The sequence below is a fragment of the Leopardus geoffroyi genome, chromosome D1 (assembly GCF_018350155.1).
Source record: "Leopardus geoffroyi isolate Oge1 chromosome D1, O.geoffroyi_Oge1_pat1.0, whole genome shotgun sequence".
Taxonomy (NCBI): Eukaryota; Metazoa; Chordata; class Mammalia; order Carnivora; family Felidae; genus Leopardus; species Leopardus geoffroyi.
The window spans coordinates 102,484,421-102,623,542 of NC_059329.1; the positions used below are offsets into that span (position 1 = coordinate 102,484,421).

The window sequence follows — 139,122 nt, forward strand, 5'->3', positions numbered from 1 at the left end:
CCAAAGGGCCCCTGGGCGCAAGGGCCCCTGGGGGCAGAGCTGCAGGGAGCCGGTGAATGGGGAGAAGGGCCCCCAGAAGGAAAGTAAAAACTCTGGGAACCCAAAGACCACCTAAACCAACCTCCACCACGGTGATCTGGTCGGGCCTGAGTGGGAGGAGGACACTGGTGATCGTCCCTGTTTGGTGACTGCCTTCCCTCTGCCGGGCCCTTTAAACACTTCTCCTCAGTGAGCCCCCACAACAAGCCTGAGAAGTGGGTGTTGTTATCCCGTGTCACAGATGAGAAGAGTGGTACTCAGCTTGATTTAAAAGCCACCTGGCATGACGGGACGCCCGGGTGGTTCAGTCGGTTAAGCGTCCGACTTCGGCCCAGGTCATGATCTCATGGTTGGCGAGTTCAAGCCCCGCATCCGGCTCTTTGCTGACAGCTTGGAGCCTGCTTTAGATTGTGTGTGTCTCTCTCTCTGCCCCTCCCCCACTTGTTCTCTCTCTCTCTCTCTCAAAAATAAATATTAAATACATTTTTAAATAAATTAAAAAAATAAAAAAATAAATAAAAAACTACCTGGCATGAGAAAGCCGTTGGAGTTAAGAACCATGGGTCTTAACTTCCCAGTTACACAGCCCAACAATCTGTCATGTTTGGTTGGTGGCCTCGCCCCTTTCCCACCACAGACCTTCGCATATGTTCTTCCCTTCTGCCAAGGATGCCTCCCCCGCCCCACTTGTCCCCCTTAATTCCTGCTCCTCCTTCCTCTTCAGAGAAGCCTCCCCTACACCCCAAAGTCAAGTCTAGTTTCTTGGTTATTTGTTCTAACAGCTCCATGATCCTGCCCGGTACCCACAGGTTAATCTGAGAAGTCAGGTGCCCCTGCTGTCACCAGACTGTCAGCTCTTTGAGGTCAGGCACCGTGTCCTTACATCCCCAGTGCCTGGCAGAGTATATGGCACACAGCAGATAGCCTATAAATGCCTGTTGAACAGAATGAATATTACCTTCTCTCAACAGCCTTACTTAACACGCCTCTCCCACCAGGAGTCAGGTTTCCTTTCTCCTCTTAGTTCCCCCGACAGCACATCTTGCACTGAACCATTCTAGCTACATTTGTCACCCTCTCCCGACTATGACTCTCTGGAGATGAGGCCCAAGTCCTATTCATGTGTCAATCCCAAGAGCCCAGCTCACAAGCAGGTGCAGAGTAAGCAGTCCACTGTGAACTGAGAGTGAGAGTGGAGAGCGGAAATGCACCCTGGTGGTGAGACCCCCCCCCCCCCACATCTGACAGTGTTCAGACAGCCAGAGATGCTTTTTGGAAAACCACTATAACAATCACGACTCTCAAATAACTGAAAAGTTCCATCAGCCTTCAGGCATGACCGGATCCGGGGGCTCACACACAATGGCGTCAGGATACAGCACTTTGCTTTGCTATATTAGCCTTAGCCAGATTTTCTCCCTGGCCTGAGTAGCTTCCAAAAGGTCCAGGCCCATATCCTTCCCCACTGTGAGTCCAGTGAAAAGAGACAGTCTAGTCCTCAAGAGTTCAAAAGAAAGTTCACAAATGGAATCCCACTGGACAGGTTTGGTCACATGCCCACCCCTGAACCAATCACAGCAGAATTAATATGGAGTGGGTGGTCAGGCCTAGACCGCTTGCCCTGCCCTGGAGCTGGACAGGGAGGCGGCCCCGCTGAACCCAGGGATTTAGAGCTGGCTCCGTAACCAGGAGACAGGAAAATGGATGCTGAGCAGACAAGACCCACCATGTCCGCTGTGACCAGCCTTTCCAATACAACTCAGTTCACCCGTGTTCCTACAAGGCTGCCAGAAATATGGTTGCAGACTCACAGTACTTATCCCCACCCCCTGTGGCTCTGAGACTGAACTTCACTAAAGCACCGCCTGGTTTCCCACCACCCTGCTCTCCTGCTCACCCAGGCCTGTGGACTGCAAGCCCGAGAGCCCTGGACCAGAATTCCCCAGGGACAGAGATTCCACCACCCTCCCCACCAAGCTCCTCACACAGCAGGGAGCCGGCCCCAAGGACAGGCACTTCGCCTTGATGTAGTTTCCTGTTGCTGCCCTTCCTACCAAGATGTCACTGGCCTTGGCTCCCTTCCTGACTTTGCTATTTTTTTCAACAAAAAAAGGAGGCAGCGGGACTAGAAAAGGGTTTCCCCAATAACCCCAGCATTTCAGGCTCTATTGTGCCGTTGGTTAGAGACTCCTTGACAGATTCAGAGAATGATGTATTTTTTTTTTAATTTTTTAGTTTGTTGGAGGGACGGAACGCAGGGTGATGAATCACTTCTAGGTGCCCGCAGGACTCCCTATGTCCTTGTCTCCTACTTTTCACCATCTTAGGCTCCAGATTATTGTAAGAACAGAAAAAACACTTGTCTTTGCCCTGCAATCAGCTTCCCAGTGCTTCCTTGGCATAACAGTGACTGAGATTTACCATAGCTAATTTTTATCAGGCACTTACCCTAATTTAGGCACTGAGTTAAGCACTCACTCAATCTTCACAGCAGCCCCACGGCTGGTCTGGGTGCTGTTATTGTCTGCAATTTATAGTTAAGAAAACCAAGCCTCAGTAGTAATTTGCCCAAAGCACACAGCCAGTCAATGGCAGAGCCAGAACTCAAAAGGTGTGACCCTAACCGCTATGTTAGGAACCTCAACTCCATCCACACCAATGTTCTCCTTCTCCCATACACGGTATATCTTTACTCATGCTGCTCTCCCAGAATAGGGTCCTTCCTCCTCCTCTCTGTGTAGACCCATAGCAGGAAATATATTGGTGGGGGCACTGCTAGGCTACGATTAACCCCCAAATCTCAGTGGCTTTATTACAAGGATTCATTTCTTGTTCATGTCATGTGGGTCAAGTGGCCTTCCTCTACCTTATAGATGGCCTCCAACAGGGGACAGGAGACACGAAAGGGGAACACTGGCTCTTAACCATCTCTGCCTAGGGGACAAAAAAAGAAACACACATGTCATTTCTGCCTACATTTCACTACCCCAACCAAGAGTATGTGGACATTTGGTGAACAAATCCTGTCTCTGCCACAAATTGACCACACAGCTCCTGCCAAGGGACAAGCAAAAGGTAAAGAGAGCCAGCCCATACAGATGGGAGTGGGGGTGAGGGCAAAAGGGCCAAGATCCAGGCTGGGGCTTGGGAAGTGGGGACGGGTGGGTAGGATTTGGGGACTGACCGAGTACCACCAACTCCAGACTCCAGCTTGGGGCGGGCGGTGCCATATTTCTATCATCTTGAGGATTGCCCAGAAGAATTCAGCCACCACTGAACTTGGCTAAGACTCGGAACTCTCCTTATCTAGGTCTGAGGCTGCTAATTACAGGATTTGACCTGAATCAAGGGAACAATGAAATAAGAATAACAATCCCTGACTTTCTAAGCCTTAGAGTTTACAAATCATACTCACAGCCAAAATCTCATTTGACCTTCACAATAACCCTGTGACGTGGGTATTTCATCTCCATTGTCTGGTAAGGAAACACAGAGAAAAGATGATGTAATGAACCTAAGTCACACAAAGCCTGTGCGTGCTAGAGTACTTCTCGCTGCCAGCTTTCTGAGCCCACGCTCAGGGCTCTTTCTTCTGCAGCTCAGCTGCCTCCCATGCAAATTTCCAAGGGAACTGACCACATGGAAGTGAACATTAACAGAATTTGGACTCAAGAGCTCAGGTGCTCCGGGCGTGGAGAAATACAGGTGCTAGAGGCAGACAGCCTGGGTGTGAATCCCAGCTCTGTCACCTGCTAGCGCTGGGCTCACTGTCCTCGCCTGGAAAATGAGGATGAACGGTACCTAACCCATAAGGTTGTGGTGGAGATTTAATGAAATCAGGAATATCAAATGCTCAGCACAATGCCTCACTCAACATTAGAGCTTAATAAACATTGAATGATGCCATCGTCCTTCTTAGAGACGAAAGGATGCCAGTATCCTTTCCTTCCTCCCTGGGGCATGATCGTGTGTCACTACATTACACTCTTGGCTTCAGCCAGAGAACAATCTGACCCCCTAACCCAGCTTCACATGTAGCTTCCTACAAAAAGAGAATATTCCTTTTAAAACAAAAAACAAAAAAAAAAAACAAACTCTTTAGGTATGATTGGCATACAAAATGCTGTACATATTCAAGGTATACAATGTGATGAGTGTGGGGATAAGTATATACCCATGAGACCATCGCTCCAACCTGTGTAAGCCATAAACACATCCATCACGTCCAAAAGCTTTCTCCTGCCCTCGTTGTGTGTGTGTGTGTGTGTCCCCATGTAATGAGGACACTTAACACAAGATCTACCCTCTTAGCAAGTTTTAAGGATACAATAGAGTGTTACTAACTAGAGGCACTCTGACATACAATAGATCTCTAGTACCTACTAATCTCGTATCATCTTAACTCTGTACCCCTTAATTAACACTTCCCCATTTTCCCTTCTCTCCAGCCCCTGATACACACCATTCCACTCTCCACCTCCATGTGTCTGACTACTTCGGATTCCTCTTATAAGGGATATCATGTAGCATTGCCCTTCTGTGTCTAACTTGACTCACTTAGCATAATGTCTTCCAGGTTCATCCCTGTTGTTGCAAATGGCAGGATCTCCTTCTTTTGTAAGGCTGAATATTCCATTATACCTATATACCATATTTTCTTTATCCATTCATCTATGAGTGGACATTTAAGTTGATTGCATGTCTTGGCTATGATGACTAAGGCTGCAGTGAACATAGGAGTTCTGATATCTCTTTGAGATCCTGATGTCCAGCCCTTCGGTTGCAAGCCCAGATGTGGGATTGCTGAATCAAGAAAAAGTTCTCTTTTTAACTTTTTGAGGAGCCTCCATGCTGTTTTCTTTGTCTGGGGACCAGCACTGGCCATCGCCACCAACCCCCTGGGTCTTCATCTCAGTTCTGCTGCCACCCAGGGGCCATTTCACGCCATGCCAGGGCTACCGTCCAAGTGTCCCTTTTAGGACAGTGGTTCTTGAAAAGGAAGTGGGGGTGGAGGAAAGAGGAAAGCACATCTGACTCTTAGGGAGCCAGGAGACTGTAAGGGTTGCAAAAGTCCCGCAGGTGATTCTGACATTTCCCTCCATGCTGTGCCATTAGAGACCCATGGACCGAGGCAAAGCTCCAGAAACAAGAAATGAGGGGAAAAGAGAATCGGGATGATCCCGTTTTCACCAACACCAGGAATGCATGTAAGCTGTTGCTTCCAAGGCTTTTCTGCTCTGCCTTGTGGGTGAGCTAATATTTCGCTTCTGGAGCAATTCTGTAGCCAGTAAACAGGGAAGCTAAGAAATGACCTTTCCTAAAGATTCTTAAAAGTAAACCATGATAAGGGAATTGAATCAATTGAAGCAAGAATATATAAAGAACTCTGACAACTCAAAATAAAAGACAAACCCGAAAAGGGTCTAAAGAGACATTCCTCCAAAGAGGATATTCAGGAGACCAATGTGCAAATAAAAAGATGTTCGGGGCACCTGGGTGACTCAGTCAGTTAAGCGTCCAACTTTGGCTCAGGTCATGGTCTCACAGTTCGTGAGTTCGAGCCCCGCGTTGGGCTCTGGGCTGACAGCTCAGAGCCTGGAGCCTGCTTCGGATTCTGTGTCTCCCTCTCTCTCTGCCCCTCCTCCTTTCTCTTTCTCTCTCTCTCAAAAATAAATAAACACACACACACACACACAAAAAAAAAAAAAAAAAAAAAAAAAAGATGTTCAACGTGGGGTGCCTGGGTGGCTCGGTTGGTTAACGCATTGACTCTTGATCTTGGCTCAGGTCCTGAACCATGAGATCAAGCCCTGCATTGGGCTTTGAGCTGACAGTGTGGAGCCTGCTTGGGATTCTCTCTCTGCCTCTCTCTCTGCCTCTCTCTCTCTCAAAATAAATACACTTAAAAAAAAAAAAAAAAAAAAGATGTTCAACATCATTAGCCATCAGGGAAATGCCAAGGAAAACTGCAAAGATATATACCATTGCAAACCTACTAGGATGGCTAGAACCAAGAAAACACGTGTTGGTGAGGATGCAAAGAAATCAAAACCCTCACAACACCACTGGAAAAGGGTGCGACTGCCCAGAAAACAATCTGGAAGTTTCCCAAAAGATTAAACATCGAGTCAACATATGACCCAACAATTCCACTCTTTGACATAAACACAGCAGAAATGAAACCTATGTCCACACAAAAACATACACATGTGTTCATATAAGCATTATGGGTACCAACCAAAAAGTGAAGGCAGTCCACGTGTCTATCTAATAAAATGTAGTAAAGCCACACAGAGTATTATTTGACAATAAAAAGGAATGGAGCGCTGGCATATGCTATAACGTGGATGAATCTTGGAAAGATTATGCTGAGCAAAAGAAGTCAGTTCCTTGGTTTGTCTTTCTCTCTTTTTTTTCCTTTGCTCATTTGTTTTGATTCTTAAACTCCACATATGAGTGAAATCACGTGGTATTTGTCTTTCTCTGACTGACTTATTTCACTTAGCATGATGCTTACTGTCTAGCTCCATCCATGTCATCGCAAATGGCAAGATTTCATTCTTTTTTATGGCTGGGGAATATTCCATTTCCACATAGACATATACATCTTCATTCGTTCATCTGTTAGTGAGCACTTGGGCTGCCTCCATGATTTGACTATTGTAAATAATACTGTTATACACAGAGGAGTGCATGTATCCCCTTGATTTAGTATTTTTGTATTCTTTGGGCAAATACCCAGTAGTGCAATTGTTGGATCATAGGGTAGTTCTAACTTTTTGAGAAACCCCCATACTGTTTTCCACCGTGGCTGCACCAGTTTGCATTCCCACCAACTATGCCCGAGGGTTCCTTTGTCTCCACATCCTCGGCAACATTTGTTGTTTCTTGTGTTTTTTATTTTAGCCATTCTGACGGGCGTGAGGTGGTGTATCATTGTCATGATTTGCATTTCCCTGATGACGAATGATACTGAGCATCTTTTCACGTGTCTGTTGACCATCGGGATGTCTTCTTTGGAGAAATGTGTGTTCGTGTCTTCTGCCTATTGTTTAATTGGATTATTTGTTTATGGGGTGTTGAGTTGTATCAGTTCTTTATGTATTTTGGATACTAACCTTTGATCAGATCTGTCATTTGCAAATACCTTCTCCCATGGTATAGGTTGCCTTTTAGTTTTTTTATTGTTTCCTTCACTGTGCAGAAACCCTTTATTTTGATGCCTTAATACTTTCTTTTTGCTTTTGTTTCCCTTGCCTCAGCAGACATATCTAGAAAAATGTTGCTATGGCTTATGTCAAAGAAACTACTGCCTGTGCTCTCTTCTAGGATTTTTATGGTTTCAGGTCTCACCTTTAGGTCTTTCATCATTTTTGTGGATGGTGTAAGAAAGTGGTCCAGTTTCATTCTTTTGCATGTGACTGTCCAGTTTCCCCAACACCATCGGTTGCAGAGACTGAGTGACAGCGTTTTGTTAACGAACATCTCTTGAGTGTGCTGGGGGCCGGGCTATACATTTCTCTTGCACATACGAGAGACCAGGAAAGGAGATTCTCTTGCCATTTCCCAACCAGTGAGAAGGCTTAACTCTGCCTTCCCAGGTCCAGGCACTTCTCACTAGTTATTATCAGGGTAACAAACGATCCCCAAACTTAGCAGCTTGCAACAGTCATTTTATTATGCACCTGTACTCCATGGGTCAGGGATCTGGACAGGGCACAGAGTGCACAGGTGACCCAAGGGATGACTTGTCTCTGTCCCATGATGTCGGGGTTTCAACTGGGTAGATCTGGAGGTGAGGCGTGATTGGACAGCTGGAAGCTGGAATCTTCTAGGAACCATTCCCTTGCACGTCAGGTGCCCTGCCTGGGTAGGCTCAGGATGGACTAACAACAGAGTGCCTACGTGTAGTCTCCCCACGTGGCTTGGCTTCCTCAGAACATGGCAGCCTCAGGGTAGGAAGCAGTCTTCTGAGGTGGCCCAATGCCCCAAGCCCCAGTGCTCCAGCACAGGAAGTAGAAGCGACACCACCATTTGTGTCTCAGCCTAGGAAGTCCCAAGTAGCCTCCTCGCATGCTCTATTGATCAATACAGCCACAAGCCCACCCAGATTAAAGGGTACGGATGTCCTGATGGGAGGAACATCAAGGAATTTGGGCATCACGTTTTAGGGAAAAGGCAAGTTCAGGGGCATATGTGGAACAGACTCTCTGAGGAGGATCTTCCCTGTTTCCTGAAGGATCCTCTCACCCCGTGAGGTCCTCTCCTCCCCTCCCGTGGGAGAACCTCTCAGGTGTTGTTAACAGTGAGCGAAAGAAGCAAGACACGAAAGATTGCATACTGGGACCTGAATGGACATTTCTCCAAAGAAGATATCCAGATGGCCAACAGACACATGAAAAGATGCTCAACATCACTCATCATCAGGGAAATGCAAATCAAAACCACAATGAGATATCACCTCACACCTGTCATAAGGGCTAAAATTAACAACTCAGGCAACAACAGATGCTGGCAAGGATGCAGAGAAAGCGGAACCCTTTTGCACTGTTGGTGGGAATGCAAACTGGTGCAGCCACTCTGGAAAACAGCATGGAGATTCCTCAAAAAATAAAATTAAAAATAGAATTACCATATGATCAGTAATTCCACTTCTGGGGGTTTACCTGAAGAAAACAAGAATACGAATTTGAAAAGATAACGTACCCCCTATATTTATAGCGGCATTATTTATAATAGCCAAGATATGGAAGCAACCCAAGTGCCCATTCCTAGATGAATGGAGAAAAAGGATTTGGTGTAAGGATACCTGGCTGGCTCAGTCAGTAGAGCATGTGACTCCTGAGCTCAGGGTTGTGAGTTCAAGCCCCATGTTGGGCGTGAAACTTCCTTTTAAAAAAAGATGCGGCGTATATGTGTAAAATGGAATACTACCCACACACAAAAAAAGAATGAAACCTTGCCGTTCACAACATGGATGGATCTACAGGGTATTATACTAAGTGAAATAAATCCAACAGAGAAAGACAAATACCATATGATTTCACCTATAGGTGGAATCTGAAAAAACAAATGAACAAAGCAACAACCAAATAGAAACAGACTCATAAATATTGAGAACAAACAGGTGGTTACCAGAGGGGAGGGAGGGTGCGTGGAATAGGTGAAGGGGGGAGGGTCAAGAGGTACAGACTTCCAGTTACGAAATAAATAAGTCACAGGGATGAAAACCATAGCACAAGAAATATAGTTAATAATATTGTAATACCTTTGCATGGTGACAGGTGGTTAAGTACAGTTCTCATGGGGAGCATTTCATAATGTGTATAATTGTTGAATCACTATGTTGTACCCCTGAAACTAATATAATAGGTCATACTTCAATTTAACATTTTTTTAATAAGCGCACACGGTGATTCTATGTACGTGACAGTCAAGGACAAAACTAAGTGAGGGTCAGAATAGCGGTTGCCTGGAATTGGGGGGCGAAGGGATACAGGAAGGGAGCCTTCTGAGCTCTGGTAGGTTCTGTATCTTGATGTGACGGGTGGTTTCACAAATGTATTCCTACCTAAAACACCATCAAGCTACACACTTCGAATTCATGCCCCAGACACACGAGTTCCATAAAGGATTTTAAAAAGAATTATCCAGCAGGAGCACCCGCGCTCCATCACGCCCCAGCCAGCTTTACACGCCCTAGAAAAGTAGATTCCCAGGCCTCCCCATCCAGGCTGGTGGTTGGAGCGAGGAGGCTCTCCCCAGGCGCCAGTCTGTTCCACCCCAGGCCCCAGACCTTCTGCCCCCTCTTCCTTCTCAGTTTCAGGATCCCCAAGTCAGTGCTGGAAGGGCCAGACCCTTAGGGAGTTTATTCCCCGGTATTTTATGGAGGAGGAAAGCAGGAAGCAGAAGGGTGGTGGGGCTTGCATGTGCACCCGGAGAGGCATCTAGGCCACAGACCTCTTGGACTCCAGCCGAGGGCGGCCACACCGGGAAAGGCCAGATAGCAGAACTCTGCTTCCTTCCCTCCCAGTGTGGAGGGTGGGGGACGGGGGGAGGGGGAGGGGTATGGTGCTGAGCTCTCCGTGGCCCATCAGACTCGGATTAGTGGGGTCTTTGTACAACCACGCCCACCCACATGGGAGTTTCTGGAAAGCAGGAAGGTTTACTACTTACTAGATATGATGCTGGAACCCACCCGGCTGGGCGGGGCTCCCACGGGGCGGGGCAGAGAGCCCCTCCTGGCCCCTCCTTGGGGCGTGGCCCCAGTGACCAGCCCTGAGGGAAGTGGGCCTGTGCAATCTCACCAATCCCAGCATTTCCCTAGGGGACAGGAAGAGGAGATGCTTTCGCTTTCCAGCTGGCCTCCGAGGCCAGAGCAGGTGCGGGCATCTTCAAGTTCTGACCTATGAAGCCCAACCCTGAAGGTCGAGGCCTTTCCTGATCTGACTCCGCCCACCCCCACCTCCCCTGCCACCCAGGCCCATTTCTCCGCGTTCCACCGCCAACTCCTGTTACCGGCTGAATTGCGTTCCGCTCCAAAATTCATTTGTCCAAGTCCTAACCTCAATACCTCAAATTCAACTACCCGTGTTTGGAGACAGGGTCTCTAAAGAGGTGATTCAGATAAAATGAGGCCATATGGCGGGCCCTCACCCAGTAAGACTGCTGTCTTCATAAAGAAGAGTCAAGGACACACAGACTCTCACAGAGAGATCACGCGAAGACACCAGGAGATGGCGGCCATGTGCAAGCCAAGGCGAAAGGCCTCAGCGGAAACCAACCAGCCAGCGCCTTGACCTCAGACCTCTAGCCTCCAGAACGGTGAGAAGTTGTTTAAGCCACCAGCGTGTTGTAATGGCGGCCTGAGCAGACGAAGACAGTGCCCATCAGCAAGACTGTCACATAATCACACATGGCCTTTCGCCCACGCTGGCCCCCGACCCTGCCTGGGGTGCCGGTTCCTTCCCTCTTCCTCCCACGCTCGGACGGACTCCACCTCCCAGACCTCCATAGACGGTCAGTGCATTTCATTTCCCTTCCAGAGCCCACATGTCAGCAAACTGCTCTCCGCAGCCTAGCTCTGTGCATATGTCATCATCATAATCTCTCTGACACCATATTTTGGGTTCTCCTCTGTAGTCATTGCCTTTGCCAGACTTTTACCCCGAGACAGGGGCTGTACCTGACTCATCTCCACCTGCCCAGTGTGGGTAACAGATGGCTCCATAAAATGCCTGTTGGATTGAACTGAATCAGGGAGTTTGCTGAATGTCTTAGCACAGCTCTGGCAGGGTCTCCGGCAGTCAGACCCCGTGGCCTCCCCTTCAGGGCCTCTGCCCTGCTCCCTGCACAAACTCTAAGAAAGTCTTTAAGGTCAGAAGAATTAACACTTCCTTAGAGATCAGAAGACAAAAACCCGGGCGGGGGCCGGGGGGCAATGCTTAACCCCCAGATATGGGTTGTTAGTGATGACAATACAGACTGCCAGAAGCTGAAAATTGGAGACTTTCAGGAAGGGAAGTCCTTTGCCACCTTCCCAGCACCCCAAAACTTGAGTCTATGGCTCCTTCTCATGCTGGGTGAGACCAGCCCTAACCTGTATGTGAATCTGAAGGAGTGTGTGTGTGTGTGTGTGTGTGTGTGTGTGTGAGAGAGAGAGAGAGAGAAGAGATGGGGAACGGGGATGGTTATGTATGGATCTTGGGGTGGAAAAGTCCCCAAACCCACCTGTGCCGTGAAGCAGGGATACAGGCTTCTGGTCCTCTGAAGAGAACACAGCATTTGAAGTCCAGACAGGCCCGAGGCTCGAAGTCTAGCTCCTTTGCTGCCGGCTGATGCAGTGAGCCAAACCTTGAGATGAGAGGACCCAGCACAGCCGCTGGCTTTTGGTGGGTGCCCTTCATCCACGGGGTGCCACCCTCCTCCTGACATCCGCCTGGACCTAGTGCCGAGCCCGGAGCACATCCTGCATGGGGCCAGACTAGCAGGGGTTAACAAGAGAAAGGCGGGTTGCTTCTTGAACACAAAGGGCTGGGTCAATAGATCTGCAGCAGCAGCCGCTGAGCTGATCGATGAGGGCAAAGGCTCCGTGGGTTCTGCCAGCCAGAGTCTCTGAAACATCTAAAACAGAGCAATTCAGGAAAGCCAGGCTGAGGCTGGAAAGGCCCTGCGGCATGTCTGTCCTGGGGCCAACAGCCTCAGAGCCCAGCCCTCTCCCCACCCACCAGACCCCCGGGGATCACACTCACACTTGTGAGAGCTGGAAGGAACCCCAGGCATCCTCCAACTCCGTTCTTAATCTGGGGTCCGTGTTAACAATTCAGCCATCTGCGAACTTGGACTGAAGGAAAAAATGTTCACACATCTATAACTGAAATTTAGCATTTTTTCCCTGTCTTGAACGCAGGCATCAAACCACAGTAGAATGCGGAGTACCTAAGGCTTTGTCACTAAAAATGATGACAGGTTTTCTCATCGCTCATTAGTCATCGAAGCACTAATCTAGTGTGTGATGTGTGTGTGTGTGTGTGTGTGTGTGTGTGTGAACACAGGCACATCAAAATTGTAGTAGTTCTTGTTTTATGTGTTACTAAATAAACACATATACCACAAATTTGTTTTAATATTTTGATAGCTTTATTTCAGTATAGTTTCCTTTGTGATCCTGTGTTTTGTCTTGTTTTACCAGTTTGCCAGAAGGGTCCATAGTGGTTCAACACCCACTATAGATGGGAAACTGGGGCCCAGAGCAGGCAGGGTTTTCCAGGATGGATGGATGGATGGATGGGTGGGCAAATGAAAAAAATACCACAGTAATAGCGATAATAATAGCCCTCACTGACTGCCTACCCTGGGCCAAGCTTTTTTTTTTTTTTTTTAAGTAATCTAAGCCTCACAACAGTCCCGTCTGGAAGATGTTGTTGTCCCCACTGAACAGATAAGAAAACTGAGGCACGAAGAGACTTACCCAAGGCCACACAGCTAGTAAATGGAAAGCTATGATTGAAACTCCTGAGCCTGCACCCGGAACCCCCCTTCTGTGACTGCCCGTAACCAGCTGTGCATGGTTTAGTGCTGAGTCCTGAGGTCACAGACCAAAGTCTGAATTCCAGCTCTGCCATTTGCCAGCCGTGTGACCCCGGGCAGCTTGCTTCACTTCCGCACGTCAGAGTTTTCTCATCCATAACACGAAGACAGTAACATCATCCCTGTCATGGGGTCATCTGCGGATTAATAAGGCGTGGAATGCATTTAGCACCGGGACTGGCACATAGGAAGTACTCAACAGCTTGGTTTTCATTGATGAAACTAAGGCACAGACACGTGCAAAATGGTCATACGTGCCTACGTCTAAGATTTCCAGAAATTACGAAAATAAAAGTGTCAAGGCTAGAACCCAGATTCCAGCTTCTGACAAGACCGATAGGGGTCAGGAATTCACAAGTGCCCGTTGGGATTTTGCTTTCAGGTCGTGGGAGAGGGGAAAGGCTGAGACTGGAAGGCCATCTGTGAAAATGCCAGAGCTAGGGTCTTCCTTCCAAATACAGTATGGAAAGGGGATTGAGTAACTTTACAGCAGAGACTAACACTGCCTCGGCCAACGGACAAGGATAAAATGAACAAACACTAGGTCATGATGAGAGCGTGTATCTTCAAAAGGATGAGAATGATACTTTACCTCAACGTCCCCAAAACCTTAATCCCTGTGGAATCACAGGAAAAACATCAGACCCTCTCAAAACGAAGGACACGCTACAAAATACCAGACCAGGACTCCTTGACACCATCAAGGTCACAAAAACAAGGAAAGTCTGAGAAACTGACAGTCTAGAGGAGTCTAAGGAGACATGACAACTAAATGTAAGGTGGTGTCCGAGATGGGATCCCGGAACAGAAAGGGGGACATTAGGCAAAAACAAAGGAATGTGAATAAAGTGTGGCTTTTCATAAACAATAATGTATACTATTGCTTTCATTGTTGGTAACAAATGGACCATACAAATGTAAGCTATTAAAATTAGGATAAACTGGATGTGGATTTAGAGGAACTCTCTGCACCATTTTTGCAACTTGCCTGTAAATACAAATCTAAAATAAAAAGTATTCTTTTTAAAAAATGTCAGCAGTATATCTGGGTGGTGACATTCTAGGAAAATTTCTGAATTTTACATCTCTGTGTTTTGTAGGTGATCTACCATGAATGTTTTGCTTTTTTCCATCAGAAGAAGATTCAATAAACTTTGTTTAAAAAAAAAATGAATGGGGGCCACTTGGGTGGTTCAGTCAGTTGAGTGTCCGACTTCAGCTCAGGTCACGATCTCACAGTTCATGAGTTCGAGCCCCATGTCGGGCTCTGTGCTGACAGCAGGGAGCCTGCTTCAGATCCTCTGTCTCCTCTCTCTCTGCTTCTCCCCAGCTTGCACACTCTCTCTCTCAAAAATAAATAAACATTAAAAATAAATAAATAAATAAATAAATAAATGGGGAGCCCTCTTGCACTACTGGTGGGAATGCAAACTGGTGTAGCCACTCTGGAAAACGGTATGAAGTCTCCTCAAAAAGTTAAAAATAGAACTACCCTATGATCCAATTGTACTACTAGGTATTTACCCGAAGGATACAAAAATACAGATTCGTGCCCTGATAGCACAATCAAAGACAGCCAAACTATGGAAAGACACCAAGTGTCCATCAACTGATGAAGGGATAAAGATGTAGCATGTATACACACACTGGAATATTACTCAGCCATCAGAAAGAATGAAATCCTGCCATTTGCAATGACATGGATGGAGCTAGAGTGTATTATGCTAAGCAAGTCAGTCAGAGAAAGACAAATATATGATTTCACTCATATGCGGAATTTAAGAAATAAAACAGATGAACATATGGGAGGGTGAGATAAGGGGGGGGGGGAACAAACCATAAGAGACTCTTAACGATAGAGAACTGAATGTTGATGGAGGGAGGTGGGCAGGGAATGGGCTAGATGGGTGATGGGTACTTGTTATGATGAGCACCGGGTGTTTTAAGTGATGAATCACTGAATTCTACTCCTGAAACCAATATTGCACTGTATGTTAACTGACTAGAATTTAAATAAAAATTTGAAAAGAAAAAAAAAATGCACTACCCTAGGGTCAAGAAGTAACAACACCCCAGTGACCAGCACAGCTAGCACCCAGACCTTGGTTTCTAATACCCTTCACCAATACAAAGAACCAAGACTACTTAGAAAATGGTTGATTCTTTAACTGGAGCTGGAAATACACAGGAGGAGCCTGGAGCGTTTTACAGTGCCAACAAGTAAGGAAGTACTCAAAAAAAAAAAAACCATGATGATGAGAGCACATCAAAGAAATGCAGGGGCCAGGGCGCCTGGGTCGCTCAGTCAGCTAAGCATCCAACTCTTGACTTCAGCTCAGGTCATGTTCTCACAGTTCTCATGTGATGGAGCCCCACATCCGACTCTGTGCAGATAGCACAGAGCCTGCCGGGGATTCTCTCTCTCTCTTCCTTTCTTTCTGCCCTTCCCCTGCTCACACTCTTTCTCTTTCTCTCTCTCTCGAAATAAATAAACATTTAAAAAAAAAAAATTTAAAGGGCCGACTAAAACATCTCCCAATGGCCAAAGCTAGGATATTTGCACAATAAAATAAATATGTTGAATTATAAGCCAAAGTATAAAATAAATATCCATGAAGAGGTGGAAAATAACTCCCTACCACTGAAGTGTGGGCTGCTCATAGGGAAAAAGAGTAACTTTACATGGGAGAAACCCAACAATCACTACCAGGTGATCAAGACTAACTTCAACAGGAATGTCAGGCTGATGATATGCACATATTCTTGGCATGATGAGAATGGCACTTGGCCTCTGTAGCCTTCTCAAAAAACCATAACCTCAATCTAATCATGAGAAGAACATCACACACATCCTGACTGACATCCCACAGGACAGCTAACCAATATTCTTCAAAATGCCCAAGTCCTCAAAAACAAGGAAAGTCTGAGAAACTGTTACTGCTGAAGGAGCATAAGGAGAGCTAACAACTCATTGCAGTGTGGTATCTTGATGGAGTCCTGGAACAGAAAGAAAGAGTATTAGGCAGGGGCGCCTGAGTGGCTCAGTCGGTTAAGTGTCTAACTCTTGATTTGGGCTCAGGTCATGATCTCAGTTTGTAGGTTCATGGTCGCATCGGGCTCTGCACTGGTAGTTCAGAGCCTGCTTGGGATTCTCTCTCACTCTCTCTGCCCCTCCTCTGTTCTCACTCTGTCTCACAACAACAACAAAAAAAAAACCTTAAAGAAAAAAATAGAGGACTCTCATTTTAAGAAAAGAAAGAAAAAGGGGCACCTGGGTGGCTGTCAGTTAAGTATCTGACTTTGACTTGGGTCATGATCTCAGTTTGTGAGTTCGAGTCCCACATTGGGCTCTGTGTTGACAGCTCAGAGCCTGGAGCCTGCTTCGGATTCTGTGTCTCCCTCTCTCTCTCTGCCCCTTCCCCGCTCATACTCTGTCTCTCTCTCTCTCAAAAATAAACACTACAAATAATAAAAGAAAAAAAGGAAGAATATTAGACAAAAACTAAGAAAATATGAATAAAGTATGGAGTCAGTCCAGAGTGTCTAATGTCTAAATAGGAGTATTCCATAAAGAGAAAAGCGGGAAAATAAAAGGGAAGATATTATCAATAATTCAACAAAATTTCCCAGAAATGGCATGAATTCCCAAAACGAAAGTGGTCTCCAAAGTCCTGGCACAGTGAATGAAAATAGACTCGTACTTTAATTAATAATAATAATGTATCAATATTGATTCAGTCTTTGTGATGAATGCACCATATACTGTAAGATCTTACTATTAGAAGAAGCTGGGCGTGGGGGTATACATGGGAACTCCCCGTACTATCTTGACAACTTTTCTGTAAGACTAAAACTACTCTAAAATAAAAAGTTCACTGCAAAGTTCTTAAAAACTAAAATAAAACAAAGTTTTAAAATAAATAAATAAAAAAGAATGAATGGGTGTTTGGCCCTTTGGAGGCAGAGTGCGATATAAATAAAAGTATAATTAGAGCCGTTTCTTGGGCAGCGATTAAGACCCACTTTATCACTCTGCGCCCAGGAGGCTCTAGCCGCAAGGGCCTGGCGCTCTCCCCAGGGCAGGGTGTTGTGGCTCTGAAACCTGCCAGCACTCTTCCTGTCTGTGATCAATCAGCACTTTCTGGCAGAGGAAGGGAGGGAGCCAGAGCGGCTGCTGCAGAGGCCAAAGGGCTTGTCCCAGGTGAACCTATGCTTCTGGGCGAATCAGCCCCCAGGAAGTCCTGTCCACCAGCTTCAGCCTTCTCTGAGCCATCGGCAAGGGAGTTACTGCTCCATCAGAACTGGCCTGTCTCCAACCCTCTCAGGACAGGCAGTGACCTCGGCAGAGGGCTGGACCACATTTGGAAGGAGGAAGAGCTAAGTGGGCAGCAAAACCCTTCAGAAGACCACCGCCCAATACCCACCACTATCACCCAGATCCCAAAGGCACTATGGGCAAAGGCCAGCTTGTTCTCAGGCTCAGTCCCATCCCAAACGCCAATTCCAGCTTCTGGATCATAGGGAAATGTGGGACACCTCCCTGGGCTTGGCTCCTGTTCAGTTTCCAAAGGCTTCCCCCCGTCATCTGGTATCCAATTCCATCCATCCATCTGGATGGGCTCTTGGTGAGGGTCCCGGAACCAAGGAAGAGGGGAGAGACGGTATTGAGACATTTCTACTTGTAATGGGATTGAGACAGGGTTCTCTGAGAAGAGACACCTCAGCTTTCTATTATGTAGGAATAGGGTTGAAAAAGGTTTGAGTCCTTGGTAAACACATTGAGCTGTTGCCTTCAGCCTGAAAGGCTGTACACAGATTCTAGTAACTCTTCCAGAGCTTATTCAACTCTTCAGAAAATGCCTTCAGAGCCACCTTTGATCAAAATTGATCAGCTCTCTTGATTGCCCAAAGTATTCCCCAATACAAGCCTCCAAGTGACTTTCAGCTGTTTCCAAAAGCCAAACCCAGGTTCAAAGACCTGTCCCCCTGAGGCCACTCCCAAAGAACCCCAGGCACAGTCTGGAAACTGGCAGCAGGTCAAGAATGTTACTGCCCCTGTTGTGGTGTTTATCAGACACCTGCCTTTACGGTCAAAGCTTGCGTGGGCTGCCCTCTCTCCTGGCCTCCCAACAAAGGCCCTGAACTGTCCCCCGGACAGAGAGAGAGCGTGGGACACCCGCACCCACACACCAGATCTGGCTTGGCTTCCCTGGGAGCGGGCCCATCTCTTCTCCCGCCCAGCAGAGCCCGGGCACTGGGACAGCCCAGGCTCCATTTGTCCCACTAATGAGTCTTAAGTGTTTGGCTTGGGCTCCTGCCAGTCCTACTCCTACAGGGAAAAGAGAATGGGAGAGAACAGGACAAAGCTCATGCCAGCTTGGCTCTGCTGGGCCCTGGGAGGGCTGGCACAGGGGTTGTCCTGCATAGACCCACCCAGGGGTGCAGCTGGGCACCAACGTGAGGCCCCCTGCCTTTCTTTTCTTGTCTACTTCAGGGGTTTCTCGAAATGCAGATTCCTGGGCACAACCACTGGATTGGCAGCCTGGAGGTGGGCCCAGGAATGTGCATTTTAATAAGCACCCCAAGGAGATTGCGATGCGTGGTCAAGGTTAAGAACCACTGCTCTGGGAGGTCTACGATGGGAATTCCGGGCTGGTGTGTGAAACTGTGTACCCATGCGTTTTTCTAGACAGTCCACAGCTTTGGTCAAATTCTCAAATTGGGTCAACAGCCCCCAGACACCTTAAAATAAAATAAAATAAAATAAAAAACTAAGGCGGTGAGTGGGATGATTTCTAAATTCAGGTGTAGCTCTGACCTCAGTGACTCAGTCCAGGCCCCATCAAGGCAAGCCTCTCCTCTCACCAAGCCACAGAGAAAGAGGCTGGCAAGTCTGGGGAACCCAGGATGACAGAGAACTAGGCTGAGGGACAGTAGGATGCCAGTGGCCAGGGTCCAGTGGACATTCCAGAATGCATGGCCTGAAAGGGCCCTTGGGGATCACAGAAGTCAAAGCCCTGGCAAGAAGGCCGAATCTTCACCAACGTCCAGTCCTCTCTGGCCACACAGCTGAACTACACTTCCCAGTATCCCATGCAGTTAGCGGAAGCCGTGAGCTGAATTCTGGCCATTGGTCCTGTGGTCCTGTGGGAAGGGTCTCCCACAAGACCCTCCCCGCTCCACTGTGTGCCTCAGGGAACGCCGAGCCCCTATAGATAGCTGAGCCACAACAGCGAAGAAGCCTGGGCTCTAAATGACTATGGCGGCCCCCCGACCACCAGCCCACCCCAGACTGTGCCACGAATGGAAAAGAACCCTTTGCGGGTTGAGTTACTGAGATTTGGGAGTTGCCTGAATCAGCAGTCAGCCTACTTGAAAGCAACCCGCCCTCCTCAGGGACACTGAGCCTACGAGCCAAGGGAAGCAAGCACCAGTATCATGGTGAGCTCCCGGTACAGGGCCGGGACCAGACCTTCCCAACTATGGCCTTGGATGGGGGACAGGGCACCATAACCACACACCACAACCTGGGCAGCACCAATTCCCAAAAAACTTTATTGTTTCAAGTGGCAAAATGTTATTGGTCTCTGTGGGGCACCTGGCAGGACGGAGGGAGACCTGGGGTGGGGCTGGGGCAGGGCTCCGCCCATTACAAAAATCAAAGGCTTTTATAAAAAATGCTATAAATTGGTATCAAAAGAAAACCCAAGGGAGGCTGGAGGAGGAAGCAGAGAGGGAGGTGTGAAGAGAGCAAGGCGGGAAGGGGGGACCAAAACCTTCAACCACTAATGCCTGAATCTGGTCAGTTGGGGAGGGGGGGGCGGTGTCAGGAAGGGGATACAAAGTGCATAAATGTGCCTCCCCAGACGCTCCTCAGAGGTGGAGGGGACAGAGGCTGCAGCCTGGGGCATGGTGGGGCTCCAGTCATCTCCTCGCCGGGGACCCCACAGGAATGGGCACTGCCTGAGACTGCCAGATGGGAAGGACCTGCAAAGGGGGAGGGGGGAGAGATCAGAGCGGGAGGGACGCAAGTGGCGGGCAGAGGGGCCTCTTCAGCCTTGGCTTCCTCTCCCCGCATCCATCCTGGCTCTCCCAGCCAATAGGCCCAGTTGTGAGGAGGGTCCCAGCTGGGGACTTTGAGCCTGGTGAGTGCCCCCAGGAGTCCCAGACCAGAAGGGCTGGCTGACCCCACTCGGGCCAGCCGCTGGGAGGAGGAAAGACTGTCCTTGGGCCCAGGGAGGAAGGCAGGATGGGCGCCCTCCTCCCAGTCCCTCCCAGGCCAGACAACACCCTGCTCTGTGGGCAAGATCTAGGGGAAGCCAAGAGGCCCACCAGGTCCTGGAGCTTGGCTCCAGCTGCCTGCTGCCAGCCTCACAGAGAAAGCCCTAGAACAAGGTACAGGGCCTCCTGAGCCATCCAGGGCAAGCCCTACTCACCCCCAGGTCCCAGACAGGCCCCAAGCCTAGGAATCCGCCCTCACCTCGAGGACTTCTCAGACCTTCTTCTTCTTCAGCTTCAGGGCTTGTAACCAGTTGGGCGATGATCCTTCGGACCTAGACGGTACAGGGCAAAGGTCACAGGCAAACCTCAGGAAAGGTGAGCAGAGGGAGGAGTGGTAGGGGGAGCAATCCTCCGGAAGAGGCGGGCTGAGGCCTCACCGAGGAACCGGAACTCTCGTGCCAACTTAACAGTGAACTTAGGGCTTATGGACCCCTTCTAGAGCCTCAGCTTTCCTCTTCCATAAAGCGGGTTTCCCTTTTCAGGCCAACCCAGTGAGGCCAGTCGAGGTCACCTACCCTGAGGATTTCTCTGGCTTGGGAGGTAACGCAAGGGGCTTCCCCAGCCCTGGGACCTTGCAGGACTTGGATCGCTGTACTGCGGACTCCTTCTGGCTCGGCTTGCTCTCCGCAGGCTCCCCCTCTTCAGCTGAGCGGTTCCGGGGGCGCAGCTTGGCCTATGAGATGAGCCCGAATGCAGAGACATCAGAGGAACGAGTAGGGGGATTCACGGAGGACAAGGCCTGCTCCCAAGCGGACGCAGGCCCCAGAAACGGGCACGGACCCCTCTGCACTGCTTTCGCCCAGATGGATGGGAAATCGTTTAAAGACAAGTTTCCAAGAAGGGAGCCGCGCCTTGCGCCGAGTAGGTCCTCGAGAAGATACTGCTACACTCGATTCAGACTCACCGGGCTGGACAAAGCCAGTGGTGACCTCTCACCCCTGTGCCTTTGCTCATTCTGTTCCCTCTGCCTAGAACACCTCCCCATCACCCCACCCTCCACAACCAGCTCCTATGCATGCCTCAAAGCTCAAATATTTATGTGAGGCCTTCCCCAACATACCCTCTCATCCCACACAGTGTGGCCGCATGAAGTAACTCCTCTGTCTCTGAACAGGCCCAGCCCCTTATCTGTGCCTCCCCAGTCACACGTCTCCCTCTCCCTCTCCCTTCACCAGAGCTAATCAGGGCCAAGGCTTGTGTCTCCCACACCCCGGGAAGTTCTGGAACACGAATGCCCTGTGCTTCCTTCCACCACACTCAGCCCGCAGCACAGGGGCCAGCAGGGAGAGCAGGATGGCAGGAGGAACGGGAAGAAGGGGCCAGGGGAGGGATGGACGGACGGATGAACGGACGGACAGAAGACAGGCTGGACGCAAGGTGGCTAGCTGGCTGGACGTGCCGGCTGAATGATCAGATGGTACCTTCAGGGCTGACGGACTCAGGCCAGGAAAGAGGTTGACTTTCAGCCCCTTGGTGCCCAAGGACATCCGTGTCCGGCGGTTCTGTGGCTCCTCTGCCACCTCCTCATCTGAAGACGGCACCCGAGAAGCTCGTGGCTCTGAGAGGGCCCAGAGGGGGGACTCAGCACAGACAGCAAGCCCACAACACCCCTCCCTCGCACGGCTCCCGGACGGCGACACGGGCATCAGGAAACAAGACAGGGACCTACCCGTGGAGTCCTGGAACAGGCGTGCCTCCGAGTCTGCCGCCTCTGACAGGCCCAGGGTGCCCCCAGGCCGGATGGCCGGGGCCCGGTGCCCACGCTTGCGCCCCAGGTTGGCACGGCTCCGGTACATGGCGCTGTCCAGGACCTCGGTGTCCTGCTCGGGACAAGGGCAACACCACTGGCACCGCTGTCCCGTCCCCAAGACACCTCAGCAACAGCTGCCTATGAGCTGCTCCCCCCCCCCCCCCCAGCGGCCTAGAGCCCCTGTTCACTTGATTCACCTGCTGCCCCCTTCCTGCCTCCCAGGCTGACAGCGCTCAGGGCTCTGCACGGCTCAGGCTCCAGGGACAAGGCTCCGGCTGCGTCACCCACCTGCCCCCCAACAGCCCAACCACTGCCCTGGGCTCAGCCTACACTGACCTCAATGAAGGAGAAGTCCTGACTGGGAGAACGGGGAGGAGGGCCTGGGGGGGGCCGCCGAGGGGGCCGCGTCGGGCCCTGCTCGCCCTGCCCGACCCCTGAAGGGCTCCAGGTGCTGTCCACCTCTTCTGTCTGGCTGGCTTCACCGTCAGGCTGCGGCCTCCAGGAGGGCAGAGGGTCCCCACCAGGCTCCAGGGGCTCCCCTTGGTCAGCACCTGCTGTGGCTCCTTCCTCCTCCAACGGGCCCCTGGCGCCCGAGGCTGCCGACTCCCTACGGGCTGCCGCCCTGGAGCTGCTGGCAGTCAGCATCCCCTCCAGCAGGCCCTGGGAGCCAGAGGGTGGGGAGCGGGCCGGGCACCTGCCAGGACTGCAAAGGAGACAGACCAGAGGACAAGGTCACCCATGAGGTCACACCTCTCTCCCCCAAAGCTCACTTCACAGTATCTGTGCCCCCTACCCACACCTGTCTTTCTCCCTCCTTTCCACGCTTTCCCAGCCTCCTCCCAGAAGGACACGGTCAGAGCCTTGTACAGCACAGCACAGAGGGGACAAGCTGGGCAGCCTGGCAGGTTCAAATCCCGGGCCTGCCACTTACTAAGGCTTTCTTTCTTTCTTTTCACCATTTTGTTTTTTGAGAGTCGGAAAGAATCAGGGCATATGCAGGGGAGGGGCAGAGAGAGAGGGAGACACAGGATCCGAAGCAGGCTCCAGGCTCTGAGCCGTCAGCACAGAGCCCGACGCGGGGCCCGAACCCAGGAACACAAGCCGAAGTTGACGAGCCGAAGCCCGAATGAGCCACCCAGGTGCCCCACTGAGGCTTCAGATGAGTCCCTCCGCCTACAAAAGTCTCGGGGTCCTCTCCCTCTGTAGTCGCTGGGGCGTGAAATGGGAACCACAGCACAAAGTGCAGCACCTGGCACCCAACGTGCCCCCATCAAAGCCAGCCAGCCGCCGTTACTGCTGCCGCAGCTACTGTTCATGCTGTCAACGTGCCCCTCCTGGGGGCGCCTGCCTGGACAGCCAACTCTCCCTGGGATGAGCCAGGCACTGGCTGGTCTGGCTGTGCAACATCTTCAGCCTTCAGCCCCCATTTCCTCCCTTCCTGTGCCCCAGTCTCAAGGAACAGCCAGGGACTCCCAGAACACGCCGAGCCTTCCTGGACCGCTGTGTGTGTGCGTGGACAAGCCGTTCCTCTGCCCGGAGAGCTCCCCCACTGCCTCTCCACTCGGTCTCCCTGCAGTTCCTCTTCTGAAGCTGGCTCGCTCCCCTCCCCTGCGCCTCGACCCTTCTACAGCCCTGTGAGCCCCCCAAGCTCCCACCAGGTCTGTGACCAGCTAGAGGACAAGAAGGGCCCCTCGTGGGCCCGGGCCTGGCCAGGAGGAGCAGGACAAGGCAGATGTTTGCCCAGTGATGAAGAGGCCGGGCCACCTTGCCTCTCAACTTGGCCTGTGCATCTTCCGCCTGCCGCTCCTTCAAAACACAGCAGCACCAACACACGGGCACATCACACACGCTCACCGACTCGAGGAGCTGGTGTGTGGGCCAGCCGCCACCCCCTAAAATATGGACACACCCCACGCACACAACGCCCCTCCCTCAAGGTACATCTAGGGCCCAGCCCCAATAAGCACAGCCAAGCCACACCCCAACATACACACACACACACACACACACACACACACACACACACACACACACTGACACCACACACACAGGGCGGGGGGCGGGCGTGGGAAAGGCTGGCAGGGGCAGTGCCTGGAAGCCAGGCCTCGGAGAGTTCCCCAAGGGGAGGGGAGTGGGGCAGGTGAGTCAGAAGCGAGCCGGAAGAGGGGAGGGCAGGAGAGAGAACGTGTGTCAGTCTGTCTTTCCACAAGCTGCTGACAGATGGAAATTAAAGCGGTCTGGGCAGGAGGGAGGAGGCGGGGGTGGTGGCAGAACGGAGCAGCCCTGGACGGGGGCCAAAGCCAGCTCACCCTGCAGCTCCGAATCAGGGAGGCTGGAAGGGAGGGGGCAGCGGCGGCACCCCACCCAGCCTGAGGAGGCCCTGCCCAAAGCCTCTCCCTGGGGTGAGGCCGAGACAAGGCTGAGGGCAGGCCCTGAGTGAAGGGGATGTGAAACAGCGGATGGGTGGATGGAAAGATCCACATCCAGAGCAAGATCTGGCCCTAAGTCCCGTGGGCAGAGGGCAGGGGATGAGCTCAGTGGGTTCTGGGGGTGGCCACGAGGAGGGGAGGGTGGGAAGAGCACTGGGGAATGTGGTATGCCTCATCCCTGTGTAAACCCCCATCTCAGGAGAAGCTTTCCTGCCTCTGAGCACCCTGAACACCTATAACCTCAGCTCCTCCCTGGCAGGGAATCAGGAGAGAGCGGTCAGGAGCCTGTGCTGAGCGCTTACACTGGCACAGATCCGGGCTCATCCCCCACTACGCCCGCGGTTACCTGTCCACTCTGAGCCTCGGCGTCTTCATCTGCAAAATGGGGAGACTAAAAGTAGCTACACAGGGACACCTGGGGGGGGGGGGGCTCAGTCCATTAAGCATCCGACTCTCGATCCTGGCTCAAGTCGTGATCTCTCGGTTCGCGAATTCGAGCCCTGAGTAGGGCTCTGCCCTGATAGCACAGAGCCTGCTTGGGATTCTCTCTCTCCCTCTCCCTCTGCCCCTCCCCTGCTCCTACTCTCTTTCCACCCCCACCCCACCCCCCACCTCTCAAAATAAATAAACTTAAAAAAAAAACGTAGCTATACTTCACTGGGTCTGCAGGCAGTATGTTGGAAATGTGTGCTCAATTTTGACGAATTTTTACGATAATCATCCTTCTCGACACAGGCTCCTGGCCTGAGGACTTATCTCATTTTGCACCGTCTATAACCCTCACCCCATCTGGACTTAGGGTCTCCTGACTGCTGCTCCAGGTGCAAACCCAGGGGATGGCATGTGGTAGATGTGCACAAAATCAGCTTCCCAGGGAGCGCGTGGGGAGCGAGGTCAGTTAAGTCTCTGACTTCGGCTCAGGTCGTGATCTCTTGGTTCACGGGTTCCAGCCCCACATCAGGCTCTGTGCTGACAGCTCAGACCCTAGAGCCCATTTTGGATTCTGTGTCTCCCTCTCTCTCTCTCTGTCCCTCCCCCTCTTGCTCTGTCTCTCTCTCAAAAATAAATAAAACATTAGGAAATTTATTTAAAAAATAATAAAAATAAATAAAAATTAAAAAAAAAAAAATCAGCTTCCCAGTATTCAAGGCTCTAAGGCCCAAAATGAGGGAGGCTTAAGCCTGGAGCTAGAATGATGTGTCTAAATGGGCAGCAGCTGGCTTGGACCCGCGAGAGACAGGAAAAGTGCCCAGAGAGGACAACAAGGCTGGGGCCCGAGGGGATACAAGGGGGCCATAATCACCAGCTGTGAACCTTGTACGTGTCATGCTGCCTCCCTGGGCCTCAGTTTCCCCACCCATGAAATGAGGGGGCTGGCCTCAATGATCTCTCAGGATCATCTCAAGATTCTATGAAGACCCCAAAATGACAAAGAGGTCTCTGTACCACTTGGGGCCCCAGGGAGGGAGAGCAGATGACCAGGAGGCCACAGAGAAGAGAGGACAGTGCATGAGCTCTTGGGGGACCTAAGAGAGCCACTCCCACCAGGAAACGGTGGCCCTACACACAGAGGAGAGGCCTGGGAGCTCCCCATGACCTCTCACCCCCATGCTGGTCTTGTCACAGCTGTGCTGGACAGGACCACCTGCCATCAGGGGTACCTTTTCCCCGCACAGAGACGATGACAAAAATGTCCCCAAGGGCCTCACTTTACGTACAGCTCAAATTTACAATCCAAATTTGCACATCAGATACAATTACAAGTAGCAAGCATTTTTTTTTTTCAGTGTTCACCCACATGTCAGGCAGGTTTCTATCACTTTACATGTGTCTTCAACTCTTAACCCTGAGAGTCTGCGGAGAAAAGCACTCCCAACATACAGACAAGAAATGGGAGGCCCTGAGGAAGAGAAGGAACGCGTCCAAGGTCACAGAGGTGGTGGCAGAATCAGTACCCAAGCCTGGCACATGGTGCCAAACCCAGACTACTCGGAACTGTCCTCAAGGACTTCCCAGGGGAACCTCCAAAATTGCCTTCCAAGAGCAATTTTCCAGGGTGGAGAATTTCCCTAAGTCAGATGCCCGGAACACAAGTTCTTTGGATGTTAGTCAAATAAGCTTGGGAAACCTTGCACTAGAGAAAGGCGAACAGGTTTCCTTGTGGCTGTGTTTTCATGTGCTACCACGTGCCCATACACAAACACTCGAGGTCGCCGACATGGCCACAGAGAGCACAGCATTCCCCAAACGTGCAACACAGGCAGAAAACCAGAGCGTCTTAAAGGTGTGATAGAGGCTAGGCTACCTGAGTGTTAAGGACTCCCTTCCTCCTCGGCTCCTACCTTCCTCTTCCCCAACCCAGATATTCCCGCTTTCCCCTTCTCAACAGCCACCCAACCGGAGGGGAAAGGTGGAGGGCTGTGGGTCCTGCTCCTTGGTAATCTGAGAGTCTTGAACATAACCACACCTGACAGCATTTACAATGTGCAAATCAGAAGGAAGCCCTGCTGTGCGGCCGTAAGCAGGTCACACCCAGTTGGAGATGATAAAAATCCCTTTCCCTGTCTTAGGGCAGCTGTGAAGGTCAACGAGGTAAGATGTGCAGTTGACATTAAGCCCTGTAGAGTGGAGTCTCGGGAAAAGAAACCAGGAGCAACCACAGGGCGTAGGAATGGTAACGTTTCCCGAAGCTAACCTTCGAAAGCCAGGCTCAGAGACGTCCAGGAACTCATCCTGGATCCCAGGGGCCTCCACACTCCCCACCCTGTGCACCTACCCCTTCCTGCAGCCTTCATCACCAACCCATGCTCTGCCCACCTTTCTCTCTCTCTCTCTCCTTAGCCGCAATGCCTCTCTAAACCTGTCCACACCCCATGATTCCCTCTGGACCCTTCCCTGTCCCCTCCACTACCATCAGCCCCTTCCACTTACAACACAGCCCCCACCCGACTGCCCAGTGAGAAGATCCAGCTTCTTCCGAAATGTAGAACTCTCTACTCGGTCAAGAGAATAGAACCAAATCTCAATAAACAGAAATGTTAAGGAAATAGACGCGATGGCTTTTTAGTACCCTTTCTAGGGGTGAAATCACCTCCACTGGTTTCAGAACGTAAAAATCCCTGAGACAGACTGCATCTGGCTGGTCAACAACTACCAGTCTGTTCCTCTGGAAAGCTCCCTTTCAGGAGCTCCATGCATGGAGGCCAAGATCATGGGGTCAGGAGCCAGGTCCCTACGACCTTCAGGTTCTTAAATTGTCTGCTCTTCTGGGCCTTAAGACAGGGCAGGCAAGATGCCCCTAATCTCTGCAAGAAACAAGCGCCACTGTGCACTCCAGTCCTGCCCTGCAGTGGCCCAGGCCACGGGGACACGCAGAATCCTCCTTCCGACACCCATGAAAGCATCCATATCCCCCGGCCTGGGAAAACCCGCGGCTTTGGGCCAAGAGGCCTGGGGAATAGGTGCTGTGCACAACCTGGGCACCAGAAGACAAGACACACCCCCTGTCTTCCAGGATAGTCGCGATACGAAGCACCGAGGAAGCCTAAAGCATGGGCAGCAAATGAACACCACCTCAGACATCACAATCATCATCTCAAAAAAAAAAAAAAAAAAAAGAGAGAGAGAGAACTCACCTGTAGGTGTGTCACATTTCAATTCTTTCAATTCTTAAAAAATTTAAAACTTCACAGTCCAAACCATCTCCATTTTCCAAACCCTAAATGTCCTCAGGGGAAAGCGGTTTCTTCCCTCCTCAAAAACACTTGCAGGGTTTCATACAGCGGCTGCACCTTCCCTCCCACACAGGGATGCGGCTCCCTTACCTGGTTCCAAAGCCAGGGGTTTCTCCCATCTCCATCCCGGGTTCTTCAGGGCCGCTCTCCAGGGAAAGGGGGGAGTGGTCTTCACCCTGGGTCTCTGGCCCACTGGTCCCGCCAGGTCCCAGCTCTCGGGCCTCCAGGCCCGGGGACGAGACACCATTGTCCCTCAGCCCCAGCTCTAGGCACTGGCTGACTTCTCCTACCCCGTGCTCCCTGGCTTCACTTGGGGCCCCCGAGAGCTCTGCGTTCCGGAGTCCCAAGTCCTGGGTCCAGTCCATCTGGCCCACTCCGCACCCCCGTGAGTCCCGAGAACCTCCAGACTCTAGGTCACATGGCACCTCCAAATTCTTCAGGCCCAGACTGCTGCCCCAGTCTACCTGGCCCGCCCCAAGCTCTCTGGGGCTGCAGCCTGCCCCTGGGGCCATGCTCCTCAGCCCAAGGTCGGGGGTCCAGTCTGCCTGTCCCACCCCACGCTCCCTGGATTTAAGGAACTCTCCAGCCTCCACACCTGACCAGTCGGTCTGCCCCACGCCACTCTCTCTGGCCTGGCTGGGGCCCCCTACATCCCCGACACCAGCCAGATCCCTGCTCCTCAGGCTGACATCGGAGGTCCAGTCCTTCTCCCCGACCCCAATGCCCCTGGGCTCCTCGGATCCCCCAGCCTCCAAACGGCTGGCCAGGTCCACGTCTCTCAGGCCCAGCTCATCTGACCAGCCCATGTGTCCCACGGCTTCCTCCCTGGCCTCACTTGAGCCCCCGGAAACCACACAGCTGGACACCTCCAAGTTCCTGAGGCCCAGCTGGTCGGTCCAGTCCACAGGCCCGGTCGGGGTCTTCTCTGGAGGCACAAAGGGGCCACCTGCCATCTGGCCAGAAGGGCTCAGGCCAACACCTCCTGCCCGATCGTCACCGATGATGCCAAACTGATGGCCCCTCTCGGCAGCCTCCACGCAGAAGTCGCCTCGCCAGTCTCGCTGCCCCGGGCTGAAGGTAGCCTCCGGCTGGGGTACGACACCAAGGCTGAAGTCGCCCGCCCAGCCTCGCAGGCCCACCTCCCTGTCATTCCGGCCAGCATCGCTCAGGCTCTGGCCCCCTGCCTGCTGCGCCCCCTGCAGCCCTCCAGCATCCTGGCCAGCCCCGCCACCGTGCCAGCTGCCCTGGTCTCTCTGTCCCAGTGGCCCGTCCTGGGACTGAGGGGTGCCGGGGCTGAACAGGCCCCCTGATTCTCTCTCTTCGGGCGGGCTTGCATCCCTGCTGGTCTGGCCCGGGCTGTCTCTGCCACTCGGAACCTTCTTTTCAAACTCCTCATCCTGCTGTTGGGCTTCCTCAGGGCTGAAGCCAGCGCTCAGGGCTCTCATTCCGAAGCCTCTGTCCTGGGGGCCAGGGGCTGTGGAGCTGCCGCGGCCACTATAGTCCCTCATCCAGGCGCTCTTCCCGAAATCCTGATCTGGCTGCTCTGCAGAATCTCTCTTCCCAAACTCCTCGTCCTGCCCGTCTGCCAGGTGGTCCTTCTTCCCCAATTTCTGGTTCTGCTCGTCTATATCCCGGCTGGCATAAGCACCCAGTGAATCTCTCTTCCCAAATTCCCAGTCTTGAAGGCTTACATCCCGACTGCAGTAAGTACCCAGCGAATCTCTCTTCCCAAACTCCTGGTCTTGGAGTTCTGCATCCCGGCTGGAGTAGGTGCCCTGGGAATCCCTCTTCCTGAACTCCCAGTCCTGAACATCTGCCTCCTGGCTCTGCTGAGTGCCAAGCTGGGCTGGCTTTCCAATCACCCAGTCCTGGGCCCCGGGCCCCCCTGGGGCAGACACTCCACTCCCATCCTGGCTGGAAGCCTCGATCTCCTCCTGGCCGATGCCACACCTGCTGGCCCAATCCCTGGAACTCGCTTCCCCAGCTCCTTGCCCACGCTTGCTGGTCCAGTCCCCCTCTCCAAGGCCTGCGTCCCCTCTAGGGCTTGCACCACCAAGGCCATAGTCCTGAGAAGTGTCTTGAGACCAGCGGGAAGGACTAAAATTGCTGGGAGAGGGGTCTGCTGTAATTCCAAATTCACTCTGCAGATCTTTCTGGGCCCAGCCAAGGAGTCCCTAGGAATCAGAAAAAGAGAGAGACACAAAGAAACAATGCTTAGAGTCAATCAGGGTGGGAGTCCAGAATGAGAATCAGCATTGCCTAGTCCAGAGAGTCCCACGTTAGCAAGAGAAACCCTGGGTCTAGATCCCAGCTGTGTGACCTTGACCGCATCACTTAACTACTCTGGGCCCCAAGGGTCCTCACCCTTAAACGGGAAGAATTCCTACTGCCTGGGGTGGTTTGGGAGAATTAAGCAAGATCATTTTAAGCCAAATCTCAGCACAGTGGCTGGCATGCAAGGGGCACTCAATACGGACACTCAATCAATGATCCCATGGTCATGTTTACAGGCCCTTGGGTAACACTTGGCCAAGCGCGAAGAGAAAGGCTGCCAGCAGAGTGGTCTTCACAGGGGTGTGGAAGAAGTGACGTTTCCATGAGGGGTGGTCAAGACTCAAAGCCCCTCCACAACCTGCTTTCCAGGTGGAGAGTCTGACCCTGCCCCTGCCCCTACTCGCCCCTGTACGTTCCCAGGCCCTTCTTCCCTAAGGAAAGGGCCCTTCTGCCTGGCTCCTCCCAGGAAGACCTCACAGCCCTCGCCTTGTCCCTGGAGGAGACAGGAGGGACAGGAGCTGCCACAGGCGGAAAAAGCTGGCCCAGGGCCCCCTGCACCACCCCCCCCCCCCCCCCAAGCCCATACTCTCTGACTCACTCCTTCAGGCGGGTCAGCCCTGGGCTCAGGGCTGCGGAGCCGGCCCGCCTCATCCCGCAGCGCCGCATTGGCTAAAAGCCTCTCCAAGACAGACACGCTGGGCTCCTGGTCCCCGAGCCGGGCCATGGCCCCTGCCCCCAGCCCGCCCCGGGCTGCTGGGTGCGGCTGAGCCGAGTGCAGGGACGGGACTGGGCCGCTCCCCTCGCCTGGACCTGTCCAACGACTCTGGCTCCCGCTTGCCCTGGCCCGGCTCCCTCCAAGGCAGCTGCAGCTCTGGCAGCCCCGCCCAGAAGCCAGTTGAGTCACCCAGCGCTGGACAGACACACCTACCAGGAGCCAGCCCGGTCTTAACTCCTTCCTGCTCCTCCTTCTCTACCCCTCCACCCCCTGCCCCCAGAGGCCTCCCGGCTCCTCCTTCCTTCTAGCCCCGCCCCTAGCAGCCCAGGCTGGCCTCGAAAACTACGTTTCAAAAGCCACCTGGACCCCAGCCCTTAAATTCAGAGGCAGCCCGGTAGGAGAAAGGGCACTGGCCAGGGAGCTGGTGCTCTGATCCAAGGCCCAGCCACCAACTTGCTGGGCAACCCTGCACAAGGCTCTGCCCTCTCTGGGCCCCGAGCTTCCTATCTGCAAGGCAAGTCTTGAGTTCAAGGGTAACAACGGTCATAAAGCCAACACTCAGTAAACACTCTTGATGAGCCAGGTGCTATTCTTAGTACTTTACAGGTATTACAACTTATTTAATCTTTGCCATCACACCGTGAGGCAGAGTTCATCATTTTTACCCCCATTTTACAGAGGCAGAATCCAAGGCACAGGAAAGTAATTTGTTCAAGGTCACATCTGGGCCAACCGCAGAGAACGCAGGCAGTCTGGTTCCGGAGCCCAAGCTCTAAACAGCTGCACTGCGTTGCCTTCCTCGATACTGTTTGTAAGGAGGCACTTTGAACGCTCAGTATATGTCAAGCACTGCGCTCAGCACACTTCATATTCCCTACGGTACCACCCTAAGAGGCAAATGTTCTTATGGTGAAAGGTTTCTGCAGCTTAGAGGTTAGGGTTAGCAAGACGACTCAGCTGGCGGAAACGCGACTTGGATACGAACTCACTCTAAAGCTGAAGCATCAATCCCATACACTCTGCTCTGTCAGCTCTGCCAGACTATCCAGCCATGAGGAGCACATCCACAGGTGCCTTGCTCACGGCGGCATCCCGGGCTCTGGACACCGAAGCCCTGGCTTCCATCCCCTGAGGCCCCCACCCTCCCTGCGGCCCTGTCCTCACCTCGGAGCAGGCACTTGGGGCCTGCGTGTCCTTCAGCTCAGACCCGGCTCCCCGCCTTGCACTGCCGGCACTAGGTGGTGGTGAGGCCAGGAGGTCATCCAGCCAGCGGGAGCTGCTTTCAGGGCCTGCAGGCTCGGGGGACGCACTACAGGGATCTTGAGCTTCTGTCCTGGGTTGGGTGGCCTCAGCCTGGGCCAAGGTCATGGCCTCCTCCTCAGCAGGCAATGCCTGCTGGGGGTCAGGGGTGCCAGCAAAGAGGATGCAGGGCTGGTCGGGGGGTGCTGGCTGCTGCTGCCCCAGGACCGGCTCCAGGATGGGCAGAGCAGCCTCCCTGGTGGCCAGAGGGAGCAGGGACTCCTGTCCAGCCACGGGCTCCCGCTCCTCATATCTCTCCTCTGCCTGCAGCAAGGCCACTCCAGGTGGGTCCCCTGGTGTCGGTAAGGGCTGGAGAGGAACAACTGGGGACTGAGGTTGATTCTCGCCATCACCCTTCTGGGCTGGGGAGATGCCTGGATCATCCACCTGCACCCAGGAACCAGGAATTCCTGGCCCCTCTGGAGCCGACTGGGTCTCTCGCCCCTGCTGGGACACTCCTTTCTCTCTGCTGGATGCAGCCCAGTCACCAGCCTCAGCAGCCTCGGCGGCCTCGGTGGCTTCGGTAATGGGGGAGGGAGGTGGGGAGTCCAGCCGCCACACCCCAAGACCTGAAGGCCGAGTGGGGAAGGTCCATTCAAAGGACTGTGACAAGCTCCAGTTGGACTCTGTCCCACTCCCAAAGGGACGATCCAAGGCAGACTGGCTCCCCTGGGTTTGGGGCAGGGCAGCCAGCGAGCCCCCCAGCTTCTCCTGGTCTTGGCCAGGCGGCCGGAGCACACCCTCAGAAAATCGGCGCTGAGCCAGGCTGATGGGACGGAGATCTATGTCACCCTTGGCTGCCACATCCCCAGATGGAAACGTCCGAGGAAGATCCGGCAACTCACCCCCCTCAGTCAGGGGCTGGGCAGAGGTAGCCGGGGGCTGCCCCAGGCTGTGGTGCCCTGAGACCTTCTCAAGGGCCAGGCTGCCAGCTGCAGGGGCCTCTGGGGCTTCCACAGCAGGGAGCCCTAAGCTCGGGGCGCAGTCGGAGCTCTGACCCTCATCAGGAAGGGCTACAGTTGGGGCTGCTGGGGTCACAGGGGGGCAGGGAGAGGGCCCAGAAACTGCAGGACTCTGGGCTTCTGGAAGCTGAGAGTGGCGGGGAGAGCTCTCATCAAGTGAGTGATGTCTGGGAGACCCCTCAGCAGGTGAGTGAAGTCGGGGAGACTCTGGGGCTAGGCCTGAGACTTCAGTGGGGAGGCTTGGGCTGGCAGAGCCTCCATTCTGTGAGGCGGAGCCTGGACTCGAGGGGCCCCAGGGCTTGGAGACCTGCAAGAGAAAGGTCAAGAGCCATTACTCCCCTCCCACAGAGACCCCAGGTCGGCTGCTTCCTCACACTCTCAACTCCACAGACCAGAGGAGGAAACAGGAATTCAGAAGGAGGGCCTCTCAGGGCAGCTAAGGGAAGCCCCGAGAATTATTTTGGGGCATCTTATGCTTCTTAGGGTCTGCAGACCCCACCCCCCAGGCCCTCTCCCCAGAAAATGCACACAGCCTCACTCATAGCATCTCCAGTGGTTCAGATCTTCCCTCCCCCCCCCAACTCCCAGAGCTCACCTAAGGATGTAAGAATGTGTGGTGCATCGGTCAAGAACCCCGGCTTGACAAACAGAGAAGGAAAATGGGGAATCTGCCATCTGGGCAGGCGGGGTGTTGCCTCAGAACAGGTCTGTAAGCCCAGGGTGGAGCCAGACCACCCACAGAAGCAGCTACAGGGGGCGCTGTGGCGCTTCCCACCCCGTTCTGTGTATCCACACGTCCCAGCACTACCCAAGGAAGCAGGCAGGTCCTGCCTCGGGATCCAGGCAAAAGGCACCAAGGGACATGAAAGCACATGGCTTGGAGTCATCGGCACTGCCTCCTATGAGCCGTATGCCCTCCCATATGGTGGTGAGGTGGTATCTCCGAGCCTCCGCTTTCCCATCTGTACACTGGGGCTAACAGCAACAACATCCATCTCAAAGTTAGGTGAGGATTAAATAAGATCTGTGCACAGGGCCTCTCGGGATAGAACTTACGGAAAATATAGACGCTATGGGATAGGGGTCTGGGAGAGGAGGAAGGGGCAGAGCGCCTGGCATCCTGGCATTCCACTGCAACCCTTGGCCTGTCCCCAGACAATGAAGGAAGCCTTGCTCCCCAGGGGTGACGCTTCCCCTGCCACTCCCTCCAACGGGGTAGTTTTTCCCGCATCATCGCCCACTGGGTCTGGGAGAGAGAAGGTCCCACTTGCTTCTCAAGTCCCTTTCCTTTGCCCCCATCCTCCCTCCTCGCCATACAACTCCAGTGTTCAACCGCACACCCTAAACTACACCACCCACCACCCCTCCTGTCTGAGCCCCTACAGAGCCCTCCAGCATCCTGGTTCTCCATTCCTTGACCGCTTCTTGCATGGTCACTTTGTGAGCCACCTCTCCCAGGTCATACTCTACTCCTTGTCCTCACTGGTAACTGCAGCCCCTCTATAATCTCCACTCCAAGTGTCTGCTCCCCACTCCCACCTCCTATGGGTCCCGCTACCTCTTTCCACCTCGCTGATCCTTCAAATGCCTCTGCCTCCAGGAAGCAGAGCCTACTAACCCTCCTCCTTCTCATGGTCCCTGTTCCCCTCCTGCCCTCACTTCTCAGTGGTGTTTAAGTCACTTCTTTCCACAATTCCCCCAACCAACCTCCACGCAACGTTTCCACCCAGCTCTCCACCTCCCCGCGGCTGTACCTGGGGCTGGACGTGGCTGCAGGACAGGAAACAAGCCAGATGCCCAATCTCCCTACCGCCTGATCAGCTCTCAAACCTCCAGGACCTCAAACAGGCCCCGAACCCCCGGCCATCCCCTAACACTTCCCCTCGCGTGCCCACATTCCCAGGGGATGCTTCTGCGTCTGGTGTTCTCAAACCCCAACACCACCTGCCGCCCCCATCAGCCACCAGCCCTCACACCCTACTGCCTGCGTGTGAGCCCAAGCACCATGCTCCCCTCCTATGCTTGTGAGCGGTCCTGGCTCAGAGCTCTCTCTCCCCTGCATCATTGATTTTTCCTTCTCTACTGGCTCATTTCCACCAGCACACAAACTGCTCTTATGTCTTCTGTCTTAAAAAAAAAAAAAAAAAAAAAAACACTCTCGACCTCACCTCTCTCTAAAGCTTACCACCAGGTTTCTTGAATGTGTTGCCTACATTCACTCTCTATCCATCGGAGTTCCTCTTGTCTCGTTCTCTCCTGAACCCCCTCCAGACAGGCTTCTCCCTTCACCCGGCCAGCTAATGCTACCATCAAAGTCACCAATGACCTCCCTGTAGCTGAATCCCATTCCAAGGGCTCACCTGCCTTGACCTGATAGCAGCATCTGACCGTGGGTCATGCCCTCCTCAAGCCCCAAAGGTGGCTGCTAGCTCTGTGTGGCCTCTAGCACCCCAACCTCCCCAATCTCCTCCTGGTCTCCCCTGCTACACATGGGGCCTGGGGCCCCTGCCCTCCTGTGCCTCCCTGGCTCCTCTGGTGACCTTAACCCCCCTGGTGACCTGCCTGTCTTAACTGCTACGTTGTATGCTGACAACTGTCCAGCTGCCCCCTCAATATTTCCACTGGGGTATCGAAGAGGCATCTCAAACTCAGCAAATCTAGAAACAAACTCCTCATATCCCCCCGATCCTGCTTCACCCTTCCAGGTGCCCACTTGAATGAATGGTAACCTCGCCACCCTTCCACGGCACAGGCCAAAGGCCCTGCCGTCATCTGTGACTCTGCACTGGCTCGCTCTCCTATCAAGCCACCTGCAAACCCTGCCTGCCTCACCTTTAAATCCTATCCAGAGTCGACCTCCTGGGTCCAGCCACCAGGCTTATGTTCCCACTGGTCCCCGCCGCCGCTCTTGGCTCCTTGCAACCAAGATGACGCTTCGCGACCAAGCCAACACCAGGTCGCTGGTCTCCTCCAAACCCCTCAGTGGCTTCTTCCCCTCACTCAAGGCCAAGTGTTTCCAGTGGCCTGTGAGGCTCCACACCATCCAACCCAGCACCCGACCCACCAGCTGTCAGACCTCGCTGGCAGGCAACTCCTCCTCTCTCACTGCAATCCAGGCATCCTGGCTTCCTTGCCAGGAAGGCACTAAGTCTCCTGTACTTAGTTTTTTCTGCCCAAAACACTGTTCCCCAAACGCCCATGCAGCTCACTCCCTCACCTTCGCAGCAAGGCCTCTCTCACTGCCTTGGGCCCAGAGCTCCCTGCCTTGACGGGACTCCCGCACTTGTGACACACTGCAGTCTGCGGGCTCAAGGGATGCCTGTGCTTGTGTCTGCCTCCCTGCACTGGGTGAGCTCCCTGGGAGCAGGAGGCTGTGCGCTTTGTTCTCTGCTGTGTCCCCGGCACTCGACTCACGGTAAGTGCTTAGTAAGTATCTGTCGGATGGACGAGGGAATGTGGTCAGGTCTCCATCGACGGGGAGACAGGACAGCCCTTGGCCAGAAGGGCTCTATGAGCTAGAAGGGGTATCAGTTACTTGGGAGAGCAGGCTGACCATCCTCTGAGCACGCTGTGAGGAGCAGTGGGGAGGAAATAGGGAACACCCGCTTCTGACCCCCTTGTCCTCCAGGCTGCCTCCAGCCGCTCACCTCTCCTCAGGAGTCTTGCTCTGCTCTTCCTGGCACTCGTTGGGAGACACTGCTGGCCCCTCCTGGGACCATCCCCTAGAGAGGGTCCCACTGTCCTCATCTGAACCCCGAGAAGACAGCCCAACCAGGGAGAACACTGGAATCAGGCACTTCAGATCCTGCGTCAGCCCCTGGGTGCCAAACCTGGGTGAGCCGTGGCGTCCCCACACCTCACACGGGACCAGGAGGGCCCAGCAGCCAGAGTTCTCATAAGGACTAAGTTAGTCACCGTTCCTGGGACGTGCCCAACACGCCGCAGATACCTGATCAGGGCTGGTTGTTATAAATATTATAATTACTGCTTGTAACGAGTAGTTTCACAGCTTGAACCACACTTAACCACCTCGAGGATTGAAAACAATGGCCTGGGAGTCAAGAAATCAGAGTCTTGGGGCCAGACCTGGGTGGGGCAAGCCACCTCCTCCACAGGCCTCAGTTTCCCCATCTACACCACAAGGAGGTCACACAAATGATCTCAGAGATGACCCCTCCAGCTCTAAAATACTACGATTCTGATTCATAACAGGAGGCTAACTCACATCGGCAGGTGGGTCCAAGCTGGCTGGCTGAGCCAGGTCCCCGTTGAAGGCCAGGTCCAAAGGGGGATTCCTGTGAGGGAACAAGAAATGGAGGCAGAGAATAGAGCAGTCTGCCACTGATGACCAGGGGGAGACTGGATGGAGAGTCTGCCAAAGTGACTTCAATAGCCCCCAAAGTCAAAGCCCCCAGGCACCTACTACTGAGCCCCACCTGGAATCACTGAGGACAGAGAAACAGTGTCGTTTCCAGAGAGAAAGTGCACCGGGAGACAGTGCCCATTCCCTACCTGCACATCAAGGGTTAAATTCCCCCCCACCCCCCCACTCCTCTAGGAGAAGCACCCTGCATGCCCAGGCCCCTCAGTGGTTCCCAAAAAGCTAACTCCTCCTTCCCCTAGCCCATAAGGGGTTAACGTTCTCCTCCAGCCAGGAAGAGTGCAGCTGGTCCCGGCTGCCCTGCCAATACTTCTTGAAGGATTGCAGGGGGAGGAAGAGGGGGAAGAGTGATTTTCCAAAGTTGAAGTTGCTCCTCTTGAGTTCTGCTTAGAGCAAGGAAGGGGAGGAAGTCTGAGAGCAGACGGGCCTGGGCAGCGTGTGACCTCCTGGACGCCTGGGACGAAGAAGGATGAACTAGGGCCCCTGCCCTCCAGGCAAGTTCAGGTGAGAATGGGGCCAGGCTGGGGGGCAGGGTAGGGCAGGGGCCTTCAGCTTGGGACTCAGCCCAGACCACAGGAGCCCTGCCCTTCACAGCAGTAGGAAGGGGAGGGGAGCCTGTGCCCACCACCCCCAGGGGCACCTCCTGGCCAGCCCTCCTTTACACTGGCACCAACCCCAGACAACTGTAGCATGTCCCACAGTCTCCAACCTGGCCGTGACCTCTGTGCACGGACGCTGGCCGACCTGGCATCGAGGCGTGCTCGTGTCATAGCTGTTCTATCAGACTCCTCCTTGTGGGCAGACTGCACCCTGCTGATCCTATCCTCGGCCCCCGCACCGCCCCCCCCCCCCCCCGCAACACACACCAGCACCTGCACGCTGTCCCAACCTCAGTAGGAGCTAGCACTAAAGAGAACAAGCTTTGGAATCAAATAGACCTGAATTCAAATCCTAGCTCTGTCCCTTATTTGCTGAGGAACCACGGGAAGTCGTTTAGAACCTCAGTTTCTGCATCTCTAAAACAGGTCTAATATTCTCTCCATCAAATAGCATGGCGGTCAATCACATGAGGCAAACTCAACTCTCCGGATAAAAAGAACTAAAAATAAACTTCCATACAGTACATTTGAATTCCACCGTTAACATACATCAGCTCTGTAAAAGAACACAGCAGCACTGACACCATCTACCAGGGGAGTGTTTTGTGACTTAGACCAGGGTCCGCCTGCACTCATAGCACACTGACCCCAAACTAACCTAACCGTGAAGGTCACAGTCCCAGATAAAGCCACCCCCGTGTCCTCCAGGATGCCTCCCTCCGCTCACCTCTCCTCAGGGGTCTTGCTCTGCTCTTCCTGGCACTCGCTGGGAGACTTTGCTGGCACCTCCTGGGAGCATCCCCTGGAGAGGGTCCCGCTGTCCTCATCCCTGGGACCGGTGGCCACACCATACGTCCGGGGGCCATATCTTGAGCTGCCATCATGGTTAAAGGTGAGGCGGGAGCCCCAGAGGCGATCAGGGCTGGCAGGGACCTCCTTCCGAGGCTGCTCCATCTTGGCCAGGATCTCTTCCACTGTGGTGGCTGCAAAGCGCTCTGAGGCCGGACGGAAGGGGGCAGGGGCCTTCCGCACGCCTCCTGGGGCAGCACATCGAGCTGGGGGTGTCAAAGGTGGCATCTCTTCTTTCCCGGCCTCCTCTTTCCCAGTCTCTCGAGTGGCTTCTCCTCCAGTAGAGGTCTCAGGCGTAGGCCTTGGTGCAAAGGGAAGGGGACGCTTGCTGCCACCGTAGGGCTGGGGTCCTGCGAGCATGTTCATCTTCCGGGCAGAAGGCAGCTCAGCCAGGGGGCCCCGGGGGGGCCGAGGCCCAACAGGCACCAGCAGGCTGGGCTTGGCAGGCAGGGCTGGCTTGGCAGGCAGGGCCCGAGGTTTGGGCTTGACGGGGGGTTTGGCCCGAGGGTCACCTACCGAAAGGAAAGGATTGGTTGGGGGTCTGTCAGAAGATCCAGGAAGCAGAACTTCAACTCCCACCCTGTACAAACTCCGAAAGTTCACATCCTTCTAGGTACAAGGCAAATGTCACCTCTTCCATGAAGCCTTCCTTGATCATCCATACACATCTCAGAAGCACCTTCTCCCATCTCCAAATTTCAAAAACATTACTCAATCTCCCTTACAAGCTAAAGCTACTTAAGGGCCCAGCTGGCATGTAATTTCTCCTTATAGCCCCCTTTGCACCCTAGCACATGTTCTTATCAAACGAACACACTAATGAATGAACAAAAGAGCCAATAAATGGATGCCTGCCTGCCCACATCAAGCAGTCAGGCCACCATGTCCCCAGTCCTGTCCCTTCCTCTTACATGACACTGTACTGCTCCACCACCCATAGTAAACCTAGCTCAGCTTCTCCACTCTGGCTCCCTACTCCACCCCCCTCCCAGAGTACACGCCCAGGCCACCTTCCCACTGTCATCCGGTGTGTGATCAGGAATGAAACTTACTATTGACCTAAGCCAAACAGAAGTTAAACTTGCTACAGGAAAAAAACAAGACCAGAAACCTACCTTCTACATAAGGCATTCCACTGCCAAATAAAAGACTTGGAATTACTCATGGCCGTGGCCCTGCTAATAGAATCCTGTATCACCCACTCATTGGACCCAGCCCAAGAAAGGAGTCTAGACACAGAGCCAGGAGGTCTGGGTTCAAACCCCGCTAGGTGCACACCATTTCCCCTCTAGGCCTCAGTTTCCTCCTCTGCAGAACACATGGTTTAATCCGCACCACACCTTGAAGGGCAGTCTGCTCTCATCTGCTGGGGACCTAGGTTCTCAAACCTGGTCTGAAAGGGCTCGACAGGAGCGAACCACCTCGCAGACTCATCCTGCGTAGCCTCAGTGTGCCTCCCACTCTCGCTCCCCCACCCCCTCCAAGACAGAGCAGGGGTTCCGTTGCTGCGCCCCCACCCTCCTCCGGGCCACCCTGCTCCGCCCAGCACCCATGGGTACCTGGCTCCGAGCCAGCAGACACCGGCTCCTCCTGCATTTCCCGGGGCGGTGGGGAAGCCATGGCTGCGCCTTCGCGGAGAGCCGACACTTTCATCACATGCGGCAGAACCTGCGTGAGAATTGGGGAGCCGAGGGGTGTGAGCGGGGTGGCCGGAGACCCAGGAAATGAGAGCAAGAGACTGAGAAGGCACAGGGGCTGCGAGCTGGCAGCAGGCTTGGCTGAGGGAAGTGTCCTTCCAGCAGGGGCAGAGTGTGGGACCGGAAGCGGGAACTTCAGAGGGGGTTGGGGGAGGTCAAGGGAGGTCCCGGAAGCCGTATCCTCCACTCGTCCCAGACGGCTCTCTCAACTCCGGTCTCCTAACCCCGGAGTCCTGGAGCTTCAGGGACCCGCCCACTGCTCCCTCTGGCAAGCTCTCCAAGACACCCCACTTACCGTTGCCAAGGCACCCCTTGGGTCCGGCAGCCCTGCCTGAGGTATCCACTCAGGGCCGGAGCAAGAGGGCCGCGAAGTCTGAGGTCTCTCCGTGAATCACCTCATGGGAGACGGGAAAAACCCGCTCCTCCCCAACCTGGGGCTCCGCCCCACCGCCTGCCTCCCCCCTTCCCGCTCACCCTGCCCCCCCCCTCCTGCAGCTGGGAGTGGTTCCCTCTCTCCCCTCTTTCCCCTCCTCCTTCCACATCCCTGCCCCATGCCCGCCCGCCCGCCCGCCTCGGAGCTGTCTCATCCAAACACGGAAAAATAAGGAATAAAAAGTAAACATCTGGAATACATTTTTTTTTCTTTAATTTCTCAATCGCTTTGGCTTCAGCTTGGAATTTGATGAGGTAAAGCCAGGGCCTAGTCCTGTTGCCATAGCAATGGCCTCCCACTGGATTTCCAGAGCCTCGCCAAGAGGAAGGAGGAGCCGGCCCAGGCCTGGGCTGGGAGAATGGGACAGGACTTGAGAACATCCGGGGGGTGGGGTGGCTTGGGGGAGAAACTCCCTGGGGTTCCCCTCTGGGCAGTCAGGGCGGGATAACCAAGGCAGATGAAAAGGGGATACTGGGCATCACTCACCAGCCCAGGGTTGGCCGAGGGGTCTTAAGGGGGACAGAAGAAGAATTTTTAAACCCTATGGCAGGGACCAAATGATGCCCTTCCTCTAAGCTGGTAGCAGGAGCTTGGGGGTCTGATATACCAGGATTCAGACACTGGGTGGGTCTACCACTCTCCAGCTGTGTGACCTGGGGCACACTGCTTACTTCTCTAAGCCTGTTTCCCTCTGTAAAAACAGGAGTTAATGAGACAGGTGGGAGGCCCAGGTGAGAAGGTACATGCAAACTTAGCACAATGCCTAACCCGGAAAAAGTATCCAATAAAGGTCGGCCACTATTAGCATGATTCCATTGGGTATCACCAAGGAGGGAAGGTCCTTGGTAACTACCTCCTCCCTTCCCCAGGCCACAAGCTGCCAGCATTCCAGACCATTCTTTCACTCCCAAGGGCCCCAGTCTGGTCACCTGCTCCTCAGACACTCCACTACCTCCTCAGTTCCCATTCTGACTCCTGGAGCACCATCCCACCCACAAGAACCCACCGGCCACCACCACCGGGCTCCAGAGCCCCCTGCCTGTCTCATTCCAAAGGAAGGAAGAGGTTTCCTATCACCTTGGTATGCACACAGCCCTGAGGACCACCCAACACTCTCCCACCTGCAAGGGGCACTGCCTTCCTCAGCACCCACTCCAGCTGGCCTGGGAAGGCAGCGCCAGATGCCAAGAAGGGACCTCTGTGGCCCAGCCTTTGCACAATTCACCCACCCCTCACATGTGACCCTGCCCCGGCTTGTTTCTAAGACAGGAGAGAACACGAAGAGCGTAAAGAGAAACCCAGTACCGTCCATCCTCGGTCAGCCAACTACAAGGGAGGGTTGCACACCAGGGGTGGATGAGAACCGTGCAGGGCCAGTCCCAATGTGCGTGGGGGAGGGGCACACGGCAAGGAAAAAAAAAATTAAAAAAACACAAGATTGTTTCCTTGTCCTTGAACACTATTACAAGGGACATGGTGTGGGTGGTTAGAAATAGGGGCAAACTGACCAAGAAATGTAAAACCCTTTTACCTGGGGCCCTGATGGGCACCTCTACAGTATGAGGGGCTGCAGCAATGAAGTGGGGCCCTCGGCTTCCCCAAATGCGAGGGCCAGAGAAGCTCAGAGGCCCCGGCCAGGAAACCCAGGTGACCAAGGCCATAGCCAAAAGCTGAAGAATCACAGCGGCACTGAGCACTCCCGCCCCCAGCAGTCAGGGGAGACTAGCTGACCCCCGGGTGCAAAGGCCGCCAGAGGGGCTAGAGAGAGAGGCTGGGCAGCTCCAGCCGGATGACAAGGGCCCAAACAGCCATCGGCGCAAGCGGGGTCGCCTCTAAAGACCCTGGGATCTCCGGCCGGATCCGGGACAGAGAGGTCGACAGGGACAGCACGTAAACTGCTGGAGGAGGGAGGGCCAACGAGAAGACGGAACAGCCCGGGGCGAGGGGCCGTCTGGAGGGGCCCAGTGGGGAGCTCTGGACACAGAGGGGACGCCGGCAGCCGAAGAGGAGGAGAAGCGGGTGGAGGAGGCGGAGGAGGAGGAGGGGGCGGCGGCGGCGGCAGAAGCGGAGGACCTGTGCGCTGGATATGAAGCAGCCGGCGAACAGACGAGGGACTGGGGACGCGGACAGGGTGGGGGCGGAATGGGGTGGCTGGGGGCGTGCCGAGGGAGCCGGGAGAGGGGGCGAGCACAGGCCCGGGGAGGGAGAGGCGGGGGTCCCTCCAGCAGCTCCGCCCGCCCCCGGCCCCGCCTCAAGCCCTCGCCCCCTCCCCCCTTTCTTCTAGCTCGGGCAGCACGAGCTCCAGACCGTGCACCCTCCGCCCCCGCGCACACGCGCCAGCTCCCCAGCGACCCCCGCTTCCCCTGCACCCCCGGCCCCTGCAAACTTTCCTGATGACCCCCCCGCTTTACCTCAAACCCGAGGTCCCGGCAGGAAAGCGCCCACTCCTTCCATGCCTCTCCCCCGCCCCTATCCCGGACCCCGCCCCCTCCTTCGCCCTCCTGCCCGCCCCCGCGCACTCACGCGCTCCCCCGGGATCCGGCTCCGCTCGGCTCGGGCTCGGCGCCCCGACGCCAGTCCCCGCCGCCGCTGCCGCCGCCGCCGCCGCTGCCGCCGTCACCGCGGGACCAAGCCAGAGCGAGCCCCGGCGGGGCCCCGCCCCTAGCTCCGCCCAGGCCCACGCCCCCAGAGCGCCTCATGAATATCCATGAGCCGGTGGAAACCGGGAGTGGGAAGCCCGGGCAGAAAGCACCGGGCCGTAAGCACCGGGCCGTATGCAAATAGGCGCAGCCCCGGTACCCAATTATTTATGTGTCTTGCAAATAAGGGGCCTGCCCCAGGCTCAGACCCCGGAGAAACTGACGCAACTAGGCTGCTAGGAACACTCAGGCAAAATGCAACCGAGACGGCTGCCTAGAGAGGCTGCCTGGGGGACGAACCACTGGGGCCCGGCGGCCGGCACTGACTGCAGCACCATAGAGTCACGGCGAGACAGAAGGGAACCGTTGGCGGACTGGAGAGGCTTCCTGTGGCAAACACCTGAGAATGTACCAACGTGGCCGCTCCACGTGTATAAGTTCGGAGGTAGAGCCGCGGTGAGGACGACTGAAAGCTCTATTTTCCTAGCGGGTCCTCGTTTATCTTCTGATTTGCCCCCTTCGCGGATGGAAGTTCCTCTCGACCTCAAAATCTGGTATACCCCTTGCCTCCCATAAGAACAAAAGCTTCACACATAACTGCACAGCTTTCCTGCACCCCTACCCACACCCCCCCCTCAACACACACACACGCGCACACACACGCACGCACGCACGCACCACTCTCCAGGCTCAGGTTTCCATTCTCCCCGCTGCAAGGGGGCCAGTCACTCCTGATTCCATTATCTAAAGCCCTGGAAGACCGTTGACTCCTAGGTGATTGAGGACTGCGCCAGAAGCTGCCTCCCCTCAGCTTGGCTAATGGAGTGAACTGTGAAAGTGACTTCCTAATCAGATCAGCTCTCATTTCTAGACTCTCAGGTGGCCCATCCCGGCAGAAGAGAGTGAAAACCAATGCTTGTCCAACCGGGAACAGAACAGGATGTACCTGGAGACTTGCTTCCCGGCTGGCCAGCAGAGCCCTGCCCAGTCACAACAGCATGGTAAATACCACCAAAAACAATGGGGACAATACAACAGGGCTAGAGAGGAGGCATAAGGACATGGTTTCCAAAGTCAGTTCCCTTTATTAAATGTTGAATTTTCACAGACCAGAAATACAAAATAAAAGTAGAAATAGACCCCAGTTAGGAGCTACAGGCCTGATCGCACATGACCCCTGCTGCAGCAACTTGAACAGGAGAAGCAGCGGCTACATCCCTAAGGTCGGGAGAGCAGGCCAAGTGTTTCACCCTGCACTGCCCTGCCCCCCACCCAATCTCTCCCCAAATTACAAAGAGCCATCCTCGGAAAGCAGTAGAGGGAAAACGCCTCCCCTGCTGCCCCAGTTGAAGTGCACATCCCACCAGAAGAGCTTGTCCAGATGGCACAAAATCCAAGGACTACATTTCATAGGAGAAACTGGTACCAAAACACGGGTGGAGAGACTGCAGGTGTGACAGTGCAACCTCCAGAAGAGAGAATTTCCCCCTGCTCTACTCATCAGATCCTGATGCTGAGTCTTCTGAGCTGGGGGGAGTACTGGCCAGCTCCTCCTCTTCAGAGTCCTGAAAATCAAAGGTCTCTTAAGGAGAAAGGTTGAGTCCTGGTTGCCCTCCCAGGGAGCCACTTTTCAGTGATGGAAGGACCCCTAATTCCCTACTCCCTCTCCCTGAGCTGCAGCACTGGCCTTCAGACCTCCAATCTACACTCCCTTCCCCCCTCATTACTCTCACAGACCTACCACAGCCCCTGGCCCCCAGCCAACCACCCCTCAGGGGCCCCTCATCCCAAACTCCTGCCTCACCTCGCTCCGCCTTCTCTTCTTTTTGCTCTTGTTCTCTCCAGAAGAGCTCTCATCACTGGACACAAACTCTTTGCTCTTAAAGCTCTCACTCAGCTGCCTTGACGACGACTTGGATGATGAACCCCTCGAGGGCGTTGATTTCTTTTCCACCTTCACCTTTACTTTCTTCTTCTTCTTTGACTTGTCCCTATAACAGCAAGAGGGAGAAGGGTTTGGGCCTTCAGGCTCACCCACCAAAGCCAATCCACCCTAACTTTTAACAGAACTTTTCTCACTCACGGCCGCACTGCTATCTCACTATGAACGCAAACAGCCAGCCAGGTCAGCCCCAAGAGCCCCAAGGGAGGGCATCCTAAGCAAATAACCAGAAAAATCACAGGCCGGAGCCTGAAGCAGTTGCACTCACAGACTTATCTGGCATCTCTTGCTTTGTCTTTAAAAGTTCATGTGAATGATGTTCCATCGTAATTTTTTAATTCCCCCATACCTTTGAATAAAACTGACCCTCATGAAAAGGGCCCCCTTTATCCTGTGACTTCAGCAATTCCCTAGCAAACTGCCCATACTTGGGTAATTGCCTACCCAGACTTGAGGAGCACTGCCCTATTGCAGTCAGAGCATACCTATTATCTTCAGCACCCTGATTCTCAACCTAGACCTGCAAAAATAGATGTCGAAAAAGCAATCACTGGACCATTTTGTTCCCAACACTCACCTCTTAGAAGACTCACCCCGGCCCCCTTCATATTCTTTCATGGCTTTTTCATATTCCCTCCTGGCATCCTCAGCCTTACGATCCCACTCCTGTCTCTCACGCAAACACACACACACACACACACACACATACACACACACGAAAAAAAAAAAAAGAGATAAGAATGAGGCCTCTTCCCTGACACAGGCAAAATCTATACAGAAAAGTTTCACCAAAGGCCCATCCCTGCCCCCTCTATCTCTGCTACCGCTCACCTCTTTCTTCTCTTTGGACATTCCCTTCCAGATCTCGCCTGCCTTCTTGGAAAGATCTGTGATACTGATGCCGGGATGGTCTGACTTGATCTTCTCTCGGCTGGCGTTGAGCCACAGCATGTAGGCAGACATTGGCCTCTTGGGGGCATTGGGGTCTTTGCCCTTCTTCACCTACATAAGAACCCAAATGCCTTCAACCATCTATTTCTCACAGACACCCCCATGTTCTCCGAAAGAAATTACTGACAACACCTACTTGGAGGAAAAACGGGGAGAAGGACTAAATAGGCATAGAGCTAAACTAAGGGCTCCCAATGACAGGAACCCTGTTTTCCTACCCCCAGTACCCAGTGCCTAGCTCATCAGGGGCCCCTTGCCTGGGGCTGCTGGGACAGAAGAAGCCAGTCTCCTAATTCAGATCTCCCAGAAGCTAATTATCTCAAAGGCCAGAGAGAAAACTTTCCAAGAAGATACTCCTCAAGGCCATATTCATTGGCCACAAAAAGCAGCCCCAGGCCCACGTGACAGGCCCCACTGGTGGTGGACAGAAGGCAAAGGGAACGGCTTCCCCAACACCCTCCCAACCCGAGCGTGTACCTCCACAGGCTTCTTGCGGCTCTTGCGGTCCTTGGCCATCTTGGCCTTTTTAAGCTGCTTCCGTTTCTTCTCATCCCGGTCACTGTCACCCTCATTACTGGAGGAGCTGGCAGAGGCGTTGCTGTCAAACCTGCCGGGGGGGGGGGGGGGGGTGCTTAGACCCAGGAGTGAGGACAGCACCCCACAGCCTCAGGGCAAGAGGGAAATGAGTCTAAAGCTCCCTGCCCAGAAACGGGGAGGCAGGACCACAGGACAGCCTCCACCATTGGTCTCCACCCTGCTTCCTCCTCTCCACTGAGGTGGCTTTGGGTCCCCTCCCCACATCGGCCCTGCCTCTTCACGCCCAGCATGGCATCAGTCAACCAGTGAGACACAAAGTAACAAAGGCTTCAGCTGCTCTCTTTGGTCAAGGCCTAACCCACGACCTCCTCCGACCCCATACTCTTGGGGACAGACACTTGGTCTCATCTTGCCCGGAACATGCCCCAAGGCCTCTTCACTACCTCCTTTGAGCTACTTGTCTTAATCCACCCTACAGTCTTTTGTGATGAAGGGACAATCATTATAGAAAAGGGAAAATTTTTTGTAAGTAAATATAACAAAATAAAATCTAGGGCCGCCCGGTGGGCTCAGTCGGGGCTCAGTCGGGAGAGCATACGATTCTTGATTTCAGGGTTGTGAGTTCAAGCCCCACACTGGGTGTAGAGATTACTTTAAAAGAAAAAGAAAAGAAACTGGAAAACTAACTTCAGTCCAAGTCCGTCCATACCCATATAATTAGGTTCTTTAAAATACACAGAGAGGAGCACCTGGGTGGCTCAGTTGGTTAAGCTTCCAACTTCAGCTTGGGTCATGATCTCACAGTTCATGAGTTCAAGCCCGGTGTTGGGCTCTGTGCTACAGCTCAGAGCCTGGAGCCTGCTTCAGATTCTGTGTCTCCCTCTCTCACTGCCCCTCCCCTGCTCATGCCCTCTCTCTCAAAAATAAATAAAACGTTTTAAGAAATAAAATAAAATACACAGATTCAGCAACTGACCCCAACACTCCCAGCTAGTGAGTGGGCAAGCACTGGCTCTTAGTGACATTTTCTCCCCACTGCTTTTTTGGCTTTCCGACGTGCCTTGCACTTGCAAAGCCCTGGACGATTTTGAAAGCATTTCCGGGTGTTACCTCATTGGAGGTCACGTTCCCACCCTGGGTCAGTAGCTAATGCTGGGACACGAGAAATGTCCAGATATCTTCTGGTCCCTCAAGCTTACAGGCCTCCACCTCACCCCCGTGAACGGAACCAAAACTCACTCCTCTGCTACGTCTTCCTCCTCTTCACCTGGGTTGAATGACTCATCTGAAGAAGAACACGGGATGCATCAGCATCACCCCATACGGAGACCCCAGCCCCTACCCAGATACCCAGCTCTGGCCCAGGCAAGAGTCTGACCGCCCCCAGCCCCAGCACCACCGAGGCTAGCCCACTGGTACCCCCAGCCCCAGCACCGCCAAGGCTAGCCCACCGGTTTCTTCTCCTGAGTCATCGCTGCTGTCGTTGGCATTCTCTTCCCGGATCTTGCCCTCTTCCTTCATCCGCTCCAAGTAGGCATCATGCTGGTCCTCATCAGAGTCGGCATACTCGTCGTAGCTTGGGTTCATGCCCTAGCCAGAGAAGAGAGGCGAGTGAGGGCCGGCTCACCCTGGTGCAGAAGCCCTGTACACTCAAAAGCACACCCCCATGCCTGTGAGTAAGACCAGCTCCCAGAAGATCCTGGGGCCGGACTGTCCACACACAGCCAACATGCAGGGCCGATGCCCGAGGACTTCCTGCCAACTGGGTTAGTCCCAGCCCCTCCCACTCCCGGCCCCGCTGGGGGCTCCTGAGGGGCTGCAGAGGCTGCTCTAAGGTCATGCTGAGGAAACCTGCACCAGGAGGGGGGAAGGGTCACACGCACCTCTTTTTTCTATAAGGGTAAGAAGAAAAGAGAGAGTGAAGAAGAAGCCAGGAGAATCCATCCCTGCCCACCCCGACAGGAGAAGAGGGTCATCCTTTCCACACACACAGATACCTCTTTTAATCCTCGGTTCTTGATGTTGAGTTTTTTTGCGTTGACAAAATCAAACAGTTTCCCATACTCCTCCCTGTGTGGGGAGAGGCACCATGTTACTAGGTGGAGGGGCTGACGCAGGGGTGCATCGTGTGCTGGTCCGACACCCGTCGGTCAGGGCAGACCGTGGGGCCTGGAGCTGGTCCGACAGCCGTCAGCCAGGGCGGACTGTGGGGCCTGCAGCTGGCGAGCACGCTGCCCAACCTAACAGCCCACAGACCCCTGGGGGCAGCGGCGAGGGAGAGTCAGACACTAGTCTTCAAAGGAACCTGCAGTGTCAAGCATCTGGGAAAGAAAGGATGGGGAAGGGTGTGTACCCAGGCACCAGATATGCCCAGGGCAGGGGCAGAACATCAGGGAAAGGGACGTTCTCATCTTTGTACTAGTCTGAATTTCGTACTTCACAGGTTGTTATGAAGACTCAGCCTGAAGATGTTTGTAAGACGCTCAGCCCACAGTGAGCACTCAATAAACATTAGCTACTCTCTTCCCGGGCACAAAGCTCATTCCGGGAAAGGGAGAGATAGCATTTCCATCACAGGGGGAGTGAAGAAGGGCTAGTACCGGACACCTAATATGGGAAACAATCTAAGTACACAAAGTGATAGGCTTTCCTCCAAGGAGGACCAAATCCCAGGGACGCAAAAGAAAAATTCTGCTCAAGGCTTGAAAAGTTGGGGAAGAGTCACAGGCCCAGAATGCCTAGGAAGTGACTGGCGGAAGCCCTCACCTCTCAATGCTACTGAAGGTGTACTGGGTGCCCTGCTTGGTCTCAATTTCAAAGTCAAAGGAGCGAGTGGTGGTGGTGCCACGGGCGAAGTTGACAAAGGAGATCTCATCGAAGCGGATGTGCACGGGGGGCTTGTGGACGTAGATGAAGCCCCGCTCCAGGGGGTACAGCAGTCCTGAGCTCGCCTTGTAGGAGCAGGTGATGCACTGGGCCCCTGAGTGCCTGGTGGAGGATGTGGGGAGCCCAGTCAGTGCCTACCTCAGCAGCAGGTGGCAAAGAGCCAAAGGCACCTCTCTCAGCAGCGACATGAGTGTCCTCAGGCCCTCTCGTGAGGAAACCTCACTAGGCTGACCCCTAAGGAGACAACTGACACCCATCATGGTCAGACCCAACCGGACCTCCAAGAGATTAGGTTCCCAGCACGGTGCCCCTAGGCGGGCCAGAGCCCAGACCAGCACTCTCACCCTTGGAAGTTGCCTGGGACTGTAATCTTGCGGTTGACCAGGGCTTTCATGACCCGGCTGACCATCTCGTACAGGGATCCTGACATGTTCTTAGTGAGCCGCCCCTCAAAGCGCTTCTCCACCTCTTCCCTGCAAACAGAGGAATGCGAGGTCACAAGCACTGCTGCCTTCTAACAGCACGCCGGTCTCCTGCCAGGACAGCGAGGGACAAGAGTTCAGGGACACACTTACTCGTTCATGTTGAGAGTCAAGGAGATGTCCTCATCCTTGGAGAAGAGGAGGATGAGGAAGTGGTAACGGGTTTGGCCCTGCTTGATGGGGGGATCTAGGCTGATCTGGTAAGAAGAGCCGACAAGGTTTAGCACCCCGAGAACTGCTGACGAACCGAACACCGGCAAGATCCATCTCCTGAAGACTCGGGCACAAACCAGGCCGATCCACCCCCAGGGGCTTCTGCTTACCACAAAGAACATCTGGCGCTGGTCCTTGTGGGGCAGCAGAAAGAGACGCAGCACGGTGGTATAGGGGATCTTGTAGTCGAAGGTCTTGCCGTGCAGGTGCAGAAAGGTGGGGTAGATCCGAATGTCATAACGGCCTCGGGGAGTCAGACACTGCAGCTCCCGGAAGATGCAGATGGCGTCTCCAGTGGCCTGGATCACGTCCGCCTTGGACAGCACGTTCTGGGCAAAGGCCTGCAGAAGCGCACACTGGTAGTCAGGCAGCGGCGACCTGCTCCCAGGCCGGCCAGGGCCTGCTCAGCGCCATATGCTCCCAAGGCAAAGAGGGGAGGCCTCACCTCAACAGGGTCCACGCCATCCTCCTGGGTGGGAGGCACATAGAAGCGCACCTCCATGAGAGAGACCTCTGCGTCGTCGTTCTGGTGGAATTCTAGTGTCACCTCATTCTTGCCTGTGGTACACTGGGACACGTTGCTCAGGGGGATCTCGAAGACCGGCTGGTCACCGATGTCAAAGGAAAGCAGCTGCCCTGAGGGGTAAGGGCTTATCAACCACAAGCTCCTTCCCTCAAGGTGTGCAGAAACAGCCTTCCCACCAGACTGCTGACCTCCTGAGGGTAGGGCCTGGGGCTGTTCTGTTCACACTGTCCCCCCAAGACGAGGCACACTGCCTCATACCCCCTTCGTCCTTAATAAATATATGATGAACTATAGGGGCACCTGGGTGGCTCAGTCGGTTAAACGTCCAGCTCTTGAATTTGGCTCAGGTCATGATCTCACGGTTCGTGAGTTCGAGCCCTGAGTCGGGCTCTGTGCTGGCAGCACGGAGCCTGATGGGGATTCTTTCTCTCTCTGCCTCTGTCTCTGCCCCTCCCCTGCTCACGCGCTCTTTGCCTCTCTCTCAAAATAAGCAAACATTAAAAAAATTTTTGTTGAATGTATGATTAATTACAAACTGACAAGAAACCAGAAATAGTAGCAGAAAGGAGCAAAACAAGGTAAAGGCTGACATCCTTCATCGGACCTTCTCCTCCAAACCTTAGTCTTCCCAGGACTCACCACCAAACTTCACCGTTCCCCAGTTCCAGCCCTTCACACAGAGGTCCTTCTCCATAAGCTCAAGACGATAATGAGTTTTGAAGAAATCTGAGAGTTTCTCAAACTCCTGTGGGTAGAGGGCAGAGAGCAATCCCTGTAAACCCCGGTGGCCTTAACACAAACTTAAGCATGCTGAGATTATCTGTGAGAAACTGCTTCAGTATCCTTTCTATCAGAAACCCAGGCTGTTGAAAGAAGTTGTTGCTGAGGACCAGACCCTCAGACTAGGGGAGGAGGAAAGTATATGAATAACATTTCTGGTTATAGGCCTCACAGTGCCCTCTGACTTTATAGAAGTACTGCTTTAACAAGAGAGAAAATAAAAAACGGAGTAAGACCTTTGACTCGAGCAGTTCAAAACAGAAAAAGAAAACTCAAACTAAAGCACTAAGACTCTGAATCCGGACAAAGGCAATGAGCAGAAACCACCAAAAATCTATAACGGTAGAAAAGCTTCTGGAGTCAAAGCACAAGACACCCAAAGCTGAACACTGCTTAACGGCCTCGAAGGCCCTGCTCAAAGGAGCCCCAACTCTTTCTAGATCAAAAACAAACAAGACAGCATAGTAAAAAGGGTTTATGGCCACAGAACATCTCACCGATTCTCGGAAGCCGTCATACTTGTAGACATGGCCGTTCTTTGTAAGCAGTTTCAGTCCGTGGCCCAGGGCGACACGGCGCCAGATGCCTTCTGTCAACTCCCCAGCCTGGATGTTGTCCACTTTGCCCGTCTTACTATTCTTGAAGATGATACCCTGGCGGCTCAACCTCAGCCGACCATCATTCTGTTGGAAAAACAGGCCCAAATGGAAGGGTACAACGCACAGGTGTACCGGGCTCAGACAGTCCCACCCAACACCTATCCTGGGCTGGCCAGATACAGATGTGGGACCAATAGCTGCAGGGGCGAGAGTCAGAAAGAAGAGACAAGTAACCAGGAAATCTGGATGCTAACACCAAACGCCGGCATCCAAAACCCTTGCGAGTCCTCGGTTTCAGCGCTCGGAACTGAGCAGGACAAGTGGTCCCTCTCAAGCTCAGATCCTGGGATTCCTATACAGTCGGTCTTTGAATTACGATGGCTCCGCTTAACAATTTTTCAACTTGACGGCAGTGTGAAAATGATACACGTCCAACAGAAACCGTTATCTGTATTTTGAATTTGTATCTTCTCCCAAGCGAGCCGCATGTGGTACACTCTCTCATGATGCGGGGCAGTGGCAGCGAGGCATGGCTCCCCAGGTCAGCCCCCACGATCCAACACACGCGCTCTGACTGACCGTGCTCCACCCATTGTTTCACTTTCACGACAGTATGCAATAAACCACGTGGGGTGTTCAAACTTTATTATAAGGTAGGCTCTGTGTCTGAGGATTCTGCACAGCTGTACCCCCATGTAAACATTCTGAAACCCTGCGTAAGGTAGGTTAGACTAACCTAGGATGTTCATCAGGTTACACGTATTAAGTGTATTTTTGACTTAAAGGGTATTTTCACTTTACGGTGGGTTTGGAGGGACATATTCGGACTCCTTTTCCAAAGTAGCAACGTCAGCAAAGCAAGCTCTTGCAAATGGACAAAAAGTCTACTGTCCTTCCCTCTGTTGGCCTGTACTAAAAGCCCAAGCTCTTCTTACCATGGAGCCTTTCACCTCCTGATAGATGTCGTTGAACTCCAGTGTTTCCGCCATACTGATGTGCCCCTGGTGGCCTCCACTGGGAGCTGGGCCCCAAACCCCGGCTGAGTGTGCAGATACTCAGCAGGCTGGGAATCTGAATTCAAGAGGGAGACGGAGAAACATCAAAGACGACACCTCACTCGACCCATGGACGGAGCCAGGTGGCAACCCCTGGCTGAGCCTGGGATGTCTCAGGATCTCCTCTGCCTGGGAACCTACAGGCAGGCCCTGCAGACTTCTCAAGGAGTCAGGCCCCGCAGGGGCTGGAGAACCCGGCCTGGAGGAGCGCTCACACCCCGGCCACAACCCGCTCCGGGCGCTCCACCGGGAGCCATGGCAACGAGTAGCAGAACCCGGATCCTGCCCGGAGCTTGCACTTGGCCCGCGCCGGGACCCAGCTCCGAGCGCAAGGTTTCTCTCCCAGCGCTCCCACCGCGCCACGGCGCGGGACCCACGGTTCCCCCTCCCCCTAAAATGGATTCGCCCGCTGCCCGTGGATTCGAACGCGGAACAGTCCATCTTGAGGGTCCCGCGGGGGAGCGGGGCCCGCGCCCTCCGGGGACACGGGGCCGGAGACCACCCACCTTCTCAAGATGCAGCCTCGCTACGGCCCAGGTGCGGGCGGTGGGCGCGCTGGGGGACGCGGGAGGGGGGGCGGGGACAAGGGGGACTTAGGGGGGACGCTGGGGAAGCTTTTCCCGCGTGCGCGGCCCCGCGTCCCGCCACCGGAAGCCGTGCACTGACCATAGAGAGGACGAGCTGGCTAGAGAGACGTGAGTCCGGCCCGCCTACGAGGGTGTCGTATAGAGCGTCGGCCGCCCTGGAGGACCTGAGAGAAGGGGATCCGCGAGGAAGCAGCGCGGCGCGAACCTGACAAAAAGATGGGAGCGCTCGGGGCTCTTTCTTTAAAAATTACATCTCTCCAGTGGAGGACTAAGTTCTGGAGGGAAATTGCGTAGTTTTATCTTGTTAGACTTGCCACAGATTGCGTATGCCTGTCTCCCTCTGTCTTGCACAGGAGCGGTTTCTGTGGAGTAGAAAGGAGTCTCTGGGTACAAGAAGAAAAATATTTCGAGTTGCGGAGAGAGGTGACCCGCCCGGCGCCTGGTTGGCTCCTGGGTGTCGGTGTCACGGTGACTTGTACCGCTCTCCCCTGACGTCGGGGACTGGATGCTCTGGAAGGAGTTCACGGCGCCCAAAAATTTCACACCCCAGACTGCAGTATAGGGGTCGCCTGGAAGAGACTGTCACGTGGCAGTATCAAGTTCAAGTGCTCGTGTTAGATTCCCCTGAGAGGCGGCCCTGATTCGAAACCCCAGCAGCGTGGGATCTCGGAAGCCGTGTCCCCCCCCCCCCCCCCCCACCAATATAGTCGTAGGGCGCATCTGGTAAAATCAGAGGAGGCCTGGCCTCCTGGCAGAGATGTTTGAGTTTGACCACTATGACTTCCCTTTGCAGATGGGAAAACTGAGGCCCAAAGAGGATTTGCCCAGGGTCCCAAATCTCCTTACCCCCGTCCACTTCCCTTCTCTCTTAATCACGGTGACTCTACATCCGGAATGATTGGTAATATGTGTCCTGCACGAAGACGTTAGGACAGAATATTTAAATTCAAGACTTCCCCGCTAATCTGACTTAGTTATGCCAGTTTGCTAACTCAATCCTAGGATAAAAGACAGAATGCACTGTTGCTCCCTGAATTCATGACTTTAACCTCTGAGTAAAGACCATTCCAGCACTATCTAGCGACATACGTTCAGTAAATATATATTGAGCTCCAACTCAGTTCTAGGATTTGAGGAGACTAGGAAGCAAGATAGAAACAGCCCCAGCCTTCCAGGAGCATAATATGAAACAAAAGGTTCAGACAAGTAAACTCACAGTAAAACAATGCAAAACAAAACACCCCAAGGTGATAAGGTCAGGCTGCAGATAGACTGTGGGCCACTGCCAGCTTGAGTTAGGAACGTGAACCATGTAACTCTTTACTCACTCCTCCCAGAAGGTCAAGAGGAATATTCAAGAGACCCTTCCCCACTGACCCATGCTATTGGAAGCAACTCAAGAAAGGAGTAGATGGCTGCAAAACTGAGCGACCTTAGGAGGACACTCACAAATGAAGGGGGCACTCAGCCCAGGAAAGGCTGCTGGATGCCTGGGGGATGGGACGTTTCAAGGGGCTTTAAGAAGAGCATGAAGCAGCTGGTGAGCTGGAATAAAGATGCGGCATAAGAGAACGGAACAGAAAGGGTAGACAGTGCAGATAAAACACGAGTCCCAGAGGGCCCTAGCCAGCTGCATCCCAGGCAATCAGGAGCCTGGGACTGGAGACCCCACCCCTGCCGTGACATCACAGGGGAGTGGGGTGGAGACGAACTAAAAGGGGGTCCCCCCTCCCTGGCCTTGGACTCTTGGCAGCCCAGAGTATCAAGAGCAGAGAGAGCCTGGGCACTGAGCTAGGGTTGCCTGACTTAAAGGAACAGGCTCCCCACCCGTTCCTCAAGCCCCTCCAAGCTGTCCCCTCCAGGCTTTGATTTCTGTCTCCCTGTCCTGAGGACCCCTCCCTCCTGAAGCCACCATTGGGTCCCTTCTCAGTGGCCCCTGAGTGCTCTCTCAGCATGAACTGCGTATCAGATTTCTTCACCTACGAGACCACCAAGTCAGTGGTTGTGAAAAGCTGGACCATTGGGGTCATCAACCGAGCAGTCCAGCTTTTGATCATCTCCTACTTCGTGGGGTGAGTCCTGTGGGCCTTTGGGTCCTGGCAGGGGAGGGCTGCCTGCTGTCCCCTCGGTGTTGTTGCTGTCCAGCGGCCTGGGCTTCTCTGTTGGAGGAAGCAGTCTCTTCTATGAAGCCGTGTCCCACGGACTGGACTCGGCCACTCCCATCAGGGATCTGGTCCCCAGATGAGTTCTTTTCCCCAGTAAATCCTCGGGAATCAGAGGGTGGTTTCTAGGCACACACCCCAAGGAGTGAGTTCTTGCCCTGGTACCACGCTCTCCACCAGGAGAAGTCCCAGGTGACCATCTCGCTTCTCCCTTCTATCCTGCCCCCACCAGAGAAGAGACCCCCCCACACACACATCTTCCCGTTCTCCTCAACCAGTGCTTTGGGGTCCTAAAAAGACGAGGGAGCACAGGAAAGGGGAAGGGAAGGCATTGAAATAGGGGAGACAGAAATAGGAGATCAATAGGTTTGATCCGGTTGATGGTGGGGTGGGAAGGAGGGAACTGAACCACTTTGGAATGAGGGATTCCCTTCCTGGCTTTGGGGAGATGGTGAAAAAATGGGGCAAGGGGAGAAGCCCTTCCTCCTAGAGGGTAGGACAAAGCAGGGGGTCTGCTCTTTGGTGAGGAGGAGAGACACAGGCACAAATAACACTCAAGGGAAGAGTTGCTCGGGGGAAAGGTGGCCATTTGAACATGATACAGGGGCCCTCCTCATGAATCCAGAAACACTCCCCTTTGTCAGAAAGCGAATGTTCTCTACTGCTACCTGGACTTTGTACCATATAACCCGTCCTGGGGGCTGCTTAAGCCAGTGGTCAGAAGACCCCCTCCCAGTGCCCACCTTTAAAGGCATGCACTCCCCCCCCCCACACACACACACATACACGCACACACATATATACACAAAGGGCCATGAAACAGACAATGGCTGGGGAGAAAACACAGGTTCTGTCTTTCTTGTGGTCATTTGCGCACACCGATGGGGCACCAGAAATGACAGGCAGAAACCTCTCAAGTTTTCTTTCCTGGTGTGCCGGTCTCTAGTCTCATGGTGTTCCTTGAGACAATGCTGTTCCTTGAGACAATGGCTCTGCGTGTGAGAGACAGCTAGCCAGTGACACCTGTCATGAGTGAATTCAAGCAAGTGAAAGGGGACGTCCGGTGCATGTGTGAGCTGGAGCTGTGCGTGCGTGGGCCTCCTTGCCTGAAAGGTCAGAGCAGGGTGTGAGCGTGTGCTCGGAAAAGCAGGCAGACGTGGCTTAAGGGATTTTTTTGCTTTGTGTGCTTTGTGGGAGCCAGTAGGCTTCACTTATGTGCCTGTTTGGACCAGGCTATGCATCCAGTGCTCCTCTCCGGGATATGAGAGAAGGGGTAGGATAAGCAGTGTTGAAGTTTACTTGCACCTGGGAGGTTTTGTGAGATACAATGTTTGCCAATGTTCCATGTCCGCATCTCCAGAGTCTGGCTGGAAGTTGGTTCTTAACTGTTCCATGTTCACATGTGTATACGATGCTGTGACTGTTTATAGCCACGAGACGAGACGGTATGGTGGTCCAGGTGGATCCCAAAGCTGCCTCAGCACATTCCTGGCTCTGTTGGCTCTGGCAGAAGGTTGATGGAGGGTAGACAGCGCCTCCTGGGCCAGTCTGCTCCGCTCTCCCCCTGCCCCTGTCTCTTCCTCATCGTGATACGATCTGATGCTCTGATCCTCAGTGCTGGAGCTCAGCCTGCAGGAACAAGCAGGAGAGGCTCTTCGGCGTCTTGATATCCAGCCCCATCCATCTCCCAGCCTGACAGCTCCCCATGGAGCAGCTCTTTCCAGTTACATCCGTGCAGTCTGCAGCCCAGCCCCCTGGCCTGAGCCCCATCTCTGTGCACGTGAGCCCATGCACCATTTGGACTTCATGATCCATTGTCATTAATTTAGCAGAAATTTACTGAGCATTTCTTCATGCCAGGCATTGTGCACCAAGGACAGAAAGGTGGGCAAAAGCAGACAGGGCCCTCACCCTCATGGAGCTTACAGTGCAAGAGATGGGCATTAATCAAACTATCTCCAAGAACAAATGTAGAATTTCAACCAAGGCCCATGATTTGAAGAAGAGGCACACAGTGCTAAGAGACCTGCCAGCATGGAGGTATTTGACCTGGGTGGGGAGCTAAGACAAGGTTTTCTGGAGGTGTGGTGCCCAAGGCAAGATCTGAAGGACAAGTAAGAACAACCCAGGGTGGGGGAAAGGGAAGGAAGAGGATTCAAGGCAGAGAAACCCAGCTCTGCAAAGGGAAAGGGCCTGGCAAATGGGGAGAAGAAAAGAAGGTCTCTCTGGCTGGAGCAGAAGGAGCAAAGGTGAGTGTGGCGTGAGATAGGGGTGGGATCACAGACCCAGCCAGACCTCAGACACCCTCAGAGCTTTCATTCGTACAGAAGGACAATGGATGGGAAGTGTGTGTGTGTGAGAGAGAGAGACAGAGAGACAGAGAGACAGAGACGGAGGGAGGGAAGGAGAGGGGGAGAGAGAGAGGAGACGGACAAATGAGATCGGAATTGGGAAGATCATTCTGGCTCATATGCCAAGGGATTGGAGTGGGTAGGAATGGACACAGGATAATCCATTAAGGGTGGTGCAGTCATACGGAGAGAGAGGAGGATGGCTTGGACACAGCAGAATTTGGAAGGATTTTTAATGCTGTGATAGTAACATGTAACTAACACTTGAATCTCTGCCGTATCATCCCTGCGAGGTAGACCAGATGCACAACCTTACTAGGACACGTGTAACATGAGCCAACCATTCCTCTTATGCATTTGCAGTAACACACCAGCTCATCGTCTGCACGTATGCTCTCACCCCTGCTCCAACCTCAGCTGCTTGTCTGGGGTTCACACCACTTCATCCCTGGTTTCCTTTACCCAGCCAGGTGCACAGAGAGGCCAAGACTTTCCTGGTGTTTCTCATGTGGCCTTCCTGGGCCCCGGTGGCAATCCCCTGTCTCCTCTGTGGGGTGGGACTTCCTAAGAGCCAGTTTCTTTTTGGGATCCTCTGGGGAGCTGAGGAGGAAATAGGAGATCCCTGAGGACTGAGTTTACAGAAGTGCTGGTGGTTCTATGGCTTGTTTGCAGGACCTCCTTGAAGGAAGTGCCTTCCTGCAAACTGACAGAGGGGCACCCCCCGGCCCTTTGGTGCTTCATCATCAGAAGGACCTGTGGTGGCTGATGGTGCCTTGGACCCCTCACAGCCCTGCTCTCCCCGTCCCTCCCTCCCCCTGCGCGGCCCAATCCGTAGACTCACTATTTGCACAGCTGCCCCATTTGGTTCATAATATCCAGCCTCATTTTGAATCTTATAAAGAAGCTCAATACATACAGCAGTTAAAAGAGGGAGCTGCTCTCATTTAGAGAGAAGGGCCTGAAATTCCACCTTCTTGGCCCACCACCCCATCCTCCCCCCTGGATGCACCCTAGGCACCCCGTGGGACACTAGGTGGCAAGTATGGTGGGAAGACCTTCTGGAACCTCCCACGTTACAGGTGCAGAGAGAGGAGTGGTTTTCACTCTGGTCTCCCTCTCCCCTCTCCACACCCCATGAAGGGGAGGCCATGGAAGGAAGAGCCTCTGGTTAGAAGCCTCGCTCTGACACAACTATGAGTGGGGCTTGGACGGGTCACCTTATGTCTCTAAGTCTCAGGCCTCACATCTGGAAAATGGGTTTAGGAATGTCCGCCCCAGGGAGGTATGGCGAGGCGAGCTGCCATGTCAAGTGCGTTGCCTGAAATGGGAGAGTCAGTGATAGATGGCAGCTATGATCATTTCATGGACTCCCCAGCACACCTTCCCCTTCCCCCCGGCTCACACATTCCTTAGAGACCCCTCTCCTCCGGACACACACACCCCCCACGCCCACTCCCCGGCCTCCTCCCTGACTCCTTGGGGGTGGACAGAAGGGGCTGGGATGCTGCTCTGGCCTCCTTCCCACACATCCCACCTGCCAAGGAGCTGACACCCGCTTTCCGCTCTATAAATAATAAACCGGGAACACAAGAAAAAAATAAGTCAGAGTAGCAGAGTAAATGCCAAGAATCGAAGGCCCAGTCCTGCCCTATCTCCTCAGCCCTGGCCTCTGGAGACAGACTCAGTCCCTCTGTTCTGGAAATGAAGCATCCCCTTATTTTGAGCTGCCCTGATGACGTCCTTGGGCCCCAAGGGGCCACTGAAATTCTCCCACTTATTATTTAACTCAGAGAGAGAATTCTGATGTGGAGTCTCCTACCCACTGGGCACAAGAAGGAGCTGTAGAGGAGAAGGAGGAGGAAAGAGATTGGTTAATTACTCTTCCAAGCCCTAGGGGCCCTTCCTCCTGCGACTTTGCCAAGCCTAGAGTTGTTGCCCCGGTGAGGTGACCGGGAGCCAGCAACCCCAAGACCAGCCGTGCAGGGTGTGAGGTGTGAGGGGGTTCCGAGCAGTCTGTCTGGGTTGGAGCCCACCTCTCAGCTTGGCAAGTCAGTACACCTCTGTGCCTCCGGTTCCTTATGTGTGACCTAAGGGCCGCCTGGGTGGCTCAGTCGGTTGGGCTTCTGACTACGGCCCAGGTAGTGATCTCATGGTTCATGAGTTCGAGCCCCATATCAGGCTCTCTGCTGTCAGTGCGGAGCCCGCTTCTGATCCTCTGTCCCCTTCTCTCTCAGCCCCTCCCCTACTCGTTCTCTCCCCCGAAAATAAACAAGCATAAAAAAATAATAGTACTGACAAAAATGTCTCTCTGGGTTGTGGTAAGGACTCAGGGAACCCTTACCGCACAGAACACTCAGCGGGCTGTGTTGGTTAGGTGATGATCTGAACCCCGCTTCTCATCAGCAGATGTTCCTGGGCTTTATGGACAGGGCAAAGGGTCTTAGGAAACCTTGTCATTAGATCACCACTCAGAGATGTGGCCATTCCGTGGCCAGGCACACTGAGGTTCCAGATGGCGTATTGTGACTGTGGCTTCTACTTGGGGCAGTGGTGAGCTCAGCTGGGAGCAGGGAGACCTGGGCCCTTGGCCTCACTCCCTCCACTGGGCAGGGCCCCAGCCGTGAGCTGATAATACTCATTTGGACGTCAGGTGGTGGATGAGATTTGTGTGTGAGATTTCCTTACGAGACCTTGATGAAACCCCTCCCCTTGCAAAAAAAAAAAAAAAAAAAGAAAAAGAAAGTAAAGCATACAACACCCCAGATGTCCATACCGGCAGGGTGTTCGAGCCCTGTACAAGCATATGAACTCCTAAGGCTGCATTAATCAGGATGTTGCCTGCTATAAGGCGGCAACAATAAAACAGGTGACAGGTTGGGAGCCACCCGCCAGTGCTGGCTGTGACCCCACCCTCTCTGTCCCACTCAGGAGAGCATTTGGAATTCAGACCCATGAGGGAAGCCCCATTATGGGGTAACTCCCAGCCCCCTCACTGAAAACTGCACAAAGAGTCTCTTGCAAATGTCAGCCTGTGTTCACATAAACAGAACGGGTAGGTGCCCATCCTACCAGTGACTGTGACCCCCAGCATGACCCCGGAGCTGTTCCCCGCTATGGGGACTCCAGAGGTCATGCAGTCCAATACCCCCTCTCAACTGAAAACATCTCCTTGAGTCTTTCCAGGCACGTGGAGCTCACCACCTCCCATAGCAGCCCATTCTTAAGACAACCTTCTGGGGTTGGAAAACTTCCGGGCCTGAAATCCTAACTCCCTGCTTATAAAGTCCTCAGGTCAGCTTCCCAGCCTGACCCTTCCCCAGCTTTGTGCTTTCCACAACACACAGCCTCCAGTTCCTTCCTTCTGCTCATCCTCATCTGATGGGCCACCCCAACCTTGTGCCGTCCTCGGTTAGCATGCAGAAAGTGACCCTAATCCAGCAATTCCCAAAGTGCATTCCTGGATGCCACGAGATGTCACCAGTGTTTCTCCAAAACTAGGAGTGTGCAGCATTTTCCAAATGCGGGTGATGACCCTTCCTCATCTGTATAATGGGGACAGTGACGGCATCTGCCTCCCGGTGTGCTGTCCGGAGCTAATAGGACTGGCTACAGACTGGGAGTTTGCTGTTGAGGCCAAGAGTGGCTCGCGCCTTGAGGGCTCTCGCAGGAGTGCAGAGGGAAGAGTGGTCTGCAGGCCCTTCTTGCTGCTGGGGAAGGCTGCGAGGGTGCGGGAGTCCGGGGAGAGAGGCGGAGGTGGAAGAGTTAGGAGCCCGCCCTGATCCTGGCCCAAGTAATGGCTTGAAGCGGCAAGAAGAAGGCAGTACAGGTAAACTTCCACTGGGTGGCAGCACAGTCCAAGGAATGAGGTCAGCGGCCGCCGCCTGCTGACCCAACTCCTTCTACCTGCCGGGTAGTGAGCTGCTCCTCCCCTCCTCCTCTAGCCTCATCTGGCGCTTGCACAGGTGGAGACTCTACCAAGTGTCCAGCTCCCAGATGCCTTCACTGACTTGTTTACCGCACACCTACTATGTGCCGGCACTTAGGCTCACCCACGAGCAAAGCCTGGGGTGCTCAGGGTCAGAGGTGTAGGATCCCCTGCCCCTCCTCTTTCCAGTCGCCTGCCAAAGAGGTGGCCTCTGAGTCAGCGGGAATGACGATGCGTTGGCAAAGGGACCATGTCGCCCTCAAGGGAGCGATGCTGCCCCCAAGGGGGTGAAAACCTATCCTTGAGATTTTTATGTATAAAATACAAATATACATACTGTACATAAGCTGATATCTGTAGTACTAAAATTTCACGATGGGGGGGGGGGGCGGGGGAGGGGAAAAATCTAAAAGTGGTCCTGAAGCAGTAAACAGGAAAGATGGAAAAACTCTAAGCCAACACAGGGCGAGGTCTCCCCTCCAGCACAGACCTTCCCCCTGCCACAGGGCCAGACCCTGTGCTGTCTAATGTTGGGGAAGGAAGCCTCTCCTGGCCTCTGTCTGATGGGCCTAGACCCTCTTCTCTTGCTCTCCATCCCTGCTCTTCTGCCCAGGTGGGTGTTCTTACACGAGAAGGCTTACCAGGTGCGGGACACAGCCATTGAGTCCTCCGTCGTAACCAAGGTCAAGGGCTTTGGACGCTATGCCAACAGAGTCATGGACGTGTCTGATTATGTGACCCCACCCCAGGTACAGTCCCCTACCCCCAGGGTGCTATGTGGATGCCCAGATGCTGGGGCAAGGTAGGGAGAGTGCCGACGGGATCCCCCAACCAGGGTTTGTGGCATCGGTGATCAGAGAAGCCCTTCCCCTGCAGCTGGAGGATGAAGGGGTGGGGTGGGGTGCTTGGGCCTGCCCTCCAGAGTGCAGCACTAGGCATCAGGGAAGCAGGGTCCCCCTCAGGGCCTGCCACACTCATCCTGTGATCAGCACAACACGCAGAGGGAGGCAAGAGAGGACGGGTGGATGGTTAGATCTGACTTGGACCCACCTCTGCCCTATATTAGCCCTGTGACCTTGGCCGAATCTCTTACCCCAAGTATGGGTTTCCTCATCTGTAGAGTGGGGATAACAGTGATACCCAGCTCCTGGATTGTCATTGGTGCATTTTTTTTTTTCTCTCCCTTCTCCTACCAAGGGTACCTCTGTCTTTGTCATCATCACCAAGATGATAGTTACTGAAAACCAGATGCAAGGATTCTGCCCAGAGGTGAGGGGAGGAAGAGAGGTTGGATGAAGCAGGTCAAGGAAAAAAACTTTGTGGGTGGGGAGCAGTGGCAGGGAGGGGCATGGGTGTGAGCAGAGGTCCGAATTCCAGCCTTGGAGCTGTGTCCTGGGACCTCCACCTCCAAAGGCCCCCAGTTATGGGGAAGCATTGGGAGCCGAGAGGCTCATCCAGGCCCAGCACAGGGTCCTACACCCACCTGCAGCCCTGTCTCCCCACAGAGCGAGGAGAAGTACCGCTGTGTATCAGACAGCCAGTGCGGGCCTGAGCGCTTCCCGAGTGGGGGTGAGTGCATCCCTTCCCCTTGCCGCCCCCCCCCCCCCACAACCTCAGAGTGTTAGTGGGACCCTGGAGGGCAGCACATCCCCCATGGGGGAGAGTCCACCCTAGGAGTGAGCATGGGAATTGGCCTGTTTCTTGGAATTCTGCCAGCATTTATAGATGCTCACGTGAGCCAGAGCCAGTGGGGGCTGCCCCCAGAGGAGTCCACAGCCCGGGGATGGTGGTGACAGAGAGGTGTGTCATGCCGTCAAGGAGGAACAGTGGGAGCTGGGGAAGGGAGAGAGATTGGCTCCAGGTAGGTGGCCCCACATGGCTTCCTAGAGGCGGTGACATTTTAGATGGGCCCTGAAGGATGGGAAGGAGTTGGCAGCATAGAAGGGTTTTGAGAAGAACATTCTAGACAGAAGGAACAACTGCAGCCAAGCCTCAGAGGCAAGGAAGAGCACACCGTGACCGGGGAGCAAGGAGACTCATCTCCCTCTGGCTTGGTCTAGGGCTCAGGAGGAGAGGAGGGAGAGAGCTCGGCAGGGCTCCTGTGCCATTGGTCCACCTCCCTTGCCCTCCCTGTGTCTCCCCTCCACCTGTGGGGTCCCTGAGTGTGGGGGCGGGGGTCCCCTGATGAAAGGTGGGGTGGGGGTGAGGGAGTGGCAAAGACCCCCAGCACTCGTGGCTCCCGTTACAGGGATCCTCACCGGCCGCTGCGTGAACTACAGCTCTGTGCTCCGGACCTGTGAGATCCAGGGCTGGTGCCCCACCGAGGTGGACACGGTGGAAATGTGAGGACCCCACCCCAGCTCTCCGTTGCCAAAGTGGGGAGCTCTGTCTGCACCCCTGCGCCTGCAGAGGGTGTCACGGGCACCCCCAGTGGTGTCCAGTCCAGGGCCGGGAAGTGGTCTCAGGATGGCACCTTCCCCCTGCCTCACCTGCCACCCTCCTCTCCCTCTGGCCCTCTGCCCCAGAGAGGCCAAGACCAGGTGCCGGGTGGGAAACGTCCAGCAGTAAAAGTGGTCCCTGGGCGAAAGCACCTTGTTTCCCCTGTCTCTTCCCAAGAAGCTAAGGCCCCCTTGTTCTCACCCACAGGCCTGTCATGATGGAAGCCGAGAACTTCACTATTTTCATCAAGAACAGCATCCGTTTCCCCCTCTTCAACTTTGAGAAGTGAGTCCCAGCTCCCTCCCTAAAGCAGGAAGCAGTGCACCCTCCACCCCAGCTCATTTTCAGAGGGGTGGAGAAGCCCATTGTGTGTGGTTCCCCCCATGGTGTCTCCCCATCTCCCTGGGGCTCCTGTTCCCAATCTCCCAGCTGGTTTTGACCACCAAGTAGTAGGGAGGGCTCTGGGGCCAGTCTCTGTGCCAGCCTCCCGCCTCGGGGCTCAGAACCCAGATGGGAGTTCTGCTCCAGGCAGGTGAGGGACAAGGTCAGCCTGGGCCTGGAACCCAGATCCCACCAACCTTCGGGGCCTGAGGGGCGTTGCCACCTCTTTCCTCCCACATCAAGCCCAAGTGGGTGTGTCCCTTCCCGCTAACTAGTTAGGAGTCGGTTGACTCCTTCACTCGGCCGGTGCTCGGCTGGCATCGGGCGTGTGCAGCACAGTGCCAGTTACCACGGAGGTGCCGAGAGAAATCAGGCGTGACTCCTGGCCCCTGGGAGCCCCAGCCTGGGTGCTGGGGGATGTTACACATGGGCACACTCAACTCTGATGCAGAGAGAGGGGCGTCGGAGTTGCAGGGAGGATGCAGGAACAGAGGTGACGGAGCCTGCGAGTGTCCAAGATGTCAGGTCCCCGTCCCCCCTGCCTGGGCCCGGAGGGTCTCTGAGGGGGCTGTGTATGCCCATCTTCATGTGAACCCTGGCCCTTGCTTCTCATCTCTCCTCCTCCCTCTCCAGGGGAAACCTCCTTCCCAACCTCACAGCCGCCGACATGAAGACGTGCCGTTTCCACCCTGACAAGGCCCCCTTCTGCCCCATCTTGCGGGTGGGGGACGTGGTCAAGTTCGCAGGGCAGGATTTTGCCAAATTGGCCAGCACGGTGAGCGCCTAGAGGAGGACCCGGGGCCCTTTGGCAGGCGGAGGGTGGAGGTCCCGGGAACCTGGGGCCGTGGCCGGGCAGCGCCACCTGGTGGAGGCATGCCAGGTCTGCAACTGGCTTCGTGCCTCAACGGGGTCTCCCAGCCCTGTCCCGGGGGGCCTTGCCTCCCTCACCCTTCCTGCCAAGCCTCAGTCTGCCATCCTCGCCTTCACACTCCACGTTAGAGCTCTGAAAAAGCCCGTGTGGATCCTTCCTGCTGCCAAAGGGGCGGAAGACAAAAACGGGATTTATGGGCTCAAAGGTCCTCACCCCTGAGTGCAGCACTTTGTTTACGAAGCAGCACGGGCCGAACCACTTTCCCTCCACCTGGAGAATGGGAAGAATCACGTGTCTGTCTGTCATGACCCCCTGTCCCCAGGCCGTGGAGACAGCCCTGCCTCCTCACACCTGGCCCCCTTCCACAGGGCGGAGTCCTCGGCATTAAGATCGGCTGGGTGTGTGACCTCGACAGGGCCTGGGACCAGTGCATCCCCAAATACTCCTTCACCAGGCTGGACAGCGTTTCCGAGAAGAGCAGCGTCTCCCCAGGCTACAACTTCAGGTAATCCCGGGGCTCCGGGGACATCAGGAGGAGGAGGCAGGGGCCTTCTAGAGTTCCACCCCCAGCAGCAACGCATGTGGAGAAGAAAGGGGCCCACGTGGTTCCCCCCCCCCCCCCCCCGCCCCGCCCCGGGCTTCAGCTCGACATCAGAGAAGGCTTTCTAAGTGCCGCCACCCGACGATGGTGCGGCCAGGTCAGCAGTGAGACCGCACGACCAAGGCCTCCCAGAGGGTGTGGTCTGTGATTCTGAGCCCTTCTGAACTCGGGCTCTGAAGCTGGAGTGTGCCTCAGGAACGCCCGGGCAGCCCTTGTCGGGCACCTGAGTTTTCTCAGGTTTCTCAATCCACAGAGCAAGGGCAACAGTGGTGCCAGGTTACAAGACGGAAAGAAGGTATTTCCGTTCTGTCCATCTTCATCTCGGTCCCAAAGAACAACCACGGTGGCCGTTGGTTCTTTCTTGCCTTTCCAACCAAGGGCTCAAACCAGCCTTTAAGCACCATCTGGTTCATACTCCCAATGTCCTTGAGACATAAGGAACCTCTCCCTGACACCCACCACCACCACCATCACCTCCATCTTGAAGAGGGGGAAGAGAAGAACCCAGTATTAACTATTTGGAACCAGCTGAAAGCCCCTGACGAAGCCGTTGACCTTCTCCCTACCTGATTTCCCCATCTGTGAAATGGCCGTAGTGCCATTGTCTTGAGGATCCTAGTAAGCAAGGGGTGAAAAGTTTCAGCTTTCTGTTTTGTTTTTCCCTTAACTTTTGAAGATCCTGAGGTCTCTGGTAGGGCCTTGATTGCACCCAACAGTGTCATACACTAAACGGGTTGACCAGGCAACGATCAGGGAAAATGGTACACGTCAGAATAGGTTTCAGTTACACGTCCAAAGAATGGTTACTCGAACTTTCTTTGTTATAGTGGTGTTTTCCAACATAATGGCATAGATAAGCGGAAAAGTAATCATTTCACCTTTTTCTTAACCTTTATTTGTAGTTTTAAAACTATGTCTAAAACTACATCCCATTACCCTTTATATTTAATAGTTTAAAATATATATGTATATTCTCTGGAAAGAAGAATTTTTTAAAATTGAAAGTGCTTTCATAATCAACTCCAAACTTTAAAAAACCATAGGAAACAACACATATTTTAAAGTAGGTTAAAAATACTGTTCGGCTCCCTGGCAGAAATTGGCATATTTATTCAGTGGGTACATCACACAGAAATCAATACAAAGGATATTTGTATGGTGGCTTAAAATAGCAACGTAATTAATAAAATTCTCAGGATCTAAAATGCAAAGTTTTCATCTTCATAACTTCCCCCTGGCCAGTGGGAACACTTCAGTTTTCCTAATAACTTACACGGCAGATGAGCTGGTGAAGGATGTGTGTATTATGAAGCCCCCAACTACTGGTGCCACCCCCCCCCCCCCCCCAGTTTTAGAACAAGTTGTTTCATTTAAAGAAGAAATGGTCTGGCATTCTGGATCTCCAGTTTGTTGTGCTATGGCCGCCCCGCCACCTGCACCCCCTTCCCGCCCGGCACAGCAGGACACGAGGTACCACTGGTCCTGAATCAGCTTAGATTGTATTTGGGCAGACAGATCCAGGATCTCCAAGAATCCTGTGAGCCTAACCCCTGCAGGGGCCTACGGGGAGCTGTGTGAGAGCTGTGGACCCCAGTAACTAACCGCCTCACCGAAGGCTCCTAGGCCAGAGTATGAAGGGGCAAAGCTGCTCAATTCAACCCCTGTAGTTTAGAAGAGTTTCCAAGGGGAGCCAAAGAATAGCTCTGGCGTGGGGGAATATCTGGGGACTGTGACAGACACAGGGCTCCGCCCAAGATCCCCCAAACCCCTCCCCCCGGGTGCCCACCCACTGCCCTCATGTTCCCTTCAAGCTACTGGCACCACATGGACCCCCAACGCTAAGCTAAGCAAGCGCCCACATCGGGGGAGGCCACAGACCGCCCTCTGATAAGAGGCTAAGGGTCACAGCCCAGTTCGGCACAGGCCACACTTGGGTGTCTGACACGGGAAAACTAAGAACCCACAAAGCTCCTCATTCCCCAGCACGATACGTTGTTTGGCACAACGCTCTGTGATGTAGGTGCCACCGTATCCCCACTTCACAGGTGAGAAAACAAAGGCTTGCAGCCTGAAATAAGTCTCCCAAGGCCACACAACCAGGAAGCGTGGGAGCCTGGACACAACCCTATTTTCTCAGCTGATTTCCATGCATCCACGAAAGCTACGGACATTCCTATGTGTTAACCCTCCGGAAAACATGCTTGTGTGCTTGACATTTTCATCCTCACTTAAACAAAGAATCTGAGGTCCACAGAGGCTAAAGGGACTAGGGCCTGCTGGAGGCACAATTCAGGGTCTGGCCTTTTGTCCCCCAAACAAATTCACCTGCTGCTCCGTCTCTAACACAGGCCAGATTTTTTTTTTCAACGTCCTACGGTTGCCATTCGCTCTGGAGGGAATGGAATCATTCAGCCAAGAGTCAGCCTTGTTTTAATCTGCAAACTCAGACGAGAGGCAGCTAGAGATTCGCATTTCCATCACTAATTACTTCTGCAGCTCCTTTCCAAATTCCCTCCCCCTCCTTCTTGCCGCTCTTCTCCTGTAGGATCAGAGATTGAGAGAATGTATAGCCAATGAGGACCCCTGGGAGACCCCTAGGCTGAGGTGGCCTTTTTACAGATGAGGAAGTGGAAATTTCAGAGGGGAAGTGACTTGCCCAAGGTTACAGGAACACCTTAAGGAGCCTAAGAGGTCATTTGTCCCAACTCCACTATCAGTCTCGCTGTAACACAGCCCCAGACGTGGGGCCGCCTCACAAGACGGCCTGTCCCTCATTGACAGCTCCAGTTATTGGAAAGGTGACCTCGTATTGAGCCAGAATGTGTCTCCCTTCGACTTCTACCCAAAGTACGTGGTGCCGTCCATCTAAATTAATCTTTGTTTGTGTGATCTCCTGAGGTTGCCATCTGTCCCTACCTGCAACTTGGTGGAACAATTTTATTTTTACTCCTCTGTCTATTCTGTATGGCTGAACACTCCAGGAGCCTCTTTAATGTGGTATTTTTCTGAAGCCTCTTTCCAAGTACATTGAGAGTTGCCATCGGTGGGTCCATCCGGATTCGTAGTGGACGAAGTACAGCGTTTCCAAAAATAAGAACTGGCGAGAGTCACCGGTGTAGTGGTGTGCAGGTGACAGGCACCCCAGTGGCAGCGGTGTAGACAAGGGCCAGGTCCCTGCATCCCAGGTGGACCCTCGGTGCACCAGAGCAGGATTTTAACCAGAGTGCTGGGAGCAGGCAGACGGGGTCGCATGTGAATGTGAGTATTGTGTAAGGTTTTGAGGGAGTGGGTGTGTTTGTTAGGGGATGAGTGTGAGTCTGCGGGTGTGTAAGTGCACTGTGTGTCTGAGCGTGCCCGTGAGTGTATGTGTGTGTGTGTGTGTGTGTGAACATGCTGTCAGTGAATGTACATGAGTGCGCATGAGTATATGGGCAGAGATGGTTACAAAGACAGATTAAAAATACTATAGCAGTCAGGGTCCCAGCAGGAAACAGATGGCACATGCAAACTGGGTAATTTGAGGAGAGTTTAATAAAGGGACTGTTTCAAAGGTGTGGGCAGGGTGTAGGAAAACCGCAAAGGATAGCGCAGAGCCTGGGGCCAGTACCCGGACGCCGGTGACTGCCCGGGTCTGAAGGGGCGAGGGCAGGAAGCAGTGACTGACACCTGGGGACACCGCTGTCAGGACAGGAGTTGTGACCCCGCCAGGCTCCACCCGAAGCCAGAATCCAAACCACGGACTGAGGATGCCCGAGGCAAGAGTGTGGATCAGGGGTGTCCTCCATGAACACAGGGAGGTCTCTAACCCTCATACGCCCCTGAGGAGCCCATGGAGCAAATGCCCCATAAGATGCAGGTGTTCATAGACAGGCATTTTCTTTAAAAAAAAAAAAAAAAAAAAAAAAGGAACACCTTATTTCCACAAATAAGATAGAAATGCATCCTCAGAGTAATACATCCAAGCGATATGTAGACACTCCCTTTCACTCCTCCAGTTTTGCTCCCCTTACAGGAAGTTAATGTCCTGGACAGTTTGGTGAGCTTCCCTCCAGTGCTTTTTCTCTGCGTTTCTGTGCAGAGAGATTCCAGGACTTTGAAGATCTTTAAAAAGCCCATCCCTAAACCTCAGAAGAAGAGCCCCCCAAGGTTAAGTTTGCAAAGCCTTTTCACACCTATTTTGTCAGGATTCACAGCACGCCCACACCCCCCCACAGTAGACAGTTGCCCCAGGTCACACAGCTTAAAGAAGAGGTGCATCGGGGCCCAAACCCAGGGACCTGATCTACAGCCAGTGCCCCTAGCACACCTGCCACCTTCAAATCGTTTGCAACAAGGAAGCAACCAGAAGAGAGACACCCAGCAACGATGGCCGGGATGATGGGAGAGAAGCAAGGGCATGCATTCAGCAGCGTCTGATTCGCATTTCTCCGCCCCCCCCCCCCCCCCCCCAGCACTGCTAAGACAGCTTTGCGACTAAAAGGCAAGGCGGTTTTGGATTTCCTCTCTTGGTGTCTGGGACAAAAAACACTTGTTCAGCTGCGAGATGTTCCTCATGCGGTAGGTGTTTCTAGTGATCGCTTCGTGTTGGAAATGTACCCACGAAGCTCGGAAATCTGGCACCTGCTCTGTTTCCACGCCGAAACGTGCGGATCAGCAAGATCTTAGGCCAATCGACAGAGACAGAATCGAAAGTGTGCCCTTGGCTTTGATCATTCTTTCTGCAATCTGGATTTTTCTCCTTCCAAAAGCCATGTGTTAAAAGCAGCCATTTCCGTCATCTCCCCAGAGACACTCGAAGGCCCCTTCGACGGGGGTGTATTTTGCTTGAATTCTCCATGATCCGTTTTCCTCTTCCCTTTGTTTAGCTGGAAGTGGGAGAGAGGCCACTGGAGCGATCCTGAATTTTTACAGCCTTGTATAACGTTCCTGTCTAGCCTATCCACACAACAACCAACTTTATTGTAGAATATAATGGCTAACCCTCACTGAGCGCTTACCCAGTGAGCCAGGGACTTAGCAAGTGCTCTTTGTGGATTATCTCATCAACTCTGAAGAATTTTATAGCTGGAAACTGAATGCTCAGAGGTTTCCTTATCTGCCCAAGGCCACACAGCAAATACTGCTGGACTGGATTTCAAATTCTGACAGCCTCCAGAGCCTGTGCTGGTAACCACAAGTATCCCGGTAGGACCGTACGGTTACCCCCATTTGACAGATGAGGAAACTGAGGCTACAAAGATTACTCCCGGAACAGACGGCTAGCCACCTGGCTCTCGGGTAGGTACTTCTTCCAACTGTGTGTCCGTTGATCTTTCCCTGCCTCATCAAAGACGAATTAATAGTAATGTGTAAAAAGATCAACAACAAACCATTGTTTAAATGTCCGCCCCTGAAGCTGATTAGGCTCCGAGAATATGAGTAAGTAAGTATGGCTTGGGGTCTTCGCTAAGGGAAGGCGTCCCAGCTCCAAGGATGTTGCCCCTCCCCCCCCCCGGCCCCATGCAGTGAGTCTGCCAGGAGATATTTTCCTATCAGTATAAAATCAACTGTAAAAGTGTATTTCAGCTGGCAAAACTGCTTCTCACCAGGCAAAAGCTTTGCTGGGAACACCACTTCCTTCACTTGGAAACTCACATTCCGGGCCCTAGTTTTCCCTTACAAGTCCAACCCGGATCCCGCAAGTTTGCTGCTATTTTTTCTGCGGCTGTGACAGTTACGTGTCCCTGCTTTAGGAAGGAATCTCCATCACTCCATGGGATCGTTTCTAAACAGATGTCTGAGAGCTTCCAAGGGATTTGTACATTGTGATAAAACCCTTCTCCATTCAGCAGACGGTTATTGACTGCCGACTGGTGCAAATGTCAGCCCAGCGTGGAGAAGCGTTTCTAAGAGCTGGAGCCACCCGAGGCTGGAACTGGGCTGCTTCTGAAGGCAGCGAGTTTCGCCTCTCTGGGGGGATCCCGGGAGCGGGCAGCAGTGGCCAGCCTCTTGTGGCTAACGAGGGGAGGGCTCTGAAAATCTCTTCCAATTCCAGATTATATCAGGCTTCGTGGTTCATACAAACGTGAACGAGACCAGTTCCTATGGTCAAGTGGAAATGATACAAACCTGAACCCAAATAACAAAATGTTTTATACGACAAATCTTTTGTGCCGGAGCGAGCCAAGAATAATGAAGGTGAAGCAGAGGTGAAGCAGAGAGAGCCCCGGGGGGGGGAGGGGTGAGGCAGGAGGCCTGCAGGCTGTGGTTGAGGCCCCCCCCCCAGATGCTCACTGTGATCGTCAGCAAGTCTCAGCCCCTCCGGGGGCCTCAGTTTCTTCTTCTGTGAAATGGGCTGTTCAAAGGTGATAAGGCCCCTTCAGGCTCTAGAAGTCTGAACCAGTGCCTGTGGGTGTCTGGGGAGAGGCTTTGGAAGGTCGGGCTGCTGAAGCGTGCACTGTTATTTATGGACCTGTCTCATCGGAACGTACTTTCAACCCTGCCCAGCAGAAGCACATCTGACAAATGATTTATTACGGTAATTGATGTTTGTACTTACTCATTCTTTATCTATCGCTGCTCGCGGCATGAGGGATCACGTGCGCGCACGCACACCCTCCCGACCCCGACAGCTGCAGCCGGGGCCTGGCCGCCCCCCAGGCTCCCTGCCCCTTCCGGGCGCAGTGGCCTCAGGCGTCCAGCTCCATTCTCTCCTTGCCGGCCCCAGCCGCGCTCTCTCTCCCCAGCAGCTGTTTTCACAGGGCACCAGCTTAGCAAGTCCTTGCGCCACCCCGAGGCCGCCACGAAGTCTCCTTTCTGGGCCCTGTCCCAGGAGAGCGGCAAGGGGGGGCATTCGAGCTCAGATCGAGTTCCTCCGGCAGGCCCAGGAGCAGGAACAGAGCGGCCGTTCTTCTCTCCAGCCCCATGATCACGGGATGATGTTCCCCGAAAGCCCTGTGCCTCACGCCCAGCAGCTCACAGAATCCTCCGTAACAAGCCCATAGCACCTGCCGGCACCTCTGTTTCACATCGGGGGAGACTGAGACGCACCCAGGTGAGGGACTTTCCCTCAGCTGATGAGGGCTAATTGGGAGCCGCGGTGCCAGCCCAGGACGGTGTCGTTTCAAGCCCTTCCACCGAGGGCCAGAGCACCGGGCGGCCGTGAGGTGTCAGGGAGGCAGGAAGTGTGGAAGCCTCGGCCCCAGCGCTCGGCAGGACGAAGCACTCCGCACATATGACGTCTCTGCTGTTGTCCCCGCTTCTCCTCCACAGGGGCTGGTTCCCACCGACAGCGCCTACTCTCCCACCCAGCCACCTGCCACATCTAAATGTTTTCTATTTGGGAGACAAACAGCCCGATGCTGCCACCTTCTAGCAGCTCCACCTAAAGAACGGGAGCGTTCCGAGAGGCCGAGTCAGGAGGGGGAAACCAGAGGCCGACGTGGCTAAACTGAGTCTGTGGGATGTCAGGAATCTGGGGAACCGGCGACAACTGCACTTGGTAGGCCCTTGGGCGACGGCGGAGCGTGGGGTCTGCCTCCGAGTCCTAACTGTCAACCACAGTCTGGGGCAGCAGGTGCTGAGGCAGAGACCCCGGGGCCGGGCAGAGGCAAGACAGGTAGCTCGTTACAGTTACAGCCTCCGCCCCACGCTGACAAAGCAGCTCTGGAGAAAAAAGGAGACACCGGATTCCCCGCGTCTGCCCATCTCTGCGGCGTAAATACACCTCCCTTGTCAACTCGAAGCTACAAGCGTGAGGTCGCCGAGTGTGGACTTGGGAAGAGACGCACGCACGGGCCCACCCGTCTCTGTCCTCCAGTCCACCGAGCTCCTGCGGCTTCTTCAGAGACACCGTGTCCTTTCCCGCGAGAGGGCTTGCAGTTCCCTCAGCCAGGACAGCTGCCTCCGCCTCTGGCCTGCTCACGTCTCACCTCTCCTCCCGGGTCGCAGCTTTACTGTCACTTCGCACAGAGCCTTCCTTGACTCTCCAGCCTAGCTCTTCACTCGATGAGCTCTTCAAATGGTGCTCTCTCCTTTTCAGTCCCGATGTCGGACTTTAGCTACTTATGGGAATGTGTGGCTGTTAGTATTTCTCTCCCTGTGAGGAGAGCAGAGCTGGCCAAGGTATCAGCAGTGCCTAGCGCAGTGCCTGGCAAAGGGTATAGGTGTGCTCTAAATATCTGCTGGGCCCTAGTGGATGAATAGGAGTTTGCAAGGTGGGAAGGGAGGAGAGGGGAACAGCATGGGCAGAGGCAAGAAGTCCGTGTCTATGAGGTTTGCTCAGGAAGGCAGGCAGGGTGGTGTGGCTGTTACTTCTGGTGCCTGGCACCGAGGGAGCATCTGCCAGTAAGTGAGGAAGGCGGACTGGGCCCGGCGGGGTGTTGGTGGCGGTGCTCTCGCCAGCCGCATTTCCCGGCCGAGAAAACCAAAGCTGCAGAGGTAGAAATCGGAGGGTTTGGGAGAAATCAGGGCCGGGCACGGTGTAGCTCAGCCCATCCCCTTTACAGACAAGGAAGCTGGGCATCCCTCTCCCAACACTGCATGGCTGGCGTGTGCTTCCTGTTCTGCTCCCAGCCAGTGACTCTGGGTCACTGGCTCTGGGTCATTGGCTCTGGGTCGAGAGACCCGCCTTCCCAACACAGAAGGTCCCCCGCTGGAGAACTGAAAGCAATTGGCCAGGATCTCACAGAAGTCAGGCAGCAAAAAGAACAGTCTAGAATGCTGGCTACGAGTGTGGGCTGTGGCACTGGACTGCCTGAGTTTGAATCCCAGGTTCGCTCACCGACTGGTGGTTTGGGGACCTTACACAAATTGCTCAACCTGTGTGATCCTGGTTCCTCATCTGTAAAATGGGAAGAGCAGCAGTGCACGATTCCACGGGGTTGAGTACTCAATGCGCTAGGAAGTGTCATGCACTTGGCACAGTGCCGGGCACGTAGTAAGCACTGAGCATTTGCCGGCCGTTCTTCCCACTGGTAGGACTCTCTCCAGGATAGATAGTGTTTCATGTATCATGATCCTAGGATATGAAAGGAAAGGGACAAGCTTTAGGCACTTTTCCGTCCTCCCCGTGGCTCTTCCTGTTCTCACCGCTCGGTTGAGGAAGAAAGCTCAGAGAGGTTTCCGCTTGTCCAGGGTGGAAAAATTAGTCAAAGGCCACAGAACCATGCCCAGACCTCCAAGACTCTTGGAGGGGAAAATCCTAGCCATGTGGCATCATTGGAATTTGCTCTCTCCCTGGCTACTCTTGAAAACCTCCCCCATTTTTTTAAATGTTTATTTATTTGGGGGTGGGGAGGGAGACGGGATCTGAAGCAGACTCAGCCCTGAGAGCAGAGAGCCCCATGTGGGGCTCGAACTCACCAACCGTGAGATCATGACCCGAGTCGAAGTCAGATGCTTAACTGACTGAGCCACCCAGGCGCCCCCAAAACTCCCCAATTTTAACTCACTCTTCGTTCTTCGGTGGGTAACTTCTCCTCCCTGAACCCCAGGTCTCTCAGCTAGAAAATTATGGATGTTTGTAACAGTCAGGGTAAATATTGCTAACTGCCGTAACAAACACCCCCTCAGCTCGGAGGCTTCACACAAATGTTTGTTTACTGCCCATGGCACAGTTCACACTGGGTCAGCGCAGTCGTTCGGGCAGCTGGGCTCCCGTCACCTCTTGAATCAGTCTCCCCTAGGGCCTGAGTTCACCCCTAGCTCCCCAGTGGCCGGCCATGAGGCAAGAGAGGATAAACAAGGTACGATGTTCCAACACACCTCAGCCCACATTTGGCAGACTTCACTTCCATTCACGTTCCATTGGCAAGAGGTACCCAAGGCCCCCGCCTTAGTTCGATGCAAGAGGGCGGGCCGTATGGTCCAGCCACGTGCCAAGAGAGAAGACACCCCAGACCCTGGTGCCACAGGGCTGGGCCAGATGCCGTGACGCTCACCGGCCACACTCGAGAGCTGAAGTCAGGACTCCTGGGCCCTTCCCTACTTTTAGCCTGGGCCCTCCCTCCCTGAGCACCGTGCTTCCTCCCTCCTACCCAGGAAGAGAACCAGTCCCTGCCAACCCGCCTCCGAGGGTGGGTGGTTGGTGAGATAATGATCTTATCATACGTATTGCCTCTTGGAAGGCAGGTGCTGGAGAAAAACCAAGTCCGCTTTGGTTTTTCTCCCTGTTCCTTCACATTCCTTCCCAAGATAAATTTAGCCAGCCCTCACTTTGAACGCAGTGCCCAGGATGCTGACTTTTTGTTCTCCGAGTCAATGTGAGAGCATTTTTCATGACGGTAGCCTCAGGCCAGGAATGCAGACTTCGGGAGCGCAGTGCCAGCCTCTGCCCTGCCCCAAACACCTGTGACCCACAGTCCCACCCTGGCCCGGTCCCCATGGACAGCAGGTGCCTGAGCTCTCCAGGGATGTGAGCAGAACACAGAATACAGACGGGCTTTGAGATCTGGCTCCAGGTCTGCTTCTGTCCTTACTGGCCACCTAGAGCTCGGAGGCAGCACGTTCAGGATTAAGGGCAGAGATTGGAATCCCAGCTCAGGCAGGTCACCTCCTCCTCTGTCTCCCCATCTACAAAATGGGTCCTCGCCCCTTCTTCATGAGATTAACTGCATGAGATACTTGTCTTAAGAGATTTGCATATTTTCTGGTATTCAGTTAACAGGAGTGGAGAAGGTGATGGTCTACACTTTTTCTCAGGCCAACCTGAAAGCCACAGTGAGGACTTCCTGGAGCCTCTGTCCATTCCAGATGCTTCTTTTCTGGACTTCTTTAAAATCTCCCGAGAGGCCTCCTTGGACCACTGTATTCTTGGACCTCCTCGTCATCATAAGAGTGACTTCCTTTCTGGGGTCTATTTTGCATCCCCCCTCCTGCCGGTACGGTCTGGTCCACTCCCTTCTGCCTGGTCTGTGAAGCCCTCTGCCGCCACCCAGACCGTATCTTATCATATCTTGGAGGTGGGTCCAGCCCCTCCCCTCTGTCCCCATCCTCCAAGACTTTGCTTCTTAGGGTTAGGTCTTTGGGTTCCTCTCAGCCTCCTTCCTGGGGCCACTCCCATTTTTACTCTGGGTCTCCATCTCCAGAAGATCATCCTGCCCTCCCCTGCCTCCCCTTTTGGCTGTGGAGTCCACAGGACACTCGTTCCCAGGTCAGGCTCCCTGGGGAAGCTTCCCCTCAGTGGCTAGGTTTCAGCCTTACTTTTCAGTCCAGGGCAACAGGTGCACCATGTGGGGGGACACACACACACACACAGACACACACACTGGCTGTTTCCCCATGGGAAATGTGGGGCCCAGACTCCTTCCGGACCCAGTTCACCCCTTCTTCCTCTGATGGCCTGTGGATGCCTCTCACGGCTGCACCCACCTGGAACCAGAGGGTAGGGAGCTTGACCGAGGCAGGCTCTGCAGACCAGGTTCCCAGGCCCTGCAGAGAAGGGCAGGGTGTCCAACCCAGAGATGGCGACAAGTGTCACGACAGTGCCTGTCCCAAAGTACGGGTCTCCGTGTTTACCCGTCACTAACAGATCTGCAAGGGGGACATGAGCACCCCCTCTTCCTAGACATGAAAAGTGAAACCCTGAGGGCTGGGTCACATAAAAGGCCAAGCTGCCAACATGGAGTGGAGCTTCGGACCCTTTCTGCCTAACTCCAAAATTCCCCACAGCCAGAGCAGACAGTGGCTGACATTTTATAAGTTTAGATGACTCTTCCCCAAGATGATCTTGTTCCCAAACCCATGATCCCTCTGTTGTCTCAGCACGTGGCTGAGCATTTTACTCTCCCCGCTGTACAGATTCAAATGCAAACAGCCGTGGGAGGGGCGGCACAGCAGTCCGGGGAAACCCCTTTGAAGAAGGAGTTTCTCAAGACTCCTCTTTCTGCTGGGACAGGCCTGGGAACCTGTGGGGATCAGAAACACTGAAGGGGAGGGGTGCCGGGGTGGCTCAGTCTGCTGGGCTTCCCACTTGGTCTCAGGTCATGATCTCGTGGTTCGTGGGTTCAAGCCCCGCGTCGGGCTCTGTGCTGACAGCTCAGAGCCTGGAGGCTGCTTTGGGTTCTGTGTCTCCCTCCCTCTCTGCCCCCTCCCCTGCTCACGCTCTGTCTCTCTCTCTTTCTCTCAAAAATAAAATAAAAATATTAAAAGATGAAAGAAGGAAAGAAAGAAAGAGAAAAAGAAACACTGACGGGGACACAGCCGCTGCACCAAATCGGACCCGTGTCAGGCCCACACACCTATGGGGTTTTCTGAGCCCCTTCACTCCATCATCTCACTTGACCCTCACCGTTTTCCTGGGACACCGGCATCAGGAGCCCATTTTACTGCCGTGGGTTAAGAGAGTACACTTTGCTGACACTAGGGTTTTGCCTAGCATGGGCAGGGCATGGGGAGGGGGCCAGGGGGCGGGGGGAGGATCGGCCAGCTTTAAACAAATGCAGTTCACCTGCTTACTGACTGTGAAGCCACAGGCAGTCCCTTCACCTCCCGGGGCATCTTCACAGTGAGGTGCTCGGGGCCTCCGTTTTGAAGGTGATCGTTCTTACCTGTCCCCAGCAAGGTTCCTGGCACCCAGCAGCCTGGGCAGAGAAGGTGTAGAGGATATAGTCCTGAACTTGGGCTACTTCACCCCCTCAGAGCCTCGCTTGAAAAACAGAGCAGTCACGTCCCTACCCAGCAGGTCTGTGACAAGGGTAGAAGGAGACAAGGTGTCTGAAAGGGCTTTTTAAAGCCTCTCTATAAATGCGAGCCAACATCGGCAAACATCTCCTGCCTGCATACTGTGTTCCAGGCACTGTTCTAGACCCCTGGGTGTGGGGTTCCGTTCAATTCTCACAGCACCCCTGGGAAGCAGGACTTCTATATTATGACCAATAATAATGGAGGAACTTGAGTCTCAGAGGGGTTAAGGAACTGGCCCCAGGTTGCACAGCCGATAAGTGGCAGAGCCAGGCTTTGAGCCCAAGGAGGCTGACAAGCCTATGGGAGGGGAGCATCTGCTGCGAGCTGGGCCCTGAGATACCCAAACAAATAAGCTGAAGATGCGTGGAGTCCAGCACAGCTCAGACTTTCATACACATCAGAATCATCTCTGGATATTATTTAAAAAGGCAGAGTCCCAGGCCCCACCCACAGAGATGCTGATTCCACAGGTTTGGGGGAGGGCTGGGAATCTGCCTTTGTAACAAGCCCCGAAGATGACGTCTGTGCAGAGGGCCAGCTAACCACACAGGGAGGAGGGTGGCAGGCGACCAGCAAAACCATCGACAAGAGTCGCTCAGTAAGCACGGATTGTAGGCTCCGGGGGACTCTGAAGGTTCAGGTAGGAGTCCCCAGTGCGACCCACCTGCCGCCTCTGGCCTCCAGGTTCGCCAAGTACTACAAGCTGGAGAATGGCAGCGAATACCGCACACTCCTGAAGGCTTTTGGCATCCGCTTTGACGTGCTGGTGTACGGGAATGTGAGTCCTCGGGCTGGGGTGACGGCGGGGCACAGGGGAGGAAACCCAGACCGGTCTTGGGCCCCGAAGAGCCTCCTCTGGTGGGGGGGGGGGGCGGGGGGGGGCAAGGTCCTGCCACTGACCAGCTCTGAGAGCCTCAGCTAGTCACATCTGTAGTCTCTTTGCCTGGGCTGGGGCGTGAAGGGCTGGGGCCTGCTGGTCCTCCAAGAACCCTCCACCCATGGGCTCTCTCTGGCTGCGAGTCCACATTCGGTCTCAGGCCTCAGGACCTCGTACCTGACCCTCTGCCCACTCGCCTGGATCTTTGTGCATGCAGGCTGGCAAGTTCAACATCATCCCCACCATCATCAGCTCTGTGGCAGCCTTCACCTCTGTGGGAGTGGTGAGTTTAGCCCCTCCAGGCTCAGACAGGAGGCCAGTCAAGGTGGGGCTCCAGCTGGGGGTGGTGGGGGGGGGGTGGCCCAGGTAAGCCCTGCTTCTGCCTAAATGTAAAGCCTGACCTCTTGCCAGATGCTTCAGTCTGGCAAGGGGACTGTCCCCCACCCCCAGACTGGTTCAGTCCTGAGTGAACATGTCCAGTCACGGAGAGCTCATTACCTCCCCGTTTGCGGGAGGGACAGACTTGGTTCAGAGCTCCTGTTCCCCACCGTGAAGGTGAGGGAGGAGACTCCAGGGGTCCACAGACCTAAGGAACAGAGCCCTGCTCCCCGGGACTCCTACCCCCTCACCCTCCCCTTCTCCCATCAAGTCCTCTCCCTGCATTTTGGTCTGGGGTCACTGCCAGGAGCTGGAGATTCGGGTGATGAAGACATTCTGCCAAGCCCCTGGACATTTTTCCAAGTGGAAACATCAGTCAGGTGTCTTTGGAGGACTCCTCCCGGCCCCTGGCCTGCTGTCTGCCTGAGGGCAATCGTGCCCACTGCTGCTTCCTGCCAGCCCGCTCCTCCCCTCGCAGGGCAGCCCCACTGAATCCGCCCTGCCTCTTCCTCCAGGGGACCGTCCTCTGTGACATCATCCTGCTGAACTTCCTCAAGGGGGCCGACCAGTACAAAGCCAAGAAGTTTGAGGAGGTGAGCTGGAGAGGGTGGGGGCAGGCGCATGAGAGGTGGAGGGACAGGGCAGGGAGTGGCACTAGGCCCCAGGGACTCTCAATCGCTCCCCCTTTTGGGGACTTCTTCAGGGGAGCTCATTGGGCCTCGGTGCAAGTTGGGGGTCCAGAAAAGAGGGATTTGGCCAAGAATGGGCTCTGTGGAGACCCTTGGGGGCTCTGTGGGTCATCACTGCCGACACCCCCATCTACTCATTGCCCCTCTCCGTTTCTGGTTAGCTCAGGTTCCTGTCTGCCCTTGGGGTGCACGGAAAGACTGTTGGGATCACGCAGACTTGCTCGAGCTCCTGGATACGGAGGCCATGAGCCCCACCTGCTGTGTCTGCCAAGTGGGGTCCCCACAGGAGGACCTTCCCCATAGTTAGAGCACGATAACGCCTGCCTTTCTATCTGCAGGTGGACGAGACGACGCTGAAGGTCACCGCCTCGGCCAACACAGTGTACCCCAGCGACCAGACCACCGAGGAGAAGCGGTCCACAGATTCGGGGGCCTACTCCATCGGCCACTAGGGCCCCTTCCCGGGGCTCCATCTGCTCACCCTTGGGCTCCAGGCCTCCCACTAGGGCACCCACCTAGGCAAGGGGGGGAGGCAGAGAGGGGGGGCCTTCGTTTCTACTGTTCACCCCAGGAAGCCACACTGGACCCAGGTGTCTGGGCCTCGAAGCGCTCTGGCAGACAGGTAGCCCCCCCTGCTAAGATCTCACTCTCCCCTTCACCCCTTGCCTCGCCCCGGTCTGCTTCCCTGGACCCCTAGGGCAGTAGCACCTGAGCTGCCCCCCTTCCCAAGAGTAGAGAGAACAGTGATAACGAGTGGCCACGAGGCACTGCTAAGTGCCAGCCAGTGTCACGCACATTATCTCATTTAACCCGTAGAATAATCCTATGAGGTAGATATTAGTTTCCCTGTTTCGAAGATAAACTGAGGCTCAGAAAGACTGAGTCATTTGCCCAAGGCCACACAGCCAGGAAGCATGAGAGCTGGGATTTAAACCCACATCTAACCCCATCACCCACAACCCCACAAGGGAAGCGTGAACTCCCCGGGGGCATCTGTCCCCTCCCCGCCCCCCTCCCAAGCTGCTTCAGCCTTCCCCACAGCTACCAGGGTCAGGTTCAGCTTAATAAAGAGTAAGCCGCATGCTTTCAACAGGAACTCGGGACCCATTTTAGGGGAGATCAGTTAGACAGGGATGTGGGGGGTCTCTTTCTCTGCCTTGAGTGGATCCCCAATTCAGAGGGAAAGAGGAAGCATGACTGTCAACGAAGTTTTCCATTGTTCCGTCCCCAACCAGGAGAGGACCATTCTCTTCTCTCTCTGGGACCCCCACATACTCACGCACATCGGGCCCCCTCACTCCAGGAGTGGAACTAGCCCCCCACTCCCTTAGGCTGGGGTGTGATTCCCAGACCCCGGGGCCCTTTTCTAGCTGGGTGGTGCTTCTTTGCAACACCAGTGAACAGGCTCCAGTGAGGCCCAGTGCCCCGTGAGCTGCTGGCCAGCCAGGCTACCCCCCACATGGCCCTAATCAGTGGTCAGTCTTCTACTGCTAGAAACCCTCTCATCCCACTCTCCCGTGTACAGATGAGCCAACTGAGGCCAGAGAGGGGAAATGACTTGTGTCACACAGTCAGTGACCAAGGGAGAACCCAGCTGTCCGGGCGCTGAGGGAAGGAAACAAGAGCAAGGAGCCAGAGAGGTCACTGGAGAAGCATCTGGTCCCCCCACACCTCCATCAGCCTGACACCCCCTCCCCCACTCTGGGCTCGCCTCCCGTGAGACGCCTGGGCATCTCCCCAGGGCAGAGTTCCGGAGCAGATTTAGGTCTTAAGGAAGCCTGAAGGATATACAACTTGGGGTATCTTTTTAAAATAATACTAAATTAAGTAACAGAAGGGGCTCCTGCCAGAGGGAGGCCCCAAAGTAATCAGTTTCATTACCTCCCAGTAAAACCACGTCTGGAAAAACTGGAGCGGAGACATGACTCTGTGGTCTCAGCTGCAGTGAGCTTGCCTAGGGATGGAGGGTTCGCCCCTCTACAGAAGGCGCAGGGAGACGGGGAGGGGGCAGCTTTGGGGGTCACTCGGGAGGGACCAGTGTGGGAGCAGCAGGCACTCGCAAAGGCCTGAATCCAGTGATTCACCCCCTCCCCCACCAGGGCAGAAGGCATCAGGCCCATCACCCCCCACACACACCTCATCCTCAAGCTGGTGGGGTAAGACCTCCCCAGGGGTGCCCTCCGGCGTCGGGCCACGTCCAGAGATCTGACCAGCAGAGACGGCGGTGGAGGCAGCGGTTCTGGAGCGGGGAGACTCACAGGCATCCCCAGCAGGGCTCACAGGGGGGCTCCCTGCAGAGCAGCCTGAAGCAACCTTGTCCTCCCTTTCCTCGGTGCGGCAGCCGCCCCTGGGCCCGCCCGCAAGCGTGTGAACTCGCGAGGGTGAGCCGGCCGGGCGAGCCACGCTGCGCTAAGTCACGGCTTCGGTGCGCCAGGCCGAAGGCTGCTGTCTGTAGTGATAACGCTGCCGGCTGGGCTCTGCCACATCGTGGCGAGATCCATCCACCCTGGAGGGGTCACCGTGGCTGTCGGATGGAGAAAGAAATCTGGGATCCGTGGAAGTTTGAACTGGAGCCCACGCTCCCTTCTAGCGGGTCCCTTGCGTCTTGAATGACTCCGCGTAGAAGCTAACTGCCCAATGGGCCCAGGGCGCGACATGTGTCCTCTACTGCAACCCTCATCGTACAGAAGGGGGGCTGAGGCTAGTAAGGAGGAGGGACTAGACTGGCAGAGCCAGGCCTCGAAGCCCGAGAGTTAGGACTCCAGGGTCTGCAAGGTTGACTTCCGTGCCACAGCTGAGAAAACCCAGGAAATCTGTTGGCGCCTTCTATGTGTCAGGCTAAACTAGGCGTCTAGGCCGCAGGAACCAGAAAACCTCAAAACCTCATGATTTAATAGAACCGAGTGGGTCAGACAGCCCCCTCCCTCCACCTGGTGGGTGTGCCCAGACACATGGGCGCCCAGGTCAAGAGTGGCAGGGATGGGGGACCTGGAGGCTCGTGGACCATTGAAAGGCCAGGCCCGGAAGAGGCTTATGTCACTTCCAACCACACTGCCTTGGCCAGGCTCACTAGCATGACTAAGACCCCAACTTCACCGCAAGGAATACTGGGGAACAGCCTTCCTGGGTCCTCAGGAAGAGGAAACAGTGAAGACACCACCCTCTGCCTCATTATCCCCACTTTTAATGGCCTCTCTTCTCCACAACCCTCCCAGCCCATGGCCGCTGACAGTTACACACCTCCTTCCCTTCTGTGTTCCTTCTCACAAAACCTTGTTTTCCGCAAGCTACCCATCAACCTCCCAGACGGATTAATAGATAACACTCTCGGGAGTTTCTTCTCCCGAGAGTATTTGCTTTTTCAATCAAGGGCTTTTCAAGACGGAAAGGCCTTAAACATCCAAAGATATGAATATATAATTGTTGAAGTTAAGGCCCACTAACTGACAGTGTTGGACTTTTGAGGGGTAGCTTATCTACCTTATCGTGCCTCAAGCAAGCTTCAGTCTGCAAGGATGTGAGCTCCTCTCCATTCCCCTCCCTCCCTCTATCTCTCGTATTGCCTGGCAACATGTTGGGCAATTGGCATTGGCTACAGCTCGTTCCCCATCAAGGAGAGAAGTGGAGGCTGATAAGAGGGAGCTTGCCATTCAGCCAAAATAGAGGACCCAGAGCTCCCTATGCAAAGCTTCCCTTGCTGACCATCCTTCCCACCACCCACAGCCAGATTCCACGGTTCTTTTAGAAGCCGAGCATCAAGATTTAGCTTGTTGAAGTATGCAAGGCAAGGATTTGGGTGGGAATCTGGCCCCCAGGCAGCCCCGTTCTCTGCCCTTGGGAAGACCAACAATGCTGTGATTAGGAGCTTCCTACCTGATGTCCATCTAAGGCAGACGGGTACCTACAGGTAGTCCCTGGGTCCAGCATCGGTGACGTTCATCACAATGCCCAGGCTCATTATCCGGTTGCCAGGGACCTGCTGACATTCAGGGGACCCACCTTCTGCTTTTCCACTTCTCCTGTGGTTCTCCATTCCTGTCCTATGCCATTAACTCCAGCACCTTCAGAACCAAAGCACATCTGAGAATACTGTGCTTTTGGTTCCTGAAGCTCTGCATCCCATCACGTGCCTAAACAGATACACACGGACACACACAAACGTAGACTTGTACACGGGTATGGCAGACGTGCACATACATACACACTCACAGACATATGGGTCGAAGACGTACAAGTACCCACAGACACATGCACGCACAGAATCGGGCATGTAAGGGTGCAAAGCTATACAGAGATACACAGACATCCAGGCATATCCATAAATATACAGAGACATTGAAAATATACCCACACTCCACACACAAATATATACCGACTCATACAGATTTATGCATATATTTACAAATACAGATTCACGTATACACAGATAAAGACAGATATACAAAGACTGACTCATGTACACACCAAGATACGTATACACACGTGTAGCTGGGCACTTACAAAAATACTTGTACATTCTCCCTGCTCCCCATGTAGAGCTATACCCCAAGAAGCATATAAGTGGATCCTCTATCTGCCTCAATCTCTCTCTCTGTCTCCATTCTCTCCTCTCCCTCTCTCTCTCTCTCTCTCTCTCTCTCTCTCTCTGTCTCTCTCCACCACACCTCTCCAACAACCCTGGGCTCTCTGCCCTCTTAATTCCCAGTCCCAGGTCGAGCTTCCTGCTTCTCAAGCCCAGATCCTTCCCGGAGCCCAGCATCATGCCTGGAGATGCAACATGTTCTGGCTAGGTGTCCCCAGGGGCTGAGGAAGTGAGGTGAGGGAAAGAAGCTGGGCCCCCGGGCTGTGCAATCAGGATGGGAGCCGCATGGCCACCAGACGCTCTAACTTTTGCCCCCAAGGCCCTCCTGGTGGAAGCAGCTCCCTCCTAAGAATGTGTTCCCTCTCCAGAGGTAAGCTGGGAATGGGGAGGAGGGAGAGGGAATTGCAGTGGGGGAGGGGACACACCTGGGAATAGAGAGGAGAACACATCTCAGAAGTTGGGGACTGTGAACTCACACCCTGGTGGCTGGGAGAATACAAAGTAGGGGCCAGTATCTGAGGCCAGGAAGACCCGGGTCTAGAGGAGCAGGGGGCCTAGGTGAGACTTCCTCCCTCTCAGGTGGTTACCCCGGTGGACTCTCACCACACCCCACATACACCTCAATTCTTCAATGGGCGACATCGCCTCCACCTTGTAAAGCCACCCCCCTCCCACCCCACCCTGCTCCCTATCCCGGATCCAAACAAAGCAGGAGGGCCCCTCTCCCACCCCACCAATGAGGCCAACCCCCAGCGCCTGGGGGAGCGGGGGGGGTGGGGGGGGGGGGGAATCCGGGCCCAGGGAGAAGGGTGGTGCAAAGCCCACCGCCCAGTCAGGGCTCGGCCACCGGCCACCGCCACCCACCCCCACCGGCGCCCGGCCGCCCTTCCTCCTGGCCACCCCGCGCCCACCCGGGGCCCTCCAGCGTGGGCAATAAAGAGACGGAGTCAGGAGATGCTGTGGGAAGTCTGGGTTTATGGCCAGAAGAGGCTGGGGGACAGAGCTGGGGCGCGGGGGCCGGCTGGGGGGTGCGAAGGGCGGGGGATCCGAGGCAGGGGCTCCGCAGCCACGGGCTCAGTAGGAGCAGACAAAGGGCAGCCGCCTTTGGCATGAAGTGCGCCGCCAGTGACCACCTAGCAACGGAGAGCACAGTGACGTCAGCCGCTCGTGGCCGTCCTCCCCTCCTCAGGCACCACATACGGTCCGGATCCAGGTTCCCCCCGGGGTTATGATCTGGCCGCTGTGGTTCCCACACCAGCTAACGTGATTCTTCTCCCCCGGGGCGGGGGGAGGGGGGGAGGGGGCGGGGAGAGTGCTGCTAACGGCTTTGTTCCGTTTCATCTTCACGGTGACGCCAGCAGGTGGGTGCTACCCTCACCCCCATTTCACAGATCGGGAAGCTGAGGCTTAGTGGGGGTCATAACCTGCCTGGGTCTCAGAGCTGGAGGCGGATGGCTACCGTCTTACTCCAGCACATGCGGTCTCAGCCGTGGTGCCAGCTCCCTCACATCTGGCATCCGTGCTGTTCCGAGCTGGCGAATTATCTGTCAGCCAGCCCTCGTTCCCACATCTCTCTTTGGTCCCTCGTCCATATCTTACTTTCACATCTGCTACTCTCATCTGTCACATTAGTCACTCCGCCTATCAGAGCAAGGAAAGCAGTCCCGGGGCCCTGAGCCTAGCTCTGTCAGTGAGGGTGGAAAGCCTCCAGCTAGCTCCCAGACAGGGCTCCCCATCACCTGGGTTTGCTCTGAGGAATCCCTACATTCCGGCCCTTCTCACAGAGGACATGTCCCCCCAACCGGGGGAAGGTGTGAGTTTGGGGAGGTGTGTTGGGGTAACTCAAAGGGACAGTATGTAAGAGTCTACCTCTCCACCCCCACCCTTTCCCCTTCCCCTTCCCCTTCCCGTGGCCCCAGTCCCCCTCACCTGTGGTGCACAGGGTCACACAGTTGCCTTGCCCTTGGAAAGGCTGCCCTGTGGCCCAGTATCCAAAATTCCAGCAGCTCCCATCGGTCCATTGAAAGCTCTGGCTCATGAACTAAAGTGATAGACTGGGTAAGAGTACAGATGTCCAGAGAGACAGACCCAGGGGCTCCAGAAAATGCTGAGTATTCCTTTCTCCTCTCACTGCCCACCCAGCGGGGAGCCAGATACCCTAAAGACCCATCCTTGAGGGTTTGCAGGCCATGACAACGCAAGAACGACCAGGACTCCCAACTGTCGCACAGAGCAGGCTTGTCAAGCCTTACTGTGCATACGAATCTCCCGGGAATCTTGTTAAGATGCCAATTCTGATCCAGGAGGTCTGGGGTAGGGCCCAAGATTGGGCATTTTTTTTTTTTTTTAATTTTTTTTTCAACGTTTTTTATTTATTTTTTGGGACAGAGAGAGACAGAGCATGAACGGGGGAGGGGCAGAGAGAGAGGGAGACACAGAATCAGAAACAGGCTCCAGGATCCGAGCCATCAGCCCAGAGCCTGACGCGGGGCTCGAACTCACGGACCGTGAGATGGTGACCTGGCTGAAGTCAGACGCTTAACCGACTGCGCCATCCAGGCGCCCCTGATTGGGCATTTTTAACAAGCTACCTGGTTTGCTGCCCCTGCTGGTCCACGGACCACACCTGAGCAGCGAGCATCATGGTACTCATTTATCCATGACCCCATACCCGCCTTGAGAGAAGAAGGACCCCATTCTAGAGATAAAGAAACTGAGGCCCCGAGGAAGTCATTCAGCTAGTAAGTGACTAAGCCGAGCATGGAGCCTGTCTCCTGACTCCAGTGATGCGCTGGTAAATGTTCAACAGCCAGCTCTGGGGGAAGGTGAGAACACAGAGGGAGGGAGGAACCCCGATTTACAACAACTGCCAAGTTCTTTGGTGTATATATGTCCACTGGGGGCACGTTTCAGGCTACAAGCACACAGTCACTGAGCAAGGAGCTGAGACCAGATGCCCACCATCATCGGTTCTCACTTCACTGCCTGCTGCCTCAAGGTCATCTCAGCTGCTGAGGTGAGGCTAGACGCCAGCAGAGGCTCCTTTGAGGCAATCAGAAAGAAGTTCCTGTCCCCCGAAGTTGGTGCCCCACTTACCCAGCCCCGGTTGATGGCTCCAATCCAGACCTCATTTTCGTTGAGTCCTCTGGCTGAGCAGAGGATGCGATAATCTAAGTTGTAGCTGTGTATGGAGATGAGGTTGCCTCGGTAGCACCTCCTGCAGATACTCTGCAGAAAGAAGAAAATGGAGGGTAGAGAATTCGCTGGCTTTTCTCAAGTCTCTGGGTCTCCAGGACAGAGCCTCTCATCCCTTTTCAGGTCAGAAATCAGAGACCTGTCTGCCCCTCTCAATCCCATGTTTGGCTCCCTTTTGTGTGGTCAGGAACTTTTTGCAACGACTACAAATATTCGGAATAGTCATAGCTACCGTTTGTGGAGAGTTTTAGTGACCTCGAGACTATTCCCAATACTCCCCACGTATTATCTCATTTAATCCCCACCACAACCCCAATGGGTTGGTACTGTTTATCTCCATTTTACAAATGAAGGTTCTGAAGCTCTGAAAGGTGGAGTGGCTCGCCCAGTAACACGGCCCATGATAGTCAGAGCCAGGCTCGAACGCAGGCGTCTCTGAAACCAAAGCCTTCCTTCCAGATCGGTGGTTCTCAAAGTGCCGCCCCCCAGACAAACAATACCATCATTACCTGGGAATTTGTTTTAAATGCAAACTCTCAAGCCCCGCCCTAGACTTGCTCACCCAGAAGTGTGCTTTAACAAGACCTCTAGGGGATTCTGACGCACACTAGGTTTTGAGAACCACTAATCTAAAAGGGAACAGAAGGTTGAATCGAGTCTCTTCTCCCCCCATCCCCACCCCAGTCCTCCACAGTAGCTTCCCTGCCACTTACCTGAGCACATTGAAATTCCTGGGCCTGCCGCACCATCAGGAAGTTGCAGGTTTTGCACCCAGGACTGCTCGGAACTCGAATTACGTCTTCTTCCTTGGGGCACTGAAAGTCCTTGTCTAGGGCAGCTAGGTTCGAATCCATGGCCTCCCCGTCCTCAGATGTGACCTGACAGCTGGAAGCCTTGGCCTCCTCTCCCTCTGACTGAATCATCTCATCAGTCAGAGCCAGGTCTCCTCCCTGCTCCCCTGAACCTTCCAGATTCTGACTCAGATCCACTTGTATCTCATGGCTGTCCGGACTGCGGGCAGAATTCTCTGGGAAGGAGAGGTAACCTGCTGTCAGTTCTGGGTCTCCTTTCTTCCAGGACCATGGACAATGCCAAAGGCCCTACTTGAACCTTCCTAGAGCCATCTGGAGCTAATCCTGGATCTCCTTGGTGTTGGGTGAGGAGAGAACATTTGGGTCATAGGCACAAATGGATGAGATGCTAACTTCTGGCTGGCACCGAGATGCGTATTGTGGGGGTGGGTGGAGGCACCTGTGAAAAGCCCTTCATCTTCACAGGTGGGTGGATTTTAAGTTGAGGAGATGGCTAATCAGAGATGGGCTGGGTCAACTGGAGAGGGGTGACTGTGGCCCTGGCCCCATGAGGCAAAAAAAAAAAAAAAAAAAAAAAAATACAGGAAATAGGAGAAAAGAGAAAGATTGGTAAGACAAGAAGGAGATGCTTACCCAGATGGAAAGCAGCAACTGTCCCCAGCAGGAGAAGGGGCAGGAGCAGTGGGCCTTTCATATCCACTCAGGTTTGGGATGGGGACACAACTCCAACCTCCTTCCTTGTGGGTGTCCTGTGTGTCTGCACAGCTCTTGGCACTTAGAAGAGACAAAATTCTTAACTGGCTGATTAAGGGACAAACTAGAGCATTCCTTCCCTTCCCCCAACCCCTGGGGAACAGACCCTGAGCTGGAGAATTAGGAAAAGGACATGGGGTGTCAGCTCAAGTACAAAAGTCCCTTTTTCTGAAAGTGCCATCACCGCTTCCTTGGAACGGCCCTTAGCTCAGACCCTTGCCCCTGCAGGAATAAGCCTGCTCAGAGTCAGGGCCACTGTCATTCATGCTGGGGAATGAGGGGAGAGGATGGTGGCCTGAGGACAGGCTTCCGAGGTGCATGCCATATTGGGTCAAGTACTCACCTCCAGGAGTCTGAGGCTTCCACTCTCAGTGCTCCTAGCTGCTGGGACCCAGAGGCAGCTCTTATACTGGGCATCTGGGGAAGTGGGAAGAGGCCAGGATGATTGCTTCAGGCTGGGGTGGGGAGCAGTGGAGCTGATAAGACTAAGTCTTGCTCAGTCCTCTCACCCTTGAGCCCTGATGCCTGCTGGGACTCCAGAGACCTATCTCCCAAGGCCTGCTCCATATGTGGGCACCCAGATGCCCCAGTGTGTTCCAAAAGACCCCAGCTGACTACTGTCCAGGCATTATTACCACCCCTAAAGTGCCCCAGTCTGAACAATACCCCTTAATCCCAAGAGCAGCCTTCCTCTGGTGAATATCCCAGCTCATGAGGTAGGGAATCCCAGGAATCTGGGAAAGCATGTGGGGAAGAGGTGGTAGGCCAAGGGAGCCTCCGCCCTCCTGATCACTTATCTGGACCAGGTACTTTAAAGGCATCACATCCATGAATCCTCACCTTCACCTTATGTATGGTTATCCTTACTTCACAGATGTGAAAAATGAGATTCAGAGACAGAAAGCAACTTGTCAAGGTTGCACACGTAACAGGAGAACTGGGATTTGCGAGTCTTTTTGGCTCAAAACCCTTCTCTGTCTCTCTGTCTCTCCATCTCTGTGTCTCTGTCTTTGTCGCTTTCTGTGTCTCTCCTTCTCTTTCTTTCTTTCTCCCCCCTCTTCCTCTCTCTCTTTCCATCTTTAATGTGTGAAAAATTTATGCTCATTCTTTTATGCTGTGGATCTAGATCAAGGTTCTCAGCCTTTGCTCTATCATTATACAGAGCCAAATCTTTGTTGTGGGGGGCTGTCCTGTGCATCACAATAAGTTTAACAGCATCCCTGGCTTCTACCTACTAGATGTCAGTAGCGCCTTCCCCAGTCATGATGATCAAAAATGTCTCCCCATATTCCCAGATGTCCTCTGGGGAACTAACTTGCCCCAGTTGAGGTTCATTGATCTAGACCATGCCATGTTGTCCAATCTCAAGGCTCATCTTCCAGCAAGGGGGCAGCAGTTGGAATGGAAAGTTTCATGCAGAGTCATTCAGACGCCCTGGGCCACCCTCCTCCCCACCCCCACTCCCCATCTCCCACCAGCTCTCTATCACCACTAGGGTCTCAACTAGGGGAAGTGAACAAGGCACTTGCCTCAGATGTGGAATTTAGAGGGCACTAAAGAATTCAGTGGCCAAGAGAAACAATATTTTAATATAATCTTTTGTGAACATCAAAATAAATGCCAAAAAATCCATGAAGAACAAAATGTCAAATTTCTAATCAATCAAGCTCCAGCCAAATTCAGTGCAACACAGGGAAAGGCCAACAAGTGCTGAGCCCTGACTTAGCTGGATATCACTGCCAAGAGCTAGAAGACTTGTCAGGGTGGGTGTCTCAACTCTGTGACATCCTAGCTGGGCCATGCTTATTTGTTTCTTGGATTCCATTCCAGCCTTCCAGTACTCAAAGCACTAGGGACAGGTAACCCAGAAGGTGAAGAGGCCTGGGTCCTTCTCCTCCTCCACTCCCTCAGGGTACCTACAAATGGAGAAGTATCTGAAAGCTCATTTCTGCACCCAATTGCAGAGTAACGGTCTTGGCCATTATCTCCCCGGCTCAACGGACTTGACTCTCAGCTTCTCTTCCTGTCTTGGAGGCTGGGGGATGGACCAATTCCAGGCCCCCAAAAACCTGGTCTCCAGATTTTGAGCTTGAGGCCTCCCTAGTAGGAGGGCTAGACCCTCTCTCCATTTTTCTTACTCATCCGGGGCCCAGGCCAGGGATATCATTTCATTTGTGTTTGGGATGACCACTAAAGTCGGCTAGTTCCATGAGCCAGCACCATGATAAGCTTTATGTGTGTCATTTAATTTGAACATCCATTTCATAGATGAGGAAATGGCATCTCAGAGAGCTTAAGACACAGCAAGTCAGAGACAGGCCTAAACCCAGGTCTTCCAGCCTCTTAGCCACCCCAAAGCTGCCTTCCTTCTGCCTCCTCTCACTGACCTCCCTTCTCTATGACTTACCCCTCTCCCTGTTGACCCTATTTTCTTTGCACACAAACCCTGGGCAAAGACATTCCATTGACTTCAATGACCTCCTTCCTCACTGACCACAGTGAAGCTTGTCTGATTTAAAACTGGAAATAATATTTTTGAAGGTCCACCACGGACCAAAGACTATGTTTCATTAAGGATTTTATATCTATGGTCCTACTTAATTAATTTTACAATCATCCTGCAAATTAGGTATTGCCTTCTCTAGTCTACGTATCTACTGCACCAGCTCAGAGAGGTTAAATTACTCGCCCAAATTCACACAACTATTAAGAAGTGACCCTCATTTGTTTGACTCCCACATCCTCGCTTTCTTTGATATGCCCAACTGTGTTAGCCCCGGACAGTGTGGCCAACATGTTCATCATCCATGAGACTCCAATGCTCTGGCTTGCTGTTTGCATTTATATTCATAGGGATTTCAAACTCTGTCTCAAGATTCAGCCCAGCCCCACACTGCGCAGAGGGTGGGTCTCTCTATCTTGAGGGACAGTGTAGTGTGACGTGTCTTGGAATCATGAGTTAATAACAGCTTCTCTGTGGCTTGGTCTTCTCATCCTCATGAGTGGAGGCTCATGACAGGACGCTACATCTAATAAGACCACCTCTAATAAAGCTCCCAGAACAATGCCTGGCACGTGGGGTTGGGAGGTGGCCCTTGTCAGGAAACCAGGACTAGAAATGTGACCCTAATCAACAAATAAGCACTGAGTGTTGATTAAGCCCCTGCCCTGTGCTTTGCATGGTGTAAGGAACTCCAGGGATTCTGTTGTAAGCAAGTTGGCTTTACAGAACTTAGTCAACATCCTGTTGGAGATGAGAAATGACACACAAACCCATATTTGGGGATGTAAGCCCTCTTATTTCATTAATTTTGCTTTTTAAAAAATGTTTCTTGTGGACATATAGCATGCATCCTATAAAGTATACTGTATGGTGGGCAGCTCAGGGGAATTTTACAGTGAATGCACCCTCAGAACCATGCCCAGATCAAGAACAGAATGTTACCCGGTACCCAAATGCCTCCTTCGTGGCTTCCTCTTGACATTAATCCCACACAGAGGATCTCCATAGGCTGGAGGGCCCACTTCTGCCACAACACACGGTTCCAACAGACTTACAAAGAATAAGACAAAGTCCACTTACCACTTAGCATTAAACCTGGTACCTAGTAAATGCTTAGTAAATGGGAAATAGTGTTACTCTTTATTATTCATATTGGAATAAAGGGAAGCCGTGTCTTCCCACGGCAGAATACAGTCTGGGAGGGCAAAGAGTGAAAGTTCTTCTTCAGTGGCATCCTCCCCAGCACCCACCCCAAGGCTGAACCCGGAATAGCGTTCCAGAGTTCCACTATCTTTGAATTCAGCAGACTGTCCTAGAACGGCAGCTACAATGGACCTCGGCTTGATTTCCATCTTAACTAACTGTGCGAACTTGAGCAAGTGGCTTCCCCAATCTGGGCCACACTCAAAAAAGTAAAGCTCTTGATTCACCTCTAAGACTCTGGAGCCATCTGTAATTGTATGTGTTTGAGGAGTCCAGGAAGAAAGGGGCTTCAGGGCATTGACTCCTTACTTTCTGTTCACTTCCCTGGAGGAGCGAGGATTCCTTCCCCACCTCTGATTGAGATTCCCTCCTGTCCAGCTGGGCTGGAGTCCTATGGCCCCAAGATGAACCCAAGAGTAAGGGACTGTGTCCTGCCTCTCCACTGTGCCCCATCCCTACATGACCATGTCCTGGAAGCGGCCACAGGATCCTAAGGGTAGAAAGAACATGCTGTGGAGCAGACAGCCGAATCGCAACATTGGCCACATTTAGATGTCTGCCTTGGGCAAGTCTATGAACAGGGCCATAACTTCTCTGAGCCTGGTTTTATAAAATGGGGTAATAATTACTGCTCACACAAGGTCATCTTTGTAAGGTGCTTGCCACAGTAAGGGGTACATTGTGGGTGTGTAATAGGCAGCAACAATTAGTAGAGATTGTGCTTCTGGTGTAAACAACCATACGTTCCAGAATGGGAGGAGGCTAGGTCTTGTATTCCCAGGCCTTATATAGAGTTGGACATATAGCATGTTGTCCTATATTGAGTTTCCCCAGAAACAGGCCCTGAGACAGGTTTTGAGTGCACGTAGCTTATTTGGGAGGTGCAAGGACATTTGTAGGGAAAAGAGAATTCAGATGGACAAGCGAAGGCAGTCAATAACACGTGTGCTACAAAGCCAGCTGCCTCAGTGGATAACGGGAAGTTAATCCCATTGGAAAACCCTGGGAGACATGCCTTAGAATTAGTCCACTTGAAGGGCCAGGGACTAGGACACTCATACTCCCACTCCTATGAGTTACAGACTGTTCCCAGGGACATGTTAATTTCCTGGCACATTAAGGCAACCACACTCTTGGGCATGCGGATGCAGGCACAGGACGTGGAGAGTCCACCTGGAATGGTTGAAGACACAGGGGGGTTCTGACAGCATCTGCTCTGCTGGGGCTAGGAATTGGGTGTTGTGCGAAAAGAGCTACTGGACCCATTCTTCTGTCTCCAGGGAGAGTCCACAGTCCCCAGCCCATACTCCAGCCTCCCTGAAAGTGATCACTTCTGGCTTCTTTTATGAGAGACAGTGGAGTGGGGAGGGGCCGTCATTGTAGGGCAGAAAGTTCCTTAGGCGGGGCTAAGCAGAGAGGATCAATGATCAGAGGGGAAAAGTCAGTTTCAGGAAAGCAATTTTATTGTTGGGATCTGGAAGCAGGGGCAGCAGGCAGGGAGGGGAGGCCCTATGGGGGCGGTGGTCTGGACTCCTGGCTGGGTCCAGCTCAGTAGGAACAGATGAAGGAGAGGCACCCGCAGCAATGAGATCAACACCAGTGGCCTCCTGTGAAGGCAGAATAGAAAGAGGCCTTCAGCCTCTAGTGCCCCCTGACTCAGCCCCAGACAGGCCTTTGCTCCCCTCCGCTCCACGTCTCCATGGCCACGGAATCTCAAGGCCCAGAAGGCCCTGCCCAGCATCTCCTTCGGGAGGCCCTCCTACACCCCTAGGCCCTTCCGTCTGTCATCCCCACTCCCCGGGCACCTCAGGTACACATGAACACACATCCGCCACCGCAGGCCCACAGCCCGGCATGTAAAGTTCCAGCAACTGCCCGTCAACCCTGTGAAAGCATTTGCAGCAATCCTAGAGGAGGCAGGAGGAGATGTGGGCGGGGGGGGGGGGGGTGGCAAAGAGAAAGCAGATAGGCAGAGCTCAAACTGTCCCACAAGGCATTTGCCCTTGATCGCTGGACCATGACGGACACTGTCCTGGTCAACTGAAATGCTGATCCACAGTGATCACCATCAGCACATTCTATGCATCGCAGTGATACGCTCATCCTCTGGCCCCAGCGAGAGGTAAGCAGGAGTTGCAAGCGCATCGCAGAGAGGAGGAACCAGGCTCACAGTCTCGCCCACATCCTACATGCAGACCGTGGCCCCAAACCTCCTTGCTCTGAATTCTTGGCTCTTCCCAGGACCTAGGCAGCCTCCTCGGTGTCCCACCCAAGTCGTCTATCTGTCCCCAGTTCTTTCGAGGATTGGAGGGGAAGCACAGACAGATCTGCAGCATTGTGAGGCACTGGCCGGGGTCAGGAGTGCACCCCACTTAGAGCTGGGACCCCGCTTACCCTGTCTACAACCTTGCCTCCGATCCAGACCTGGTGCTGGTTGAGCCCGCTGACTGAACACTGGATCTCGTCATTGAAGCTGAAGCTGAGGACAGAGGCGAGGTTGTCTTGGCAGCACCTCTGGCAAACTGACTGCAGGACAGGATAAAAGAGGAAGAGTGGAGTGCCCCCCCCCCCGCAAGGAATTCATGTCACCTTAGTCTTGGGTCTCTAAATCTCCAAAATTCATCTTCCTCACCCCCATGCTCACCTCCACAGCCATCTGAAGGTTGGAGATCAAACGGCAGTTCCTGTTTCCACATGACCCTCACCTCTCACCCTGGCACCTCAGCAGGCCCCAGCCCCTGCTGACACCCCCAGGGTCTTCAGTGAGGAAAATAATTAACGATGCAGAGACTGCAGACATCTATCCCCATCCCCCACTCCAGGTCTCAGTCTCAGCGCCAGGCCACTCACCCGAGCTTGGTTCAATTTCTTGGCCTTCCTTACCGGCCGGAAGCGGGGGCAGGTCTTGCATCCAGGAATGCCCTCCAGTTTCACTGTGTCCTCTTCCTTAGGGCACTGAAAGCCCTTGTCCACCTCATTCAGGGCAGAGGCCAACTCTACAGCACCCTCCTCCTCAGGGGCATCTTCACCTCCAGAGCACCCCTCCTCCTCCTCCAGCAGTGTCAGCTGCCCCATAGGGGCTTCCATGGCCTCATTTTCTGGTATCTCCCCAAGCCTAGGCAGAGTCTCACCTCCATAAAGCTCTCAGAGTTAGACGTTACAGTCCCTGCCTGGCAGGGAGAAAGGCCAAGGGCCCCCTTCTTCACATCTACGCCTGCTCCTTCCCAGCACCATGGACAGCGCCCACCACGCCCCAGGCATCCGAGAGGGTTCAGTCCTGGAAAGAGAGGTACCTGGAACCAAATCAACACAAGGAGAACCCAACCTCCCATAAGAGGTCGTGGTGTTAAGAGCGAGGACTTAGATTCAGGCAGTTGTGGGTTTGGGTACTGGTGCCATCACCTACCAGCTTTATTTTCTTGTTTGTGATATGGGTACGCAATACTATGCACCTTGTGGGGATGCTCTGATGTTTAAAGGAGATAATGCAGGGGCACCTGGGTGGCTCAGTCGGTTAAGCGTCTGACTCTTGATTTCAGCTCAGGTCATGGTCTCACGGTTGGTGAGTTACAGCCCCACGCTGGGCTCTGTGCTGACAGCACGGAGCCTGCTTGGGGTCCTCTCTCTCCTTCTCTCTCTGCCCCTCCCTTGCTCGTGCTCTCTCTCTCTCTCTCACACACACACACACACACACACACCCCTTGGGAGTGGGGTGGAGAAAGAGAAGGCATGACAGTAAGTCCCTGAGGCTCCAAGAAGCTGGGGCCCTTTCTAAATAGAAGTGAAAACCATGACAGGCAGCCGAGGCTGGCTCTCCTGTGGGGCTGCAAGAAGGGAACATTACCAGTATTGGTTTATACTTAATGGGCCCCTCAGAGTCTGTGGAACAAGAGAGAACTGAGAATCAATGATTGCTGGCCTTCCCAGGAATGCACAGCACTTAGGTAGTGGGGTCTCTCCTCAAAGCTCTGGAAACCACACACACACCCAGGTCCTCCGGGCTCTGCCTCCCCCGGCCAAGGAGAGCCTTCACATGCCTCAGGAGCATGAAAGGCAGGAATGAGAAGTCTCGCCCCTGCTGACCCCTGAAAGACACCCACGGTCCCAGCCAGCCCTCAGAACCGCCCAGTCTGGGTCAGACACCACCCCAGAGACTGAACATTTACCTGAAATCCACTCCACCATGACAGGGAAAGCGCTTACCTGCCCAGAAGTCTTCCTGGGTCCTGAGGAATTCACAAAGCTCAGGTTCTCCTTCGCTCCATCCTGCAACAACGCTTTACAGTGGGGTCTTGGAGGAAGTGCCCCAGAGAAAGGAGGATTTGCCCCAACCTGAGGGTCATGGGAGGGCTGATAAAAACCATTTTCTCAGAGTGCATAGGTGGCTCAGTGGGTAGAGTATCTGACTTCAGTTGGTGAGTTTGAGCTCCACGTCGGGCTCTCTGCTGTCAGCACAGAGCCTGCTTCCGATCCTCTGTCCTCCTTTCTCTGTCCCTCCCCTGCTTGCTCTCTCTCTCTCTCTCTCTCTCAAAAGTAAACATTAAAAAAAAAAGTGTCCTCACTTCCCTGGGGAGCCCAGTCGTTGCTTCCAGATTGTCTCCTGACACCTCTTTCAGGAACCTAGGGGCCATTCTGGGACTGCCCTGAACCACTGGTTCCTCTCCCGGGCTGCACTTTAGAATCTCCCAGGGAGTCTTTCCAAAATACACAGCTCTCTGCTTCTCTAGTGGGAATGTAAACTGCCACAGATATTTTGGAAACAAATCTGTCAATATCTATTAAGTTAAAGGTGCACATAGCGTTTGATCAATTTCGCTCTTTGGAGACTATCCTTTGGAAATAAAAGCACCTATAAGCAAGAACACTTTTACAAAGTTGTGTATCGCTTTACCGTGTGTAAAATGAAACTCTCCATGAAAACAAGGAGCTGACTGTCCTGTGGATGGATAGGTGGTGAACAGAAGGAAAAGGAACAGGGCGTTCCAGGCATGAGCAAACGTGTGGTGGTGACGTGACCTTGGCATAAGCACAGGACAGACAGTGTCTTTTCTTGCAAAACTAAAGTTAAGAGTATACACATCGGAGGGGCGCCTGGGTGGGTCAGTTGGTTGAGCGTCTGACTCTTGATTTCGGCTCAGGTCATGATCTCACGGTTGGTGAGTTCGAGCCCCACATCGGACTCTGCACTGACAGCACGGAGCCCGCTTGGGAGTCTCTGTCTTCCTCTCTCTCCCCCCTACCACCCCCACTCTCAAAATAAGTAAATAAACTTTAAAATAAAACAGCACACACATTGGAAAGGGGTGGAGAAAACAAGGAAGAGTACATCCCATCTTGAGTCGAGGAATGGAGACAGCCTTCCCTGGCATCCACTGACTTAAGGAGACAGAACGCAGGAATCAAAGAAATGACTCCAAACCAGCCTACACAAGAAGCAGAATGCAGCTCGTCTCCACCCCCAGCCCCCCTGCAGGGCCACTTTGCATGTTCCATGAAACTGTCACAGCCAGACAGTGACAGGATACAGCCATTTCTTGAAGGTCTGTTGCTGCTCAGGGACCCCAACCCCCAAGGGAAGGCTCTCCTTTAGGCCACACAATCCAGGGTCTGAAATCCACAGCTTAAAGACCCTAGAAATTCCATTTTGTCAACGTCCAGTGGGGGGGCTCGAGCAGGGGCTGAGAATGTGGGTTCGGGAGTCACACGGTCCAAGTTCGAATCGAGGGCTACCACCTCACAGCTGTGTGACCCTGGACCACGTTCCTTAACCTCTCTGTACTTCATTATCATTGTTTAAAAAGTGGGGATAATTATACAGACCTCCCTGGGTGATCAAAAGGAACAAATGAGATGACGTGTGTGAGCTGCCCAGCCCCCTGGCTGCCTTCGGGTTTTCAGAATTCCACTTCCCGTGGACCTTGGGAGAGGGCAGGCCTCTCATTCTTGACAAGAAAGTGCCAAATAGATTCTCAGCCTCTCTTGCAGCTAAGGCATGTGACTAGGCTCTCTCAAATGGGAGCATCCAGGCAAGACTTTGAATCTGGAGCTAGGGACCAAGAAGTGGGGGCCACGAAGTCCTCTCCCTGGCAGTGCAATGGTGACATCCAGTTCCTGGGGCAGAAGTGTCCACAGCGCTAGAGAAGGGATCCACGGCCCAGGCCCCACACTGCTGGCCACAGGGTCTGAATCACAGCAGCAGCAGCAACTGGGCGCCCCCACACACACACACACGCCCCTTCTGTGGCCTGGTTTTGGCTCCCTGGTTCTCTAGTCCTTCCTGCAATTTTACGAGCTACCTCATTTCCTTTTAATAAATTCGTTTTCCTACTCAGATCCGCCAGGGAGAGGTTCATCTGCCTGGCGCTAAGAGCCCTGACTGATGCAGCATTTAGCACAGGAACTGGCATTTAGTTACTGCTCAATAAATGACAGCTTCTCGTGTTAATAGGCCTAGAAGTGATCAAGGTCTTGGGGACTGACCCACATTAATCAAACTCTCAAGAGACTGATGTCTACATCTGGTGCCAATGACATACTTTAGGTTGACCTGTACCCACATAGGGCCCACTTAGGGCCTTCAGACCAGCACATTCCCTCCCTGCATCACAAGCTACAAATGTTGCTAAATTTGTGTCAATTTGTCACACAGCACAGAAGACTAATAAGATGTTACAGAGCTCCGAGGCCCATTCCTTCCCAGGACGAAGTTTATCGTAGGGGATTGGCACAGGGGAGTATCCGAAAAGAATGGTCGTGGGGACCTCCTGGAGAAGAATCCCGGGTCAGCAATCAGGAAATATGGACAGAGAAAGAGAGGAGCCAGAGGTCCCCCCACCCCACCCCTCAGACCATAGCAGGCTGGGGAAGTCCCTTCTGGTCTCAAGCTCTGCCCTCAGGGAGTGATGTCCCCCCACCCCCCAGGAGCTAGACCTCTGGGACTGACCAACTGCCTGATAACTGGGCTTGGCCAACACCCCTGTGGGGCAGATAAAAGGTGGTGAAAGCGCTAACATCATCCCAGGGCTAAGCAACCAGGAGATGGGGCCCCGGGCCATTGCTCTGTGAAATCGGCCTCAACAGCAGCTGCTGTGACACTTCCCTGTTTGGATGCCCCAGTGACTGACCTTGACCAAGAATGCTAGAGCTGAAAGTGACCTTGGAGATGACCCAGTCCAGTCTCCGTGTCTCAGCCACGGAAAGCACCCCAGACGGGACTCAGAAGTCCCCATTCCCAGATCCATTGTTCTTTCTTTCTTTTTTTTTTTTTTTTAATTTTTTTTTTCAACGTTTATTCATTTTTGGGACAGAGAGAGACAGAGCATGAACGGCCATCAGCCCAGAGCCTGACGCGGGGCTCGAACTCACGGACCGCGAGATCGTGACCTGGCTGAAGCCGGACGCTTAACCGACTGCGCCACCCAGGCGCCCCTCCATTGTTCTTTCTGCTCTCACCGTGAGATTACCCTTGGTCCCCTCCAGGCACCTCCCCTCCCGGACACTGTGGACTCCCAGCAGAGTGAGCAACATTAAGCCTCCACAGTCCGTGCCTCCCCTGCCCACATGCCGCCTTCACAATCTCCCCGGTCCATCTATTTCTGTCCATGTCTGCTCCCACCTCTCCAGCCCAGGCCACCATGTTTGATGATGTACGTCAGAACCTGCCATCCCCATGCTCCTCGTGCAGTGTCTTCCTTCTGCACTCACAACTAATCCAAACTCATTCCCACTGCCTACAACTGGTAGTCTGGCTCTTGTCTGCTTGTCCAACCTCACTGGTATGAGTGACCCTTTCATACTGGTTTTAGCTCCATTGGCCAAGCTGAAGCCTTCATGCTGGCTCCTTCAATCAGGTCTTGGCTCAAAGGTCACCTCCCCAGAGAAGCCTTGTCAAGAACTCTTTCTAAAGAAATCTCCTCCTGGGACGCCTGGGTGGCTCAGTCAGTTGAGCATCTGACTTCAGGTCAGGTCATGATCTCACAGTTTATGGGTTCGAGCCCCACATCAGGCTCGGGGCCAACAGCTCGAAGCCTGGAGCCTGCTTTGGATTCTGTGTATCCTTCTCTCTCTGCCCCTCCCCTGCTTGCACCCTCTCTCAGAATAAATAAATAAACATTTAAAAATTAAAAATAAAGAAAACTTCTCCCTTCCCATTCTGATATCAAGTTACTTTGTTTCACATTGTTCCATTTATTTCCATCTGAGCATTTACCAAAATCATACATCTTACTTATTGGTTTCTCGTTTATGGTCTGTCTCTCCCAGTAGGAAGTAAGAACAGGGACTTTGCCTTTCTCATTTACTGCCTAGAACTCTACCCAGATCATAAAAGGAGTTTTCCAATTATATGAGTTAATTAATCAACTTGAACTCTGCACCTGGAGAAAGTCCAGCTGAGTTTAGATCAAGGTATAAATCCATCAATGTTCTGAGCTCTACCTACCACAGACACAATCCTGAGCCAGGCTCTGTGTTCTGCAACATTCATTCGTTCGTTCGTTCACTCGTTCGTTCATTCGCCTAAAATACTCATAGATAGCCTCTGGCTTGATATAGCTAAAACAGCAAGACGAAGAGAATGAACTTAGTAAAACAAGGAGGTTTTGCTTTAAATGGGCTTTAAAGGATTGAGAGGAGAGGAGAGGAGAGGAGAGGAGAGGAGAGGCAGGGGAGAAGTGGGAGGCGCTTCCAGAGACCAAGCCATGGCGTGATGCTGCTGGAATTTGAGTCAGGATATGAACAATTTGGTGTTTCCTAGAGGTTAAGTCAAATCACAAGGGGCTTCTCTGCTCTGCCCTGAAGCCCAGGTCCTCCCACAAGCAGTGTAGATGGGGGTGGGGGGGGGAGCTGGTTCCTCAACCCCCTCTTACTCCTCACACCACAGTGATCTGGTTTCTGCCCGCCCACTGCTCCACAGAAACTACTCTTGCCAAACTCCCCACCCAACTGCCAACGTTGCAAACCTCAGCCCTTCTTCAGTTCTTAGCAGACTTGACCTCTGCATTGCATGACACCCCCTCACATCCTCCTTCTTAAAAACTGTCTTGGCAACCTTTGTAATCATCCCTGCTGGTGGGCTTCTCTTCCTCCTCCAGAAAGTTAAACATTGGCAATCACCTGGCTTTCTGGTGCCTTCTTTCCTAACGCTGCACACTTACCATGGATTATCTCATCTACATCCCTGTCTCAAGCTCCCAAATACGTGCCGAGCACTCCAGCCCCAGCCCTGCTCATCAGGTCTGGCTGCCACTGCAGACTCACATATACGGCCACCTAATAAGTTCCCGACTTGAATGTCCCACAAGCATTGAGAACTCAACACATGCCAGGCTGAATTCACCCTTACACACACACACACACACACACACACACACACACACACACACCTGCTCCTCTCCTCGTGGCCACTTTCTCAGGAGGAAGCATCCCCTTGCACCCTAACCCCCACACCAGGACCCTGGGGCCATCTCTTTCTTGAGCATCTCGTCAACCCCCGGAGCCACTCCTTTGCTGCTCTCCCAATCAACTGCTGGCCATCTTCCACTTGGATCATTTCAATGGCTCCCAAATTTCTTTCCCTGCCCCCAGCCTTACCACCTCTCCCTGCCTCTGATACATTGTCCAGAGGCTGCCAAAATGAGCTGTCTAAAAACCCTGCTGTTTCCCGGTCGCACACGATCTCTCTAGCTTCATGCTTTTGCATCCAAGAACGCCCTTTCCTCCCTAACCGCTGTGCTACCCCTCCTCTTTGTCTACCTTTCAACCAAGGATTGCCTCCTCCAGGAAGCCTGCCCTGATTCTCCAAGGGAGAGGTAGAAAAGAGCCTAATCGGGGCTCATCTCTCTCTATCCCAGCCCCACCCCATCTCCTTGCCATGGGCTAGCCACGTGTGCTACGTGCTCCCTGTCACGTAATGTTCCAAACGACCCGGTGAGGCAGGCACCACTGTCATCCATAAATTACAGACCAAAAGCCTGAGGCTCAGAATGGGTACTTGTCGGGTAAGCGTCAAAACTGGGACTTGAATCCAGAGCCCGCGCTCTGCCCTCCATACCTCAGCCCCCCACGGCGGTCAACGGCTAACACAAAGCGCTCCCCACTTGTTTCCCAAGATGCAAGGCATGCACAGCAACCCTGTAAATTCATGCGCGGGGCAGGTGACGCAACGAGAAGCAGGAAATGTGCTCCCTGGAACTGAAGAGACCCTGGCCCACCTCAGCAGGTTCCTTATCCCCCAGTCTCCGTTTGCTCATCATCCGTGAGTTGAGTTAGAGATGCCACCCTCACGGGGTTTGGGGGCGCCTAACAGGAAGGTGGTTATGGAAGAATCCAGGAAGTGCCCGGCCCCTGCTAGGTCCCCGACAAACACCAATCCTGAATAGTAGCCCCATCTTAGGAATAGAGAGAGCGTGGCTCGGAAAGGTGACGTGACGGTCCGAATTTCACGTAGCAGCAACCGATGGCGCTGGAAAAAGAACTGACTCTTCCGCCTTCCGCGAGGAGAGGTGCCCCAGCATCTTTCACGTACTCATCACTGCGTGGGACAAAGTCACAGCCCACCAGGAGGGGCCAAGTCAGGAGCACTTGGAGCCCTGAGCAGTCGCTGCGCTGTCCCCACCTGGGGGCTCAGAAGCGAGACAGAGATCACGATGGGAAGTTCAGTCGGTGGCAGATGCTGGGGGTGGGAGGCGGGTGCCTCCCCAGACACAGCAAGGGAGGGAGGTTTGTGTCCAGAGCGCCCACCCGGCAGGTGGACACTGAATGGCAAAGGCAGACTGGCCGTGGTCACTGACGTGTCTTGTGGACTTTCAGGTTTGCTGGTCCCAGCCCCAGGCCGGCCATGCACACACCACCCCAGCAGCCAGCTCCTGTCCATCAACTCTCCTTCCCTCCCCCGACATGACAGCCTCAGAAACACCCCACCCTTCTCCAAGGCCTCCTGGCTCAAGTTACCCTGCAGCTTCTGCAAGCAAGTCCCTGCGAGCGAAGAGAGAATCCCAGAGTGGTGGAAGATTGAAACTGCCCTTTCCATCCTTCCTCCCTTCCCTCCTTCCTTTCTTCTTGCTCTCCCTGTGTGTGAGTGTGTGCATATGTGTGTGTGTGCCTTTCTATCTCTGTCTTGTGTGTACGTCTCTGTCTGTCTGACTTTCCCTGTCTCTCTCTGTCTCTCCATATCTGTCTCTGTCTCTCTCTCCATCTGCCTGTCTCTCTCGCTCCCTCTCTCATACATATCCAGTGTTTCTTGAGCCTCCGTCCTATGCCAGGCAGGGCACAAAGCCCTGGAGATACAGTGAGTCGTACAAGATACAGTTACTGCCCACACGGAGCTCTCAGCCAGTGGAAGACACACGTTAATTTTTTTGTGACCGTGTGTTACACTGCGGCTGTGACGGGCTCTGTGCAGCCAGACGCCTGGTCCTCTGAAGCCCGTCCCAGGTCACAGGCTGGAGAGGAAGGAAGGCAGAGCTGAACTGAGAGCTGACGGAGCTATCGTTAGCTATGGAGATAACGATGGCTGGGTGGGACTTGTTCCAAACAAAGAAAACTAAACCGTTTCACTTTTAAATAGTGTACTTGGCTTTTAACATGACTTTGCATTTATACTAAAAATTAGTAGCTGCTGCTTGGGTGGCTCAGTCGGTTGAGCGTCCAACTTCGGCTTGGGTCACGGTCTCATAGGTCGTGAGTTCGAGCCCCCACATTGGGCTCTCTGCAGAACCTGTTTTGGATCTCCTGTCCCCCCTCTTTCTGACTCTGCCCTGCTTGCGCTCTCCCCAAAATATATAAACATTAAAAAAAATTAATAGCTGCTGTTGAGAAAGACCCACTGTGTGCTGAGGCCAAGGACTTTTAATCTGCAGCCTCACTGGTCCTCACTGCTCTCTGGGGTAGGCACCAGACCCCCGTTTCCGGTGAGGACACAGGCACCGCGAGGCTGTGGCTGGTTCAGGGGCGCCCAGCCTGAGAGCAGGTGGGAAGGAGCTGTCTGTCCGGGCTCCCCCCTGGCCCCAAGCACCGCCCCTGGTGGTTGACATTCTTGGGCTCCCCGGTCCCCTGCACAGACTGCTGGAGAAACAAAGAGGAGCACAAAAGTTGAACATGAAGACTGATATTTTTCATTGACTTTGGCTTAAGATTTAAGGTGATTAGAAAGTCACCGTTTTGTCTTTGAAGTTTTCCCCTTCTACACAATACAAGGGAATCGGTGTTGCTTTGTTAGGCAGAAACAAGCCGGGGCAGAAGCTTGCAGGGTGTTTTCATCCCGAACCAAGGCAGTGACATGCGGACCCCACCGGGAATAAATTGTGGACACTCGTCATTCTGCCCTCCCCGCTCCCCACCCCCACCAGCAACCACAGGTGTTACTGACGACCCCCGCAGCCATCACCCCTGCAGCCAGCACAGCAACCTGCTTCATGCCAGGGGAGGGTTGCATTCATGAACTCACATAATCCTTACGACCCCAGGATGTATTCCTACTGTTACCCCATTTTTCAGATGAAGAAACAAAGGCTTCATGAGTCTAAGTCCCAGAGCTTGTGTGGGGAGAAGCTGGAAGCTGGTTGTGGACAGTCCAAACAGCAGAGCTCAAGCTGCCTTTGCTGTTTATTCCTTGTGGCCCCCCCAGTTCCCCCCACAAGCCCCCCAGTACTTATCATCTCCGCCACAAGTGAGGAACCGAGGGTACCCGTGATTCAAGGTCACAGGGCTGGCCAGTGCCTGGAAGGCCCAGAGCCTTTCCCATATGCCTCCTACATGAGTCCACCTGGGACCCGGGAGGGCCCCTGGACCCAGGAAACAGATCGCTGAGGGGCCCAGGAGCACATGTTTGGAGTTAGGGAAAAAATCTAAGCCAGGGAGATGGGCTGGTGTCACTAAAAGCTTCCACCCTGGGTTTAATCACCCTGCGCAGCCAGCCCTGCAGTGACTCCTGGTGGCCAGTGCGACTCAGGCAGCAGCGTGTCCAGGAGCAACCAGACGTGTCCCCCCGCTTTGGAACTCCTCATCGCCCAACAAGGCCTGAAGCCTGTGCCTCGAAACCCAGATGCAAGTGTCCTCCCACAGGTGTTTGAGGAAGGACTCTGTCCCCCGGTGTCACGCCCAGTGCATTTGGGAATCATCTCTCCCTTGAGGGCTGGCAGGAAAAGGCACTCCGGGAATAACCGCTGGGCTCACAGCTCCAAGCTTCGAACTCAGAGGAGAGGGTCCACCGGCGGCCAACGCCTTTAGCTGGGGAAGAGTTGGCACCGGGTCAAGGGACAATGATTAATGGACGCGACCTCACTCCTTAGAAAGTCCCAAGGTGGCTCTTTTGGTTCTATTATTACCTACTTCTCCATCTGCTGACCTAGGCTGCTATCGTGGTTCACCATCATCTGGGACGCCCTTGCTCAGGCTGCAGAGGGGGACAGAAAGAGAGTGGGGTACAACATACCAAGATGTGCCCGAGGGGACACCCCAGAACAGGGTGGGGGGCTAACTAAGGTGGGGCTGACATTTTTGACAACTATTTGATAGCAAAGAAGAGCTTATTTTAGTGATCGCACATACACAGTCACATGCCGGGGAGAAAACATGCCGGCAGGTTAACCGTGGCCATTTCTGAGGGGTGCAATTAACAAGGATACCCCTTTCTCACGCCCTTGGTGCTCCGACCGGTTTCACAACCACCGTACGTTTCCTACGTAAGAGCGAATGCAAAGAAAAGGCAACGTCTAAAATGCACGTGACCTTAGGAGTCAGGTCTGGATTGAAATACCCACGCCACAACGTGCCGCGTGCCCGTCTGAATGAGCTGGGACATGACTCGCCACGCGGAGCCTGACGTACCTGGTTCTTCATTTGTCAGATGGGGCCGATGGAAGGGGACTGACATGGTCACACCCTTCCTGAGGCCGTGGGCCGTTCCTTACACAGCGGGTGTTCTCTGCCCCAGGCACACGCGACCTGACCTAAGGGTGGTGAGGACGGATTTGCCCCCGCCCCTCTCCCCCGAGGCTGGAGGCCAGACAGGTTGCACTGGGAGCCTGTCGCTGAGCAAAATCAAAACTTGTGAAACCCCTGAGTTGCTCACTTTGTTTGAAAGAGCCGTTGGGTCCGTGTGAGGAGGAAGTTGCAGGAAGAGGGCCCTCGTGACAGAAATAGGAGTCTGCGCCCATGGGCTGCTTCTCTTAGCTTACTCATCGTCCCCAGAAATCATCTCTACTCTCTCCGGAAAGAAGTGTTCTCTCCACTTCCTGGCCATCCAGATACTTTTTTTTTTTTTTTTTTTTTTTTTTTTAATAACAGCTCTATTGAGATATAATGCACATACCATGTAATTCGCCCGTTTAAAGTGTATAATTCAGGGGCACCCGGGTGGCTCAGTCAGCTGAGCGTCCGACTTCGGCCCAGGTCACGGTCTCACGGTTCGTGGGTTCGAGCCCCGCGTCGGGCTCTGCGCCGACAGCTCAGAGCCTGGAGCCTGCTTCGGATTCTGTGTCTCCCTCTCTCTCTGTCCCTTCCCAGCTCATGCTCGCACTCTGTCCCTGTCAAAAATAAGTAAACTTAAAAACAATTAAAAAAATAAAGTGTACAATTCAGTGGCATTTCGTATATTCTGAGGTGTATAATCATCAGCGCTATCAATTTTGGAAAGCTGTCATCTCCCTAGAAAGAAACCCCTCAGCCATTAGCAGTCACTACCTCTTGCCCCAGCCCTAGGCAATCACCAGTCCACCTCCTGCCTGTATAAATTTGCCTATTCTTGGACATGTCACATATGAATGGAGTCATGCTCTATTCAGTCTCCTGTGACTGACGTTTTCATTGCCACAATGTTTTCAAGGTTGCAGCATGCATTGGCTTCATTCTCTTTTATTGACAAGCAATATTCCACTGTATGCATATACCACATTAAAAAAATTTTTTTTAATGTTTATTTATTTTTGAGAGAGAGAGAGAGAGAGCAGGGGAGGGGCAGAGAGAGAGGGAGACACAGAATCCAAAGCAGGGTCCAGGCTCTGAGCGGTCAGCACAGAGCCCGACACGGGGCTTAAACTCTCGAACCGTGAACTCGTGACCCGAGCCAAAGGCAGATGCTTAACTGACTGAACCACCCAGGTGCCCCACATATGCCACATCGTATTTGTCCATTCACCAGTGACGGACACCAGGCATCCTTTCTGAATTTAATATATTACCATTAATGATAGCCGTGATCATGGAGCACCTGCCATACACAAGGCATTTGACCTAATTTCTAATCCTTGCAACTGCTCAGGGAGATGGGCTATTTCGCCCATCCTACAGATAAAGAAACGGAGATGTAGGGGTGAAGTGGCCCATCTGAGGTCCCACTAGTGACACAGCAAGAATCAAAGATGGGCTGGTCCAGGCCCCCAGTCCATGCTCTTCCCATTGCCCCATGCTGTCCCCACCCCCATGTGCTCTGCTCTCGCCTTCCAGTTGGCTCTGAGGCCAGAAAAAGAAAGAATCCTCTCATTCACCCTAACTGGGTGGCCAGCACACATGAGTCAACGAGCCAGGTGACATCCAGAGGCCACCCCATGGGGGTCACTGCCCGGGTGATGAGACGTTGTCATGCAAGGAGACAGGTGCTGATCACCAGGAAGGGTACCGAGTACTGGGAACTCATTGCTGCTAGATACCCTGAGGAAAGACTTTTAGAGGAGATGATGTTTTTAATATATTTTTTAATGTTTATTTTTGAGAGAGAGACAGAGAGACAGAGAGACAGAGAGAGTGAGAGCAGGGGAGGGGCAGAGAGAGAGGGAGACACAGAATCCAAAGCAGGCTCCAGACTCTGAGCTGTCAGCACAGAACCCGAGGCGGGGCTCAAACTCACAAGCTGTGAGATCATAACCTGAGCCGAAGTCAGACGCCCAACTGACTGAGCCACCCAGGCACCCCCAGCGGAGAGGATATTTTGAGCAGAACCCGAGGGGACCAGGCAGACTGTCCAGGCAGCAGAGACAAGGCAAGCCTGTGCAGAGGAGCTGATGTGCTCCCAGACCCAGAGACCAGGAAGCGTGGTCCACGGGGATGTGTTCTGTCCTCCTAAAGGTGGGAGGTGAAGAGTACGGGGAGAAGTCGGAATCACACTGGGGAACCTGCGTGCCAGGCTGGAGTCCGAGCTGTGTCCTGTGGGCAGCAGGAAGCCACTGAAAGTTCTGAGCAAGATAACAAAGTAAAAGCCTTCCATTAGCTGTCTGTTTTCTCTGCTGTCTGTTTTCAGACTCAGGTTCCCAGGCCCCTGGAAATTCTCCTGCAGTTTCACAGAAGAGCTGGCTTCAGACTCTTGGGCATCTTCGTGCCTCCAGAACCTAGGACAGTGCCTGATGCACTGTAGCAGCTCAATAAACAGTAGTTGAATGAATGAATGAATGAATGAACAAATCAGTCTGCCTGACAGCCTCTCCCCCTCACCATCCTCTCCTAGTGCCTCTGCTTGCGTGTTCCAAATTCTCCATCTCACCCACCTACCCTCTCTCCCTCCCAGCCCCTCACCTTCTCCCCCCTGGCTACCCCTCTCCTTTCCGGTCATGAGTAAATAAAGGAACAAAACGCTCATGTCCTCCTGCCGTGTGCTAGGCAGCAGCAATTACTTTACTTTTTATTCTTCTTTTTTTTTTTTTTTTTTAGCAGCAATTACTTTAAATTCTCACAACAGCTCTCGGGGATAGAAATGATTAACTACACTTTGCAGGTGAGGAAATTGTGATTCACGGTGGTTACGGGACCTGCCCGGCGGCTGAGTGCCGGAACTGAGACTCACAGGGACCTTCTGATTCCATCTAGGGCTCTCGGCTGGGGGTGTGGAGTGTTGGGGGAGGGTGGGGAGGAAGAGGAGGCAAAAGAAGGAAGCATCAGGCCCATGTCCCAGGACCAGGAGAGTGGGTCCCGGTCTGAGGTTCCACCTCCGGGTCCAGCTGCTACACTAGGGATGCTGCACCCAGGTTCCTCTGCCCCACTCCCGCGGCCACTCCCCAGGCTGGAGCACCCCCCGGCGGAAGCACAAGCAAGCACACACATGCACACACACGTGCACACATGCACGCACACTCATGTGAGCACCCACGTGCAAGCATGAGCACACAGACACACAGCAGCCCAAAGCCGTGAGAGCCACACCAGTAGTTGCCTCGGGCAGAGAGATTTTATTTTTCTATAAGATTACTCCCCAGAGAAATGTTTTCTGTTATGCCCAACGTAAATAATAGAGGGAGCCCCCTCCAAGGGCCGGGCCTTGTCGCCAAGGTCACGACAACCGTACCCTTCACCTGGAAGCTTACCTGGCACAAAGGGCTCGACACACAGAGGCCTCACAGCCAAAGAGGTCCGAACAAGTAGGTGACAAACCTCCTCCCCATCACATCACCTCCCCTTAGACCGGGTGTCTCCCAAGGTCATGTGCTTCCTGCTCCGAAACTAAGAACTTCCATGGGCCTTTGCTCTGGGTCCGTCTGACAGCAATCAGCGTGGCAACGGGGCCTCTTCTCTTGTTAATCCGGGTGTCAGCTGGCCGTGAAACGTCTTTTATTTTTTTAAAGAAACAGCAATGGCCAATTAATACCAGTAGCCTGGGCAGGCAGAGCGCGCCTGGACACGGGGTCCTCCAAGGTGGGGAAAGATTAGCAAAGCGTCCTCAGCATGAAAAGCAAGAGCTTCGGAGCTAGGCAGTCGCAGGGGACTTCCGTTCCCGCCGGCACTCCCAGTACACCATAAACGGGTGGACAAATGTCAAGACAGTGGCCAGCACCAGCATCACGTTCACCTGGCGGGGAGAGAGGGGAGGGGTGAGGTCCAGAACTCTGAGCAGCAGCCGCCACCAACAAAGGAACAGCCTCGACTTTTTCCTGAGACACTACAGTGCCCGGGGGGGGGGGGGGGGGGGGGGACTTCTTTTTCCTCTCTGCCCGGAAGAGCAGAGTCGGGGAGGGATATTGTGCCCATTTCACAGATGAAGAAACAGAGGTCTTGAGAGCACTCCATGACCTGCTCAAGGTCACACGGGAAGTTGGGGACAGTGGCTGGAACACACGTCTTCTGAATACGGTCAGACTCGCCGGAGGTCACAATCGAGGCACTCTCCTCAGTTCTGAAGTTCAGTCCCTTTTTTTTTTTCTCCCAATGACTGACTTACACTTCTGCTCTACGCTTTGCTACCCTTTTTTTTTTTTTAATTTTTATTTATTTCTGAGACAGAGAGAGACAGAGCATGAGTGAGAGAGGGGCAGAGAGAGAGGGAGACACAGAATCAGAAGCAGGCTCCAGGCTCTGAGCTGTCAGCACAGTGCCCGACGCGGGGCTCGAACTCACAAACCATGAGATCACGACCTGAGCCGAAGTCGGTCTCTCAACCAACTGAGCCACCCAGGCGCCCCTTGCTACCCTTTTTTAAACGAGGCTGACAGAGCTGTGTGGTGGTCGGAATATGAAGTTCAAAGTCAAACGATTTCTGCTCCTTGGCTTTGTGCTTCTGAATGTCTAAGTCACGGAACCCAAATCCCTGAACTGATGTCTCCAATCTGCAGAGAAGTGAACCACCACACCAGCAGGGCTGGTTCTATGAGTACCCCTCCAGTGTGGGGACGCAGGGGTGAGGGTACAGAGCTCCCAGCCCTCGGAATAACCGTGGAAGCCGATGCGTGTTGTGGTCCCAGGGCCGAGGCCAGGGCACCGCAAGCAGGAAATGTCTTTCAAGTCGTCGGTTTTCATTTGAAATGTTGTGAGCGTTTTACATTCTCTGCCAGAGTACGTCTGCTTGTTTCCACACACACAAAGACTATATTCTCCCCAAATCTCTTGGCAACCCCGCAGGTGAGTCTTGTGGTTTCAGGTACCCCTGCCTTGTGGCAGAGGTCCCCTGCTACCCCAGTTTGAGAAATAAGACCAAGGATGCCCCCATGTGCAGAAACATTCCTAAAGGAACCATCTCAGCCAGATGTGGGGTGCCCCCTGCGGGGGCCCCTTGCTGGCCTAAGGCCAGGGCCACGCCCCTCCCCACAGTACTCACGTAGAGCGGGTCGTTCTGGAGGGGGCCTTTGATGAAGGTGAAAATGGGGAACTGGAGCAGAGACACAATGGCTGACAAGGCCATCACCAGCCCAAAGAGCTTCCCAAAGTGCTCCGCAGGGAAACTGGGGAGAGAGACAAACAGGGTTCCCGTGAGCTCCAGGAGCCCTCTTTCCAAGGAGGGGCCTGGCCGTGGTGGGCCTGTGGCGGCCACTTCTCCCAAGTCCCCCAGTCCTAGGCCTGGCTTCACTCACCCACACCCAACACCCACACAGCTCTTCCCCCTCACCTTTGCTCAAACACAGAACACGGAGGAGGTATTGTGCGGGGCCCCGGGGACACAGCAGGGACCCAGACACAGGCTGTGCCCACAGAGGTCTCAAGGAAAAGACAGACACATGAACAGGTCAGTATTTGCTGGGTGATGGGTGCACTCTCAGAGGAAGCAGGACCAGAGTGCCAAGGGCACAAAGAAGGAAGACACTCTTTCTGACTCTGGGACAGTTGAACCGCAAGCGGGCCTTGGAGGGTGTACAGGTAGGTAAGAGAGGCAGAGAGGAGAGCTGATATGAAGGCTCCAGTTCGTGAATGTTCTATCCCTCCCACCAGCTTCTCCCGCTACCCCACCCTCTACACCTGCTCCCAGACCCTGCCTCCCTCACTGGACCAGCCCCAGGTCCATCCAGCACACTTCCCTTTGTGCCCGCACGTCCCCGGTGGTGTTACGCACCCCAAGCCCACTTACGCGAGGGTGAGGAAGGCTGCGTTGCCCCCGTAGAGGAAGGAGCGGCTGATCACTTGCAGGATGAAAGTGACATATTGGAGGGGCAGGATGGGGACCGAGGCACAGAGGGCGAAGCCCAGGCACAGCAGAGACGTGAGAGCCAGAGAAGGCACCGCCGAGCGGAGGGCCACCGTCATGGCCGAGGACCCTGGTCCAAAGGAAAAAAAGGCTGCGCATGGAGGCGAGCACGGTGGAGGATGGGGAAGGGACACAAAGACGCGAGAGGAAGTCGAGCCACCGTCCCCACCCCGCCAGCCGTCAGGGCAGAAACCTCTTCCTCCCACATGCTCATCTCCAATCCATCCCCCAGTTGCCATTCAAGTGCACACACTGCTCTCTACCCCCACTGACTCCGCCTGGTCCGTGGGTCACGTGCTCTGCCCCCTCCAAGCCACAGTCATCTATTCCGTGTGGCTCTCGGGCGATGGCAACATCAGTGCCACAGCCACAGGACGGATGGGCAGCAGCTGACGGGGCCAGAGGAGGCCGTGTCCCGGAGCCCCCTCGGGAGGGAGAGAGCTACGGGCCACGTCGTGCAGTGGGCGCCTTCACCCAAGAGAGGGTGAGACAAAATATAATGTGGGTGTGCGTTACAATATCCTGTAATCATCTGCAACGGCACAAGAATACTTCAGAGAATGCGGACTAGATATATATCTTCTGCATTTCTTTAAAAAGCCATAAAAATAATTACCTAAAGAAAGAGGGAATGAATGGGGGTCCAGGGAACAGGAAGGGAAACGAAACTTCTTCAAATATATTGTTTCACAGCTTGGAAAAATAGAACTGTTTGCTAGTAAATGACTAAAAATACAATTAGGTGTGCCTGGGTGGCTCAGTGGGTTAAACATCCGACTCCTGATTTCGGCTCAGGTCATGATCTCGCAGTTCATGAGTTCAGGCCCTGTGTCAGGCTCTGGGCTGACAGTCCGGAGCCTGCTTGGGATTCTCTCTCCCCCTCTCTCTCTGCCCCTCCCCTGCTTGCACTCTCTTTCTCTCTCCCAAAATAAATCAGCTTTAAAAAAAATTAAATTAAATTAAAAGAATAGGATGAAAACAAAGCAATCGCAAAAACTCAGAAACCAATGGACATGTATATATGTCAAGATGGTGACTCTTAAAACACAGTAATTTGACTGTACATCTCTTTGGGATATATCTTAAGCAGAAGGAAGGAAGGAAGGAAGGAAGGAAGGAAGGAAGGAAAGAAGGAAGGGCAACAGTACTCAGCAATCATTAATAGTACTGATATTGTGAAGCCAGGCATTACGTATAAGATATATTTTTAAAATACTATACATGTGTATATGTATACAGTGCACAGCATATAGAGAAAGTGTATACAGCATACGTAAATAGCATTATTTAGGAATTACGATTTTCAGAGGAAGAGAAAAGAGACACATATAAAATCAGGAAAGTAAACTTTGTTTTTTTGGGGTTTTTTTTTTTTGATGTTTACTTATTTATTTTGAGACAGAGACAGAGAGCACAAGAATGAAAGCGGAGGAGAATCCCAAAGATTCTGCCAAGAATTTAGAAATTCTAATTTCTCCCAAGAAATTAGAAATCAGAACAGAGCCGGATGCAGGGTTCGATCTAACAAATGGTGAGATTGTGGCCTGAGCTGAAATCAAGAGTCAGACGCTTATCCGACTGAGCCACCCAGGTGCCCCAAGAAAGTAAACTTGGAATTAAAATGTTACCTCTCTCCAAGGCCTCGAAGCACAGACAACCCAGGAGAACTGGAAGTTCTAGCATCCAGACTGCAGTCTTTAAATACCATTTCCCATTTAAAGGGACCCAGGACTACTTGGGGAAATGACTGCTTCAGGTCCGGGGCAGGAAACTTACCCCGGGACACGGATCTGAACATGTCACTGTGTTAGGGAGTAAGACAGTCTCTAAACCCACTGGCGCTGTGTGAAAGGACACAGACTCTGGCCTGGTGGTTCCCAGTGGCCAAAGAAGATGGACCGACTCGAGCATAAAGAAGAATCGTGACAGACATGGATGGAAACGTGTCAAATATATTTAAATTGGTCTTTTTTTTTTTTTAATGTTTATTTGTTTTTGAGAGAGGGAGAGAGGCGGAGTAGGAGCAGGGGAGGGGCAGGGAGAGAGGCAGACAGAGAATCCCAAGCAGGCTCCGCAGTGTCAGCACAGAACCCGATGCGGGGCTCGAACTCAGGAGCTGTGAGATCATGACCTGAGCCAGAGTCGGACGCTTACCCGACTGAGCCACCCTGGCGCCCCTGTCAAATATATTTAAAATGAGACTTTAAAAGAGAAATGACGTTAAGAAATAAAGTAATGAACGAAACAACGGAGAAGTGACAGCTCATCACCTCTGGAGGTTGCTAGGGCACCAAGTCAGTACTCTGAAACTGGTAAACAGAGGAAAAGCCAACCACTTATTTCAGGGTACAAAGCCACCAATGAGGGAAAGCTTTTCTTTCGGGAGGAACTCTAGCAAGTAAAAGCAGAAGGAAAGACAGAAATAGACAATCTCCATTTTGCAATCCTAATAAGATAATGGATCCCGGCAGTGATCGCCAGGAGCTACTAAAATCATTAGCCAAAAGGCTGATGGGAAACTCGGTAATGGGTGCATCAGACTGGCAATGTCTGGACCCACTGATCAATCCTAACATCGTAAGAACAGACACAGCGAGTACCAGGGGCTGATAGGAACCAGAGGAAGCCCGAGGCTCCACCTCCGAAGCATGCTCCCAAAAAAATATTAAACTGCGTCTCCTCAAGCCTCCAATCTGCCTGTTTACAGGAAATACCCAATCAAAGAAACATTTTTAAATGATACCAAAGGATGCCAAATCCAATCTGGGGGAAATCTGACAGAGCAAATGACCCAGTTTCTTCAACAAATAAACAACAAGAAGAAACAAAAGGTGGGGGGAGGGGAGGGGACATACAAATGTAAAAAGATACGGAAGGCTCATCAACCAAATACACAGCGCAGACCCCGTGTGCATCCTAATTTGAACGAACCAACTGTAAAAAAAAGGCGTATCTGAGACAATTTGGGAAATCATGTTAGATGGTATTAAGAAATTATTGGGTTTTGTACGTGACCATGACATGACGGTACCGTTTACATAAAAAGGGCCTTGTTTTTAGAGACCCAGACTGAAGTATTTACAGAGGAAAGGATCTGATGCCTGAGATCTATCTCAAAACACACCAGCAGGGGTAGGAGGCACGGTGCGGGGGAAGAGGGTACCTCAGAGGCCCCCTGTTCCTCTGGTCTCGGAATCCAAGGGTCTCATCCACGCTCCTTGGCTCAGCACCGCCTGCCCCTTGTTACCTCTCCCCGTTCAGCACCTTCTCTGTGCCCTGGGTCAGCCGGACATCCCCTCTGGGATTCCCCAGATTCCCCCACTATTTTGCTAGCTCCTTCACCATCCTGACCTCAGCGTATTCCTGGGCTGCTCTCCCAGGGCCCTCCTCTTCCTCTCCTCACTTCTTGCTCGTCCTTCAGGCCTCAGCTCAGAAGCCACTTCCTCCAGGAAGCCTTCCCTGACATCATCCGCATCCTCACCCAGCACAGGCTTTGTGCCTGTGTGTCCCCATCGCCCCCACCCCGGGAGCTGACTGCATGGATGGCAACGCCTCATCACCTGCCCTTCTCCATTCTCTACGCGGAGAACAGCTTGAGAACAAGGGCATCCCTGTCCCATCCGCTGTGGAATCTGGAACTATGGCTGGCACATAATTCACACTCCGTGACGAGTGGATGGACGAATACGGATGGATGCAAGCAGAGAAGGATTAAGAACAAAAGAGAAGGGGACTCTGGCTGCGCATGAAGATTCCTCCTCTTCCGGGTTCTCCAGGCCTCACCTGTGCTTTTCGCTTCCTTCTGGTACTTCTGCTTGAGCCGGTCCATGAGCAGCCCGTTCCAGGGGGCACACAGCACTCCGAAGAACTGAGTGATGGCGAAGGCGTTTGTGTAGGCGCTGACTGCAGAGGGCAGACAGGGGGTGGCTGGTAAGAAACTTCCAGCACTGCCTTACGGGAGAGGACTCTCCCCACCTGCCTTTGCCCTGCCTGTCCCTCCTCCCCACACCCCTGCTCAGACCTTCCTCCAGACCACATAGCCCCACCGAGCTCAGTACGCCCCCCCCCACCCCACCCCGCCTCAAGGTTCCAAGTCCCCGGCAGGGACACAGAGGCGGGCTGCACCACCACCCCACCCCCAGCCCTGCCACGTACCTAGCGCCCTGTCACCCTTGGCCAGGCTGGTGAGCAGAGAGTTGAGGGTGCCGATGAAGAGGTAATGCCACAACTGTATCACAGACAGCCACACCAGGTGCCAGGCGAAGCGCTGAGAGAGAACATAGCTCCAGAAAGAGCGGGGCTCCTGCTGCTTCTCTGGTCCCAGCGCCTCTGATGGAGAGGAAGGATCTGGGCATAAATTACAAGGTAGGGGAGTGGGATGGGCAGGAGTGTAGGGGCCTCACGGGGCAGCCTAAGGAGCGAGCTCACCTTCTCCTGGCGTCCAGGCCTCATCTGGCGTGTTCTCCGAGCTGCCAGTAAACAGCACGTCCCCACCCCTATACCTTTGTTATCCCGGCCCCACCACCGTGAATGACCCACCCACGTCCCCCCTCCGTCTGCTGAAACCCCATCTGTCTTTCGCAGCTCGGATCCAATGACACTTCTTGCACCAACACTCTCCCAGCCAGGACGGGGGAGAGAAAGACAAGGAGAACAGAACGTTCGTTGGAGACGAGGTGAGGGTCAGTAGGCGGACAGCCACTGTCTCAGCAGCAACTCGCGCCCCTTCCCGTGCCTGCAGTACCAGGATCCCGAGTCTGTTCTGGAAATCGTCCCCTTGGGGCGCCTGGGTGGCGCAGTCGGTTAGGCGTCTGACTTCAGCCAGGTCACGATCTCGCGGTCCGTGAGTTCGAGCCCCGCGTCGGGCTCTGGGCTGATGGCTCAGAGCCTGGAGCCTGTTTCCGATTCTGTGTCTCCCTCTCTCTCTGCCCCTCCCCCGTTCATGCTCTGTCTCTCTCTGTCCCAAAAATAAAAATAAAAAAACGTTGAAAAAAAAAAAAAAAGGAAATCGTCCCCTGCCTGAGTCCTCGTGGTCCGGGCGGGGCTGTGAACGACGCGTCCTGTTCCGCACCCAGGGTTGACCAATTCGATCGCTCTCCCTGGCGAGGCCGACTGGCTGTGATTTTAGTCCCCAGGGATCCCCAGGGGCATCCTGGTTCTCCTCTTCCCCAGGGCCTGGCAAGTTCACGTTCCCCTTAATTTTGTGAGCTTTCCCAGAATCCTGTTCTTGCTTCTACCTTGTCGGCAGCGCTTTGGGATGTTTGTAACCGAAGCCCCAAGACAGAGGAAGGAAGGGAGGCGGCAAGGGGATGAGAGAGGGCGACAGGGGGAGGGGGGGGGGGTTGGGCGGGACATCTACAGGCAACGGGACAAAAACAAGGCAGACTCAGGGACTGAGGGGTGGGAGGAGGGGAAGGCAAATGACCTGGGGGTTGGGAGGACGTCTAATGAGACTAGGAGAGAGAAGAGGGGCAGAAGGAGACAGCACAGAGGTCTGCGCCCTTCCACGGACCCTCTGTAAAAGGCAGGTGAGGTGGGGTGGAGAAGACCCCCCACATCCTCTTCTGGATGGACCGTTCCTTTTTCTTTTTTTTTTAATTTTTTAATGTTTATTTATTTTAGAGAGAGAGAGAGAGAGAGAGAGAGAGTGAGCATGAACAGGGGAGGGGCAAAAAGAGAGGGAGACACAGAATCTGAAGCAAGGTCCAGGCTCTGAGCCGTCAGCACAGAGGCTGACTCAGGAGTCGAACTCACGAATCGTGAGATCATGACCTGAGCCGAAGTCAGACGCATAACTGACTGAGCCACCCAGGTGCTCCTGGACGGACCTTCCGTGACTCTGAGTCCCCGGGGCAGCTCTGGAGGCAGAGCACCAGGTCGGCCACGGGGCTGAACCCGCAGGACTCACCTTCCTTTGCTGGAAGGGACTCCTTGGACTGCAGCTCCAGCTTTTCAGACTCTGCCGTTTTCTTCTCTTCCTCCCTGGCGTCGTTCCCAGAGCACAGGCTATGGACACAGAAGCCCCCAGCCCAACCCCAGGACTGAGAGCTGAGCCTGAGATTCAGGCTGCAGGGACTCCCAAATTTCACTGCACAGGCCACAGCCCAGACCAGTCACAGCAGAACGTCTGGGCACAGGAGCCAGGCTTCCGTAACTTTTTTACATGTTTATTTTTTATTCATTTTTGAGATAGAGCGCGAGTGGGGCAGGGGCAGACAGGGAGGGAGACAAAGGATCCGCAGCAGGCTCCCAGATGACAGCAGAGCCCAACATGGGGCTCGAACTCACGAACCGTGAGATCATGACCTGAGCTGAAATCAAAAGTCGGACGCTTAACCAACAGAGCCACCCAGGCGCCCCAGGCTTCCTTTATCAAACCATATCATTGTCATTATCATTATCATTATCAAACCTTTATCATTATCAAACCATAATATGATTCTATTATGCAGCAAAGTTTGGGAACCACTGAAAGTGTGGGTAAAGCGGGCGAGGCCTGGGTTCAAATCCCAGTTCTGAGTCCTCCCAGCTATGGAAACTTGGCTCAGACTTAGCCCTCCTGAGCCTCATTTTTCTCACTTGGAAAGCGGAGATAAGGATATCTATCTGAGAGGATTATCATTCAGTGAAATCAGAGGGCACAAGGGGTGTGGCAAATAGTAAGTGAGCACCAATGAATGCCCCCCCCCGCCCCGCTACCTGTGGTGCTAACTGGAAAAATGGTCACATTTCTGCACCTGCTCTGTTCTCTAACCTTTGCAATGGGACTTTGCAGCTCTGCTTCCGCAGCCCCTGTATCGGGGCTGGCCTTGTGACCTGCTTCCACCGAGGGAATGCAACAGAAGTGATATTGGGCCAATTCCAAGAAACCCTGTGCACATCTGCACTGTTTCTTGGAACCCCGGAACTAGCCTAATGGAGGATGAGAGCCACGTGACCCAGACATCTTTGTCACCTTGAATGACTGCCAGACAAACCCCATATGAGGGAGGCCATCTTCACTAGCCAGCCCCCAGCTAGCCCACCAGATGACCGGAGGCATAAGTGAGCCTGTCAACACCATCCAGGTCTGTCTCTGATTAGTAGAACTAGGCAGCAACCCACAGACTCATGAAAAATAAGAAATGCTTAATGTTACTGAGTTTTGGAATAGTTTGTTACACGGCAATAGCTAGCTGATACACCCCCAGTCTAGTCCTCCTGTCCTGTGACAGGAGGTCACATCTGTCCCACCCCTGGCTTCCTGCCGCAGGTCAGGTGAAAGGTTCTGGCCCACGATCACCAGATCACAGTCCTTACCCGTAGCTGTAGTTCGAGGGCACCGGATAGGGGATGTGCCCACGGGGCATCAGGAGGAAAGTACGCCCAACATGCCAGGCACTGAAGACGGAAAGGAAGATGAAGGAGGCCTTGAGGCTGATGCCTTGTTCATAAAGGAGCTGCAGAAGGAGAAGGGGAAAAGTCAGCATAATACCCATATTCGTGGCAATCTTAGTTATAACATCCAAAAGGTCGAAGCAAACCATTTGCAGAGAAGTAGGTAAACGAACTGTGGCACATACATACAACGGGACCTTATTCACCCTTAAAGAGGAGGGAGGTTCTGGCACGCGCTACAACATGGGTGAACTTGAGAACGCTCTCCTACGTGAAATAAGCCAGGCACAAAGGATAAATACTGCATGATTCCACGTGCATGAGGTACCCAGAGCAGTTCAATGCACAGAAACAGAAAACAGAAGGGTGGTGGCCTGGGGCTGGGGCAGGAAGGGGGACAGGAAGTCATTGTTTAACGGGTACAGAGTTTCTGTTTTACAAAGTTGAAAGGAGTCCTGGAGAGGGACGGTGGTCACGGTTGCACAACAGTGTGAACGACCTCAATGCCACTAAACTGCACACTTAAAAATGGTAAAGATGGTAAATTTTGTGTGATGTGTATTTTAGCCCACAAAAAAAGTCAGTGTAAGAAGCATGGGCTGGAGCCCCAGCCTGTCGCCGGCTCTTGCCTTCCAGCCTGAACGCTGATCAAAGACGCTTGAGCCACACACAGGCTCACCCTCACCCCGTGTCTCAACCAGCAGGGGAGCCATCACGTCACCCGTCACCACGGCCTTGCAGAGTCTCCTAATGTGGCTTCTCAGAGACCTGCCAGCCTACTGCTTTCTTATCTTATTTAACAGCAGCCAAGTCCTTTCTCTCAAACAAAACTTGACACAAAAATTCAACTTACGAAACACATCGGCGGGAAGAACCCAGTCATCCTCCCCCTCGTTCTCCTTGGTGACCGACATAATATCAAAGAGAACCCCTCAGTGTTCCTCGACACCCAGTTTGAAAACCGTTGATGTAGCCCAATGTCCTCCTTCCACAGGGGGTGGAAGTGAGGTCCAGAGAGGTGCAATGACCTGCTCTAGGTCAGAGGAAGCGGCAGCAAGGTCAGATCAGATGGAGAACTCAGCTCCTGCTCTGTCATTCTCTCTCCTTCCACCTCTAAGGAGGGAAGAGAGAAAGGAAGGCACACCCAGGGGAAGGAGGGAGAACCAGGAAAGTGACTCCTATACCAGGGGTAGAGAGGCCTGGGTAAGTGCCCCTGGGGCTCAGTCTCTGGGTGCCCCTCCAAGCCAAGGCGCTCATGGGACGAAGCTAGTCTCATGTCTAGTAGTGACTCCCAGAGCTCCTCTTCTCTTTCCCGATGGCCCATGGGCTGTGACAGCTGCCTCTGGCCTAACACAAAGCCTGGAGGGAAGTCCCAGGTTAGGCAGCTTCGAGTGTCAAAGACCCACACTCTTTCATTCCTTCCACTCAGTCATCCTTAGTGTCCTCCAGCTGGTTGCCTCATAATCACAGCATAGCTGCCACAGCTCTAGCTATCACATCCTGCCATCACAACATTCAAAGAGAAAAAGTGGGAAGGGGGGCCAAGGAGAAAGGCTTTCTGTCTGCTCCGCTCTCACCTTCCATCAGGGAGGGGAAATGTCCCCTAAACTCTTCCAGGATATACACCCTTCATCTCATTAACAAGGACTGGATAATATGACCACCTCTACCCATCACCAGCAAGGGGGACAGGGATTGCCACAATTGGCTTAGATCAATGAGGGTTCATCCTCTGGGTTGGCACCTCACTGCCCAGATAGAATTGTTAGTAAGGAAGAAGGTGGAGTGGCTGCTGGGTGAGCCACTGATAACACTGGGAACGGCCCCTCCCCTACCCCCTGAGCCCCCAAATCAGCCTGTAGGAGAGCTGGAGAGGCCTCTGCGTCTGCCCTCGCTGCTCCCACCAGCTACCTCTCACCTTTTTTGTCCAAATCAGAAGCTCACAGGTGCAAACACCCCACTCCAAAGGGCTCCCAGCCTCGGCCTAGCACCAGCCGGGGCACATCACAGCCTCTCCCCAAAACTCCTAGGTAGGCATAAAGAGCCTAATCACTACCAGGTGAGGCTCTAGCAGCAGACAGGTCCGGGCTCAAGTTCAAGAGTCACATTTACTGGCTGCAGGAAGGTCGAAGGAAAGAAATCATGCAAAGTTCACAAGACAAGTGCCTGGCATATGTAAGTGTTCCACAAATATTGCTAACGGATATTTTTTACCTTAATGATGAGGAAGACAGCCGAGGAGGAGTCAAATGCTCCATTGTAGAGCGTGATGATGGTCGAGCGGTGTTTACCAAATAGGTTCCCAACCTAGAGAACACATGAACCACGTATTTGTCCGTGAAACAGTATTTCCTGTGCACCCAGCATGCACCAGGCCCTTACTCTACCCAGACCCACCTCCATCCCAGAAGCCGCTGCCCTGGCTTGAGCCAACCCCACAGGAGGTAGCCAATGCGGAAAAGCGCTTGTCCCTCCCTCCACCCTCCCCAACCTCCCGCCAGGTGCCTGGCATTAGGGCAGGCTCACACCTGCAGGTTGGTGATCAGGAACAAGATTCCTCCAACAGTGAGCATGGGCATGGCCAGGAAGAGCAGGAAGGCCAAGTCTGGAACAGTCAAAGACAGAGGTGGGGGTCATGTCACAGTGCAACCCAAACGTGGGGCCCCAGACTCTGGCTCCCACCCGCTCCAAATTCCCAACAATCCTGGGGTCAGGGCCCCAATGCCAGCCAGCCTTCTAGCATCCTCTGAGAATCTTAAGATAGTGGTCAGGGCTCCCCCAAATGTCCCTGCAGAGGGACCCTGTGGAGGTCTCCTGAGCCACTTCTTCCCCACAGAAGGTGGACCTCGGTCTGTAGCAGACCTGCACGCCTACAGGCAGAGGCAAGACTCAAAGCGAAGCCACTGTTCCCTTCCCTCATTAAGCCACAACAGCCCCTCTCTTTATGGTTGATATTGCCGGGGAGAGAAGCCTGGATTCGGCCCCCAAGGCCAGCCTCTACCTTACTGCATGACTTTGAGCTGGATTCCGAATCTGTGACTCAGTCACCTTATCTGTTAAGTGGGAATAACCATCTTTGCTCTTCCTATCTTACGGGGTGCTGTGAAATCCGAGCATGAAATGGCCATGGACTGTGTTTCCCTGGTTCATTAAACTTGGAGCACTTGGCCAGCACAACCAAGACACCAGGAAAGAGCACTTCCCCCTACAAGTCTTCGCAAGGCGTCTCTCTCCAGCCTCAGTTTTCTCCTCTACACAATGGGAGAAGAGGAGAATGAACCCGACGGAAATTCCCAGACCGTGGAAATTTTCTATGTCTGTAAACCGGTAAAATTTGAGACAAAAACTTTTAACTACGATAGGGTTGTTGACTTTTGCCCTACTAAGTAAGGGTATTTTCAAAAAGAACCATCTTCCATACTATCCTTTTGTTTTGTTTTTTTTTTTTTCAACGTTTATTTATTTTTGGGACAGAGAGAGACAGAGCATGAACGGGGGAGGGGCAGAGAGAGAGGGAGACACAGAATCGGAAACAGGCTCCAGGCTCTGAGCCATCAGCCCAGAGCCCGACGCGGGGCTCGAACTCACGGACCGCGAGATCGTGACCTGGCTGAAGTCGACGCTTAACCGACTGCGCCACCCAGGCGCCCCTATCCTTTTGTTTTAAAAAGAGAACACATGAGCCTGGGTGGCTCAGTCGGTTAAGTGTCTGACTTCAGCTCAGGTCGTGATCTCAAGGTCTGTGAGTTCGAGCCCCTCATCAGGCTCTGGGCTGACAGCTCAGAGCCTGGAGCCTGCTTCGGATTCTGTGTCTCCCTCTCCCTCTGCCCCTCCCCCACCTGCACTCTGTCTCTCTCTCTCTATCTCAAAAGTAAATAAACATTTAAAAAAATAATAAAATAAAAAGAGAACACATTAACACGGACAAGATGAAGGACGGGATCTTTCAAATAAATTCTTCTCTCTGAAGCAATCCCTCCATTGTCCTTATTTTTTTGCATTCTCAGTAGACTAGACTGGTTTCATAGACTGGCAATCACTCCTTCAAAGATTCTTTCAAGCTCAAAATCTGTGGATCTCTGATAATTGTGGGGGTCAGTGTTTCCTACCCATCAGCTTCCCATCTACCAAGTGCCCCTGACCTTGTGTCCCTCCCACCCATCTGATAGCACTCACCTGCAGAGATGAAGGCTATGGTGAGGGTGGCACTGGTATAGAGAAATCTGAAACATACAATGGGAGATGGAAAATGATGTCAAGAAAAGACAGAGAAGATAGAGCCAAGGTCCTCCCACTTGGGATCCCAACAGCCAATCCCTTGGAGAAAGGGATTAGGGCCTGGTCTACAAAGCAAAACTTTGAGTTCTAATTCCTCCTTGCTGTGTGATCTTGGGTAAGGCACTGCCCTTCTCTGGGCCTCTGGAGCCTTTTCTATATAAGGAAATGAATGGACTCTTCTAGAAATTCTAGGTCACTGTGATTTCAGGACCCACAATCCCAAGGTTATGGGGATCTCTTAGCAGTCTGGGGGTCTTGCAAGGCATGGGGGAAGAGAAGCCATGCCTAAGTGTGATGTTTTGATTTACAATAGGAAATACACATTTGGTCCTTGTCCCCAGTGCCTGACACAGGGCTCCTAAAACACCTGTAAATTCTTCAGTGATAAGAGCATGAAGAGCATCTTTTTTTTTTTTTTTTTTCAACGTTTATTTATTTTTGGGACAGAGAGAGACAGAGCATGAACGGGGGAGGGGCAGAGAGAGAGGGAGACACAGAATCGGAAACAGGCTCCAGGCTCTGAGCCATCAGCCCAGAGCCCGACGCGGGGCTCGAACTCACGGACCGCGAGATCGTGACCTAGCTGAAGTCAGACGCTTAACCGACTGCGCCACCCAGGCGCCCCAGAGCATCTTTGTTCTAATCAGGTGACTCTGGGTCAGCTCCTGGATGGCTCCGGGTGGGGGGCTGGTCACCAGAAAGACCAAGCCAGAATTAGAAACTTGGTATTTTTAGCCCTGCCCCCCACTTCTGCAAAAGGTGGAAAGGGTCTGGAAATGATGAATAGGGCTGGAAATGATTAATAATTGATCAAGCCTACGTGAGGAGACCTTCTGGGCTGGTATAGACAACCACAGGCTGAGGGGATGTCACAGCCCAGACTTCACCAGAACAAAAGTTCCTGTGCTCAGGACTGTCCCAGACCTCACCCTACATATCTATTCATCTGGCTGTTTATCTGTATCCTTTATCATGTCCTTTAATAAACTGGTAAACATAAGTAAATGTTTCCTTGGGTTCTGCAAGCTATTCTAGAAAATAATCCAGTCCAAGGGAAAGGCAGTCATGGGAACGTCTGATTTGTAGCCAAGTGAGACCAAAGTTGCGGGTGAGTTGGGGACCTACCACCTGTGATCGGCATCTGAAGTTGGGGGGCAGACTCATGGGACCCAGCCCTTAAACTGGGGGATCTGAGGCTCCAGGTAGATGGTGTCAGAGCTGAGTTACATAGTAGGACACCCAGCTGGTGTCACAGAATTGCATGGTTTGGGAAACCCCACACACGTGTGGTGACCGGACATGTCAGGAGGACAGTGTTCTGTTGAAAGTCAAGGAGCAATGCAGGAGGCGATATGTAGGATTTTCCAAACAGTTGGTGTCAGTGAAGCGGGAATTGCTAGAACAGCCCAGGCTCAAAGAAACATGTGCGTCCAGAAAGAGAAAGGATGAAAGCATGGGGGATGAAGAGCCCCTGGCTCCTAGGTGGCTCCCAGGTGGCCCCGTGGTGACCGGGCTGTGCAGCAGTGGCTGCACTATAATCAGTCACTAAAGGGAAAAGCTACCAACCGAATTCAGAAATGGAGCCAACTCCTGGGGAGCGGGTTCACCAAAGTGCAAAGTAATAAGCAAAAGCTGAAACGTACAAGCTCTTGGTTACCGGGATCCGTGATAGCAAAGACGAAATTAAAAGAGGGCCGGCTCAGATCCTCATGCCAGACCGAGGTCAGATTTGGGGCACACTGAGCTTCGGCCATTAGCCTCCAAGTCACCCCCAAGGGAAAAATTATGCAGGAGCAACAGAAAGTTCCTCTAAGACCTCTGGTCCCCAAGAAGGTAGTCCGTGTGGGAGGAGGCAAAGCCACGGACCTGGATGGTGGCGGGGAGGAGTGGCACGGTGCAAAGGAGTTGCTACATTTTGTGGGTGGGTACCCTCAGCTTCCTGGGGATCCTTTACTGAAATGGGCTGGGTCAGTGACTGACCTGGGGGCTGTGTCCTGGGTTTTGAATGCAGCAGACTGGAAGTGCACGGGTCTGGGTTGATGCAGGACCCAGTAGCTTGTTATGGAACAATCCACACACACAGGAGGTTATTCCTGAGGGCACAGCCAGCCCGGTGGACTGGATAGAAACCACTGTAAGGTGGTGTCCCCCTACAAATGGAACAGTCCAGATGGGGCAGCTGATCCCCTTTGTGTGCAAGCTGTGCGGGAGTGGCTTGATGGTGACCTGTGCCCAGATCTCAGAGGTAAATGCTGTGGTGAAGGGGGTCCCTTTCACGTGGGCACCCCATAAAAACCTATTGCTGCAACAGGACAAAAAACAGTTTGGAAAGGCTTATTGAATCGCTGGCTCAGCTTCCCCTCCTGGGTCTTATAGATGCTAATAAATATATCAGGTCAATTAACAGAAGAATGGGGAAAGGGGGAGGAGAGGATCAAGAGACTGGTCTTAGAAGAGTAGAAATTTTTTAACAGTTATTAAGGAATAAGGTGAGGAAAGCAAATCCCAATGGGGGTGGAACAGAGAGGAAACAGAGGAGAGTCATGAGGTCATGCCCGGAGGGTGGAAATCTTCAGAGGGTTATAGAGATGTGCAATAAAGGAAATGGACATTTGATAAGGTTAAAAGGTGTTAATACAACACTGCCTAAGGCGGGGGGCGGGGAGCCAAAGGGACCCCTGATGGCTCCCAGCATTAAAGTGCCTGCACACAAGTCCGTTCTATTCATCCCCATTTACAAAAATGTTAAAAGCCAGAAGACAGGGGCACCTGGGTGGCTCAGTCAGTTAAGCGTCCAACTTTGGCTCAGGTCACGATCTCACAGTTTGTGGGTTCCAGCCCCGTGTCAGGGTCTGTGCTAACAGCTCAGAGCCTGGAGCCTGCTTCAGATTCTGTGTCTCCCTCTCTCTCTCTGCCCCTCCTCTGCTCTCTCTCTCTCTCTCTCTCTCTCCCTCTCAAAAATAAACATTAAGGGGCATAAAAACGCTATGAAAGTTGGGCTGTTTAAACAAGCGTTCTGTAAAGAAGTCGTGTCTACCTCACTTGATGTCTTATGAGAATGCATACTCTGCCTGGCCGGGAACCCTTCCCCTATCTGATGTGGGAAAGCAGCTGCTGACAAAGTCCTAAGGAGGCTCCGGGTAGGAAGAGAAGGGTGGATGGAAGAAAGGGTAAACGTTCATAGGAGACCCAGCACGTTGGGACAGGCTTTGTGAGAATGCTGGCCTCTCCTTTACCTGAACTGTATTATGGGGGTGGCCGCTCTGTGTGTCCAGGCAGGGACACGTCTAGCCCTGTAGACGGGAAGGCATGTGAATCTGCCCTTCGTGTTAACGGAGCATGTTAAATGGGAGCCAGTGAGACTGCCTGAGCCCAGACGGTGTGGAATAGGAGGTGGAGTACTGGTAGAAGACAAATGCTCTGTGCCATGACCTTACGGGGAGCGTAAACTGGGACTCATGGCAAAAGTCTGCGGTTACCTCCCAGCGACAATGACTGGCATCTCGGACGAGGGAATTTCCGTTTGAGGGGCATCTATTGTCTTGCTCTCAGACATTAACTGAATCCACACAGATAACTGAAGTACATCAAATGATCTTAAAACAGGAAATACCCACAATGTCTAGCATGATGTCGGAGAAATGCTCTAATGGGGACAGCAATGCCCAGAAGAATTCCATACTAAAAAAAGCAATGGTTAAACAGGATCGTGTTGCCTGGGGACGGCACGGAGGAGACACCACGGACAGGGAGCCTCTTTTCCCCTAAGGCGGACTCTGGAACCATGTGGGGAACAGATGGAGTCTACCGTCCCCTTGGACGGTGCCCTCTAAAGAACTCTTGATTAACCAACAAAGAGCGACTTGGCTGTGTTCCAAGATGAATGGACAGCATCCTATTTGGAAGGCCCCCACTCTGATCCAAAAAGGTACAGACAGATCAGCTCAGGGGGCTCAATGAACTGCATGCTGCTGTCCTAGCAGAGAGGAAAGACATCTACAATGGAAAAGGCCCCGACCTTCGGGTTCTTACTGACCCAGTGGCCTGGCCATAGGGTCACGTAGGAGGACACTGGAAACCTGGCCATACAGGGCACAGCCCTATGGAAATCCCTACGGCATCGGAGGGGTGCACTAAGAGAACAGGCTTTATGTGAAGGGGTTGTCTCTCTTTCACCCGACTGTCTTAAGGGGGGTGGACTCTCCGTCTGAACGGGGACCGTTTCCCCTAGCTAGCACGGTGGCTAGGGGAATTCTCCCTCCCTCACACAGTGGCCACAGGACCAGGACTGCCACGGCAAGGGCTGGACGCAGGGATGATTCCTAAGCAAGAAACTATGTTTTTCACCATCATGTTAGAATTCCTAAGGGCCTGGTGGGGCAGACCTGCTGTCCCTCTATCTGCCAAATTTGGGACTGACGGTGAATGCCACCACACTGCCTGGTGGGAAAGACAGCCCGCTGGTTCTGTCCCTGTGTAACCTTGCCCTGTCTGAAAGGGGGTGGTGGGGTGAGAGGGAGGCACTTCTGGACGGGTGCTTCTGCCTGTGATCCAGATCCACACGGTGGCCAAACCGAACACCCCTTCCAAAGGTGGAAGTGTTAGGGTATGGACGGAGAAAGGGAAAGGTAGCCGGTAAGGGGATGAATAAGCGGGCTCTGTGACGAGGGAAATCCAGTGTTAACACGAACGCTTCGAAAGCGGCTCAGGGCAAGAGGGCATGTGGCCTTAGCTCAATGATACCAGACGCCTGAAGGGTAAAGGTATATAATGCCGAGACCACGCCTGCTTTTGGAACCTGACAAGATCAAATGGAAGCCTGTGCATAAGTGGCCCTGGGAGACACTTTCAGATGCTACAACGAGGGCCTGGGTAGTTATTCATGACTGAATGCGTTTCGGATAATGTGCCGGTATCTTTTGACCTTTATGATCGTTTCTGCTACAAGGGACCCACGTTCAAAGACCAGGAGTGCACTGTGACATTGTGGTTTATCATAAGAAATATATTATTTGGGGGCGCCTGGGTGGCGCAGTCGGTTAAGCGTCCGACTTCAGCCAGGTCACGATCTCGCGGTCCGTGAGTTCCAGCCCCGCGTCAGGCTCTGGGCTGATGGCTCAGAGCCTGGAGCCTGTTTCCAATTCTGTGTCTCCCTCTCTCTCTGCCCCTCCCCCGTTCATGCTCTGTCTCTCTCTGTCCCAAAAATAAATAAACGTTGAAAAAAAAAAATTAAAAAAAAAAAAAAAAGAAATATATTATTTGGTCTTTGTCCCGGATCCCTGACACAGGGCTCCTAAAACCCTTGTAAACTCAATGACAGGGCACTAGGAACATTTTTTTCTTCCAATGGGGTGACTCCAGGAAGCTCCCGCACAGCTCCTAAATGAGCACTGGTCACTGGAAAGACTAAGCCATGACTGGAAGTTTGGGAGTCTTCAGCTGCCCTCACTCTACTTCTCTAGAGAGGGGAGGGGGCCTGGAAACGGTTAATACTCGATCAAGCCTACATGAAGAAACCTCCATAAAATCCCGATCGGATGGGGCTCAGAGTGCTTCCAAACCTGTATCTTTCATCTGTATCCTTTATCTGATCCTTTAATAAACTGCTAGAACATAAGTGTTTCCCTGAGTCCTGTGCGCTGTTCTAGCAAATAATCCAGCCCAGAGGGGCGCCTGGGTGGCGCAGTCGGTTAAGCGTCCGACTTCAGCCAGGTCACGATCTCGCGGTCCGTGAGTTCGAGCCCCGCGTCGGGCTCTGGGCTGATGGCTCAGAGCCTGGAGCCTGTTTCCGATTCTGTGTCTCCCTCTCTCTCTGCCCCTCCCCCGTTCATGCTCTGTCTCTCTCTGTCCCAAAAATAAATAAACGTTGAAAAAAAAAAATTAAAAAAAAAAAATAATAATAATCCAGCCCAGGAGGGAGAAGGTCACGGGAACCTCCGATTTGGGGCCAAGTCGGACCAAAGCTGGGGGTAACCTGAGGGGCCTGCTCCTTGCAATCGGCATGTGAAACGGGGGGCAGTCTTGTGGGACCCGGCCCTGAACCTGTAGGATCTGATGCTTTTTCTCCAGGTGGATAGCGTCAGAGCCGGCCTCAATGGCAGGACACCAGCTGACGTCACAGAATTGCTTCGTGTGGGGGAAAAACCCCACGTACTTGGTGACCTGATGTGTCCGAAGTAAGTGTTCTATGTGAAAGCAAAAGGGAAACGCAGGAAGGACAGAGTTTTTCCGAACATCCGAAGGCCAGAGGGGAGGGAGGGGGCAAAGGAAAGGGTGGGAAGGAGACAGGGAGCCAAGGACCAAGACAGACTGAGATAAAGTCTTTCTATAGACAAAATCTTAAAGAGCAGGAACTGGCTTTATCAGGCAGCCCTGCAGTCCCTCCATCTGATGGCTCATTTCCCATGCATGTGCCAGGAGGCACCTGCTCTGGGTCCTATCAAGGCCTCAGCAGGCCACTGCTTATCACTGAAGCTGGCCAGCTGCCGTGCCACCCTGTATGGGCGAGGCGAGGTCCCTTACCCTCCGTGAAACCCCCACGGTCTCCCCTCCAATCAAGGGGTCGGGCACTCCCACCACTGGGGATACCCAGGAGACCTTACTAAGTGTCTGGGGAGCGACAGGGGTAGATGGTGAGGAGGATGACAATGAAGCCTGGGGGACCTGGATGTGAGGTCTTGTTGGACATGTAGACAAGGATCCCTGGGGTGAAGGCAGAGTGACCATTTTAGGTTCCGTGATGTTAACCCAGGCACCAGGCCAGCCCTCACCGGAAGTGGGCCCAGGCTCCTGCTCAACTTGAATTTACATTTACATGGAACGGAGGAAGAACAGGGCAGAGGAAAGGGAAGTAGGGGTGCAGGGAAGAGGGTGGATCCACACAGAGTCCACATCCTGGGCTATTTCTGACAGCTGCCAGGACGGGGCCAGGCAGCGCGGCCCAATTGCCTGACCGGGTCTCCCTCCAAGCGAGGCCGCTCCCGGAAGAATTCCTCTTGCCTATGTCTGCCCAGGCCGGGCCTTTGGCACTTACATGGCTATGAGGCGAGCCACGGTGGTCTTGAACCTGTCAAAGATGTAGCCGGCAGGGAATGTCATGAAGTTGTTCATGAAGGACCCCAGGGTGAAGATAAGTGAGAACCTCTCATCCTGGGCTTTGCAGTCTGGAGGAGAGAAAGGGGAGATCTCAGGGAGTTGACATGTGACAGCCCCTAATTACCCCTTGGGGGCTGGTACTTCCCTCCCCAGGTACCTCTTAGACCAAGGTCAGGGAGTTGGTGGGGAGGCACACACTCCTTTCTGCTCAGCACAGAGAGGCTGGCGGTGTGGGCAGGGGGTGGGGTCCCTCCTGCCCCTTCCTACTGCCTGGAAACCAGACTCTGCCTCCCTAAGGACGTCCCTTACCAGGCTGCGCCGTGAAGTTGCCCGTGGCCCCGGCATCTGGTTCACACAGCTCGTCAAAGTAATGCTCTGCTTTGAAGACGTACACCAGTGATGCCCAGCCGAAGAGGACGCCTGCAAAGCCGAGGCATTCCAGCAGCCCTGTCAGCAGGGTGGCCACTCGGAGACACAGACCCTGGCCTTGCATGGCCTGAGCTGAAGCCGGTCCCCAAATCTCACGGGGGGCCTCCCGCGCTGACCACAGGAGCTTCGAGGGCTGGCCTTCTGAGCACTTGGAAAATTCCTCTGGCAAGCCCTTCTGTTCAAGGAGGCTGTGGTTCTGGCTGTTTCGGGCCTGGGCAAAAAACCGGCAGTGGGAGACTGTCCGGATCCTGTAAAATAAGGCAGACGCTGCTTGGCTCCGGGGGGGACTTGGGGGAAAGGTAGAGGTGGAAGGAGGGTTCCCCGGAGGGGTGGGGAGAGAGGCCAGCTGTTAGAAACAGCTGCAAAAAAGCCTCTCTGCCCCACATTGGCAGCACGTGGGGAAGGAGGAACTGAGCCCAGGTCTGGGGACCGTCCACAGAAATAGTAACAGCGGCAATTCCAGAGGGGGGGGGGGGGTTGACACTTCCTATATGTCCTCACAAAGTCTCAAACAACCTGGCAAAGTTAGCGTTTTGTTTTCTTCAGTTTACTGACAAGGGAATAACAGGTCCAGGGGATGTTGTCAACTTGCCCAAGGTCACGTGGGCTAGTTAGTCACAGCACAAGCCAGTGGAAAGCCTAAAATATCGCACTCCAGCGGGACCTTCCCTGACCCGGGCTAGGATTCCTCCTGCCTCTCCGCGTGTCACCCTCTGCCGCGTGTCACTCTCTGCCCAAAGGGAGCCCCGGGGGACCCGGGACCCTTGCGCACCTGCACCCCCACCGGCACCCCCTCCGGCACCTGCACCTCCCTCCCAAGCTCCCTGAGAAGGCGCCGCAGGGGTCCGCGGCCTCGGCTCCCCCCCCCCCATCCCCCCCCTCGCCGCGTGGCCCCAGCGCCCTACCCGGCAGGCCGCCTCGCTGGGACTCCCCTGCCACCCCGCGCCCTTCGGCTTTTGGATTCGCGCCTCTCGCCCGCCCCTCCCAGCCCCGCCCTCACCCCCACCCCCCACCCCCGCCTTGCTCCAGTCCGGAAGGGCCCTGACCAGCGGGGGGCGGTGTCTGGGGAGGTCCACCCACCACCCTCCCTCTCTGTCACTTCCTTTCTCCCTTGCTCACAGTTTTGGCCCTTGGATCTCCAGTCCGTTATCTCCCGCCAGCCCCAGCGGTGTGTTTTCCTCTCTCTATCCTCTTCAGCCGTCTGGTCCCTTTGCCCGTCCGCCCTATCCCTAACCAAATTAGGTTCAAAACGGTTGCTCGCGCAGGCAGACCCACGGAAAGGAGCACAAACACCCCGCGCACATGGAGGAGACAGCTACGGGCAGACACACGGACGCACACAGACCCCCTATTCCAGGCCCTTTAGCTTGACCACCTGGGTGGGCACAGAACACATTTCCGCCCTTTTGCCCACCCGCTCAAACCTCTGTCCTGATCTCAGGCTCCCAGGGCTGCCGACAAATCCCCAGCACAGAGGCAGAGAGCCAAGGACCGGGGCTGAACTGTTTTCCAGAACCCATCTCACCCCACCCCCCACTCCCGTGGGGTGCCCTTGCCTTTTCACCCCCAAGGACCCCTTTGATTACTTCCTGCCTCACCCCCAGCCCAGGTTCTGAAAGATTGTACTCGCCAGACTGCATTATTAAGTATTCATTCATTGCTCCATTTTTTATTAATCAAAGACATATATAATTGCCCATTGGAGCTTGTGATCAGCATGAGAAAGGCAGCTGAGCCAGCTGTGGGGCTATCATTCCGGCCCAGAGCAAGTGGGCTGACAGCTTCCTTGACCTGTGTGGCCGTTTCCCCAGTAAAAGCTGTATTTGCTGGAAGAGCATCTTGCGTATTCCATGCAGTCTGCAGACCCCCACGCCCAGCCTTCTGGATTCCCCCTGAGGCCAGAGGGACTCGAGCTATTGCAAGCCCACACTTCTTTTTGATGAGACAGAAATAAGAGATTAGAAGAGTGGGCGGCCCGGACCAGGGAGTATTTTCCAGATCTCCACCAAAGCACAAAGAATAAAGAAAGTGTGCCCACCAAAGTGACTGCCTGCATGGGTCAGGGGCACTCACCCCGGGTCCTATACCCAGGTACTCACCACAGCGCCGGGGAAGCTCTTGGCTGCCCTACCCGGAAGGTGAGGACCGCACTACCTTAATTACAATATTTGTCACCAAAGAAATATGAGATAAGTTTATGAAATCCTTGCAGGTATGGTAGGCCATCGCCAGACTGCAGATAACACTGGGTTCTCCAGTTTCCAGATACGTAAACGGCCAGAGAAGCAGCTTTGAGGGAGACTTCGAAGGAATCTGACCAAGGTCAGGTCACCCTACAAAGTCTCAGTGTCTGCCCGACCCCCAAACCTGTGCTCTTAACCCTCCCAGTCTTAACATCGGATATTCGGACATTAGAGAAAACAAATCTTGTCTTAAAAAATTCATTGATGGAAACAACCATAAGGAAATCTAGCCGCCCGGGGACAAACAGGCCTTAAGATGTCAGATTTTTCTATCTTACTGCAAGACACAAAGACACTGAAATTAATTCAAGCCCTCTCTCCTGCTCTGGCTTACATTTTGGTCTCCTGAGGACCTGGGGGGATCAGTGAGTGTGGGAATAGCAAGGGAGGAGGAGAAAAAAGTCAAAGCAAAGAGAGAGATTTTAAAATGTAAATCTGCAGAAGCAGGTCCGAAAGGCCCAGCTCGTGGGCTGTCTGTGCATCCAGGACTGGAGCTCGGGACTTGGCACAGGTCACTGGGGCTTCGTCCTCCTTATCGTGTTATCTCGGGGAGGGGGCGGGGGAGGGGCTCCCCGTGTCCCCACCCTACACTGCCTCAATGTCTGCAGGAGGCACTGCCTCTAGTCATGCGACAGACTTGCTGAAATTGTTGGGACAGAATATTAGAATGTTCTGTGAAGCGTTCCCATTTTATCTGGTTCGAGTTCCAGCAGCTAGCTGAGGCAGACGCCATTCCCATCACTTGCTGCCTCGCTCCGATGAGGATTGATGTGTAACATCAGAGAGAGGACTGATTATAACAAGGTCTGACGGGGCGCCCGACGTCTTCATTCCTTTGCTCTTTACTTCCTTCCTTCCCCTTCACTCTGCGTCTCTTTTTATTGATTGATTCCCTCAACCAATAGACGGGGTGCACTAGACTTCGTGGCCGGGCTGGGATTCAGAGAGAAGAGATTCAGCGCCTTCCCTCAAGGAACTCATTCTTTAGTTAGGGAGTCAGACCATGAAACCCAGGCAGAAGCCAGCCCGGCACATCCAAAGGCGTGGAGCCTCGACAGAGGGAGAACATTCAGGAACGAGCTAGAGCAGACACTGGCCATGGTAGTGGCTCAAAGCCGGAGCGGCCAGCTAAGTGAAGGCATTTGGACTTGGGCCCATGTCAGTCACGTCCTATTGATCCTACCCCTTAATACACCTCCTATCCATCCTTGACCGCTGTCCTGCTCAGACGCTCATCATCTCTCACCCGGACGTTACCTCCTTCCAGACCCACACCGTTCCGCTGCAGCAGTTGATTTCCACGGTCCCCAGTTGGTGACACTACTTAACTGCTCAAAACCGCTCAGAGGCTAGAGTTCCAGTCAGCCGACTGGTGAGGGCCAGTCCAGGCCCTGGGACACCAGCCATGGGACATTACTGCCTCGGAGGGTAGAGGAAAGCACTGAACTGGATCTCTTGCCTCCCAGGCAAGTACCGGTGCTGGGGGGCTTTTCCCTCCCATGATCATGTCTGGATATCCAGGGTCCACCCTGTGGATGTTTTTGTCGCAAGGGGGTGTGTGTATTTAGATCGGGGAAGAATGGTTTGGCAAACAAGGCAGTTCGGATGAGGTGCGCCAAGCATCCTGGGTGGGGCACAAGCAAGTGGCCGGTCTTCAGCAGGGCCACCTCCCAGTGCAGACCCCCCACCCCTTGCCCCCCAACCCCCCCCCCCACTCCTTACCCTACCCCCACCCCAGCACTGAGCTGTTTCCTCAAACCTCCTCCAGATAACCTCAGCCAGGACCCGCCATCCACACCCTGTCGTCACTTTCCGGGCAAGGTGAACCCACTCTTTCCTGCCCCTCATCCCCTCCTAAGTTTTGATATGTGGAGACACCGTGAGCCATTCGTGAGCCATTCGTATAAAGGGCTTTGCTTTCTGATCGGCCAAACGATCAAACAAACAAAACAAAACACAAACTTCTTTGTCCTTTCAGGATCCGGTCTCCTGTAAATCACAATGTTTGGTTTTCCCCGGCTGGGGTCTTGAATGAGGTCTAGAGAGCTTATTTTGGAAGTCAAAAGATAAGCAAACATTTTCTCTTTCATTTCAACTGAGGAGAACATGCGAATCATCTTGAGGCAATACCAAAACAAAACCAAATTCCCACACTGATATTGGGCCACTTAGTGATCTTACTGATTCCTCTGAGTTCAGTTTCCTCGTGTATGAAATTGGAAGCAGGCTGTTGGACGGATTCAAGATAACGTAAGGAAATCACCCAACTCGTACACTAGCTAACAAATAGCAACTAGGGGCACCTGGCTGGCTCAGTTGGACGAGCACACAACGCTTGATTTCAAGGTCATGAGTTCGAGCCCCGCGTTGGGTGTAGAGATTACTTAAAATAAACAAATAAAACGTGATGAATAGCAGCTATTGTTGTCACCAAAAATGATTTAATTACTGAAGAGCAAAGAGGAAATCATGAAATCATTTTGAGGAGGATTGCAAAGTGCTCCTAACCTAAAAGAGAAATAAATAAGGAAGAAAACAAAACAAAACAAAACAAAATACTGTATAATGGGTGAGTTTGGCCATTTGTCCCAGAAGCCCTACCCCAGAGAACTGATCTGTAGGCAACGTCCAGATAAATGCACATCAGTGTCAGCCGGGTGTCCTGCCCCGCTTGGCCGGGCTTGTCCAAACAGGGGCTTGGTTGATTATAC

The 139,122-nt window shown here is 53.6% G+C and overlaps 5 protein-coding genes across 12 annotated transcripts; 1 reads left to right on the top strand and 4 right to left on the bottom strand.

The window, feature by feature from the left end:
* Positions 1–19,664: 19,664 nt before the first annotated feature.
* Positions 19,665–44,318, bottom strand: TNKS1BP1 (tankyrase 1 binding protein 1). Of its 3 annotated transcripts, none has more exons than XM_045485246.1 (12): positions 44,055–44,318; positions 40,961–41,069; positions 39,280–39,913; positions 37,798–37,867; positions 32,476–33,879; positions 28,413–30,496; positions 22,496–22,862; positions 22,079–22,229; positions 21,831–21,967; positions 20,925–21,082; positions 20,609–20,681; positions 19,665–20,115 (listed from the first exon to the last, which is right to left on the bottom strand). In XM_045485246.1, exons 2-11 carry the CDS (start codon positions 41,052–41,054, stop codon positions 20,621–20,623), a joined length of 5,160 nt encoding a protein of 1,719 aa, XP_045341202.1. In that variant the 5' UTR covers positions 41,055–41,069; positions 44,055–44,318; the 3' UTR covers positions 19,665–20,115; positions 20,609–20,620. The 3 variants fall into 3 exon arrangements, with proteins under 3 accessions (XP_045341202.1, XP_045341201.1, XP_045341203.1); XM_045485245.1 differs by lacking the exon at positions 44,055–44,318 and adding an exon at positions 43,943–44,008; XM_045485247.1 differs by lacking the exon at positions 44,055–44,318 and adding an exon at positions 41,394–41,546.
* Positions 44,319–45,232: 914 nt separating this feature from the next.
* On the bottom strand, positions 45,233–54,808 carry SSRP1 (structure specific recognition protein 1). Of its 4 annotated transcripts, none has more exons than XM_045485248.1 (18): positions 54,648–54,798; positions 54,022–54,157; positions 52,985–53,170; positions 52,347–52,452; positions 51,627–51,817; positions 51,292–51,522; positions 51,062–51,165; positions 50,831–50,959; positions 50,367–50,588; positions 49,598–49,670; positions 49,484–49,492; positions 49,052–49,190; positions 48,840–48,885; positions 47,541–47,670; positions 46,944–47,114; positions 46,690–46,778; positions 45,975–46,161; positions 45,233–45,735 (listed from the first exon to the last, which is right to left on the bottom strand). In XM_045485248.1, the coding sequence occupies exons 2-18, from the start codon at positions 54,073–54,075 to the stop codon at positions 45,664–45,666; spliced, it is 2,139 nt and encodes a 712-aa protein (XP_045341204.1). In that variant the 5' UTR covers positions 54,076–54,157; positions 54,648–54,798; the 3' UTR covers positions 45,233–45,663. The 4 variants fall into 4 exon arrangements, with proteins under 4 accessions (XP_045341204.1, XP_045341205.1, XP_045341207.1 ...); XM_045485249.1 differs by lacking the exon at positions 54,648–54,798 and adding an exon at positions 54,283–54,497; XM_045485251.1 differs by lacking the exon at positions 49,484–49,492 and having other exon boundaries at positions 54,648–54,808.
* Positions 54,809–55,112: 304 nt separating this feature from the next.
* Positions 55,113–83,976, top strand: P2RX3 (purinergic receptor P2X 3). 2 transcript variants are annotated; one of them, XM_045485253.1, is made up of 12 exons: positions 55,113–56,800; positions 63,780–63,915; positions 64,364–64,435; positions 64,672–64,735; positions 65,415–65,508; positions 65,813–65,890; positions 66,620–66,761; positions 67,226–67,362; positions 80,806–80,899; positions 81,216–81,281; positions 81,892–81,969; positions 82,404–83,976. In XM_045485253.1, the coding sequence occupies exons 1-12, from the start codon at positions 56,682–56,684 to the stop codon at positions 82,515–82,517; spliced, it is 1,194 nt and encodes a 397-aa protein (XP_045341209.1). In that variant the 5' UTR covers positions 55,113–56,681; the 3' UTR covers positions 82,518–83,976. The 2 variants fall into 2 exon arrangements, with proteins under 2 accessions (XP_045341209.1, XP_045341210.1); XM_045485254.1 differs by lacking the exons at positions 80,806–80,899; positions 81,216–81,281; positions 81,892–81,969; positions 82,404–83,976 and adding an exon at positions 67,712–68,669.
* A 3,626-nt stretch (positions 83,977–87,602) lies between these two features.
* Positions 87,603–91,828, bottom strand: LOC123601700 (proteoglycan 3-like). Its single transcript, XM_045485255.1, has 6 exons — positions 91,751–91,828; positions 91,288–91,428; positions 90,556–90,869; positions 89,744–89,875; positions 88,577–88,688; positions 87,603–87,780 (listed from the first exon to the last, which is right to left on the bottom strand). Exons 2-6 carry the CDS (start codon positions 91,346–91,348, stop codon positions 87,722–87,724), a joined length of 678 nt encoding a protein of 225 aa, XP_045341211.1. The 5' UTR covers positions 91,349–91,428; positions 91,751–91,828; the 3' UTR covers positions 87,603–87,721.
* Positions 91,829–112,249: 20,421 nt separating this feature from the next.
* SLC43A3 (solute carrier family 43 member 3) lies at positions 112,250–135,170 on the bottom strand. Of its 2 annotated transcripts, none has more exons than XM_045485257.1 (13): positions 135,074–135,170; positions 134,049–134,416; positions 133,678–133,807; positions 126,543–126,589; positions 124,895–124,971; positions 124,581–124,673; positions 122,289–122,428; positions 120,898–120,995; positions 119,145–119,318; positions 118,773–118,892; positions 114,873–115,059; positions 114,129–114,252; positions 112,250–112,886 (listed from the first exon to the last, which is right to left on the bottom strand). In XM_045485257.1, exons 2-13 carry the CDS (start codon positions 134,230–134,232, stop codon positions 112,785–112,787), a joined length of 1,476 nt encoding a protein of 491 aa, XP_045341213.1. In that variant the 5' UTR covers positions 134,233–134,416; positions 135,074–135,170; the 3' UTR covers positions 112,250–112,784. The 2 variants fall into 2 exon arrangements, with proteins under 2 accessions (XP_045341213.1, XP_045341212.1); XM_045485256.1 differs by having other exon boundaries at positions 119,145–119,336; positions 135,074–135,158.
* Positions 135,171–139,122: the final 3,952 nt, after the last annotated feature.

Coding starts and splice junctions, on each gene's coding strand:
- TNKS1BP1 (XM_045485246.1), bottom strand. CDS start 41,054: ATGAAAGTGTCGGCTCTCCGCGAAGGCGCAGCCATGGCTTCCCCACCG. Junction 30,497..32,475: donor CCCCAAGTGCCTGCTCCGAG/GTGAGGACAGGG, acceptor TCTGATTCCTAG/GGACTCCTTGGCTGGGCCCA. Junction 22,863..28,412: donor ACCCCTGGCTTTGGAACCAG/GTAAGGGAGCCG, acceptor TCTCCTTTGCAG/TCCTGGCAGGTGCCCGGCCC.
- SSRP1 (XM_045485248.1), bottom strand. CDS start 54,075: ATGGCGGAAACACTGGAGTTCAACGACATCTATCAGGAGGTGAAAGGC. Junction 51,166..51,291: donor AGCGCCAGATGTTCTTTGTG/GTAAGCAGAAGC, acceptor TCTTCTTACCAG/ATCAGCCTAGATCCCCCCAT. Junction 47,115..47,540: donor GCCGCAAGAAGCCTGTGGAG/GTACACGCTCGG, acceptor GTTCTTATGTAG/GTGAAGAAGGGCAAAGACCC.
- P2RX3 (XM_045485253.1), top strand. CDS start 56,682: ATGAACTGCGTATCAGATTTCTTCACCTACGAGACCACCAAGTCAGTG. Junction 63,916..64,363: donor ATTATGTGACCCCACCCCAG/GTACAGTCCCCT, acceptor TCTCCTACCAAG/GGTACCTCTGTCTTTGTCAT. Junction 80,900..81,215: donor ACGTGCTGGTGTACGGGAAT/GTGAGTCCTCGG, acceptor TTGTGCATGCAG/GCTGGCAAGTTCAACATCAT.
- LOC123601700 (XM_045485255.1), bottom strand. CDS start 91,348: ATGAAAGGCCCACTGCTCCTGCCCCTTCTCCTGCTGGGGACAGTTGCT. Junction 90,870..91,287: donor AGTTGCTGCTTTCCATCTGG/GTAAGCATCTCC, acceptor TCTCCTTCCCAG/AGAATTCTGCCCGCAGTCCG. Junction 89,876..90,555: donor AGGAATTTCAATGTGCTCAG/GTAAGTGGCAGG, acceptor TTCTTTCTGCAG/AGTATCTGCAGGAGGTGCTA.
- SLC43A3 (XM_045485256.1), bottom strand. CDS start 134,232: ATGCAAGGCCAGGGTCTGTGTCTCCGAGTGGCCACCCTGCTGACAGGG. Junction 124,972..126,542: donor CATAGCCTTCATCTCTGCAG/GTGAGTGCTATC, acceptor TGACTGTTCCAG/ACTTGGCCTTCCTGCTCTTC. Junction 118,893..119,144: donor CAAGGGTGACAGGGCGCTAG/GTACGTGGCAGG, acceptor TGCCCTCTGCAG/TCAGCGCCTACACAAACGCC.